Source organism: Zingiber officinale, chromosome 4A, assembly GCF_018446385.1.
Source record: "Zingiber officinale cultivar Zhangliang chromosome 4A, Zo_v1.1, whole genome shotgun sequence".
Taxonomy (NCBI): domain Eukaryota; kingdom Viridiplantae; phylum Streptophyta; class Magnoliopsida; order Zingiberales; family Zingiberaceae; genus Zingiber; species Zingiber officinale.
The window spans coordinates 126,167,314-126,296,747 of NC_055992.1; the positions used below are offsets into that span (position 1 = coordinate 126,167,314).

At 39.3% G+C, this 129,434-nt stretch overlaps 7 protein-coding genes and 1 long non-coding RNA gene across 13 annotated transcripts; 5 read left to right on the forward strand and 3 right to left on the reverse strand.

The window, feature by feature from the left end:
* The first annotated feature begins 39,516 nt into the window (after positions 1-39,516).
* LOC121971020 (probable trehalose-phosphate phosphatase F) lies at positions 39,517-45,302 on the forward strand. Of its 3 annotated transcripts, none has more exons than XM_042522087.1 (13): positions 39,517-39,819; positions 41,462-41,559; positions 42,692-42,823; positions 42,914-43,170; positions 43,274-43,414; positions 43,534-43,605; positions 43,723-43,851; positions 44,073-44,129; positions 44,205-44,306; positions 44,372-44,449; positions 44,515-44,655; positions 44,737-44,832; positions 44,913-45,302. In XM_042522087.1, the coding sequence occupies exons 4-13, from the start codon at positions 42,958-42,960 to the stop codon at positions 44,994-44,996; spliced, it is 1,113 nt and encodes a 370-aa protein (XP_042378021.1). In that variant the 5' UTR covers positions 39,517-39,819; positions 41,462-41,559; positions 42,692-42,823; positions 42,914-42,957; the 3' UTR covers positions 44,997-45,302. The 3 variants fall into 3 exon arrangements, with proteins under 3 accessions (XP_042378021.1, XP_042378020.1, XP_042378019.1); XM_042522086.1 differs by having other exon boundaries at positions 39,517-39,752; XM_042522085.1 differs by lacking the exons at positions 39,517-39,819; positions 41,462-41,559; positions 42,692-42,823 and having other exon boundaries at positions 42,846-43,170.
* Positions 45,303-46,192: 890 nt separating this feature from the next.
* On the forward strand, positions 46,193-47,155 carry LOC121971021 (ethylene-responsive transcription factor ERF039-like). Its single transcript, XM_042522088.1, has one exon. It carries the CDS (start codon positions 46,322-46,324, stop codon positions 46,886-46,888), a length of 567 nt encoding a protein of 188 aa, XP_042378022.1. The 5' UTR covers positions 46,193-46,321; the 3' UTR covers positions 46,889-47,155.
* Positions 47,156-48,815: 1,660 nt separating this feature from the next.
* Positions 48,816-62,961, reverse strand: LOC121971022 (E3 ubiquitin-protein ligase BRE1-like 1). The gene is made up of 18 exons (XM_042522089.1): positions 62,446-62,961; positions 59,162-59,323; positions 58,986-59,070; positions 57,514-57,738; positions 57,238-57,405; positions 56,826-57,019; positions 56,657-56,740; positions 56,425-56,544; positions 56,147-56,333; positions 55,916-56,076; positions 55,757-55,828; positions 54,317-54,393; positions 53,473-53,667; positions 50,833-50,905; positions 50,670-50,756; positions 49,584-49,924; positions 49,357-49,519; positions 48,816-49,260 (listed from the first exon to the last, which is right to left on the reverse strand). The coding sequence occupies exons 1-18, from the start codon at positions 62,557-62,559 to the stop codon at positions 49,129-49,131; spliced, it is 2,640 nt and encodes an 879-aa protein (XP_042378023.1). The 5' UTR covers positions 62,560-62,961; the 3' UTR covers positions 48,816-49,128.
* Positions 62,962-63,396: 435 nt separating this feature from the next.
* LOC121972766 (DNA-directed RNA polymerases II, IV and V subunit 9A-like) lies at positions 63,397-65,810 on the forward strand. The gene is made up of 4 exons (XM_042524401.1): positions 63,397-63,425; positions 63,520-63,595; positions 64,513-64,671; positions 65,727-65,810. The coding sequence occupies exons 1-4, from the start codon at positions 63,397-63,399 to the stop codon at positions 65,808-65,810; spliced, it is 348 nt and encodes a 115-aa protein (XP_042380335.1).
* A 15,314-nt stretch (positions 65,811-81,124) lies between these two features.
* Positions 81,125-82,751, forward strand: LOC121973639. Its single transcript, XR_006109690.1, has 3 exons — positions 81,125-81,331; positions 81,417-81,592; positions 81,959-82,751. It is a non-coding gene; the product is annotated as an uncharacterized LOC121973639 (long non-coding RNA).
* A 4,284-nt stretch (positions 82,752-87,035) lies between these two features.
* Positions 87,036-88,575, forward strand: LOC121973640 (GATA transcription factor 2-like). Its single transcript, XM_042525026.1, has 2 exons — positions 87,036-87,495; positions 87,575-88,575. Exons 1-2 carry the CDS (start codon positions 87,238-87,240, stop codon positions 88,256-88,258), a joined length of 942 nt encoding a protein of 313 aa, XP_042380960.1. The 5' UTR covers positions 87,036-87,237; the 3' UTR covers positions 88,259-88,575.
* A 3,835-nt stretch (positions 88,576-92,410) lies between these two features.
* On the reverse strand, positions 92,411-94,057 carry LOC121973641 (protein FAR-RED ELONGATED HYPOCOTYL 3-like). 4 transcript variants are annotated; one of them, XM_042525030.1, is made up of 5 exons: positions 93,292-94,057; positions 93,143-93,202; positions 92,965-93,060; positions 92,733-92,803; positions 92,415-92,657 (listed from the first exon to the last, which is right to left on the reverse strand). In XM_042525030.1, exons 1-4 carry the CDS (start codon positions 94,018-94,020, stop codon positions 92,747-92,749), a joined length of 942 nt encoding a protein of 313 aa, XP_042380964.1. In that variant the 5' UTR covers positions 94,021-94,057; the 3' UTR covers positions 92,415-92,657; positions 92,733-92,746. The 4 variants fall into 4 exon arrangements, 3 of the variants coding, with proteins under 3 accessions (XP_042380964.1, XP_042380961.1, XP_042380963.1); XM_042525029.1 differs by having other exon boundaries at positions 92,417-92,603; XR_006109692.1 differs by having other exon boundaries at positions 92,411-92,803; positions 93,139-93,202.
* Positions 94,058-126,417: 32,360 nt separating this feature from the next.
* On the reverse strand, positions 126,418-128,723 carry LOC121973642 (beta-glucosidase 20-like). The gene is made up of 5 exons (XM_042525031.1): positions 128,718-128,723; positions 127,644-127,690; positions 126,896-126,954; positions 126,607-126,682; positions 126,418-126,516 (listed from the first exon to the last, which is right to left on the reverse strand). Exons 2-5 carry the CDS (start codon positions 127,684-127,686, stop codon positions 126,440-126,442), a joined length of 255 nt encoding a protein of 84 aa, XP_042380965.1. The 5' UTR covers positions 127,687-127,690; positions 128,718-128,723; the 3' UTR covers positions 126,418-126,439.
* Positions 128,724-129,434: the final 711 nt, after the last annotated feature.

Sequence of the window (129,434 nt, forward strand, 5' to 3'; positions counted from 1 at the left end):
TATTGATAAAATTAAGTTGTGTGTTCGGGGCGAACACGGGATGCTTAATTTTATCGGGAGACCAAAACCAATTCCTCCTCTCGGTCCCTATCGTAGCCTCTTAATTATAGAGTACTATACCCACCTATACCCACCTTCTTACCTATCCTATAGGGGCCGGCCAAGCTAGCTTGGAGACCAAGCTAGGGTCGACCATGGGTATGTTCATGGGTGAATTCATGTAGCCGACCCTATTAAATAAAAAGGAATTTTAAATTTTAAAATTTTCTTATGTGGATAATATAATTTAAAAGAGAGTTTAAAAATTTAAATCCTTCCTTTTATAAGATTCTACAAAAGATTAAGAAAATAGTTAAAATCTCTTTCCTTATTTGTAGATTAAAAGGTTGATTTTAATTTTGGTAAAAACTTTCCTTTTAATTATATTCATGATTTAAAAGAAAGTTTAAAAATTAAAAATTCTCTTTTATTAGTTTCTACAAAAGATTAAGAAAAGATTTAATATCTTTCCTTATTTGTAGATTAAAAGGAGATTTTAATTTTTAGAGATAACTTTTCTTTTTGAAAATTATCCACATGTTTAAAAGAAAGATTTTAATTTATAAAATTTCTTTTTATTAACCAATCATGAAGGGATTAAAATTATTGGAGAAATTTTTATAAATTTCTAGAAACAAATTAGGAAGTTTTAATTTTTGTTTTAATTAAAACTCTCCTTGTTTTGGGGAGAAGAGTGGCCGACCATTATAATTTGAAAATAGAAAATTATTTTAATTAAATAAATTTTCCTTTTCAATGGCAAAAGAATTAAGGAAGTTTTTATTAAATTTTCCTTATTTGCCAAGACCAAGGATTATAAAAGAGGGGGTAGAGGAGGCTTCAAGGTGAACGACTCTATTCTATTTTTTCTCTCTTTTCTCCTTGGGTGTGCCCTTTCTTTCCTCTCCTCTCCTTTGTGTGGCCGAAACCTTCTCATGGTGGAGATAGCTTTGGTGGCGGATCTAAGAAGGAGAAGAAGGAGAAGCCTCTTTTCTAGCATCCCTTGGAGCATGGTGGTGGTGGCCGAACCTCTTCATCCTAGGAGAAGTTTTGATGGCCGAAACTTGTAAGGAAGAAGAAGGTGCTTGGTGGTTCTCATCTCGGAAGATCGTTGCCCACACAACGTCCGAGGTTAGAAGAGGAATACGGTAGAAGATCAAGAGGTCTTTCTAAAAGGTATAACTAGTAATTTTTGTTTCCGCATCATACTAGTTATTTTTGGAAATAATACTAAATACAATAGGCATACGATTCTAGTGTTTCGAATTTATTTTCGATATAGTGTTTCTTTGTTTTTTCCTTGTGATTTGATTGTTCTTTTCGGTTGACCTAAAGTTATTTTAGGAAATTAAATATTAGCTTTCTATAAAAGGTTTTGTCTAGTCGGTGGTGGTTGCTCCCATATCCAAGAAGGCCGTGTGCCTCGCCACGCGTCAGTCTTGGGAACCAATTATGGAAATTAATATTTAATGGAATTAATAACTAAGGTGATTTGGGTCGAGCGTGTTAAGTTCCAGGAGACCCAAGTCAAAACCTAAAAGAACAAATAGATAAGTTTTGGATCAAGCGTGTTAAGTTCCATGGCGATCAAAATTTAATTTAAAAGAACACATGGTAGCTAGGAAAGGTTCGACACTTGTACAAAATTTTGTACAGTGGAACCTCTAGGTTTCAGAGTAGCAACCAACAATTGGTATCAGAGCTAGGGTTTTGCCTCTGTGTATTTGGTATTAGTTTAATTATGCACATATCATACATAATTTAGGCAGGATAATAGTAGGATGTGCTAACTTTGTGGATGCAGGATCCAACTATTATGGCTTTTAGTTATTATGTGTGTGATTGGACCCTTGGACATGTCAATGGCATTTATATGTGTGTGCATGATTGTATTATAAAATACAGCAGGAGCTGTATTTAGTTTTATTAGGATTTTATTTTTGATCTAGATACATGTACATTCCTTTTATGGAATATATGATCAAAAATGTAAAATTCTATTTATGTCGCGGATCGAATCTTGCAAAGTGTGGAACCTTCTAAGGACCAGAGGCGCAACGGAACTAGGAGCAAGATGGATGCGACAGCTAGACCCGGTAGCGGTGGCCAAATATGGCAGCAGCTTGGGATGACAACACACGGAGGACAACTAGAGATAAAAGTCATAATAGTTGAAAATTAGATTTTCTATTTATTGCTTTTATATTGTGCTGTGTGTGCATGTTGGTTTACATATTTAGTAGGATAGCATAGTTAAAATTCCTCATTTATAAATAACTAAGTGGGAGAGGGATTTTTAAGTAAATCCCATGGTCTCCATTACTGGTTTGTAAGTGATGCAAACAAGCTTGCGCGTTGGCTCTGAGTGCCTTCCTTGTGGATGAGCTTGTTTGTGGATCACTAGAGCAGACTTCCATTTTGGATGACTATAGGAAGTTAATTAAGAGCGTGTGATCTTCCCCAACGGAAGGGGCATAATCTTATTAATGGACTTAGTGTCAAGTAATGGTATACACTTAGACACATTTAATAGTATCCTCCCCAACGGAGTCACTACTATCACTTGTGTGACCAAAGGGAAACCAACTATTGATTTGTCATAAAACTAGATTGGCAATATAATAAAATTAATAAACCCCCTCTTACAAATGTTTGAATTTGTATACGTCCACACTAACGTGGCATACAAGATTCATGGTGTTTTGAGGTAATTTTATTTGTCAAAAAGTTATATTGACAAGATAGTCAATGGGTAAAACCCTCATCTTACAAATGATGAATTTGTATACGTCCACACTAACGTGGCATGCAAAATTCACGGTGTTTGAGGTGTTGGTGAATTTAAATAATATTGTTTGAGGAATCAATGTTATTTTAAATTCAAAGAGTTTTGACCAAATATTTGATCAAAGACAGATCAACTATTAATTTTATTCATCATAAAGTAAAGTTGATGAGATAATAAAATTAATGAATAAAATCTCCTCTTCGATTTTGTATACGTCCACACTAACGTGGCATACAAAATTCATGGGGATTTTTAAGGAGTTGATCTTGACCAAGTATTTTTGTGATTTTTAGGATTTAAAATGTTTGTCAATCCCCTAGTAGTCATACTATAAGAAAGACTTAGTAATCCCAATTGTAATGATTGGAAATAGGACTTGGACATTAAGGTAGACTGTCTTCTTAGAACTAAGAACAATATAGGTGTATTTAATTCATTAGTTGAAACATGTTTAGTGGTGTTATCTATCAGAACCTGGAGTATAGATACAGATGCCATTAATCATGTCCGCAATTTATTGCAAGGTTCCAGGAAACCCGGCAACTAAATGAAAATTAAAACACCGTCTACATGGGCACTATTGTAAAAATGGTAGTTGTTGCAGTGGGAGATGTTTATCTTTTGAAAAGAATAAAACATGGATTTTTGAGTAATTGTCTTTACGCACCAAGTTTAGAAAGAACTAGTTTTCAGTTTCTAAACTATTCAAAGAACTTGATATTCTGCCTCTTTTAAATAACAAAGTTGTTATTAAGAAAAAGAGGGAAGTTATCTGTTCTGGTACGTTGGTTGACAATTTATAAATCCAATAACTCTCACGATGCAACAAATGGAAATTAGTAAGACATCTTCTAACTTTAAGAGAAAGTAACCTTCGGAAATGAACCAATTATATCTTTGGCATCTAAGGCTATGTTATATTAACTTGAGTAGAATTCATTGGTAGCTGATGAACTTTTGGGTTCATTAGTAGTGGAAATCTTTCTAACCTATGAGTCTTACTTGGAAGGAAAATAACCAAGAAGCTTTTAAGTCTAAGGGGTATGAAGTCAAAGATATATTGGAATTGGTTCATTCTGATTTGTGTGATCCTATGAGCATCCAGGCAAGAGGTTGTTTCAAATATTTCATCTATTTTATAGACAACTATTTGAGATACGGATATATTTACTTAATGTGCCGCAAGTCTAAGTGCTTTGATTAGTTCAAAAAGTACGAGGCTGATGTGGAGAAACGACAAAGTAAAAGTATCAAGACACTACGGTAAGATCGTAGTGGCAAGTACCTCTTGGGAGAATTTAGGAGTCATTTATCAGAAGTAGGGATTCAATCCCAACTAACTGCACCTGGTACACCCCAAACAGAATGGTGTAGGAAAAGGAAGGTATAGGACTCTTATGGAAATAAGTAGATTGATGAGTTATTAAGAATGTTATCAAAATCATTTTAAGGATATACTCTGGAAACGGGAGTGAATATAGTACCTTTCAAAGTCAGAACTCTCTATAGAATTGCTGAATAGGTGTAAGCCTATTTTGAAGCATATTCGGATTCGGGTAGTCCAGCACATATGCTGAAGAGAGACAATGATAAGTTGGACAGGAATTCACTTGTTTGTGGGTTATCCTAGAGAAATGAAAGTAGGTTTATAGTCTTAAAAATCAGAAGGTCATTGTTAGCATCAATGACCGATTTTTAGAAAAGGACTATGTAATAAACCATGTGCCCATAAGAAAATTTGTTCTTAAGGAAATAATAAAAGACATGTCTAATCTAGTACCAATTGTACAAGATGAGATACCACAAGGAAACTGCAACACGTATCACAAATGATACATAATTGCAGAAAGTGCCTTGTCGTAGTGGGAGGGTTGTTAAGCAACCTAAAAATTCATGTTTTGGGAGAGTTTTGGACTCGATCCCTGGAGGACATGAACCTGATCTCCGACATATGACGAAGCACTCCAAGATAAAGATGCAATATCTTGGCAAGTAATGAATAATGAATTAGAATATATGTATTCTAATAAAATATGGAAGCTTGTAGAACCACCAAATGGTGTAAAAGCCTTTGGGTATAAAAGGTCTATAATAGGAAAGAGGGATAGGCAGGAAGGTAGAAACTTTCAAAGCAAGGCTAGATGAAAAGGAAACTTTTCATTGGTAGCCATGCTTAAGTCTATCCGATTCTTTTATCTATTTGGTAAGTGGATGTCAAGACGGCATTCCTTAATGGAAGTCTTGAAGAAAACATCCATATAAAGCAATCGAAGGGTTCATTGCAAAGGGCTAAGAGCATCTTGTGTAAGCTCAATCGATCTATGGACTGATACAAAGCTTCAAGTCTTGGAACATCCAGTTTATCAAAGTAATCCGGACCTTTGGATTTTTATGACTGGATAAGTCTTGTGTATACAAAAGTGTGATGGAAGCGTGGTGGTATTTCTTGTACTATCGTGAGATAACATTTTGGTAGTTGGAAACAATATCAAAATGTTGTCGAAGTAAGGGTATGGTTGTCAAACAATTCGATATAAAGGACTTAGAAGAATGTATATATTCTTGAGATCAAAGTAATAAGGGATCGAAAAGAATATTTTACTTATTCCAAGCTTCATACATCGGAAAAATCCTTGCTCGTTTTAAGCATGCAAAACTCCAAGAAAGGTTTCTTACTTTTTAGGATGGAGTAACTTTATCTAAAGATATGTCTATGTCAAAGGAGATAGAGGAAATAAAAGCAGTTCTTTATGCTTACATAAGCCTAATGTATGCTATGCACGAGATCAAATCTGTTTTACCAAGGGCATATTTATATATCAAAGTAACCCTAGACAAGGACATTGGATTGCGATGAAGCATATATTAAAGTACCTTAGGGGAGAGATTATATGCTAGCTTACAAGGCAGTTAATTTGGTCCCTGTGGGTTGCACGGATTTTGACTTCCAATCTGATAGGGACAATATTAAGTCAACCTCGGGGTTTTGTGTTTACTTTAGGAGGTAAAGTCATAACTATGGAAGAGTGATAAACATAAGTGTTTTTATGGACTCCACCATAGAAGCTGTATATGGCAAGCCTCTGAGGTAGCCATAAAAGCTGAATGACTCAATAACCTCAAGATAGACTTAGATATGATTTCTGGTTTGTCCAAAGATTATTACAATTTATTGTAATAATAATGGTGCAGTAACAAACTCGAAGAAACCATGAGTCTATAAGGCAAGAAAACACAATAGAGCGCAAGTACTACCCAATACAAGAAATTGTATAACGAGGAGAAGTTGTTGCCGCCTAGATTGCATCAGATGATAACCTAAGGTCCTTAAGGCAAGAGCTTTTTGAAAGGCTTGGGAATCAGATGTATGGCAGCAGATATGGCAGCTTAGTCTTTTAGTATAAGTGGGAGATTGTTAGAGTGTATACTAAAAGCCTAGCTTTTGGTATGAACATTTATCTAGAAATAAGAATCACATTGGTCAAATGTCTACATTTATGATAAATGTAGTTGCTCAATTAATTTATATTGTAGATAACATGGTGTGTGGTGTCACACACAGAAGATCATGTTATCGGTTCCTTATAAATTATAAACAGTGGCTCACGACCATGATGGAAAGGAACAAACCATTGGAAGGTCGTAGTGTAATTAGGTGTTAGTTTATCTTAACTATATAATTACACTAGTACACTTAGAGTGTATTGAGTAGGACCATTTGAGGTCGTTTCTTTTATACTGACTTTATAAAGAAACAAAGACCTCGGTTATTATGGAAGTGTGTGCTCTTAATCCTAATATAATAACAAGCACATATATTTGATATTTATTTCTTTAATTTATCAATGGGTGAGATTTAGTTCGATGAATCAATAAGCTCGATAAGTTGGGAAATGATATCACTTATAGTGTGTGTTGTTGATTATAGAAGGAAACTATGTCCTAGTAATCTAGGTTGAGAATGCCCCCAAGAGGAGCTCATAAGGATTGTCATGTTAAACCCTGCAGGTGGACTTAGTCCGACATGACGATGAAGTTGAGTGGTACTACTCTTGGAGCTAGATATTAATTAAGTGAGTTGTCAGTAACTTACTTAATTAGTGGACATTTGTTATCTTAAATACAGGGAGACTAACACACTCATAATAAGAAGGAGCCCAAAATGTAATTTGGGATTGGTGCGGTAGTTCAATAATAGTTCTCTAGTGGAATGAATTATTATTGATAAAATTAAGTTGTGTGTTCGGGGCGAACACGGGATGCTTAATTTTATCGGGAGACCAAAACCAATTCCTCCTCTCGGTCCCTATCGTAGCCTCTTAATTATAGAGTACTATACCCACCTATACCCACCTTCTTACCCATCCTATAGGGGCCGGCCAAGCTAGCTTGGAGACCAAGCTAGGGCCGACCATGGGTATGTTCATGGGTGAATTCATGTGGCCTCCCTATTAAATAAAAAGGAATTTTAAATTTTAAAATTTTTCTTATGTGGATAATATAATTTAAAAGAGAGTTTAAAATTTAAATCCTTCCTTTTATAAGATTCTACAAAGATTAAGAGAAGAGTTAAAATCTCTTTCCTTATTTGTAGATTAAAAGGTTGATTTTAATTTTGGTAAAAACTTTCCTTTTAATTATATTCATGATTTAAAGAAAGTTTAAAATGAAAAATTCTCTTTTATTAGTTTCTACAAAAGATTAAGAAAAGATTTAATATCTTTCCTTATTTGTAGATTGAAAGGAGATTTTAATTTTTAGAGATAACTTTTCTTTTTGGAAATTATCCACATGTTTAAAAGAAAGATTTTAATTTATAAAATTTCTTTTTATTAACCAATCATGAAGGGATTAAAATTATTGGAGAAATTTTTATAAATTTCTAGAAACAAATTAGGAAGTTTTAATTTTTGTTTTAATTAAAACTCTCCTTGTTTTGGGGAGAAGAGTGGCCGGCCATTATAATTTGAAAAGAGAAAATTATTTTAATTAAATAAATTTTCCTTTTCAATGGCAAAAGAATTAAGGAAGTTTTTATTAAATTTTCCTTATTTGCCAAGACCAAGGATTATAAAAGAGGGTAGAGGAGGCTTCAAGGTGAGAACTCTATTCTATTTTTCCTCTCTTTTCTCCTTGGGTGTGGCCAGCCCTTTCTTTCCTCTCCTCTCCTTTGTGTGGCCGAAACCTTCTCATGGTGGAGATAGCTTTGGTGGCCGGATCTAAGAAGGAGAAGAAGGAGAGAAAAGAAGCCTCTTTTCTAGCATCCCTTGGAGCATGGTGGTGGTGGCCGAACCTCTTCATCCTAGGAGAAGTTTTGATGGCCGAAACTTGTAAGGAAGAAGAAGGTGCTTGGTGGTTTCTCATCTCGGAAGATCGCCCACACAACGTCCGAGGTTAGAAGAGGAATACGGTAGAAGATCAAGAGGTCTTTCTAAAAGGTATAACTAGTAATTTTTCTTTCCGCATCATACTAGTTATTTTTGGAAATAATACTAAATACAAGAGGCATACGATTCTAGTGTTTCGAATTTTTTTTCGATATAGTGTTTCTTTGTTTTTTTCCTTGTGATTTGATTGTTCTTTTCGGTTGACCTAAAGTTATTTTAGGAAATTAAATATTAGCTTTCTATAAAAGGTTTTGTCTAGTCGGTGGTGGTTGCTCCCATATCCAAGAAGGCCGTGTGCCTCGCCACGTCAGTACTGGGAACCAATTATGGAAATTAATATTTAATGGAATTAATAACTTAAGGTGATTTGGGTCGAACGTGTTAAGTTCCGCAGGAGACCCAAGTCAAAACCTAAAAGAACAAATAGATTAAGTTTTGGATCAAACGTGTTAAGTTCCGCAGGCGATCCAAAATTTAATTTAAAAGAACACATGGTAGCTAGGAAAAGGTTCAGACCTTTGTACAAAATTTTTGTACAGTGGAACCTCTAGGTTTTCCGAGTAGCAACCAACACGCGCAATGTGGTACAATGCCGGACCCAAGCAAGTTTATTATTATTTTCACTAGCTATGTAATATAAAGTTTTTAAACTTCGTTATTTGTCTTAGTGGAAGTTTTCCTAAGGTTGAGAACCTGAGTTATAAAGTGCAGCATTGATGAACTTTATAATATGCCAAGATTTATATTTTCATTACATTACTAGCATGCCTTTAAGTTGATGTTTTGCATGATAAACCTGTTTAAAAATACATGTCATGCACATATTTCTGAATTATGCGTTTTAGCATGAATTACTGTCAGATGCATGTCTGTGTTTTCCCCAAGCAGTTTGAAAAGAATGTTTCCACTGTTTATGTTTTCCCCAAATAGTTTTGAAAAAGTATGTTTCCCTTTTAATGCTTGTTTTGTGAGTAGATGGTACTTACTAAGCATTCGCTTATAGATTTACATTTCCTTATACTGCGGATAAAGGAAAAGGAAAGCTTGAGTAGAAGGAGGCGGCAGGAGCAGTGTTTTGTGTGTGTGTGTGTGTGTGTGTGTGTGTGACGGAACAGTAGAAGGAGATCGAGAACTTGTTATTTTATGAAACATGTCGGAATTTGGTGTTTAAGTAATTTCTTTATTTCGCTCTACATGAAATACTATCACTAATTTCCTAGGATGAAGTTGTTAGTTTGACAGTATAAGAGTGGCGAAGAGGGGAGCTCTAGGGTCTCCCCAAAGGGGAGAACAAACCCTTTTGTAGAGTAAAGTGTGACCTCCATACGACCCGTGTCACGACCGTGTGGATTCACACGCCCCCCTACTTCCTGCTCTCGGCCAAGATGATGTAGGTGCAGCGGAGGCCGGCAAGAGGGGGGTGAATTGCTGAAATAAAAAATAAACTATACCCTCCTCGGATTTCAACTCAGAAAAGCAATAGAAAAATTAATAACAAATAAAAGAAATAGAAATTAAGCAGGAAATAGGAATTTAACCTGGTTACAACTAAGAGGATTGTTAATCCAGGGCAGTGATAAAAGCGCAGTAGAAGATCTTCTTTTGCTGAAGGCGGAGAAACCTTTTACACTTTGAAACTTAGAACTATTGCTAGGAAAGACTATACAATTGATTGCTTGAGTTGTATTGAATTCCTAGCTTCAGGGGCCTTTAAATAGTCTCTGGAAATCTGATCTCGAGAGTCCATGGCGCCTCCAATGGATGAGCAGATAAAACTTTATAAGCAGCGCAAACGGTTAGTTTTGACCTGTTGAAGGCGCCTTCAACAAGGCTGAAGGTGCCTTCAAGCTGGAGGCGCTTCCAATCCTGATGGAGGCGCCTCCAAGCTGGCAGCTTGAATTCCAACTTACTTCTTTGCTTCGCTTTGACTTCCGACGCTCCGATCTTTTGGGTGATTGCGGCCAACCGGAATAGGGCTCACCCGAACCCAATTCCCGGCCTTCTCCTCGAGCAGCCTTCCTCCCCGGCTTAACGTCCCTCGAACACCACGCACGTTCTTCTCGCCCACCGGTGTACTCTTCCACAGCTCTCTCGTCCTTCGGACGCATCGAGCCCATCGGCTCTCTTCCCGTGCCGTCCTTCTCGCTAGCTGCGTCTTCCGCTCGACTTCCTGCGCTCCTAAGTTCCTGCACACTTAGACACAGGGATCAAACAAAGCAGGACCTAACCAACTTAGTTGAGTACATCAAAACACCCACGGGGACCAACAATCTCCCCCTTTTTGATGTGCATCAACCCAAGTTCAAGTTAGGGTAAAAATAGACAGAAAAGTAATTTTAAAAGAAAATTACTAAACTCACATATTAAGCATTAGTTTCCAATAAATAAATTGCAACTACAAAAAGAATATTTTTAATTAAAAAAAAATTCTCCCCCTAAATATGTACTTCTCTAAGCTTGTACCTTTCTCTCCTCCTTTGATCACAGCAAAATGGGTAATAGAAAAAAACTTTAGCATAGAAAAATTCTTAGATATTTCTAATTTAAGATGAAATTTGAAAAATAGAAATTTCAAAGATATTTCTAAGTAAAAATAAAGTTTTTTGGAAAAAAAATTCTAAGTAAAAAAAATCTAACCACAATAATTTGTTTGGATTTTTCAAAATAATTTCTAAGTAATAAAATTGATTTTTAGAAAAGAAATTCTAAGCAAAGCTTTCAAGAGATATTTTTCTAAAAAAATGAATTTCTTAGGAAATGTTTAAAAACTTTTCAAAGCATTATTTAATTCCAATTTTAATGCTTTTATCATAAAGTTAATTAAACATTTTCATTTCAATATTTTGGCTTCCAGGTCGTGGCGAGGCACTAGGCCTTCTTGGTTATTAGAGCAACAACCACTTCCTTAGACAAAGCTTCCATAAAGAAATTCAAAGTTTAATTTTCTTACTGCAAGCTTTAAATGAATTAATTTAGCACAGATTTCGGAACCCAATAGAGGTTCCTTCTTACAGGGTTATTCAAAAATTTCAGGGGTACATAGTCCTTGGGTACTCTTTTAAGTTGACCCTGATGATTTCTAATGTACCAATTCAATTTTCCATAAATTTTTAATTTTGAGTTTGGAAATTTATTTGTATTTAAACATGCATCAGATTTCAATTTTTCAATTTCTAATTTTAATTTATCATTTTCTGATTTTATGTTATCGTACATCTCAAGTGGACATGCTTTTGCTAATTTCATTTTTCAACTCTTTATTTTCTTTTTCTAATTCAAATAAGTCTTTAGAAAGAGATTTAATAAAGCGAAAAGACTGAGTCGGGGTCAGATTTCGTACCTGACTTACCTGACTCGGTGAGGCTCCCCCTTCACTGCAGTTTTCCTCTTCTGATGTTCCTCCCCCTTCATCGATACTCATCTCTGAGCTTGACTCTTCTTCCAACTGATGGTTAGCTATTAGAGCTATCCCCGAGAATTCTTCGACGTCTGATTCGGAGGATAAGTCTGACCAAGTGGCCTTTAGGTTCTTGTGTTTGGAGGAATCTGGTTTCTTGTATTTGGTCTTTGCCTTCTCCTTTTGCTTGCTCTTCAATTTCAGACAGTCATCTTTGATGTGCCCTTCTTCGTTGCAGTTGTAGCAACGAGTCATTCTTCTTTTTCTCTCATGCCTCTGTGATCTAAATTTGTTAGATTTAAAAAATTTATTGAAGCGTCTTACCAGTAGTACCGCTTCTGATTCATCAACCGAGGCTTTGGAGTCAGAACTATTCATTTTTGCCTTTAAGGCAATGTTCTGACTGGTCTTCTCTACTCCATTGGGCTCTGAAACTCGAGATTCGTGAAGTTCAAAAGTGAAAAACAGTTGTTCTAGAGTACTTACCTCGAAGTCCTTAGAGATGTAATACGCATCTACTAAGGAGGCCTACTCTGGAATTCTGGGGAAGGCGTTGAGCACGTATCGGATCGAGTCCTGGTTCGGTTCGTTACTTCTTCTCCAAGATTGGTTAGTTGCATGATTAGCTCTTTGATCCTTGCTTGGAGTTGCGCTACCTTCTTGCCTTAGTTCATCCGGAGGTTCGTCAACTGGGTCCGGAGGATGTCGCGCCTGGCTAGCTTCGCTTCGGAGGTACCTTCGTGAAGCTCCAGGAATTTCTCCCAGAGATCTTTCGCGGAGTCGTAGCTTCCGATCCGATTTATCTCCTGAGGTGGCAGTACACTGAGTAGATGGAACTCAGCCTTTCCGTTGACGACGAAATCGTCTTGCTCCTTCTTGCTCCTTGTGTTTTCTTCTTTATCTTTCGGCGCTGCAAAATCATATTTCATTGTAATAAGAATATCAAAATCTGTTTTAAAAAATACCTCCATTTTTCACTTCCATGTGACAAAATTTCCGTCGAACTTTGGAGGATGAATATTTGCTTCGGCCATCGTCTTGATCGTTATGCTTCAGTCGGCGGTTAGTCCTTCTGAGGCGGTCTGGCTCTGATACCAATTGTAGGTGCAGCGGAGGCCGACAAGAGGGGGGTGAATTGCTTGAAATCAAAAATAAACTATACTCTCCTCGGATTTCAACTCAGAAAAGCAATAGAAAAATTAATAACAAATAAAGAAATATAAATTAAGCAGAAGACAGGAATTTAACCTGGTTACAACCAAGAGGGTTGTTAATCCAGGGCAGTGACAAAAGCGCAATAGAAGATCTCCTTTTGCTGAAGGCGGAGAAGCCTTTTACACTTTGAAACTTAGAACTATTGCTAGGAAAGACTATACAATTGATTGCTTGAGTTGTATTGAATTCCTAGCTCCAGAGGCCTTTAAATAGCCTCTGGAAATTTGATCTCGAGGGTCCAAGGTGCCTCCAATGGGTGAGCGGATAAAACTTTATCTGCAGCGCAAATGGTCAATTTTGACCTGTTGAAGGCGCCTTCAACAAGGCTGAAGGCGCCTTCAAGTTGGAGGCGCCTCTAATCCTAATGGAGGCGCCTCCAAGCTGACAGCTTGAATTCCAGCTTGCTTCTTTGCTTCGCTTTGACTTCCGACGCTCTGATCTTTTGGGTGATTACGGCCAACCAGAACAGGGCTCACCCGAACCCAATTCCCGGCCTTCTTCTCGAGCAGCCTTCCTCCCCGGCTTAACATTCCTCGAACGCCGTGCACGTTCTTCTCGAGCCCGTCGACTCCCTTCCCGTGCCGTCCTTCTCGCTAGCTGCGTCTTCCGCTCGACTTCCTGCGCTCCTAAGTTCCTGCACACTTAGACACAGGGATCAAACAAAGCAGGACCTAACCAACTTGGTTGAGCACATCAAAACACCCATGGGGACCAACAGATGACACGGTCGTGCACCTCTTCCTCTCGGTCAAGGGAACACGACCGTGTGGATTCACACAGTCGTGCACATATTCTTCTCGGCCAAGGGGACACGACCGTGTGGATTCACACGGTCGTGCACCTCTTCCTCTCGTCCAAGGGGGCACGGCCGTGTGAATTCACACGGTCGTGCAACTCTGCTTGACTCCAGGTCATGTTCTATCAGTTGAAACAAGTTAGAGTAGATCTATGGATTGAGCAGTACATAATGTGTAAGAATGCCAAAATTTAGATATGGAAAGGGTAGTCTGTCGTGATAGGTAAAGGTGTGAAGGGCGGGCGTTACAGAGGTGGTGAGTTTCAATGGTGGTTGAGCATTGACGTTGAGAACCACAAGGGAGGAAGGTAAATCCGGAATATTTGTGAAAGATAGCCGACGAGTGATGTCGTCGGCAACAACCATTATAGAAGACGGCTGGTGGATATTATGGAGAAAAGAAAAAAAATTATTGTTAAGTTTAACACTCTGATATCATATTGACGATAGAATTCATATACTTTATTAATGATAGTATATGATATATAAATATCATTACAAAATAAAAAATAAGAAAACCTAGAAAATATATAAAATACTATAAAATAAATAAATATTTTCTAATAATAATTATTCTTTATTAATTAAAAAATAAATAAAATATTTTTAATAATAATTTCTTTAATAATTAATAAATAAATAAATATTTACTAATAATAATTATTTTCTAATAATATCTTTAAATTATTTAAAATGTTAGAGAAAATAATATTGCCACTTTAACGGTCTCTCGAGGACAATTTCGCAGTCGAATAAATCACAGAGGATATTAGCTTAGCGAGGAGGTCAAACCATTTAAAGCATTGTCGACTCGACTTGCATAATGATTTTAATTGTCGAACATTTACGCCAATTTTAATATTTTAATTAGTTTATTTTGTAAAAATGACGTCGACTCGTGCACGAGCATTAATGCTTTTTTGTCCTTTTTTGGGAGCATTTTCCTCACTTCTTAATTTCGAAACTTATTTACGGTCGAAGTCAAAATTAAATTCATTTTTATATCTATTTTTTAAAAAACAATGTCATCGAGTCGTTTTTGTGACGCACATGTGCCGTATTTATAAATCAGCTAAATAATTTAATTTTGATTAATTCACTCAATGGATAAAAGTAGTATTTTATAATTTAAAGCTTACCGGGGCCAAAACCATTAAGTAAATTAACAGCGGCATGAATTGTTGGATATTGGAGTCTTTAATGGACCAAAAACGATTTTAAGAAAGGAAATCATCAATTGTTGAAAGTCGTAATTGACTTCAAAATTGAAATCTACGATTCGCGTAGATAGATTTAGACTATTAATTTACTCAAAACCGATTAAGGGTAAATGAGAAATTAATATTTAAAGTCGGCCCAAAATAACATTTATATTCATTAATAAAGTGCATGGGAGAATAGTCCTCGATGCGTGTTTTCTACTTATTAATGAAGATGTGTTAATGGGTTAACACAAATAAAAGGACAGATCTCCCTTGGCGGCGGCGGTGCTTGCACTTGTGAGCCGCCACTCCTGGCCTTGATGGGCGCTGTAGGCGCACTTGCGATGAGGAGCTTAAATTTATGCTCGGTGACATCGGTGTCTACGTGGCACTCGGGTGACGTGTCAGGCTCGTACCTGACGGCAGTGCCTATGCGGCATCCTCGTGGGTAAAGGAAGATGACCGGACGGTTGACTTAGGGAATGGATGGCTACCGTTGATCAACGTTGATCAAATAGGTATGATGGATCACTTGTGATGCGATCTAGAGCGTTGGATCGCAAATACGATCGATGGCTTGGGATGAGACTTGATCCGAAGCGAATCAATGGATCCAGATCCGATGGCCGATGACAATAGGCGGGATCCGAGGGTCACAACTCCTCGGATCCGATGGATGAGATTGAAGTGGGCTTGGTGAAGGGTTACTGACCTTGAAGGGGTGATCTAGATCGATCCGGCCCAAGGAACACATCCACTTACCAAAGGATACTCAACCTCTTCTTCGGTATAAATAGAACCCTCCGGATGATGGAATATTGACTCGATCCTCTCTTCTCTTCCTCAGTTCATCGTCTTGTTTCAAGAGTCAAGAAGTCTAGAGGTTCAGTTGGTCTCGGAAGTGATCTTCGATTAGGGCGTCGTCGTCGTTGTATCTTGGGAGCGAATTGCAACAATCCGTTAAGCAGTAGCGGAGCAATATCATTTACGGAGATAGTGTCGAACACTAGCCTCGACGATCGGTTTGCATACTCCGAGGCTGCAGGAATAACAATCGTAAGCGATATTGCGTCTGTTGATATGGCTACCAGCGACATTGACGGTAGTTCCGATGTCGTTCGACCGCCATTCCAATGACCATTCCGCGCGGAAAAAGCGAGAAATTCAGGACGACTTGATGGCGTGAAGATCTTTGTTTTTGTTGGAGTGTATCTTTGAAAGCCTAAGCTTTTGTAAACATTTGTCTTGAATAAAGAATCACATTTGGTAAATTATCTACATTTGTTTGTAGTTGTTCAATTAATTTATATAAATAATATAACACATGCGGAAGATAATGTTATCGATACCTTATAAATTATAAGCAGTATCTCACCCAAAATGGAAAGGAACAAACCATTAAGGTCGTAGTATAATTAGGTATCAGTTTATCTTGACTATATAATTACTAGTACACTTGTGTATTGAGTAGGACCGTTTGAGGTCGTTTCTTTTATCTTGATTTTATAAAGAAAGACTCCGGTTATTATGGAGTGTGTCTTAATCCTAATATAATAACAAGCACATATATTTGATATTTATTTCTTTAATTTATCAATGTGTGAGATTTGATGAATCAATAAGCCCGATAAGTTGGAAATGATATCACTTATAGTGTGTTGATTATAGAAGAAGCTGTGTCCTAGAGATACTAGGTTGATAATGTCCCCGAGAGGAGCTCATAAGGATTATGTAAAACCTGCAGTGGACTTAGTCCGATATGGCGATAAGGTTGAGTGGTACTACTCTTGGACTAAGATATTAATTAAATGAGTTGTCGATAACTCACTTAATTAGTGGACATTCGATATCTTAAACACGGGAGACTAACACACTTATAAGAAGGAGCCAAAATGTAATTTGGGATTGGTGCGGTAGTCGATGATAGTTCTCTAGTGGAATAAATTATTATTGATAAAATTAAGTTGTGTGTTCGGGCGAACACGGGATGCTATCGGGAGACCAAAACCAATTCCTCCTCTCGGTCCTATCAGCCTCTTATTTATAGGTTCTATATGCCCTACCCTTATACCCACAGTAGGTGACAAGCTAGCTTGGGAACAAGCTAGGGCCGGCCTGGGTATAAGATTGGGTGGCGGCCCAAGCATGAAGAGAAGCGTGACACAAAATTAAAAAGAAATTTAATTTTAATTTTTATTATCTGGAAGATATAATTTATTAAAAGAATTAAAATTAAAATATCTCTCTTGTAAAAGATCTGAAAGATTAAAAAGAGATTAGATCTCTTTCCTTATTTGTAGATTGGTGAGATATTTTATTTTCTCTTTAAAATTATTCACATGTTAATAAGATTAAAATTATAGAAATTTCCTTTTATCAACCATGAAGAGATTTAAAGAGAAATTTTATTTTTAAAATTTCCGGAAATAAATTAGGAAGTTTTAATTGTTGATTGAAACTTGTCCAATTTGTTTTTTTTGATATGGCCGGCCACTTGATTTTAATTGGAAATTTTATTTTATTTTTCTCAATTAAATCATGTCAAGGAAATTAAGGAAATTTTATTGTAATTAAATTTCCTAATTTGCCTAGGCGAGAATATAAAAGAAGGGTGAGAGTGCCTTGAGACAACATCTATTATTTCTCTCCTCTTTGTTCCTTGGTGTGGGCCATCCTCTCCCTCTTCCTCTTGTGGTGGCCGAACCTCTCTCTTGGAGCTCTTGTGGTGGCGGATACTACTTGGAGAAGAAGAAGAAGAAGAGAAAGCTAGCATCTCTTGGAGCTTGGTTAGTATTTTGGTTTTCTCCTTGGTGAAGTTTTTCCTTTGTGGCCGAACCTTGCTTGGAGAAGAAGGTGGTTGGTGGTTTCTCATCTTGGTAGATCGTTGCCCACAACGTCCGAGGTTAGAAGAGAATACGGTAGAAGATCAAGAGGTTTTTCTACAAGGTATAACTATTAATTTTTATTTCCGCGTCATGCTAGTTATTTATGGAAATAATACCAAATACAAGAGGCTTACGTTCTAGAATTTCGAATATGTTTTTCGATCTTGTGTTCTTTTGTTTTTTCTTTTCCTTGTGATTTGATTGTTCTCTTTGGTTAACCTAAAGTTATTTTAGAAATTAAATATTAGCTTTCTATAAAGGTTTTGTCTAGTCGGTGGTGGTTGCTCCCATATCCAAGAAGGCCATGTGCCTGCGTTAGTACTGGGAACCAATTAGAAATTAATATTTAATGGAATTAATAACAAGGAGACTTGGGTCGAGCGTGTAAAGTTCAGGGAGAGAAGCAAAAACCTAAAAGAACAAATAGATTAAGTTTTGGATCAAACGTGTTAAGTTCAGGCGATCCAAAATTTAATTTAAAAGAACACATGGTAGCTAGGAAAGGTTCAGACCTTTATACAAAATTTTATACGGTGGAACCTATAGGTTTTCCGAGTAACAAGCAGTTTTATCTAACAACGCTAAACCTTATACGGTTTTACGAAGACACGTCGGCATTCTGGAGGTAGTAAAGTTTGCTAGCGATCTTGGTCTCACGGAGATTTTATTACGCAATTATATACTTGGATAACACGTTATATAATGTATATTGTTCTCTGCAGACGGCGAAATCTTTGTGGGAATCCTTGAGAAGAAATACAAGACCATGTTGGATTGAAGAAATTCATCGTCGGTCGGTTCTGGATTTCAAGATGGTGGACTCAGCGTCTCATCTCAAGTCCAAGATATGCAATTAATACTGCATGATCGGACGCCGAAGGCATGAAGTGAACGAGACATTCGCAGTTGCTGCGGTAATTGAGAAGCTCCTTCGTCATGGAAGGATTTCAAGAATTACCTAAAGCACAAGCAAAGGAGATGGGCTGCAAAACCGATCCCGAGGCTACGAATAGAGGAGGATAATCGAAAGTTATCCGACTCCGAGAGACCAGCGGACTATAGGCGAAATGTCCAACACAGTGGTCGAGCAGCTAAAAAGCCAAGCGATTCAAAGAAGGCTCAAGCAAAGTTGAGGCTCACACTTCTGCTGTGGAAAGGCGGGACACTGTCCAAGGGTATGGGCGCCAAAGAAGCCAGCAAGGGCGAAGGATGCTGCGAATCATGTCGCAACCTCTCTTGAGGACTTGGATCTCACTGCGGTTGTATTTGAAGCCAACTTGGTGGATACCAACCCGAAGCGATGGTTCATTGATATTGGAGCAACTCGTCATATCTGTTCCGATAAGGCGATGTTCTCAGTATACTCCGATAAATGGCGGGAAGCTCTATATGGGTAATTCCACGACGTCGCCAATTGTTGGACTCGGAAAGGTTGTTACGAAGATGACGTCCGGAAAGGAGCTAACACTCATTGATGTACTCCATGTTCCCGACATCAGTAAGAACCTAGTTTCTGGAGCGGCATTGGTCAAGGCCGGATTTAGGCTAGTGTTCCAGTCAGACAACTTTGTACTTACGAAGAATGGTGTCTTCGTAGGAAAGGGGTACCTAGAAAAGGGTCTATTCAAAATGGTTGTAATGCCTGTACTCCGAAATTTTGATGGTAATAAAATAAATGCTTCCAGCTATGTTGTTGAGTGTTTTAATTTATGGCATGATCGACTCGGACATGTGCATAATAATACTCTCAAACGTCTCGTCAAATTAAATTTATTACCAAACGTCAATGTTGACGGAACACACAAATGTGAAGTGTGCGTGGAAGCGAAAATAACGAAGCTACATTTTCATTCGGTGGAAAGGACAACAACTTCTCTAGAGTTGATACATAGTGATCTATGTGACTTGAAATTTGTGCAAACTAGAGGAGGTAAAAAATATTTTATAACTTTTAATGATTTCTGACCTTCTTATGTCTTTCTTTTAAGTAAAGACAGAGAAACCTAGAGGCGTTGAACCTATAAGCAGTTGAAAACCAACAAGACGAATTAAAATAATTAAAGCGATGAGGTGGAGAATATGGTGCACCGTTTGATGAATTTTGTGCGAATCGGCATTATCCATCAAACAGCGACTCACCTCAATCAAACGATGTTGCCGAACGTAAAATCGGACACTAAAGAAATGATGAATGCCTTGTTGATAAATTCGGGCTTACCTCAAAACTTGTGGGGGAAGCAATATATCACATTCTCAACAAATCCCTCATAAGAAAATGATAAAATCATAACTACCATAAATACTAGTTATAACATAGATGCTATAATATTATACTTTACTTTTTAACTATTATAATATATAGCAGTTGTAAAGTAACTACTATAATATTATACTTTACTTTAATGTATTGTAATAGCTATAATATGTAACAATTACAAAATAACTAATATTGTTATAGTGGATACCAATGGCACGCGTAGCCAGGATTTTCAAATGTCTTGCACTGTTGTTATTCAGAGACTATATTTTCTGTGATCTTCTACTCATCAATATATCTAACGACAAATAAAAAAAAATCTTTTTAAATTTGAGTTCAATATATAAGTCTAAAAATTATTTGACTATTGGATTTTGACTCAATAATAAGCCTAAAAAATAATGATATGCTGGATTTAAACTTAATATATAAATTTAAAAATTATTGACTTTAGGACTGCATTATGTTGAAAGCCTAAAAGTATTGGACTATTGGATTTGAACTCAATATATAAGTTTAATAATTGCTGGGCAACTGCGCCAACTGGGCTAGAGCCCAGTGACCATGTCCTTGGTGGATACGATTAATTGTTATAATATGTAATAGTATGTAATTACTATAAACATGTAACAACCATTATAATATTATGGTAGTATTGTGCAACAGTTAATTAAATTTTGAAAGTGATTTTGATGAACTTTATATATTTTTAATGAGTTCAAAGTTTTAATATTTAAGGTTCAGTTAAAACCAACTATCTAAGTTATTACAATTATTTTAAAATAATTTTAATTAATTTATTTATTTTTGATAAAATTTAAGTGTTTCTATTAAATTGATAAAGAATATTTTAATATAATAGTATTTTGTATATAATAATTTATTAAAATAAAATACTTAATTTTTTCATAACAGCAAACTATATACTCATAGTTGAAAAAAAAATATTGCGCGATCTTTTAATTTTTGCCTATTAAAGTTTATATAAATTAATAAATAAATTAGTTGTGAATTATTTATAAATATTAACTAATTAAATTTATTAATGTTTAACTTTATTTATTTTTATAAATTTTTATTATTATTCTACCATCCACAGCTTGCCTTCAGGAATCGGCCATCAAATAAATTCGGGAAGTACACCTGGCAATGAGAGATATCCCAGTTTTAGTTCGAATTCTACGGGCATGAATCTATGTTACTGAACTTGCTAGAACAAAAAGTTTAGTAGATACAGGAATATGTCATTTTGATTAACAATGCTAATGTTTAAGTAGATTCATACTGTTGATTAGTGATACTACTTGACGGTTCTAGTTTGTTCATCTGATGATCTTGTCTCTCTGATGCCACTTAATTTGTTGGTGACATATCCTTGGTAAAAGTTAATGAGGATTTAGTCATCATTTTATAAACTAATCAACCCTATATTTTGGAACATCTTTCGAGTTATCTTAAAGAAGAGTCGAATGTATCAATTGGTTCATCAGTTAATTTGTTCAATGCTTCCGCTTTCTGTTCCAAATGTTTTGTGCTATTGAAAGATTAGCAAATGCCAAATAGTTACACGAAATGAACAATTTGAAAAATATGCTTACGCTATCATGAAAATGTCAGCAAAAGGAAAATATTATAGTCAAGCGATCGAAGTTGGATAGTGCGTGAAGATACGAGACAGGAAAGAAAAATTTGATATGAATTGAAGGATCCTCATTCACTAGTGGCCAACCTTTATGGATAATATCAATCGAAAAGGAAGAAAAACAAATGGATTATTCTTGCACGTAGCCCATTTTTTAATTGTGGTTTATAGGTCAAGTATATGTTCCTTGAACTGTGGTTTATAGGTCAAGTAAGGTTTACATAATGGTTCCTAGCATCAGATCTTGAATGAATATTAGTAGAATATTGGTGCGATATAAATTGGATATTGAGAGGTATGACCAGAGCCGTATCTACTTTCGACGGGGCCTGAAACGTATATACAAAATAACACATATACTAAATATATAAATAAACTAAAAATAAATATATTACATTAATAAGAAGTTAATAAATATTTAAAATAATTATATAAACACTACTCGTCGAACTCTTTCTTTCTCAATCGATAATATTGATACTCCATTTAGTATATCCTGTAACATTGATCACACAAGTAAAGGTCAACCGTCAGCCTACGTTGAGTGAGATAGCCATTGTGAGAATCGACGCAATTAGGTCACACAAACGATCCTTGTTGCATGATTAAGTTACAATTAGTGTCACGTGTTGCAAGACGAAAAAGATGGTTGAAGAAGAAGATTATGATTACCTCTTGTTCCTTTGATCCATGTCTTGATAAAAAGAACGCCGAAGAAAGGCGATTACCTCTCTGATCATATGGAAGTTACGGTTCTGGTTATGACCTGCCCTTGATATGTAGGTAGATATTTGTTGATTTGTACAGTTAAATGTTTTTTGCAAGCATCATGGAACTAATGGTGAAATCTTGTGTATATAGGATTTGTTTTTTTTATAGTAATAAATAACAATAATCAAAATACCTTGTTTTTATGACTTTTGTGGATAACAACAGTTGTTGAGATCTTGATTCTCCTCCAGTTTGATAAAATTCAAGTGGTTTATGGAACACCTTCACCATGCATGGCCTCGGCACTTTTGCTTCCCTTCTAATTTGTTTTGATATTTCAGTGTAACTAATTAGCTTTGCTGAGGTGCATTTTATTTTTCAATAACTTATCAAAAAATTTCTCATTAAACAAGTTGAAGCAATTACAGTTGAAAATAGGGATGGATCCGGGGGGGGGGGGGGCGGCATCGGTGGTCGCCCCCCTTATCGACGATGGAACCCTTAGTATTATGAGATTTCATTGATGGAGATAGAAGATATCGTCTCTTGTTTCGTGTAAAAATCATCCTCAATTTTTAAATTCTTGGATTCACCACTAACTGAAAATGTGCAAGGTAGAGGAAGAGCAAAGAGAAAAGAAAAACTCTATTTAACAAACTAAAAGTGACCTAAAAGATCTAGATATTAACAAGTCATATAGGCTTACATGGCTGTTAAATGAAAGAATAAGATCCATGCAACTGACACAAAGTAGTTGAGTCTAAGAGGTTGTTGTTTTTGTCTAATAATTGATAGTTACTTTGTTAATTTGACACTTACTGACACAAAGAGACAAGTGCCATTGAAGGACTACCGCAACAATAGTATCATGGCTCACATATATAGATGCTGGAACTACCACAACAGAGCAGATTCTCTACTACACAAGTGAGGAATTACAAGATTGGTTAGATGTATGAATGCACAGCAACAATGGATTGGACGGAGCAGGAACAGGAGAGGTGAATGAATCACGTACTATAACCGCAGCGGCAACCACCACATTTTGGAACAATCGCAGGATCAATATTATAGATACTCCTGGCCATGTGGATTTCACACTTAAAGTTGAGATAGCACTTAGGATATGTTTGGTTCAAGTTATCATATATAATCTTAGTTATGTGATTACCTGATAATTTGATGACGTGTAGGAATTGAGAAAAACTTTGGAATCCAAAAAAATCTTGAATCAAACACGGTTATCATGGATAATTGTACACGGATAACCAAGGTTATCCATGATAACCCTGAACCAAACACGCCCTTAGGGTACTAGATGGCGCTATATGTCTGTTTGACAATGTCGCTGGTGTGGAACCACAATCTGAGACTGTTTGGAGACCAACAGATAAATGTAGTTGATCTTGTCTGAAAACGACAGAGATGACATATTGGGCACGATGGATCAATTGTTGATTAAAAAAAGACTTTTCACTCTATGGAAAGACTTCTTCTCGATCTTGCACATATGGAGACGAACCAATAAAATGTCAGTACCTAAAAATCAAGAGGGAATCCCTGGCGAATATCCTCCGACACTCAAACCAGTATAGATCCGGACAGGTGGATGAAAAATAGTAAAGTACATACGTGCGAGAATATGCTTCGGATGTTTAGAGAGCGTATCCTGTCAACGAAGATAACCTCCCTTTATATATTGATACGGTGGTAATGAAGGGTCCTACCCCGCTGCCACGGTGGAGGTCAAAGTCAAAACAGTCAACTAGCGGAAGGCATCTGTCGGGCGGGCAAATCATGCTCCGATCGGGGACAAGGCCCCGACCTGTCATCGACTTCGACACAGGGAGCATTTAAACAACTGACGCTAAAAGGAGAACGACGCGCAGAAGCCGAACCGAGCGATCACCCTGCTCGTCCAGCTAGCGAGGCCTGGCATCGGCAGAGTTCAACTTCGGTCGAGTGGCTACCCCGCTCGGCCCGACAACAGACAGCACGTGGGTAGTGGAATTCCGGCCGAGCGGCTATTCTACTTAGCCAAGCAGTAGACACATCATGTTATTTTTCGACATCCTTTTGGGAGCTAGTGTCGCTGACAAGCGACATGGTCCGACAGAAGATCGTATGGCGGAAGCTTCCACTATCACTTCAGAGATATGCTCGGCCCGTTAAGGTACTGTGTCAGGGATACTTTACTGACAAGTCTTTTTAGAGAAAGTTTCGAGATGCATGCTCGCCTGGGGAAGCGTACACATTCGCTACCGAAACTCTATATAAAGGGGAGTCCAAGCTTCAGCGGAGGTATGCGATATTTTACTATTGCGCTACAGTCTTCTAGTTGCTCCGCTTACTGCTTCTTCTTCTTCGTCGGAGATTGACTTGAACGTCGGAGGGCCATCGTCGGGGACCCCTTCCTTGGCTCGACACTGACGTCAGTTGTGTTACAAGCCGGAGCGAAGTCCACAGGAGGTCAGTGAGAGCGCCACATCCCCAGCATCCATCTCATCGACTTTCAGACAAGATCATATTTGGCGCTGTCTGTGGGAATGCCACCTGAATCCGAGCTGAGAAGATGGAGAACGCTTGATGAATCACCACCGTGATGCTCACTCAAGAGGCGTTGGAGATGCTCGTTCAAGCCCGAGCAACAAAAATGGTCGAGCAACAACAACAACAACAAGCGTTAGCTGATCGGCTAGTGCCGCAACTTGCAACCTCGGCAGCCGATAAGCGAGCGGGACAAGAAGACCGAGCAGAGCAACTCTCCGTATGTGGACAGAATTGAAGGTTGACTGACACATAGGGGGAAGCACCGCCCGTGCTGATCCCTTTCCATCGAGCTTTGTTCTAGACTCCCTCGGAGATAGCCCAAGCGCATCAGGAGCGAGGGTCATCTTCAGATGATGCTCCCATTCGGGACGCATGGAAAGGCAAGGCACCCCGAAGCAATGCGTCTCCCGAACAGATAAACTAGCAGTTCTCAGAGGAGATCTTACAAGACCCTTTGCCCTGACACTACACCCCGCTGGTGAACGGGACGTACAACGGGTCGACCGACCCAGATGACCATCTAGATCGGTTCGATAACAAAGCCACGCTGCACCAATATACGGACGGAGTGAAGTGTCGTGTCTTCCTCACGACTCTCTCCGGATCGGCACAGCGTTGGTTTAGAAGACATCACTTCGCCAGACCTCTTTACTTCGCCAGGCCCCAAGGAAGTGCTTCGAGGTCTAGCGAAGTGATGTCTTCCTCACGACTCTCTTCGTGTCTTCCTCAACCTCTTTACTTTGAAGCAAGGCCCCAAGGAAGTGCTTCGAGCGTACATTCATCACTTCAATCAAGTGGCCATGGGTATCCCCTCGGTCTCGTCCGAGACGATGATGAACGCCTTCACTTAGGGGCACGTCGAGGGAGATTTTTTCCGATCACTCATCAGGAAGCCGCCCAGGGACTTCGACCACATGCTCAAGAAGGCCAACGAGTATATCAATGTGGAAGAAGTCCAAGCGACCAGAAGAAAGGAGGCGCCGACCGAGCATTCGGCGCTGATCGAACATCGACCGTCAAGCAGCCATCAGCATGTTGGATGCTACTCAGAATTCCGTTCTGCTTCCCTTGTACAAAAATTTGTACAAGCACAGAACTTTCCTAATAACATATGTGTTCCTCATGAGTTAAACTTGAATTGGAAACGAAACTTAACATTTTTACTTCAAGTTCAACTCATGTGTTCTTCAGTAGTTAAAACTTGGATTGTAAATGATACTTAACATTATTAATCCAAGTTCATCCCATATTACAAAAGTTGATTAAATATTTATTTCAAGGATTGACTTCCAGGTTAAACATGGCGAGGCACTCGCCTTTCTTGGGTATGAGATCATCCACCACTTTCTAGATAAAACCTTTCAAAAAAATTGGATATTTAAACTTCTTACAGTAACCCTAGATTTAACTACAAAGATCTCCATAGAAGCACAAGATCTAAACACTAAATCGAAACACAAAAAACGAAACACGAAATCGCTAGCCTCTTGTGTTGGTATTTCAGGATCCATACAAAGGAAAACTAGTTTCGCTGCATAATTAAGAACTAGTTATACCTTTCTTTGTAAACAAAGACCTCTTGATCTTCTGCTGTATTCCTCTCCTCCTCTTGGACGTTGTGTGAGCGACGATCTACCAAGATGGAATCCACCCAAACAACTTCTTCTCCTCCAAGAAATTTGATCACCAAGGGAAATCAAAATAGGAAACTTCCTTCTCTTCTTCTTCCTCTCCAAGCAACCGGTCACAAGAAAATGCCACTTGATGTGCCGCCGGCCCTAAGGAAGAAAACAAGGTGAAAAGGCATCCTTCTTCTTCTTCTCCACCAAACAACCGGCCACCAAGGATGAAGAGAGGTGACGCCGGCCTCAAGGGAGAAAGGGAGAAAAAAGGGTCGGCCACCAAGGAATAGAAGAGGAGACTTAGGTTGTGTGTTACCCCATAAGGAACCATCTACCTCTCTTTTATAATCCTTGGTCATGGCAAAAAAGAAAATTTTAAGAATAATTAAAATCTTTCTTTTAAATTTCCTATTGTCATGGTTACAAAAGGAAAGTTTTAAAAATTAATCTCTCTCTTTTAAACATTGTAGATGACTACAAAAAAAGAAAGATTAAAATTAAAATTTTTCTTTTAAATCATGGTTACAAAAGAAAAAGAAAGTTTTATCAAAATTAAAATCTCTCTTTTTAAACACTACAAATAAGGAAAGATTTTAACAAAATTAAAATCTCTCTTTTAAATCATAGCTATAAAAGGAAAGATTTTAGAATTTAAAACTCTCTTTTAAAACCATATGGATGACTATAAAAGAAAAGATTTTAATAAAAATAAAATCTCCTTTTAATCCTAGTGGTAGGCCCCTACCTTGGGCACCAACACCAAGTCATGCTTTGGCCTTCCACTTCTTGGGCTCCAAGCTAATGCTTGGCGGGCCCCCTTGCACAAAGCAAAGATGTGTCCGGCCCATTACTTAGGTAAGAAGTAGACTTGGTGGATATAATGCTTTATAGAGGTTACAACAGGGACCAAGAGGAGAAATTAGTTTTGGCCTCCCGATGAGCTTGAGCTTCTTGCGTTCGACCCGAACACCCAACTCAAGTTCATCAATAATAACTCATATCACTAAAGAGTTATTATTGAACTACCGCACCAATCTCATATTACATTATGAGCTCCTTCTTATTATGAGTGCATTAGTCTTCCTGTGTTTAAGATATCGAATGTCCATTAATTAAATGAGTTACTGGAAACTCACTTAATTAATTTCTAGCTCCAAGAGTAGTACCACTCAACTTCATTATCATGTCGGAACTAAGTCCACTTGCAGGGTTTACATGACAATCCTTATGAGCTCCTCAAGGGGACATCATCAACCTAGATAACTAGGACACAGTTTCATTCTATAATCAACAACACACCATATAAATAATATTATTTTCCAACTTATCGGGTCTATTGATTTAACGAATAAATCTCACTCATTGATAAATTAAAGAAATAAATACTAAGTATATGTGCTTGTTATTATATTAGGATTAAGAGTACACACATCCATAATAACAGAGGTTATGTTCTTTTATGCAGTCAGTATAAAAGGAACAACTTTAAATGGTCCTACTCAATACATACATAGTGTACTAGTGTAATGTTATAGTCAAGATAAACTAATATCAAATTACACTACAACCATTCCAATAGTTTGCCCCAATCCATATTGGTTGTGAGCTACTATTTATAATTTATAAGGAACTGATAACATGATCTTCTGTGTGACACCACACACCATGTTATCTACACTATAAATAAAATGAGCAACTACATTTAACATAAATGTAGACATTTGACCAATGTGATTCTTGTTACAGAATAAATGTTCATTTAGTAAATGTTCATACAAAAAGCTAGGCTTTTAGTATACATCTTAACACAGCCACTCAAGGGGACGAGAGATGAAGGAGCACGGCCGCACCAGGCGACTAGGGCACATGCCGTAAATCATGTGGCGTCCAGTTGGCCTAAGGCGTCGAAGGACAAGGTATGGATGTCTATGTTTTGTTCATTCCACCAGTCGACGACTCACAACACGTGGGACTGCCGAGGACTGACACCGATCGTCAGCTAACCGGCCTCAAGAGCATACTGCCACCGATCGACGATAAAGACATCGATCAACCGGGCAGCGAGAGGAAGAAAGAAGAGAGCCCGAGTGCCATCACCAACATCAGCGAATAAGGGAGGACACCGATCCCTCCCAAGTCCTAGCCGAGCGAAACAGGCCATCTACTCGAGAAGAAGAAAATAGGAATAACGCCGCTCGAGGAGAAATAGGGATGATCGTCGGTGGGCCGATCGACGGTGATTCCAACAGAGCAAGAAATTCAAATGCTCAACGGCTTGAGATCCATGCTGTTGGGTGCAGCAGGGAAAGGGTCGAGGGACCGGAGATCAGCTTCGACCCTAGAGACTTGGAGGGAGTAGAGATCCCTCATGATGATGTTCTGTTCATCTGAGCGGTGATCGCCAACTACACCATTCATCGGATTTTCATCGACACAGGGAGTTCGGTGAACATCATCTTCAAGAAGGCGTTTGATCAGCTGTAGATTAATTGAAGCGAGTTGTTGCCCATGATGACCCCGCTTTACGAATTCACAGGCAACAAAGTTTTGTCGATCGGCCAAGCAAGGTTGGTCATCTCGTTGGGTGAAGAGCCATTGAGGAGGACCCAAACCACCAACTTCATAGTGGTGGACGCACCATCGGCCTACAATGTCATCTTGGGCCGACCGACCCCCAACGACTTCCAGGCAGTGGTGTCAACTTATTGCCAGAAGATAATGTTTCCAGTGGACAATCAGGTGGGTGATGTCAAATGCGACCAACTGGCCGCTCGACGCTGTTATGTGGAGATGATCAAGACCGAGGCAAAAGCCGCTCGGAAGGCTCCACGACTGGTGGTAAACGCGATCGTTGAAAAACTCCCTACCTTGGTATACGAAGAAAGGGAGGAGGTCCAGATCCACCCCAGCCGAGCGGAGACAACAACCTTTATCGCCACCTTCATCGCCACCGACTTGGAGGGGGAGAAGAAGGTAAAGCTAGTAACCTGCCTTAAACAAAATCACAATGTATTCGCCTTGTCGACCCATAAGCTTCCCCGCATCTCCCCGACCATAGCTCAGCATAAGCTTAATGTCCGACCGGACGTTCAGCCGGTGAAGCAAAGGAAAAGATATTTTAGCGCGGGGCAGAACGTGATCATCCAAGCGGAAATAGAGAAGCTACTAGAGGTCAGCCATATCAAGGAAGTCCAATTCTCAAGCTGGCTAGCCAATATTGTGCTAGTCTCCAAGCCGGACAACAAATGATGGGTCTGCATCGACTTCCGTGACCTAAACAAGGCGTGCCCGAAGGACTCATATCCGCTACCTAGGATTGATCAAATGGTGGACTCGACGGTGGGCTGCGAGCTGATCTGCATGCTTGACGCCTATCAAGGGTACCACCAAGTAAAGGTCAGCTTCATTACAACTGACATAACATACTGCTACAACGTCATGTCATTCGATCTGAAGAATGTCGGAGCCACCTACTAGAGGCTGATGAACAAAGTGTTCTGATGACAGATCGGTCATAATATGGAGGTATACGTAGACGACATACTGATTAAACCCCTCTGAGCTGCTAACCTATGCGCGGATATAAATGAGACTTGCCAGACGCTGAGGACATATGGAATAAAGCTGAACCCGAGCAAGTGTCTATTTGGCGCGAAGAGTGGTCACTTCCTGGGCTACATAGTCACCGAATGGGGCATCGAAGTCAATCCGAGCAACGTCCAAGCTTTGCAAGACATGCCTCCACCTCGGAATTTGAAGGAAGCTCAGAGGTTGACCGGTCGGATCACGGCGCTATCCAAGTTCATATCCAAGTCGTTCGATCAGAGCCTGCCGTTCTTCAAGGTGCTTTGCCAGGCCATAAAATTCCAATGGAACGTCGAGTGTGACCGGGCATTGGAGGAGCTAAAAGAGTATCTGAACTCATTGTCTGTATTAGCCAAGTCAGTTGTGGGTGAGCCACTGTGGATTTATTTGTCATCCAACGAACGTGTCGTTAGATCGGCTTTGGTTAGGCAGAACGACCAAGATCAGCAATCTGTATTGTTCCTGTCGGGAAGCTGAGAAGACGAACCTGCCGGTGTGACGTGTCTGGAATGTTGACCGCATCTCCATGACCCGGATGGTGAGCTGTCTTCTGTGTTGACCGAGTCGCCAGAAGTCCTTCGGTCAACAATACCTGCAGCCAACGACCAAGTCACCTCGGTCTCTAGTACCCCGATGCTCGAGGTGGGTCCCATGAATATATGAGCATTCGTATAATAGTGAAGAAATGAAATGCACAAATACTGAGTACGAGAACGTACCCTGGCCTCGGGGGGTCGCCCTCAGATGGATCTGTGAGCTGGTCGTGATGCGGATCGAGTCGTCACGACCCTGGAGGGTAGATAGATGTCCACCAAATGAGTAGCTGGATCCTGTGGCTCGAAGCCGAACGCGATATGGATCCGTAGAATGACGCTCAGTTTAGCTACAACATCGGCTCGCAGGCCAGATTAGGGGCACGAAGGCTGGAATACAATAATGGCCCGCAGACCAGCCACTCTATCGGCTCGCAGGCCGCATCAAATAAATAGTACGAAACATAAACATCCGAGCGACGACTGCCTGGAGGGTGATGACGGCATGTGGCGACTACCGCTTGAAGCGACAAAGTTGGCAGCTAGAGGTGACGACAGCGATGACCGCCAAATGCGTTGAGGCGGAGGCCGCCGAAGGTCGCTGTAGTGATCGTTGGAGACGGCTGTGGCGATGGCCGCCGGAGGCGGCTACAATGGTGGTCGCCGGAGACAGCAACGACAACTGTTGGAGGTGACGACGCTGCTCCTAAGTGGCGTCAGCCCCGGAGGGGGGAAGGAGACGAGGAAGAGGAGAAGAGTGGCCGGAGGTTTCTGCCGGCGAGTAGGGAGGGATAGAGGAGCAATGGCCGGTTTGTCCGGTGATCCGGCGACGACGCCGCAAGGAGGAGAAGGAGAGGAGAGGTAGTCGTCGCCGGCATTGCGAGGAGGAGGGGGAGAAGAGAGGTGGCGGCGGCCGGCGAAGGGCGTCAAGGGAGGAGGAAAATCTTCTCTACGGGGGCCAAAAGCATGAATCAGATTCTCTTTTCCTCGTGAACAGTGTCATCCTTTAAAACAAAACCCTACCCCAGTTAAATGACCAAAACGCGCCTCTCTTTTCTTCTATTTCCTATTAAGTCATATCCGTATCATGTATATTTTCTTAGTCATATATTGAAGGATGTCAAATCTCACTACACCGGTCTCGAAAAACTAGCGTACGCTTTGATTCTAGATGCTCGGAGACTTCGCCCGTACTTCTTTACACACTCAATAATTGTGATGACTAACAGCGCGCAGAGGATCGGTAGGATCGGAACAGGATCGGTAGGATCGTAACAGGATCGGAGTAGAATCGGAGCAGGATCGGTGGAAGCTTTGAGAGGTCATAACTTTTGACTCGGATTGAACCACGGGGCCTATAATATATCAAATCAAAGCTCGTTCAGAGATCTTTAATAAATTTCAAAGTTTATCCTTAACCACCCTATTTCAAACCCAAAAAATATTATTTAAATCATTTTCGGATGCCTAGAAGATTTTATTTTTTATTATTATATTTTTTCATCTTGTTAGGGTTTTAAATTATTTCCCCCCCAAAATGATGAATTTTTTGATGTCTATTGTCTAGTATTGTGTGACATCAACCAATCTTTAGAAGATTATTTTCGACGTTCATATTTAAATCAAAGGATCCAATAACTTTTGTTATGTACGTTAGGTGCTTTATTGGCCTTTAAATTAGATCATCTTATAAACCAAGGAAATATTTTTGACGTTGAATGTGTTATTTTATGATATGAAAATATAAATATTATTACTACGTGAGAATAGTAGTTAAATTACTAGTTAATTTAAATTTGTACATGTAGTAATGTAATCTAAGGTGTTGAGTGTAAATGATTGCATATATATGCAAAATTAGTTATCTATTTATATGTAAATGAGTTTTAAGTATTTCGCCCGTACTTCTTTACACACTCAATAATTGTGATGACTAACAGCGCTTTGGAAAGAGTTCTCCTCAATCTAGAGGCGTCCAGACGGCTGATTAAGTGGATGACAGAACTTAGTGGATTCGACATTCAATATCAACCCTGAGCGGCGATCAAGGCTCAAGCCTTGGTAGATTTCGTCATAGAAGTCCAGAGTGACAAGCCGGCGGCAACATGGAAGATATATGTGGACGGCTCGTCCATCCGGCAGGGCATCGGAATTGACATATTGCTTATCTCACCATGGGAGGACCGGATGCAGCTATCCGTTCGGCTGGACTACCGAGCCACTAATAACGAAGTAGAGTATGAGGCGTAGATAGCCGGCCTACAGGTGGCTCGACATGTGGGAGCAGTTAAAGTCTTCATCCACTCGGACTCCCAGCTTGCCGCCCAGCAGCTATCCAGGACATTCGAGATAAGCAACGTATGACTAAGACTCTATGCAGAGGCTTTCGAGAAGTTGAAGGCCAACTTCCAAGAGGTCCTTATACGAAAGGCCTCCCGATCGGAGAACCAGGCGGCAGATGAGTTAGCGAAACTAGCCAATTCGTTGACGTCGATCGTCATAGGTCAGTCGATCAAACAAGTCTCGCTCGAAGGCCGGAACCACATCGGCTCACAAGCCGAACACCATCTCGACTCGAAGGTCGGAGCAGACAAATAGTACGAAGCCTAAGCACGAAGGTGGCGGCAGCCCGAAGGGTGACGACAGCCGCTGGGGGCGACAGTGGTGACGATTGCTGGAGGAGGCGACGCCCGCAAGAGGCGGCGACATCCAATCCAGCCCCTTTTTTTCTCCTCACTCTCTGATGCATAGTGCCCCCTTTAATACGAAAACTCTTAAAATGAGAAATGACCAAAATGCCCCTCTTTTCTCCTAATTCCTTCTGAGCCCAAAGTTATATCAGCATCAGACACTTATTACATCTCTAAGGACTTGAAGGTAAGTACCTTAGAAGAACTTTTTTCAATTGCATGAATCCAAATGTGCAGGGACAAGTAAAGAGTCAAGTTAGAACTTGGCACTAAGAGCCATCAAGAAGGACGATCCGAGTCAGAGTCAGATATTGATGTAGACCAAGAAACTTAAATGGTAAGAAAATTTAAAAAGTTATTTAAATCTAACAAATTTAAAGAAATCCAGACAAAAAAAATCCAAGAAATAAGAGAAAGGTTCGATGCTACCATTGCCAAAAAGAAAAACATATAAAGGAAGACTGTCCAGATCTCAAGGAGAAAGAACAAGGGCCAAAGTAAAACAAGCACAAAAATCTTAAAGCCACTTGGGATGAAAGTTCATCATCCGAGTCCGAAATAGACACATATGCTGAATTAGCACTGATGGCTAGTCACGAAAAACAAAAGCAACTCAGAAGCTAGCATCGATGAAGGGAGAGCGACATCAAATGAATGCAATGATGCAGGGTGAGAATCTAGCTTTATATCCGATATGGTAAGTGAGGTATGCCTTTTATCTCCTGATCAATTATATTTTTGTATAAAATCCATGTCTAAGTCAATGTGTAAATTAAAAACCAAAAATAAAAAAAAAATTTGAAAAAGTAGAATTTATAAATAAAAAAATATATTGGGAAAATCATGTTTAATAGGGGATTTTGAAATTTAAAAATAAAAATAAAAAAAAATACTAATTTGAAAGAATAAATAGAAAATTTTTAAAATTCTGCATGTTCAAATTTTACTACTTCAAATTTTAAAAATTATCAAGAACTAAATTGTTATTATAGATTTTACAGGGGTCAAATTAGAAAAGAACAAAAATGTATATTCCTAGAAAGTACTTGATTAATCCAATAAAAAGGAACTTATATTGATTTTCAAAATCATACTTAGATTAAATTCTTTATGCATGTTTCTGATTTTAATTCACTTTAATATTTTTTTTTGTATGTCTGAATTTGTCAAAATTTTCAAATAAATTATTTTGTATGTTCTGTTTGAAATTAATTCTTAATTTGTTTCTGTGGAAAAGGTTGTTATTATCTATTGTAAGAAATTTTTTGACTGATATATTTTTTTATAAATTTTTATACAAAATTCATATCTTTAAATTTAAAATTATTTCTCGGAGTCATTTTTGGAAAAAAAAAAAATATTTTTCTGTGATAAGACATGCCAAAGGAAATTTTGTGAAAAATTTTTGACCGTTATTTATTTGATTTTCTATAAATTATTTATCAAAATACTAATTTTTTTACCTTCTCATAATTTTTTCAAGATTGTTTGGGCTATTTTTTACAAATACACCTTTTTTTTATAGAATAATTAATTGCTACTTTAATTATTGTTGTTTTTAGCACTATTTTGGATAAGTATATTTAATTGTTACAAAAATGTTTAGAATTTTTCAACAATTAAAATTAATTTTAAAATTATTTCCTTTAAAATCTAATTTCTAAATCATAAAAATTCAATTTTCAAAAAATACTTTCTATTTTTTTAAAAAAATGTTAGTCACTAATTGTATAACCCTTAGTATTTTTAAACCCTTATTTTTAATGTGATCAAAGGAGAGAATTATAGATTAAGTATAGGGGGAGATATATTTTAATTTGCATATTTAATGCCTTAATTTGCATATTTATTTACTTTAATATTTTGTTTTACCTTAACTTAATCTGGGTTAATCCACATTAAAAAGTGGGAAATTGTAAGTATCTGGTGGTGATTTTGATGTAATCAACCAAGTAAAGTTAGGTCATGCATATGTTTGATGTCTTGTGTGTAAGTGTGTAGGAACTGTTGGAGCAATCTGGGTACCATCGGTTTTAATATTTGGGCAAAGGTTTAAGTTAGGTTTATTGTTGTATTTGATATACATTGTGAGTGTGTAGGATATAGGTATAACAAGGAAAGTCTAAGAGTGATCTTGGCAAAGGAGGAAAGTCCAAGGATGAGTCTTGGCAGTGTAAGTCCAAGCATGTAATCTTGGCAACGTAAGTCCAAGTGTGACTTGGTAATGGATGAAGTCCCGGAGGCGCGACCTCTTGACAAAGGAAGACCCGACAACAATGACAAGGCTGATAGAAGCTTCAGAAGGCAAGACGTGAAGGATGAGGAGGCATCTGAGGGACGCAAGGCTGATGGAGGAGTCTAAAAGGCTAGGTCTAGGTTGGTCGGGTGAGGATGAGTACTGAGTGAATGTACTCGGGGGTTAAATCATAGGATTAGGGCTTTACTGTAACGGTACTGTAACAGCACTGTAGCGTCACTGTAACAATACTGTAGCGTCACTGTAACAGTACTGTAGCAGTCGACTAGTGCGGTCGACCGGGCAGTTGACTGGGAGTGAACAGAATGCTTCTGTTCGTTCGGTTAGTGTGGAGCAGTCGACTGATGGAAGTATCAGTCGACCGATATCGAGTCGTTGGGTTGTAACGGTCGAATCTCCACATAGGGTAGTCGACTGATGGTTTTGTCAATCGACTGGTAGGCGGAGTTTTCCAACTCGTGGTCTATATAACCAAGCATTGGAAGCTTGGTTAAAGTTGACGAAAATAGAGGTGGTTAACTCCTATTAGAGTCTCCAAGGTCTTCTTGAGTGATCAAGAGCTTGTGCGAGTTTGTGACGAGATTTCTCCGTCCACAAGGAGCTACTCGAGCTAGCCGGAGGTTTTCCGGGAAGTCATCCACCGACGGATCGGGATCACCCACCTTACGGACAGCCGTGAAGTAGGAGTAAGTGACCTCCGAACCACATTACATAAACGTGTTAGAGGTTTGATTGTCTTGGTTATTATCTCTAGGTTTAACTTTTTATTTGTTAGATTTGTTTTGTATTTCAGTCGTGAAGTAGGAGTAAGTGACATCCGAACCACATTACATAAACGTGTTAGAGGTTTGATTGTCTTGGTTATTACCTCTAGGTTTAGCTTTTTATTTGTTAGATTTGTTTTGTATTTCCGCTGTGCACTAATAAGCGTAGGAAGCGACGATTCGGGTGAGACGTTATTCATCCCCTCTAGCAGACGTCAAGGTCCCAACAGGAACTTAGGAGCATAGGAAGTCGAGCGAAAGACACAGTTAGAGAGAAGGACAACACGGGAGAGAGTCGACGGACTCGATGCGTCTGAAGGATGAGGTACTGTAGTACGCTGGCGGACGAGAATGAAGCACACGACGTTTCTGAGGGACGAGAAGCCGGAGCAGAAGCTTGCTCGTGTAGGACGGGAAATGTGTTCCAGTGAATCCTATTCTGGATGATCGAAATCACCCAGGGAAATTGAGCCGGAATGGAGGAGAATCCAGACAATCAACCAACTGTTGACTGTCTGGGCGCTTGGACCAAGTCCAGAGGCCTGAACAGTTTGGGCGCCCAGACCCCCTAGGGTAGCCTAGGGGCGCCTCCTCGGTATGCAATTGTTCGAAGCCGCGTCAGCATGGTTTGGGCACCGGGAGAGGTCTGGGCGCCGAGAGAGGTCCAGGCGCTTGGACCAAATAAGGTTTATCCTTTGCGTATCGTTGCCAACCGTTGCGATGTGGATAAAGTTTTATCTACGCTTAGATGCCCAAAGCCATTTTAGGGGCTCGGAGCTGCCACATCAGCAAACGGGTAGATTCGACCAGCAGGCTATAAATCGAGCCCTGGTGTCAGTAGTTAAGAACAACATTTATAAACGAATTCTGTACTTCAACTTCTAGTTCTGTTCTTTACCTTCCTGAGCTTTCAACATTATAAGAGGCCACTCTGTCTTTGGGAGAAGGAGATTTTAGTGAGCTACATTTACTTTGAATTAGCAATCTTCTGATTGCAAACTAAGCAATTCACCCCTCTCTCGTAGGGACCTATAAAAAATTGGTTTTGAACAATAAGGGTGTGAGTGAGAAATTAAAGTCCATTACTTAATATGTGACATGACTTAATCTGGATCGTTGGAATGAGAGAGCATAAGTGTCTCTTTGGACGACTCAATCTCAACCATTGAATTTAAAATGGAAGACATCCAAATGAAGAGACATTAAGTTCATTGGAAAGGGACGTTGTGTTTCTCGGGAAGGGATGTGATCTAGATTATCTAATTCAAATTGGATGAATGAGATCTGATTGAACCAAGAAATCATTCTACCCATTCACAAAGTATAAATAAGATCACTCATAGTCTCATTTCATTCATTCCAATTCTAAGTAAAGCAAGCATCACATTTCATTCTTATATTTAGAGAGTTCGAGAAGCTTCTTTGGTTGGAGGTTTTGTAATTTGTAGTACTGTTATTACAAAATAAAATCATTATATATTGAGAGATGATTATCGTGTTCTGTGAGCACCATATGTAGAACAAATACGTCTTAAAGAGATAGAGTCCAACTCTAATATCGACTTCACCTAAGTAGTGTTATACCATCATTGTACTCGTGCTTAAATTGCACCACCATCACCATCGGATTAAACAGAAGTTAACAAAATTGACGAAATTGGAGAGTTGTTCATACCGATATCATCATCAAGATGGGATGAGTAAAAATTTAATAAAATCTGAATTAAACGAACCAATTGAATTTATAAATTCGGTTCGGTTAATTCATTTTTTTAAAAATTTAATTCGGTTTTAGTTTTAAAATTCATAATTTAGTTAAATATATTAATTTAATTATTTTTTATTTTAAAAAATAATTAATTAAATAAAATCTAAATTTAATTAATTTTGTTTTAAACTTTTAATTAATTCAGTTTAATCAATTTGTTCAGTTTTTATAGGAAAATTTGATAGATTCAATTTTTTTTAATTTTTAATTTATTTGACTCGATCGACTCGATTAATTCAATTTTAATTGAAGGCTCAGTAAGCAAAAACCTGAAAGAGGTTACGTAGAATCTGTTTTAATACGATTAATATATATGTTTTTATTCACTTAAAAGTTCTATTCACTAATTCACCAAAGTAATTGAGCTCAAACAGGATGTCACTGTCTGAACTCCGCATGCGACTCCGCCGATGAGCGGCGTCACCGCCGCGTCGCCAGCCGTCGCGCAGCGCCGCCGGCAACGTCACGAGCTGGGCCCCGTGGCCCCGCCCTGTCGTTGTCGACTGTCGTGACGCCAGAGCCGTCTACGTGGGTCTGAGGCGGATCCACTGCGAAGTCCCGTCGTCGTTGGCTGCCGTATAAAGTAAGATTTCTGACAGTAATTTGACGGTACGTAAATGATAATTAGAACCTCCAATAACATTAAATATTTATTTTAAATATTAATAATTACTTACTTCTCAATTAAACATCTTTAAAATAAATCTTAATGGTACCGATTAATATTTCACTTTTAAATATTTTAAATTCTATCATTAAATATATATTTTTTATTTTTTTATAAAAAATAAAAAAAAATCATCGGACATAATATCTCCGATAATTTTAAATCTCTTCTATAATATTTTTTTCCAATTAAAAATATTTAAGATCGGAAATATTTAGAAACATATCTTCTGTAAAAATTCTCTGCCGTGGATGTCCGTATAATCTTAACTTTCTATCTCAGGTTAATTATTAATTATTAATTTTATTTTAAACATTTTTATTGTTGCCTTCATGCTTTCAGATTGACCGGATTCTCAATATTAATTTAAGCCGCCAATCAGCTGTTCCCAGCTGGCGTCCACGCAGCCACGTAGTGTCAGCGAGCGCGCGGACGGGGGCGACTGTTACGGCCAACGGAAGTACAGCTACCCAACTAGGCAGGTCCACCTACGCGACCGGCTATCGCACCCTCGCCCCAGGACCATGCATTCCAGCTCCTGGATCGGTTGGCCCCCACCACTAAACGATGACGAATGGTCTAATACGGTGGTTGCTGCTTCGCGGCGACAGCGAGTCTCTTAGCTCGCTACGGACGGTCAAAGCGGGGTGCGGCGGCGGGTTTCTTTCTCCGGGACGCGTAACTGGAGGAGCGGAATTAAGTTGCCTTGTGGTGTACGACTCTTTTTCGGTGGACCGTTGGACTATATAGAGCGCTCTTCCACTGTCGTTGAAGCTCTCTCTGTTTTTCTTTCGGTTCGAATTGTATTGGTTAGGGTAGACGTAGAATTAAAGCGAGGGACTATTGATTAATTTAATTCGTCGCAATCGCCGTCAATTCTGTCGGTTATTTGCGATCGATCGATCCCCTTCGGGTGGCTATTAGGGTTGCAGTTGCGTTTTTGCCGGTGAGATCTCCTCTGCCCGGGGCCCCGGTGGTCTTTGCTAGCACGTTAGAGGTAAGTTCAACGATCTTCGCTTTTCCCGCTTGTGCCTCAATTGGATCTTCTCTTCCTTCAATCCAGTGTAAGTTGTTTTTCTTTTTTCTTTTTTCTTTTTCGTTTCTTCTTTGTTGATAGAAGGATTTTGCCAACTCTGTTCACTTTACGCTGTACACGATTAGATCCTGAAGTTGTTGGTTTTCTCTAATCTATGATGGGTTGTAGGTTATTTTGTTTTTTTGTCGGCATTTCTGTATGCGGAGGATTGAAAATTGATGAAAAATTGCTTTTTCGTCTAGCTATCCTTCTGAAAAGGACGATTATTTGTGGGATATTCGTTTCTTCTTCTCCTTGTGTTCCGGCGTTTTTTTTTCTTACCTCGGTGTTCTTAGATTTGTTTTTTTGGAAGCTTTTTTAATGAACAATAGTTACCTGATGAGTATGGGCATTCTCTGTGACCCATCATTTAGGTTGATGGCGTGGCTTCTGTCGTTTTATGCCAGAATGATATCTCGGTTAATGAATGAAAGGGCGCTGCGGATGGAGATGGCGTTCTCGATGTAACCATCAGTTTAGGTTGATGGCGTGCCTTTCTGTCGTTTTCCTCCGACTTTGTTTGTGTGTCTACCCGCTGTTTCTGAGTTTGTCCTTTTGTAGAAAAGGGGGACCCCATTTGCTTTTGGCCGTGATGCTTCCTCATCGTAAAAGTGATTAGTAAATCCAAAAACTGCTTTTTACAAGCATTCTGCCACTGCCTTTTAGACCATCAAACTTCTTCGAAAGCCCGGGACCAGTTCTGGTTGTAGGTTCCAAATTCCCAATGCAAACGCTTTCTTACGGTTCTGCTGGTCAAACTTAGCGCCAGTTTTCCAAGACTCTGAATCTGACATCCTACAGGAGACAGCAAGAATGCATCTTTTCTTAATATTATATGATAATGAACAGATATATTTGTTGTCTGGCCAGTAGTAATTCTTTAAAAGTATGCCCAAAATCCTCCAAACTTTTAGCTATCAGCTGTACGCTGATGAAGCGCTGTACATATTCATGAAGATTTATCTAAGTATATGCAACTGAAAACGGACAAGAAATTCCTGGCTTTGTATACGAGCGAGTACAGCTTAGAATGAAAGAAATTTATTTGTTTACTTTCTGATCCGGACGGTAAAGTGATGCATTTTGCACTCTTAGGCAGGGGCGTAGCCAGGATTTTCGATTAGAAGGGTCAATTTTCAAAAATTCATGAAACGAGAAAGGAATAACTTACAACTCTTGGAAGATCATTGATCAGCTGTACGCTGATGAAGCGCTGTACATATTCATGAAGATTTATCTAAGTATATGCAACTGAAAACGGACAAGAAATTCCTGGCTTTGTATACGAGCTCTCGCGAGTACAGCTTAGAATGAAAGAAATTTATTTGTTTACTTTCTGATCCGCACGGTAAAGTGATGCATTTTGCACTCTTAGGTTTATCAGCAGTATCATTGTATCAAAGGCAGTGATCTGTTTCACCCTTCATAGATTCACTTCTCCAGTGGAATTTGTGTTTTTCTTAATTTTTAAAACCTTGTTTCCTTTGCATCATTGAGTTTTCATCATCAAGTCCATTCTTTGGTGTTTGAATTCTGTTTTGCTTTTCCACTCTGTCTCCATAACTGTGAACTTATTTTTGTTAATCTAACATTATTATAGTCATTGCTTAACCTCATTTCTACTTTTACAGTCACGTTCAGCTCATTGAAGTGATAAAGACTTGATTCTTCTAAGTTACGGACACGCTCAAATGATTGACTACCCAGTAGCTTATTATCTAATGAGAAGGTAGATGTAACATCTAAAGATTGTTTTGCAGCAAAATTCCTACATAGGGCATTAAAAGTTGGGAAATTGACCACTAGGGACATCTACTTTTGTAAATGGCCAATGGAGTACCTTTAAAAACTAAAAAACTAGAAATACTACCTTTAACTTCATTGATCATCTCAATACTTGTTAGGTACGGTCTAGTCGTCTGAATAAATCTATCAGCCAATCAAACCAAGTTAACACTGCTTTTTTATAATGTAAAATAATTATTTTCACTTAAATGGATCTACACAGGTTCAAATTTAGATATGAAAGCATAAATGACTCGGTTGAGAGTCAAAGGACCAGATTGTTGTTTTCACATTAGCATTTTGACCAATGGAGGTTCATCAAAATGAATTGATTATTTCATCATAATGGATCTATATTGCTTAAAATGAAAGTTCGAGGGTAAGAATGAATTCCTGGGATATTCAGGAGCACATTGGTGGTCTGACTCTTGCATTTTTGACATTTTGGATGTTCATTAAGGTAAAAGGGTTATTTCACCTTAATGGACTCACACTGCTCAAAATGCAAGTGTGAAAACATGCATGAGAGATTTTGGGGCCTCTATGAGACACTGGTGGTCTCACAATTACATTTTGATTTGTGAATGCCCATCAAGGTGAAATAGTCCATTAGGGTGATATGATCATTTCACCTTGATTGATCAGTATTACTTAAAGTGCAAATGTGAGACCAATGGTGTGCTTTGGAGGTCTGAGGAGCTTATACATGCCCTCCCATTTATATTTAGACCACTCTAAATTTATTAGGATAAAATGGTCACTTCACCTCGATAAACATACACATGTCAAAATGCAACTTCGACATCACTATTATGCTCCCGAGTCCCCCAAGAACTCACCCATGCTCTTTCACTAGTGGATCTATTTTGTTGACTAGATTGTACTTAATTTGTGATGAGATGACTCGTGAAATGAGAGACAACATTTTGGGGTTTTTACTTTAGGGAAGTTAGATTGTTGGGCATTTATGTATCCATTTGGTCAATTCCAACTTTTGATTCGTAATTTGAGAATTTTGCATTGTTTTGTAGAATCTATGTTTTTCTCCTTCTAACTATTTGTATCTTACGTATCAGGTGACTTCTGCTTGATGGACTGCATGCACACTTCAACTGACAAAAAAACACTGAAGAAGTGGTTCTTCATTGATAAAATGGTTGGATAATATTCAAGGGAAAAAGAAGATTTGAGTCAAATTAAACTTTTTGGTTGGTTGTCAGATTTTGTACTACCGAGCGTATTTTTTGTCAGTATATCAATGGATTTGAAATCAAACCATAGTTCACCTGTTCTTACAGATTCTGCACCTTTGAGCAAGTTGAGATTGGGGTTGCCCTCTAACATGTCACCATATTCTCCGGCAGCATCACCATACTCATCTTCTGGTCTGTATCTAACAATTCCCAGAATAATAAATGGTAAACTTGAAGATGTCAGAGTTAACGGTTGGCTAGATGCCATGATAGCATCGTCACCTCCTCGAAAAAAGTTAAGCAAGGATATAATCTATGAGTCTCAAACAGATGACCATGATGCTGCTTATCAAACCTGGATGGTGTGTTTGTGTTACATGTGTTCATTAAAATAATTAAATACCTGAATTTAAATTATTTTTCTGGAAAATATTTTGTCTAACTTCTTTGTTTGAACTCTTTCAGATAAGTTATCCATCTGCTTTAAATTCCTTTCACCTAATCACAAGTTATGCTAAATGCAAGACAGTAGCTTTGTTTTTGGACTATGATGGAACTCTTTCACCAATTGTGGAAAATCCGGATCATGCATTTATGTCAAGTGCTGTAAGTTGGTTACCAGTTTGATGATTCTTTACAGTTTAGCATTAGTGTTGCAAAAATCATGAGTTCATCTTAGCTGTTTGGGAACCTTATTTTCTTTGTGGTTATTTGATTGATTTCAGATGCGTGCTGTTGTAAAAGAAGCTGCCATTTATTTCCCAACTGCAATTATTAGTGGAAGGTCTCGTGATAAGGTATAGCTTTATGTTAACTTACATTATCCTGAATGTTCAGGAATGATAATGGTACATGAATATCCTTGAATAACGTTATAGTGTTGATTGATGGAATGAAAAACATGTTGCCTTTAGGTGCACGAATTTGTCAGGATATCTGAGTTGTATTATGCTGGTAGTCATGGTATGGACATAATGGGCCCGGTCAGAGTATCCAACTCCATTGATGTTCATCCAGACTGCATCAAGACAATTGATAGTCAGGTACAAAAGAATATCCAGTCGTTAAAGATTTATTGTCACATTAATTTATCTCAAATATTGTTGGGGCTACATTGCTTGTTTTTTTTCTTTTTCTAAAGGTAAATTGAAATTCTAATTGTACTCTTAGTAACATTTATCCACAGCAAGGATAAGAGAAACAATCTTGTTCCAAATATTATGCTGTTGTTGCCTAAATGTTGCTAATACATCCTTGGTAACAGGGTAAAGAAGTACATCTTTTCCAACCTGCCAATGAGTTTCTACCAATGATCAATGAGGTAACATCCTCTATATGCCATCTTCAACTCTTCTGTCACTTTCATTCAATTGATTCTGAGTGTAAATAATGACAGGTTTATAAATCCCTCATTGAGGTCACTAGCGACATTATCGGTATCAAAGTTGAGAATAACAAGTTTTGTGTCTCTGTACATTACCGCAATGTTGATAATAAGGTAACAAGAATATAATTTTTCACATTTTCTAGTATATAACATTACTGAATCAACTTCTTTTTCAGATGTGGGATGAAGTTGGAGTTCGTGTATTTGGCCTGATAAATGGTTATTCACGTTTGCACGTCACTTACGGGCGGAAGGTAAATTCAAATGGTATAGATATATTTTTATGCTGATCGTCATTTATGTTCTTTTCACTTTCCAGGTTTTAGAGGTCCGTCCTGTGATTGACTGGAACAAAGGTAAAGCTGTTGAATTTCTGCTTGAATCACTAGGGCTTAGCCAACGCGATGATGTACTCCCCATATATGTTGGTGATGATCGGACTGATGAAGATGCATTCAAGGTATAACTCCAAATTTTTTTTTGATGAGAAAACTACTGAAGTTATGTTGCTATATCCAAGCCATAACTCGGAAACTTACAGATCTTGAGAGAGAGTAAGTGTGGATTTGGCATCTTAGTATCGAATGCTCCAAAAGAAACTACTAGTGCCTTTTACTCTCTGAGAGACCCATCCGAAGTGAGTTTCAAAATTATCAGCTTCAGTTGAGTTTTGAAGGTTGTATTGGACGCCGACATAACTTCTTTTTTCTCCTGCAGGTACAAGAATTTCTCAAATCCCTTGTGAGATGGAGGAAGTCAACAGCATTACAAACTGAAAATATTGCCTCTGAATATATTTGAGGGGCATATGTCAAGTCATAGATAAGTACCTGATAATAGTTTGCCCTATAAACTAGAAACAGGCCATATCCTTCGTTCTTGCATTTGTTAATTATTTTTAAATTCAAGAGCATGTTCCTTCATTTGTACTTTCTTTGTTACTCCATCTCCAGATGTTCTAGTTGTTCTAGTCATGCATTCTTCTCTATTACAAATCTCTAATTGCCCCTTGCATCATGCGATGAGTAAGACATTTGCTTAAACTGGACAGAAGAATCTGATGTGATGATCTTAATGTTTTATTTTACTATCATGAAGATGTTTGCTTCAATTTGCTGTAGTAGTGTTTATGTAGTGCTATAGGCACTGTAAACCTGACAATGTGAACTCAAGTCCATGATAAACCCTTTCAAATGGAAATGTTAGCCCGCTTGTTAACGATCATTCACACCGTCATTTAGCATGTGATTACTTGGACGAAAGATAAGGGAAAAGAAGAAACGACTAACAAAATTACATATCACTTTCCCTTCCCTCCTTGCTTTCTTCTCGAATTAGCACCCTTATATCTTTAGCTTCTTTTTCTTCCAGTAAAAAATCGATGGCTCCTTGCCAAAATCCTAGCTAACAACAGGCAAGCCTCGTTGAATCGAGATGGATGAGCTTGAGATATTGGAAAACACAGGTTCTAGGCAAATGAATCTGCACGAGGAACTTCACCAAATATGTGTGCTGCATTCTGATCACTCCTTATTCCTTCTCCAACTTGAAATTCAGATTGGTCAGTCATACTGTTTGAGACACTTCAGGACACTGGCAGATTGGCCTTTTGTGGCTACATATTTGACTGGAAATGACTAAAGGTTCTATAATTGAAAGAACTGCATGAACTTGACGATAACTGGGCAGCTAATCATAACTTGAGGAGTTTGAAAAATATACTTATTATAAAAACTAGCAATAACAACGAACATATCATATTTGTCTTCTTTGTGTTTTTTTGCCTCGACAAAGATGAATTATTTGTGTTCCTCGTGAAGCACGCATCACTTGCCAGTGTATTTTTGTAACCATATTAAAAATTTAAAATGTTTATTTGTTATTTTTCAGTTGTTATTATTATATTAGGGGGTATTATGTTTGCCAGTGTATTTTTGTAACCATATTACAAATTTAAAATGTTTATTTGTTATTTTTCAGTTATTATTATTATATTAGGGGGTATTATGTCAGTTTACACTCTTGGAGGAGCTAGCTACTATTTAAGCGGCCCACCGGTTTGCATCGTCTTCTCAAGAGACGACGCTTCTTTCCATCGTCCGTGAGAGCGACGCCTCCTCCTCCTCATGGCTGCCTCCTCCTGCTCCCCCGATGGCTCACCGCCGCCCTCCTTCAAGAAACGAGAGGCCGGCGGCGGCGGGGAAGCTGCGAGGCCGAGCAGGGACGGGAAGCACCCGACGTACCGCGGCGTGCGGATGCGGAACTGGGGCAAGTGGGTGTCGGAGATCCGGGAGCCGCGCAAGAAGTCGCGGATCTGGCTGGGGACGTTCCCCACCGCCGAGATGGCGGCGAGCGCGCACGACGTCGGGGCGATGGCCATCAAGGGCCGGGCGGCGGCCCACCTCAACTTCCCCGACCTCGCCGCCGCGCTCCCGCGCCCCGCCACCGCCGCCCCCAAGGACATCCAGGCCGCCGCCGCGCTCGCCGCCGCCACTACATTCGCGCGGCCCCCGTCCGATTCTCCGGCGACTCCCTCGGCCGCCCTGGACGCCGACGAGGAGGAGGCGGTGTTCGACCTGCCGGATCTACCCCTCGACGACCCAAGAGAAGGCTTCCTCCGCCGTTCATCCTCGATCGAAGCCGAGTTCCCGATCGAGGAGCCTTTCTTATGGGAGGACTACTACCACTACTAGACCCCACACCTCGCATTCGGAAAACCTCCGCATCAAATCAAAACAAACACCCAAATCCTTCACTTCACCTCCACCTCCACCTACGACAAACAACAAGCAACTGGTCTGGATACCCCGTTGCTCAGAGGAATTGGCTGGCAAATGCACTCGGACCAAAAAAAATCTCTCCTCCGCTGTAAATTGACTTCGTAATTTACCTCCCTTCTTCTCGCTTGGTATATTCGGAAACGGACCGTCAATACAACAAGCAACTGATTTCAATCGTTCTCGATGCCGTCTACCACCGCTACGATCTCCATTTCTTCTTTTAATTCGTTTATTTATTTATTCCTCGTACAAAAACTGAAATTCCTTTTGTTGCCTTTTGCACGACGACGACGCTGGCCACCAAATCAAGTTGACTCTGCTGGCCGGCTCTTTTATGGGCCGTTACAGCCCACTTGGTACGCCGCCATCCTTTTATCGAATAAATCAATTTTAAAACGTGCGGTTCAACGAATTTTTTTTTATTTTACCATATTAAACTATATATAACCATATTGAATTATTAAATTATATATGATCCCGGATGCGACACGAGAGAAAGATGTATTCTTTGCTCAAGTAATAGATCGTACGCGCCACGTGTTTTCCGTGGCCACCATGTCTGGACATAACCGCCATTATTGATGGACATGGTGACGAATTAATTCGGCCAACTGTCTAACTGTACACTGCGGGACGTCGTTCGTTGCTATTACTGGTGGCCAGATACGATGAGACAAAATCGAGGGTGCCGGACGTGGACCCCTTCAGGTACCCACTAATGAAGGCACTCCATGTGGTGTACCCCGCTCATCTGTGCAGGTAGGTTACGGTCGATGCCCCTTTGTCTACTAGATCGTGAGATATATTTGGTGCGTGAGAAAAGCTAAGATTGGATGACGAAATTAGTTAATATCTTATAATTAAGAGGAGTGAAACATAATATTTAGAAATCTCTATGATAAAAAAATAAAAATAAAATCTAAAAGGTAAGAGAGGAGTGAGTACGTATGGCATTTTAAAAATTTTAAAGGGTTGGTCAAAATTACTCAATTCATTGATTGAAAGGCTTACCTTGATATTTTTTTTAAGAAAAAAACAATCATGAGTGGTATGCGAAAATTAGATTAAATTGTTAATGTTTAATAAAGTATAGATGTCTAAAGTGACAATTTAAGATAAATATTGGTGGAGCCTGCATGATGTTGATGCAATAGGAAAGGTGACACGTTACATTCGAACGATAAAGACATTATTAATTTGGATTGTTATTCGTTTCAATTCCAATAATGAGCCAAATAGGATCCATCATGATTTGCCTCTTTCAATTATTTACTCATGTCTCATTGTGGTCGTCGACATAATAATCCAAGTGCAGATGAATATGGTGTAGGAGTTTTCAAATTACTAGGTGTATTATTTGAATGAGTTTTTCACGGATTGACAGGAAGAATGAATTACTTTTTTATCATAGATGGGTTTCACCTTTTAATATCACATCATAGACCTAGTCCCGGGCAATTATTATTTATATATGATCATGAATGTGAAGGAGAAAAGGACAAACTAATAATAAAATAAAAGGGATAAATAGAGAATTGTTGTTGGCCAACGTGAACATAACACCAACTATATTCTTTCCTTTATGTGGTTTGATTTCATTTCCATCTCTACTACTTATTTATTTTAAACTTAACAATAATTAAGTTTATTTATTTCAACTTATTTTTTTTTGTAAACCTTGTTAAGTTTAAGGTTAGCTTGAGCTAATAAAATGTAGTGACATAATTATTTTTATAATTTAGTTAAATCATTAATCTAGTATGCGTGCAACTATCTATACATACTAAAACCAGTATTGCTTAAAATAAAACCTGTACAAACATTGAAGAATCCATAAGTCTAATTATTAACTACTACAATTTTGACTTACAAAAGTAAACATTGTGCCTCATTTCATTGAATTATGAAACAATGGAATGGGATAGGTTGCGGAAGGAACTTTACAATGACTTAGTAAGAAAACCGTTCCTCGAAAAGGGGCACTCAGGTTCGATCGAGCTGTCTCAGGGCAGACAGCCTAAACTACACTGAAGTACATTACAAGAACTACACTTAAGATACAAAGTTTGATCATATCTACCACGAAGCATCTTGGCTTGGGAGTGCTTCGATTGGATTTGTTTCCCAGACACGAAACAAATGCGATGCCAGGATCAAATGTAGATTGGCTTGACATCGTTTGGGCTGAAACTCGCCCCGCAAGTTGGGCACTTGCGCTGACGGTTGCTAACTGTTCTTTGGACACACTGATGGCAGAATAAATGGTAGCATTTTGCAATCACAACCTGGGAGCATGACATGAAAAACATAATAATCAATCGTCCAGAAGCTCTAAACCCTCAAAGATAGATATATATATTTTGATTCTAAAATTGGTTTACCTCCTTTTGCCGATCAAGGCAGATACTGCATTTGAGGATTCCCCTATATTCTTTTACTTCTTGCCGAAGTTTCTCCAGGACAGAACCCTTAGTTTGTGCCCTGAGAGAGGCAGCTTTCCTCGTCATGACTTCTAAACTTTCCTCAGTTCTCTTCTTGTTGTACCTGAGCATTCAAGATTAAATAGGCTATGGACTGAATCTAAAGCTACATGTAGTTCATTCATTACCTCTCTTTCTCTATTTCTATCAGCAAATTTGCTACCTCTAGTCGGCTTCCCTCAACCTTGTCTTGAACACCGTCGAGTAATTGTCTCAATTTTTGAGCCTCCATCTGTGCATCCAATAGCCTTTTCTTGGTGTGCTCAAAAGTGGCTCCACCCTGTCGAGCATCCTCAGCAAGTTTCCCCACTTGCTCTGACCACATCTTCAGCTGTTCATCCATTTTCGAAGCCTTCAGGTCATATGAATCCATCAACAGTTTGGCTTGTTGTAGCTTTCTGTTCATAGTTTGTATTTCCAAACGAAGTGCTTCCTGCATTTGCTTCTCTTTCACGCCCTCCATCACAAGCTAGACAAAGATTGTAAAATGAAGTGAACCAAAGTGATGTTGAAGGCACAAATATTCAAATTCACGAAATCAGCATGAAACCCTATACGAAGACAAAAGATAGAATTGGGAACAGAATCTTAAGGAAGTAACACCAGCATACAACAAAAGAATAGTCAGCAGAATCCAGTTAGTAGTACTAAAATGGGAATGCTCAATGCTCATATATCATCAAACAAATTTTGTACATTGCAGATTGATGTCATTGTTGGCAGCAGACTTAAATGCCGTCTCCCTTTTTTTATCTTGAAGCCAATTTTATAAATGAGAATCAGAATGCACCAAGTTTCCAACTACACAGAAAAATCATGAAAAGGATACTATAATCTTATACTACATCACTCCTGACTCTCAAACCCATGATCTCCTCCCTACATTAACTACTAATCCACCTTGCATGGCTAAAATTTAGTCCAACTTCCACTAAAAACAGAGCTGCATGATTGCTTCTTGGATGGATCATCCTTTGATAATTACAAATGAAAATAAGAGTAACCGAAAGGCTACATATAAGGTATGGTATGCAATCAGGAAGTTCTCCAAAGCATATTTGGCTATTCATGCACTCTAATGAAGAAGACAATAATCAATCAACACAATTTCTAGCCATAACAGAAATGCACGTCCTATATTGCAAGTTAGAAGAATCAGCTTAAAAAATGTTACGAGGGTAGTGTAAAAAAAACACAAGATCAATGATAATTACTTTGATGTTGTAGTCGTCTCTCTCTATAATCTGGTGCAACAAGTGTTGGTTTTGAGTTTGCATATCTTCGTATGATTGTCCAATACACTGGTGAATAGGCCAAAATAAGTATGCATTTTCTCTCATTTAATTAGTGTTCAATCTTTAAAAAGGAAATAATAACCTCAATTTCGGATAAATATGTTCTTCCTTCCTCGTGTTTTGATTTCAGAATCTCAGACAACCTAGACATATCCCTGCATAAAAATACGCTGATCATTCATAAGAGAGAGCTTCAGGCATTAACAACTAGATAGCATGCATGTAAAGGAATGGTACCAAATCAGCCCACACTGAAAATTTAATTTTAATGGTTTAGCGGGTTAACTATGGTTTGAAAAGTAAAGAAGGATTTAAGATTCAATTTGGGACAATGACAAACTTGCTAAAAAAGGAACCAAAACAATGTATATACTTTTATATTTCTGTATATATGAAAATATGTACATAAATACATATATTTGAAAGTTGATAATATTTAATATATTTGATTAATTTCGGTATTAAGATTCTTCTAAATTTTTGTTCATTTTTTGAACCAAACCAACTAAAACAAAACCACTCAGTCCAGTTCAAGTTATAAGCTTATCAGTTTGGATTTGGAATTGTTCAAATATAATGGTTTAGTTGAGTTGCAAATTCTTTAGTAAACCAAAAAACCTTATGGCCCATAGCATACAGACACAAATATCTGTTGCAAACATGGTTGGCCAATTAGGCTGATCCTGGCATGGATGACTGATTTGGCAGCCAAGTCTTGGAGGATCATCCAAATTAGGAAAAAAAAAGAATAGGAATAGTTGAGATTTTCTAATAGATTGATAGAATTATATCAAAGTAGGAACGAATTGGCAGCTCTGTTCAAAAAATCAATCAATCAATTTCTCACCGACTCCAAAGATTCAACTCATGAATTTTGACTGCCAAAGAATGGATGAACTTTGATTTCGTGAGAACTGAACCCTGCTTCCACGGGTGAACAAATCAATTACGTGAGAAGATTCATTGCAATCCTGCAACCTGCAGAGGGAAGAATTCGGAGAAGCCAGACTACTAGAGCCTTCAAGAGCATCAAAGGTAGATTCAGGGAGAGGAAGAGAAGGCCAGAGGCTTTTTTGGATCAAAATATCATCCCATCTTGTGCCCCGTGCTCTTTGATTTCACAAGGAATCTCGGGATGGAAGAACTGTGTGAGCATGGCGAAGGAGAGTATAGCAAGAGTGTAAAACGACAAGTTAAGGGTTTAGGGTATTATTAGTGATTTCACAAGGAAGGAATCTCAGGATGGAAGAATTGCGTGAGCATGGCAAAGGAGAGTATAACAAGAGTGTAAAACGGCAAGGTAAGGCAATCAATATGGAATATATATTAACTTAATTTAGTTAATAGGTGATAAATCTTAATTAATTAAACTATAGTAACTAAGTAAAGTTGAGTGGAAAGTAATTTAACTATGGTAATATTAATTTTGCTTAAACTATTATATTGCGATTTAAATGATGTTCATCAAGTTCATATTTAATGATGTGATTTAAAAAATAATGGTATTATTAGTAAGGTTAAAGGTAATTGTTAATTTGTAACTATTTGCATATTATGTGATTAATGTAGTTATGTTATGCATGTTATTTCCATTAAATTAATGCCATAACAATAAAATAATAGATAATAATTTATGCTATCATTATTTATTATTTACCTATTATTAAAAATATTAGTAAAGTTGCTACACATGACCTTGAAGTGACGTGTTCGAGTTGCGGAAACAACCTCTTGCAAAATGTAAGGTAAGACATATAATAGATCCAATGTGGTTCGACCCTTCGTCAAGACCCGCATTGACGAGAGTTTCGTGTACCGAACTGCCCCTTTACTTATTATTAATAATATTAGGAATATTGATAGTAATAGTAATTAAGTTTTTCTTAATTATATTAAAAACTATAATTTCATCACATAACAATATTTTTAGTGACAGATTATTAGTAATATTGTAAAAATATATATATTTAAAATAATACAACAAATTAAATTATGCACATCGTAATATTAAAAACTCTAAAAGGTTGGAAATTGGTAAAATTATTTACTATCTGATTGCTCTTATTTATAATATTCTTTAGTTACTTATTTGTTATTTAACAACCATTAATATGATATACTTAATTAACAAGATAACAGATTATTTAAAATGTGATGTATATTAGATTATAAATCATCTGGAACCACTATATAAATCATCTTGAACTAATGTGTTGATAAATTTTGTAGTAACACGTACAATTTATCTTTTAAGTATTGATGTATCATGTTTTTAAATAACAGATGACTAATTCAAAAGGAAAGCATCATTCAAAAATAGAATGTATGGGGGAGTGTCATGTTTGAAGAAGGAATATTCAGTTAAAAAGGTAGATATGAAAGATAAGAATAACATTTAATTAGTGCAATAGTGTAATATACTAATATGAGTATCATAATTTTATGGAAAAATATAATGATCGCCTTTGGTACACTTCTTTCTTTCCTTCCACCCTGTATCAGATATCGCAAAGTTTGCATCCAGTAGATAACAACGAAGATACTATAATCAATTAGATATTACACATGTTTAAGCAAGTAAATAAGCTGCCACGAACATGCAAACTTAACTTAGTGCAACCATAATAAAATAGCAACCTGCTCCAACAAATTATAAAATGCCCACAAGTCTACAAATCTTAGGGCCTTGGGGGTATGGAAGCAAGTCAGGAGTATAAGGTACCTCTCACATGTTTCCAACATCTGCCTCAATTCATCAATCTCAGCTTCAGCAGAAGTTAGCATCTTTAGAGATGTTGCTTCAGCTTCAATGGCTGCCTTAACACGCAATTCCAAGTTGTGTTCATCAAGAGATGATTTGAGAGTATGGACATGAGCCCATGCTTCATATTCATTGTCTTTGGATACTATGAGATCCCTACATTAGGAAAGATGAAATGATTAAATACTGTTGTTACTTTGATAGAACTTAACGATGAGTGGAAAAAGACTTTTTTTCCATCTAATACAGTAATAACTGATATAGTATGAAGGTTTCATAAAATAAAGGGATATCTCATCTGACAAAAAGAATAAATTGGTACAACTCATTATCATCATGATTATCATGCTATTTGCAGTCAACTACATGCATCTTATTGATTGAGTTCCATGCAAGGTCATGACACTATTAATATTCTTATCAATTATATTATTTTTATTATATTAACTAATATTTTCTTTAATCATCCTCTATCCTTCCACCTTCCATTCTAAAGGATTCAACTCTGCCAACAATGAAATATTTCACTATAAACGTGCCCATGTCATTTTAAGTTATTTTCACTCATTTTTTTTCATCTATTGAATTCGAAGCCACTTCTAATGGAGTTACGTTAGCATATATTCTCACCAAAATATAATATTAAACCACATGTAAAAATAAGGAAATTAAGACAAGCAGACTAGAAAAAAATGTGAATTATATTTCCTTAATAAGTTTAAGACTATATATATGTATATATATTGTCTTAAACTTATACAGGAAATAGGGACAGCAGGATATTTCAAGTGTAAAGACAGATAACCTGGAATCAGTAGATTCACGTCTATACATCTCTAGGAATAGCTTCAATTCATAGTTAGTATCTCTCAAATCTTGGACCTGTATAGACATAAATAAGAAATACTTAGCTACGCAAATTTCACATGTAAATACAATTATAAAGAAAAGATTAAACCTCTAAATCCTTGCATATTTGATGGATCAGCAAGAATAATAAGAAAACATATTACAAAGAAAAAGGCTATTCATAAGCATCAGAACTAACTGTGAGATTACTTTTGAATGGGTGCGCACAAATTTTGAAATCTGGAGCTGAGCTGGGGTTATTGTCTCTGGCTCGCTTGAGATGCATGCCAAGTAGTGCTAGAGATATGCCAAAAACCAAAAAGAGGGGATAAGGGGAAAGGAGAGGAGGAAGAAGTTGCTTCATTTCAGGATGATGAGAAGGGAGAAAGAGGAAAGGGGAAGGAGAGGAAGCAGTGGAAGACTCATGGAAATTACAGTGAGGGTTTTGTCATCACGTCGCTTACTTTGTCTCAATGTCGTCCCGCATTGCTCAGGTTGCGTCGTTGTGTGGAAGAGTTGAAGGGTCCAAACTCCACTTCTTTTTGCTCATGGAAGACTAACGAAGCCAAAGCCAAAGGCTCCAAACTTTCCAACAAGGTTTGTCAAGGGCGCACAAAAGACTCATGATGTTAAGACACCAATTCCTTTTGCTAATGGAAGATTCAAGGAGTGGCGGCCTAAGGTTTTGGATGTTGTGGCGAGGATTACTGAGAATTTCGTGGTGTCAAGATGTTCCACATGGCTGATGTGGGGACAGAATGAAATGTTTCTCCAATGCCAACCGACATAAAATGAAATTTTAAGCATTGGATACACATATACATTCAAACAAGAAAAAAGAAACACACTTAGCATGCATAATTATCCAAGCACTTAAATTTAGTGTGCAACTTCTATTAGTCCTCCATTGATTCATTAACTTTCCATACAGAGTTTGCTTTAATTCAGTGTTCACTGTCACAATTTAGTAACAGCATCAAAGTTCTAGCTGGTGCAAAATCAAAAATGTGTTTGTTCTTTTTCTGTTTCAAGGAGATTTGATAAAATATTTACTTCGAGCGTATTTTCTATTAGAACCCTGGTATTCAAACTTATTTCACTGTTTTTTTATCCTGTGTCTTATGAGGGGAAAACACTGGTGTGTTAGCAACATAACAGTATTCAACTATTCATTTTTAACAAAACTGACTGCTAATTTCTTCTTTTTATCGGCATTCTCATTTTACGAATTACCTCAAACATCAAGTATAGATATCTCAACTTGAACCATGCCATCTCACATTTCCAGTTAATATCAAAGTCGAAAAGATCAGGCAGAGTTGCATATCCAGTCCATCAATTCTATCTAGAACCCATAGAAGTGACAAAAAGAGATTCAAGCCAACACTAATCTTACAGTTGTATGCAGCTGCTTTATTTCAGAAAGTTGTTGAGAAGAATTATTGAATAAAGTTTTAATCTCGTTCTCCTGCAATGATAACATATATCACTCAAGAAAGTTGGATGAATTCACTAAAAAAAGAGAGTTTTGATAATGGCATTGATAAGTTGTTACCTTCCTATGCAACATACTAGAAAGGCATTGCACTTCTGCTCTCAGAGAATGAAGGTTGATAGTAGCTTCCTTTTTTTGATCAATTTCATTTTGCACGATCTCCATGCTTTTAGGCAGTGATGCAACAAGTGCCTTGAATTCTTGAATTATCTCTTTCCTACCTGAGAATAACCAACCGCATAAGTACTGTCCCACCTAAATAAATTAAGACTGAGCAACTTGACAAAATACTTGATCCTCTTGTGGCTGCTTCAAGTTTGGACTCTAACATAACCCTTTCATCAGCCAATTTCCGCAGACTCTGCTCTAGTTCGGCAATTCTAGACTCGGAAAGAAAAGAGATTGTCCTACCAATATCAGCTATCTCATGTTTCCAATTCACCTCCTTTTCCCACCATATAAAGCTGTCTTTTTCAACCTGTAATAAATATGTTGCAACAAATCTCAACACAATAAAATGTGATATGAAATACCAGAACTAACCATACAAACTACCGACCAGTTACCACCTGCAATTTCTCAAGTGAAACCCGGCACTGATCCATTTCTTCCTTTGATGTCTTCAGGTGGTCACTCAGCAACACAAAAGTCTTGGATGACGATATCTTCTTGAAATCCATCAAAGCATTCTGAAATTTATTATTTTGGAAATGCATGATAGTGTTAAATTTACAACAAAACAAATAATCATTAGCGTGTTACTTGAACTTGACAATAAATTACAAAAGAAAAAGGACCAACCCGCATATCAGCTATTTTCCTTAGAATATCAATTCTTTCTTCATGCAATTTCTTTATGTCCTCCAACCGGCTTGAAACCAGAACCTGATAAGCAACTCCAGCACAAATGAATCAATCAAAAAGATTGTTCAGAGATTTACGCATTAGAAAAGTAAACACCAATATCTACCGTCAATTCTTTGAGGGAAGATTCCATATATTGCATATCCTTTTTTGCATCCTTCACCTTATCTCTAGCAACTTGTTTGTTTCCAAAATTAGGGAAAAGGAAATGTGAATTTTGTGTTGTGCCTTTATGCAACTTTAGCTTTGATATCCTACAATTGCTTTCTTCCAATTCAGCAACTGTACTGGCCAACTCCTCTTCAGAAAGGTTTCAAGAATGAACATGTCAACATTAAAGAAGTAGCGACACTAGGTTACAGATGCATACATTTGAGACATTCATCCAGAGAGACAGTGGAATGTTCGAAAGTTCATGAAGGTATCACAGACAAATTCAACATGAGAAATCCTTTTCCAAAGTTGAAATTCTAAGATCAAGACTTTGGAAGGAACTTCAATACTTTCTAAAAGGTTACCTGCTAGTCGTTTGCATTCAGCCTTATTTATCAAATCTACATCTTGATGGTTTAGGAGGTCATCTGCCACTGATCTATGTTTTAAATGAAGATCACCTACAGCCATGAGAAAGTTTCTAACCTCTACCTCAAGGTCTTGAATAATTTTCAGCAATTTTCTGCCAGGTTCTGTGATAAATAAAGAAAAGTTATTGAAAGAGAAAAACACCAACCACAGGTCTAAAGATTAATCGGAGCTACAAAATCACCAAAAGATTGAATAGTGGAGGCTGATACCATCTTCAGGTATAGTTGAAAGGCAAGCAGCAGAAAACACCTCATTTACATGCCATACACCATTGAGTAAACTTAAAAGATTCTTCAAGATGCTTTTTGTTGCCAAAGGTGTTGCTTGTACATCATCCTGGTTAGATGTAGGAGATGCATTCTCAGAACATTCAGTTGCACCTGTTTCCAAAAGTCTCCTCAAGAAATCTTCCTCTATGGAGAAGGATGCTCCATCTGAAAATAATATCATGAAAAACTTAAAAGAACCTCAAATTCACTAATAAATAGAAGCAAATGAGCCATTTGATAATTTTCCCACAGAAACCAAAAGGATATTTCTACCAGATTAGTAGTACAATCACAATTTTCCTTCCGATAACTGCCTAGATAGTCCATAAGAACTCCCAAATAAGACCACATCCCACTTTAACATATACTTCATATTTTAAACCTACATTTCACTAGAGTTTCTTTGAAGCAGATATCAGGCAACTAAACATAATACAAAAGATGTCCAAAAGACTTCTTGATGACAAAACCACACGAAAGAGAGAGATTTGCACAGCCAGACTACCACAGGACAGATGTCTTGTTGCCAACTGATACATGTAGCCAACCTCAGTTGGTACAAACGTGGCCTGATGATGATAATAATCCAGAAAAACACAAGATGACAGAATAACACAATGCTTTTCATTTTTTATGTCTACCCTTTCTCACTTGGCTATTTCTACTAAGCAACTGAGCCAATATTTTGCTCTGTATGTAACAAGTTTACAGAGATTATACCAGCAAACAAATTGTACAAATTCACATCATATTGCTGAATGATATAGGTATATCTGAGGTTCTCTTAGTTTGCCCATAGATGTTTGAAGAATTAAGCTAAGGTCTTATTCAATAGGAAAGAAATACCTTAACTAAGTGATGAACCTGTTAAGTGGGTACACATCCACCCAATCTTGACCCAACAACCCAAAGTTTTAACTCACTCAGACAATTCAATATGTGCATACTGTGTATGTTGTTGGCACAGAGAGCACAGGAAAAAAAAAATGTTATTTGTATTTCGTAACTTAGTGAAAGAATCAACATATACCCTTGGTGAAAGCAACAAATTACTCTTAACAACACACTATATACACCAATGGAAAAAAAAACAGTTAGTTGAGTGTTTAATTTGTTAGAAATTAAAAGTGCAAACAAGGGCAAGAAGACCAGAATACAGACAATGACTCCAGCTGACTCCTTTATTACTTGGACATCCAAATGAATGCATAAGATGAATTTGCCTATGCTAGAGATAACTTCCTATTCAATTATTTCTGTTGATTAACCAAGCATTAGTTCTTCTCTGAAATACTTCTAATCAGAATCAGGAAGATTAAAGCATAAGTAGCGAACAAAATTACCTAAACTTTCATCAAACTATACATTGCCTAAGCGAAATTAATGAGTATAGTATACATTCTACATCTCACCATTGGACAAATGAGAGTGTTTCAAGTGATAAGCACATGTAGATCCACTTGCTGAGGTAGAAAGTGAGTCCAGGTCACAGAGAAGCTGGTAAAAAATCAACTGAATTATTATTAAATGATTCAAACTAACATTGTTATTCTGAAACCTAGTAGCCAATCAAGTGAAGACTACTAACCCGCTCCCAGTTATTATTTACCAAAAGTAGCGTGTCCTCATGTGTCTTCTGTTTCTCTTTGAACTGATGAAATTTATTTCCAAGAGCAAGATACTCAAATTTCTGAGCTTCTAATTGTTCAGAAAGCTTCTGATTCTTGTATTTCAACACAGCAACATCAAGCTACAGAAAATAAATAATTGTGAATGTTTAAGAGACATATCAGGATGTCATGCAGTTGCTATCCCTGGCCTCACAGGAAAACAAAAATCTCACTTTATCTTTTAACATGAAATCCAAACAGAGATCAACAACAAACAACACATCAGTCTACTTCCTCCAATAAAAAGTAGAAAAAACCATTAGGTCAAATACTAATTTAATCAAGGTCATGTATTTGTGAAAGACTGCAAATCCCTAAGTGGGGGATGAAGTACAACAATCTTAGTAAATCAAGCCTACCAGATCTAGAATAAATCATGATTGTCGGTATCGGTATCCATATCAATATTGGACATTCAATAACATTAAGTATCAGCAGGCATCAGATCAATAGACTTGATAGAATCAGAATGGATAAGAAAAAAAAAACCAAACAAGAAAAAGATGAAATAGCAAAAAACATGGAATAAAATAAAATAAAGTTGCTTAATGTATGAGATAACAAAAGATGTTCAAAAACCTAAGAATGTATGAATGTACAATAAGTTATATCACCCACAAGATTTCAATTTCATTTGCAAGAAGGAAAACATTTAGTGATTTTTATTTTGAGCTTACCTCGGAAAATTAATAATAACAGTTACACATATGATCATCAATATCACAATTGTATTTAGTGGTGCAGCATAAAATTTTAAGGCGGGTATAAGATCAATAAAATTGGTAAAATTGAAATCAGTAAGAAAATATGCAAAAAAGAGGATAAAATAATAAACAATGGAATAAAATAAATTTTTTTTTTAACATATGAGATAGCAAAAAATGTTTAAAAAATCTAAGAATTTATGATATGTTGTCTCACCCACAACCTTTTCAATTTCATTTCAGACAAAGAAGGAAAATATTTAAAGATTTTATTTTAATTTTATCTCAGAAAATAAATAACAATATAGTCGTGTATTAGATCATTAATATCATGTGCTATTCTGTGATGAAGCATAAAATTTTTCCCATTGTCATCATGGTTATACCGAGAATAATGCTCAACATATGTATTCAGCTATTTTATTTAAGTTTATCTCATAAGATAAATAATAGGACAATATGATCAATATCATGTGTTACTTTATGGTTAAGCACAAAATTTTTCCCATTATCATCATTGCTATGTCAAGGATAATGCAAAAGATGCTGATATTAATTAGTGTTGTTATCATAAATATTCTAATATTAATGATGATATTATTATTCAGAATATTAATCATATATTTATAATAGAAATATTAATAATTTTACTATTACTAATCAAATCCTTATTACCTATTGCATACCAAATTTAAAAGCTAGCAGTAGTAATAATTGTAATGTGTTACTCGATGACTAATATGGTATCAGCTCCTTATTTACTATCAATTATACTTACAATTGATAAGCTGATAATGTATATTTATTTCCTTTCAAATCTACATTGCATTCTTATCAATCAATATAATGATGGCATTACTATTGCCAAATATATTAAAAGTACCATGAGAATTATTATTGGTTTACAATCTTATTGAAGCTTCACTTCTCACAAGTCAGGACTCATTAAGCTGGTCCCGTCATCGTTCCATATTAAATAATATTTAAATAATCATTAATTGCATACCATTTTTGAACCAATCTTTGTTTAATATGATTTATGTGTATGAAGATATTATTCCTTTAGACTTTTAATCAAATATTAAGAATATTGATATTATTAATTCATCAATTACCGTTGTTACCAATAATGATATGTATTGTCATGTTATTAGTCCTTGAATAGTTTTATTATATCGGCACCTAATATATCAGATAATTGACCTTAGATATCTAATAATTATTAATTTAACACCTCATGTCTTGAAGCTTCATCTTCCCGATTTCACTAAGGATTCCTCCTCACTAATCCTCACAGCTTCATAAAGTACTCGCTTTGATCCTGAAATTAGACTCTGGAGTTTAGATAGCTTCCTCATCGTTGCCCCCTCTTCCCATGAAGAAGATTTAATCCTCATCTCAGACACAAACAAAAGTCACCTGCAACTTCTCTCATGCAATCTAACAGCTTTGGCAATGAGTGCACACTACAGGATCTCCTTGCTGTGAATCTTCAAACTGTGATCGACAATAGAGCTTGTCTACTAAATTCTTCCACTCCTCAATTTTTGGTGATATCGATGAGAAATCAGATGAATTTGAAAAGATAAAAGTCGTTCAATTTTACATAAAACTTACAGATTTGCAGGTCACATCTTCAACTTTTCTACAATTTTCAGACATATGTCTGAAATATCAATCAGAATCAGATATATTGCTGATACCAAACCATCTTGGGCAACACGTGTTGGAATCACTGAATTTGGCAAGCATGGAAATGAATAGTAACTCACAGAACTATCATTCTCTTTTCAAAAATTCTCAGCTTGACCCTATGGATTTCTACTGAATCAATAATAAGTAGCAAAGATCCACAACTTCTTGAGAAGTCATTTTACTGAGAAATGAAAAGGTGATAAATGTCTGTAACTTACTAGTCTATCAAGCTCACACATATTTGATCCCTCTTCCTTTAGTTGTAATTGATACCACAGTAGATTGATTGACAACCATGGAAAAATGATTAGGAATTCATACGACCCTCTTTCTCCTCTCAAAAAATCTCATCTCGAACCTATGGATTTCCACTGAATCAATGATAAATAGCAAAGATCCGCAACCGCTAGAGAAAAGAATCATTTCACTTGAGAAATAAGAAAGGTTGAATGACTTCAAATCTTAGTCTTTTGTATTCACATATATTCGTTCACTCTTCCTTATAATTGTAACTGATATTTCCAAGTAGATTGAATTAGCTGTCAAATATGGCACAGAACCTGAACTAACAACAAAAAGTCAACATAATTGGATTACTGCAATCCACAATATGTTGAAAAAAAACATGCGAAATAACAATATGAATTAATCCATTCTTTCCCATTAAATCCTGCTACATATTCAACATAATGGCCTAATCTCAGTCTGAAATAAAAACAACAATAGATATTGACTCAAGAGATAATACTTATTTGAAAATTTTGTTTTTAAATAAAAAATGGAGAGAAAAAAAGTGATCGCACCTTCTTGTCATCAGAGCGAGGTGAAAAAGGCTGCTTCTTGGTGGCACCGGCGCTAGTGGGAGATATGGGCCCGAAATGCCGTCGCTTCCTCTCTGGCTCCCCGGTGCTTCCCATGACCCGAACACCTAGCAACAGGAAACCCTAGACCGCAGTTCCACACTCACACACATACACCGCTCCCTATCTCAATTTCCAGAAAAATCAAGCAAGCAACGGGAAACATAAGGTAGGAGAGGGCGTTCCTCGATCAAGACTAATCAATCGAACCCGAACTGACGGATCGCATAGCTATCAAACAAAAGGGGGGGAAACCGGCAGCGCAGCAAGCTAGTCACAGAAGAGAAGCCGGAGTACGGGTTTCTTCGGCAGCAAGACACGATCTTTGGATGCGGCTCGGGCGGCTGTCGGATCGAGGAGGTGGAGGACCCGGCGATCGGCGGAGGGTTTGGGGGCGATAGAGGAAGGGGAGGGAGGCGCACGGGAACAGCGAAGGGGAGACAGAAAAAAAAAACAATAATTAAAAATAAAAAATATTGTTATAGACTTCGACTTTGGATGATGACAGCCCCGGAAGAGGCAGGGGCATTTTTGCCGACGCGGGCGGACCCATGAATCATGATCAACATGTGCTGTCGTGTCACCGCCCGGTGAGCGGTACCTTTAGGGATGGCAAAAATGGGATATTAGAAAGTCACGCGTCAGGCACGTGAGATGATACACGTAATCGGCCCAAAATGTAGATGGGCCCACTAAGATTTTTTTCCTGCTCCCTCGGCGTTCTCGAATCACGTGCCCCCGGCTCCGCCTATATAAGACCCGGCCGACCTCTGAGTTCGGAAAGCCGGAAACCAAAAGTGATCTCGATAAGCGAGGCGAAACGAATCGAAGTCGAAGGTTTTTGGTGCCGATCGCGAGGCCTGCCGCCTTCCTCTCTCCCCCCAAGCGTCGACAATGAGTGCCATGAAGTTTTGCCGCGAGTGGTACGCGCGTTCTCCTGCTGTTCTTCCTCTGCTCTCTCGCTCAACGCTGAGCCGTTTCTCACTCTTCTTCCTTCGGCGCCTTCTGCGCTCGCAGCAACAACATCCTTTACCCGAGAGAAGACAGGGAGCGGAAGGTCCTCCTCTTTGCCTGCCGGAACTGCGACTACCAAGTGCGCCTCTATGCGTTTGTTCATCCTTTTTTTCGTGCTCTTTCTTCCTTTGCCCTACTTGCACACTAGGGTTCTGCTTTCGGGGCTGTAATTAACGGCATCCTAATTTCAAGTATCTGGTCGTCTCTTGCGATTGTGGCCAGTTTCGGTCTTTATTCTCCGAATGTATGTCGAGTTCGGGTCTTTTGCGTTTTGTGTCCGTGATTCCATGAGCATCGACGGACGATAAGGCATAGAGAGGTCGGACCTTGGACTGCGTGGAGTAGGAGTAATTCGTCATATTACCGATTTTGCTAGAATTAGGATTTGTAGTAATTTGAAACCAATTTGGCTATATAGAGTCGATGCAAATTTTTTCTTGGATTGGGTAGTAGATGCTCAGAAGCCAATGGAACATCAATGAACGACAACAATTTTTATCACCAAAGATCAATTGTTTCTATAACTTCTTCGATTAAAGGCACTAACATACCTCTAATACATGGATATTTGAAGATTGCCACAATCTTTTCTTTTTAATGAAGGCATTATATAACCTTCTAATTTAGATATTTTAAGGTATTGCAATTTCCTCAATCTGTGTAGAATCTAACTATTCGGGGTTAGGTACGTACATGGATTTTATACTCAAATGAACTTGTCTATGTGTTGCTAGTTACTTGTGTGTGCTAGAGATAAGTTGTCTATTTTATGCAATTGCTTATGCTTATATTGTTTAAATCTTGAAACTATATGATAACGCTTATAAACACATGTTAAATCTACTTATAGTTGTAAGATTTGCCGTCCAAGTTCTTCAAAACTGGAGAAAGTATGTTTCATATCAATTTATACCATTTCTTCAGTAGCATGTAGCTTTATGCAAGTTATACAAAATCTTCAATATGTTTAGCTTTTATTTGTTCTTCCAAATGCAGGAGGTAGCTGATTGTAACTGTGTCTATAGAAACGTGGTACATCATTCTGCAGGTGAACGCACTCAAATCTTACATGATGTAGCATCTGATCCAACTCTTCCTCGCACAAAGACAATGAAATGCATTCAGTGCAATCATCCTGAAGTTGTATTCTTCCAGGTGATAAAATGCACAAATTTTCTGTTCTTAGATTTTGTTTGCCTTAATATTGGATATCTTGGTGCATTTGTCTTCAAATGGAGCGAAACCTCAACCGTCCATATGCATAAATTGCTAAAATATTAATTCTTTTTTCATATATATGTTTTTATTTTCTATTTGATTCTAAATGGAAAATTGAGAAAAACATGCGTACCAATCAAACTATAAAAAGTCTACTCTTATGCTCAACTTAGAAAGTATCGAGTTATCAATTATGTTGTTAGAATGGATGCTGATGTGCCGTGGGAATGAATGATCGTGTCCCTATCATCCTGACACAACTGTGTATGTTCCCACACCACAAGTTATTGCTTCTATATATATATATATATATTAGAAATTTAATTCCAATTAGTTTTCTTTTGAATTAAAGTGTGAGGATAAGAACTGAGTTTATTTTTCATATTGGGAATCATATATCTCTGATATAACATGGCATGATTCACAATATATTTTCAAATAAAATTTAACTAATTTGATCAGGATTGGTAAATTGTTTATTGTTTTTAGTTTAAAAAGCCCTTTCGCCTCATTTAAACACTGCTTTGCTTAACACGTAGGAATTTCATGATTCCTTAGCCATCACAGTTCATTTTTGGCCATTACACCATGCATGATCTTTACCATTTCCTTTTTTCCTTTTTTTGTTGATACAAGTAATGACTTTCTCATTCGCATTTGCTAGTAAAAGATTCTGACCATTTGAATAATGTTTTGGTCTTGCGAACGATGTGTCCCTCCAACTCAATGAATGTGAGACTATTCGGAGTTCAAGGCAGGAACAACAATGTTAAATCTTTCTAATATACAGATTTGAATCCCTCTTGAGTCTGCTCATTTATTGGTTAGCCAAACAATTATGGGTATAAATTGGATTATTAGATATACTAAAGTTAGCTCATCTTCAAATATTTATGCTCTAGATTCAATTTTTTAAATCAGTTTTGTCGGTTAATAATTTATCGCATAGGTATTGGGTTTCAGTTTAAGGGTTCTTGTGGTGTAACTTGCAGGCTGCTGCTAGGGGAGAGGAAGGTATGACTTTGTTCTTCGTCTGCTGCAACGCTAATTGTGGTCACAGATGGAGAGAGAACTGAGACAATAGCCATTTCCAATGGCAGCGATGGTGATGATACCATTCATTTTGAAATCATCTTTTTATATCATCTGAAAAACAATACTGATTTACAGTGATAACTTATCGTTTTGCTTTCTAACACTTATTTCAGACTTGTTTACGATTAAAAATTGCATTCGGACATCTGGACCTGTGAGGGTCGACTATGAGTGTGTAGGATAAATGTTGCAGAGTATCATTTTTTTCTCTATATATATAAATGATACCTGCTCGATTGCTCGTAAGCGACGCATTGCCATCCTTATTTTTTTTAATTTCTCTCTTCACCTACCCTCCTCTCAAAACTAGGGTTGTAAACAAGTTGAGCTAAGTCAAATAGTAAGAAGCTCGAGCTCGGATTGTTATCCTTAAGCTCAAGCTCGGCTTGAGTTCTATTCGAGCTTTAGTTTTTAAGCTTGAGTTCGGCTCATAATAAAATTAAATAGGGCTCATAATAAAATTAAATAGCTCGAGTCCGGCTCAAGCTCGATTAAAAAAAAACTTATTTAAAAATTGAATGAGCTTAGCTCGTGCTCGTTTGAGCTCGTTTATGATAATTAACTATAATAATTAATAATATATTATTATTTATGTAATATTAAATTATATATATATGTGTGTGTGTTCGGAAGATTCTTAACAAACAGGTTCGCGAGCCTCTAAATGAACATGTTTATGAGCTCATGAACCAAATACTGTTAAGCTCGAGCTTGGCTCAATAATGTTTTCAAGCTTGAAATTTGGTTTGAGCCCTGCTTGTTAACTTAATCGAACGAATTTGAATGAATTTTTTTTCGAGCTGAGACCTGAATAGCTCGTGAGTGGCATGATTCGTTTACACCCCTACTTAAAACCTTCAAAATACTTTTCCAAATCTAATTTCCCTCACTAAGTCGCTCCCTCTCTCAGACGCTCTTGCTCCTTTCTTCACTGTTATTTTCCGTCGCTCTCATTCCTACCGGCTCTTGCCAGCAACACCCCTTCTTCTCGTGCGTCGCAAGATTCTTCTCGAACGGGTCGATTTGCTCCCCAAACCATCGTCATAAACAAAGTCGATGATGCCACTCCCATCTCTCCATTCTCGATCGTAAGCCTATCCTCCAATATCTGTTTTTTCTCTTTTTACAGTATTTAGTCGATTGATACCTTGATCATTCTACTTTGTGAATTAGTAATGAAGAATAGATATGATATTTAAAGTTGTAGTATTTATAGGTCTTTTGACTTAAACTCTTCCATGATGTATTAACTTTTAAATAAATTAGTAATGAAAAATAGACATTTAAATTTATCTTGTTTTCATTGTTTCTGCTAGTATTATAGTTTGCATATTTAATACATTTTAATGTATTATGATTCAAGTTCATGTTGTAGCAGTTATTCGATAGTAGCTATCACAATGTATAGCAACTACCTGATAGTAGATGATACATTGTAGCAGTTACCCGACAGTAATTGGTACAACATGAACTTGAATCATAATGCATTAAAATGTATGAAGCATGCGAACTTGGAAACTATAATACTAGATAGAAACAATGACAACAAGACAAATTTAACGTAAGGTCCAAGTTGTAGCAGCTACTGTCGGGTAGCTGCTACAACATGAAAGCGAAAATATATTGTGCAATTACCCTTCTACCCTCATGGTTCCCAATGTCATGGCAAGTGATAATCCCTAAATCGGGCAAGCAAACATTTCGAACCGTCCTCCTTTGAAGTAGCTCAGTGTTTGATGATGTCTTTATCTATCAATCTCACCGTGATGCCTAGTTTTCTCCCCCGAAGCTTCACCTCTATCGTAAGTATTTTATTAGGGTTTAGTGTTTTGATTCTTCTCCTCTTTGTTTAGGGTTTTGATTTTTCTCCAAGCTGTTATAATAGTTGCTACAATAGTGCTTTCTCCTAGTTGCTACAATGGTGTTGACTGATTATAGATATTCGTTTTGAGATTAAACTTTAAGGGAATAGGGTTTTAAAAAAAGTTGTAACATTGTAGTATATACTCGAGAGTAGCTACTACAATGTGATTAAACCCTACTAACTACTACTACGTGCTTAAAACATACTTATTGTCATGTTGTAGTAGCTACTTGATCGTAACTATTACAACATGATCAGTAGCCACATTATAGTAGCCACATTATAGTAGCTACTTGTCACATTGTAGCGACTACTAAATATTGTAATGTATCATATTATGGTTATCACTTGAATTGTAATGTATCAGAAAGATTATCACTAAGATTTGATGTATTTGTTTGACAGAATTAAATGGTGAGTTAGAGAACTTCTGCTTCCTGTGTATATCTTAAGAAATTGTAATGGAAAAGTAATTATTCTCAGTTCAAAGCTTTTATATCATCGGTAGAAATAAATGACTGGTGTATGAAATTGAAAAATCAGTAGAAATAAATGACCGGTGGATGAAATTGATAAATGGAAACTCATTTGTCCGAGCCTTAGTCGTGCCCGAAATTACAAATATCTAAAGTCTTAAACAAAATATATTTGACCATTGAAATATTGAAGGCAAATGTTATTTTTCATAATCGGGAGATTAGTTTCACAAAAAAAAATATTGCACTAATTCTAAGACTCGTAGACCAAGATGATGAAGTTAATTTGCAGCTGAATGCAACCTACACCCCACTCTTTCTTCAACACTTCAGTGGTGTGCAGTGTTCAATGAAGGAACTAGATAACAAAATTATCCAACAAACAACCATCATTTGCTAAATATGATACTCTATTTGCCAACTTTTAATATTGCATTTTTTGTTAGTTGTTAGTGTATTATTTACTACTACTAGCGATATATCCAAATTACCCATACAATCACTAATTGATTGTATATATGATTTTGAGAATTTAGGTAGATATAATTGGTGTAAGGTTATATGACTATATAAGCCCATAATTGGAAATTATTTGTCCCTTGGTCGCAGCTAGAGGGGGGTGAATAGCCCCGTACAATAAATTCAAACAAAAACCTTTCTCGAACTTTACAGCTTGATTAAAACAAACACTTGCATAAAAGAATGAGCAAACTAATTAAACAAGAGAAAGAGACACAGAAAGAGTTACTTGGTTTGCAATCAAGGGATTGTTAATCTAAGGCAAGTAAGCTCACTATCAAATCTTCTTTAGATGGAGAAGTCTTTTACAGTAGTTAAAACACTCGAATACAAGGCTAAACAAAAGGTAAAACATGTACAAGTGTTCTTCTCTATATTTTTCAGTGTTATTTAGCTTCTGGGATCATGGCCTAGAAGGGTTACAAGTGCCTGGACGTGGATAGAATTTTATCCACTTTGTAATAGATTGTGCCACGTCGCGTTTTGATAATATTTCTAGTCTGGGCGCCCGAACGGGTTCGATCTGGCCTCCACTAGGTGAGGCGCCTCGGGGGTGCTCGGACCACAAGTCAACCTCCTATTGACTTTTCGATCTGGGCTCTTGCTCCGGTTCTGTTCGCTTGAGTGATCTCAATCATCCGGAATATAGCTCACCTGAACCCATTTTTGGCATTCTTGAGCAATCTTCCTCTTCGGCTTCTCATCCCTTGGAAACGTCGCGTGCCTCCTTCTCGTCCGCTAGCGTACTCTTCCGCAGCACCTCGTCCTTCGGATGCATCGAGTCTGTCGACTATCTCCTGTGTTGCCCTTCTCGCTAGTTGCGTCTTTTGCTTGACTTTCCGTGCTCCTAAGTTCCTGCACACTTAGACACAGGACATCAAAACATAACAGGATCTAACTTTTGGTTGATCACATCAAAACTATCTTGGGGTACTAATAGAAGTCATTTGTGTTGTGCTTTCTTCAAAGGAAATCAAACTCACATGCTTAAAGGGTTTACACATCTCCTTGTAGCAACTTCTTATATTTTACAATAGGTTGATAGATGTCATGCATAAAAATTAAAATATAAATGTTTTCTTATTAATTATAAGTGTGGATGTATGAACATGTCAGAATAATTGATCCTCGCAAACACCATGACCTTCCAAGAATATGCAAATGGAAGTAGTCAGACTCCCGTGTGAAGATAATAAAGTCTAGGATTATAGAATTAGATGCAATGCAAATAATTATTAATTTAAGTCCATCGGATCTAGAGACATATCTGCTCTTAACTATTTCCCTAACAGATGTTGTACATCATATTGATCAACAAAATGCTGAGGCATTTCCTAACAAGTTTCCGAGCAATTTACTGAACAACAAGTGAAAGTTCAGGAATATGTTGCAAAAGGTATTCAAGAGAAAGAGTCTTGTACATTTTACCAAAGGAGTCTGAAAATGTTTATTTGAAGTCTCTGGTTAAGTCTAAGGTTCAGCTTATTGCTATGATGGAGACCAAAATTAGTGACCTAACTGATATGACAAAAAATAGAGGATAGGACAATTAAAGAAAATGATAAAATTTTATCTATAAAGATAAAATTTATAGCAGAACAAGAGAGAAAAATATGTAATCTTCAAATTGCTCGCCAAGGATAAAGAAGCAGTAGCTACTAATCCTAATCAACCAATAACAAGGGCTAAGAGAACTACTATAAAGAGAATCATACCTCCACCTGCTAAAGAAATTGAAAGAGTGCTCGTGCCCAAGAAAAATAAATAAAAATAAGTTTCCAATATGTGCATGAGACAAAGATAGTTAAGGCCAAAGGAGAGGAAATTAGTGAGCAGCCTGTTAAAGTTCAAGAAGATCATGTCCCATCTATGGAAGTAGCTACCATCTTCATCATCTAAACGATTTCATGCGTTTGTCAAATATAAATTCAAAATCATGAAGGTACAGTTTAAGTTGGTTAATTATTTTGCCTTTTATTCTTATATGATATTTAATTGCTTATAGAGAAAACCTTTATATATATTTATTAAGCAAGAGAAGTCATATTTTAAGGATAATAAAGATGATGTCGTAGCAAAGACATTATTGAAACTAAGTCGGCTAAAATGAGTCAAGTGGTACTTGAGTTACATACTTATTGTAATGCAAAGATATGATGAATAATTTTAATAATTGCATTGTGAGCACAAAGATAAATTACATTGGAATTAGATTTTTATTGTATTGTCAAACATACATTCATAATGTTGAATAAATTCAAACATGTATAATTAGAAATTATTATAACACATATAATTTCCTTACCTGCTACAATTGTAGCAGTTATAGCAATACATGCTAGTGTTGTAAAACATAATTTATGGACATGTTTTATTTTTTGTTTATGTAGGACTATGACAAAAGCAATATGATCCAACAGATCATTTACATTGAATATGCAATCTTTCATGATTGTTTTTTATTGGATCATACTCACAGATGACGATTACATAAATGCATATTTTACAATCATTACAGAGGAAGCCAAAACATCTGCATATCATATTGACTTTCTATATTTGTGTTACTGGTTTGTTGTAAGTATAACACTGGAGTGACTAGTAATTTTTTATTTTTATTTTTGCATAAATAATATTTTACAATGTTTGTCTCTTTACATAAGAGGAAGGATCCTCTGGTCCGCAAATTACGGATTAGGGGATGGTCCACTTTTTTAGACCGTTGATTTGGATGGACCCTACCTATTTAAAGATGGGATCCATCCAAATCAAGGGTCCTCATGTAGTGGACTATCCCCTGGTCCGTAATTTGCGGACCAGAGGATCCTTACTGCTTTACATAGAATATGTTTGGATTAATATAGTCTCATGCATTTGCTCTATCATAAAAAATTGACAATGACAAGCAATCAAATATATATTATGTCTATTAATTAACAAAGATGATTATTGGTATTTATTGATTATAAATCTCCAAGAAGCACAATATATTCATTATAACTCCCTTGGAGCCTCAGAACTATACACATCTAAGTTTCATAGTTCTGTAAGTTGTCAATGTTGAAGAATTCTATAAGTATTGGCTTTTGATGTGTATTTCTTACAAACTTCATTCATATACATGTGGACTTTTTTAAGAACATGTATGAATCTTACTATGATATGTGGTTTCCAAGACTACGATCATTAATGAATAAAGAGTTTAACGTATCTACAATCCCAGGTCTAACACATATAAAATCGTAAGTATATGATTTATGTTAAAAGATGTGTATATATATTCTTGTTTGCAATTTGATTATTAACAAGCCAAAAATACTTTATCTTTAGGTTAGATTGTGTATTTTTTATTATGCGGTACGCTGAGAGTTTAATGTGCCAAAAATCAACAGATTAACAAGGTAGGATGAGAGAGTTTGGCTTTTATGTTAGTTATAAAATTTTACAAACAAACACTGGTATGAGAATAATGATATTGTGTAATTTTTTGTTAAAGTCGATGTTTAATATATTTTGATAGTAGTTGATGTAAATGTATTGTTACACTTAAGGACTATGTAATATTGCTTGATTAATGTTGTAGTAGCTACTCGATAATAACTGCTACAACGTCAGTTTCATATTGTAGTAGCTAGTCGATAGTAGCTGCTATAATGTCAGTTTCATGTTGTAGCAACTATTATCTAGTATTTGTTATAACATGAAATCTATAGTAGCTAGAGTCATCGTGCCTTGATTGATTTTTGTAATCGACTGATGGATGATAGATTTGTCCTCTTAATTGGGTTTACGTTTGTAGTTGACTGATGGATGATAGATTTGTTCTCCTAATTGGATTTGGATTTGTAATCGACTGATGTAATCTTGCTATGTTTTTGGATTTGTAATAGTGATCCGGTTGATCAAGACAATTCTTACAAATAGAATGAGATGTTAATTCTAATGTTCCTATTTACTAGCATAGAATCCATAGGATAGAAGGGAAAAAAACACAAAATTATAAAGGAAGCTCCATCATCTCTTTATTAATATCTTTGTGAGCCTTACACTCTTTCCCCCTTATATATTTCATCAAAGTAATCAAATCCTAAAAGAAGTATTTAAAACCAAACAATAATAGTGCTAAAAAATGAAGTTAAAAAAACTAGAAAGCTCATAACCATGATAAATTCTAGAAATCCATAGAATAAATATTTCTATTATAGAAAAGAGAGTGTGCTAATTCAAGTGCTCTTATAATATACATCAAAAGATCCGAAAGATGAATTCTTTGGGTCTTGAAGACACATTAAGATTATGATCATTAGTAGACATATGAGAGAGAGACGTTGTAGTAACTACGGCCGACACAATAGCTGATATGATAACCTCACCATTCCATGATTTTTTATGAAACACGAAAACATCATTTCAAGAAAATCCTACAAATATCAACAACACAAAACCACAACATCACATATATTAGACTTACAATAATATTTTTGAACTCAACCAATACAACACACAACTGCAACAAGTACGTCAAATCTATCTGTAATAATCACTCGCCGAGAGTTTGATAAATCTAGCTTCATCACTCAAATGACATGTTGTTAGAATCTACAACAATAAAGACAAATATAAACAATGAAAATTTTCAATGAACCACTACATAAAATGAAATGAAACTTTGATAGTACTAACCATAGATGTTAAATTTTCTTTATATGTGTTATCGCCATTGTTATAATGATTATTTATAACAGTTGATCTGGAACTTTACATATCATTATATTTACTAGTATTTAATAAAAACCATTGATTTAGGAAAAAATTATAATACAAATGTAGAATTAATAGACACATACCCTTGTTGTAAAATTGGACAATTGCAATTATCATGTGAGATACCTCGATGACTGCATCCATGACATAACTTGGACTTTGAGGTTGACGTCTCCTTTGATGATTTTAATCTCACCCACATCCCTTTGTCCTTACTAAAAAATGATCAATAATACTGGGTCCATCCATGGGTTTCTTCTTTTGACTTTCATTGTCACATGTTTTACTAATATTCATCTCTTGAATTTACCTGTATATACAATTGAATTGTTCATCCAAGAAATTTATCCTCTCATCAGTCAAAAATGCATCATCAATTAATACTGTAGCTTGATAAGATAACCTCGAGTGCTTTGACATTAAAAGCCTTTCTAGATTAACGATGAAATTTTGCTCACCTAGAGAATATATTACTCCAACCTTTGCATTTCTAGTCCATCATTTGAGTATATACTTATCAGGCAATAGAAATATTTGGTTAATTCATAACATGATATATCATTATTTTAACACCTATAAATGTTTGTTGCACATACTAACTATGTCTCTTACTCATTTCACTTTGAAAATCCAACCATTTCTTTTTTGTATATAACCTAGCCATTTAGATTTCCATTGACCAGTTTCTCTTAATATTTGGATGCACATTTATATCTATATGGTCGACAACTAACTCATTATGTCTTTTGTGTCACAATACCCTATTGAAACATATGATAAAATCCATCAATGAGTTCTTACTTAAGACATACTTCTTGAAAAATAAATGTGAACTTTTAAATATCTGACTACTTGACATTCTAACACAAAATACATGGCTAAAATATAATAGATCCATCTTTTTCGTAATTCATACATCAATGACAACTAATCATTTTTTTTCTAAGTCAGAACACTTGATAACTTCTTCCCATGACTTCTCAAATTCATTAGGTATTAAGGAGTTCATAATGACATTCAAATGCTTTGATAGTAGTTGCGAAAAGACAAAGGGGATAATTTATCTAGGAATTTATTGAGTATGTGCTACAAACAATATCAATGTACTGTTTGAGAGAAAACTCGTCCAATGACTTTCGTCATAGCTGGATCTTGATTAGTGATGATCACGATTGGTGAACCTTTAGACATGACTTCAATGAATTTCTTAAGCAACTAAATAAAAGACTCAGTTTTCTCATCACTTGAATGTCATAACCAAACACAATGGTCCGGTGGTGATGATTAATTCCTATAAAGGATGTAAAAATCAACCTATATTTTTTTATATTATATTTCATACAAATACAATTACATCACTAAAGACACTATATACCCTCCTTGATACATGATCCGTCCAAAAATACTTAGTGAATATGTTAGTTGAATTAGTCTCATAGTCAAAGAAAAAGATTGAATTCTTCTTTTTCTCAGATGCAAATAATTTGATCAGTGTTTCAACTTTAATACTCTTTTGTTTATCCCTTATTTTTTTTTCAAAATTCTAATATCTCTTCATGTGAAACCTATAAGCTCATATCCTCCATAGTCTATCTCAAATAGTCAAATTTGTTGACTAGTTGACACATCAGTCTCTGAAAACTGCTGAGTTAATACTTTCTTGATTACAGAAACATTACGATGTGAGTGCAACAATGCACCTTTAAAGGGGTTAAGAGTAGATGATTATGACTTTCCATAAAGTTTGTGACAACCCAATTTGGCCTAGTCTATTCTTTGACAACTGAAATCTTTAACTTACATCCAGTTCTAGATTTGCCATGTGCTCTTTCCTTTTTACATTGATCACCTTATGGTTCTTTATTCTGTTTATAATCTTTATGTCATTCTTTAGAGCATACAAATTGTTTCCATCGAACTTCATTGATCCTTTTATTTTGCTTGTTATTATCTATTCTAGTACTAAATCCGGCTTCTCATGCATATTGGATATAGAACGACAATGTCTCCTCCATTGATGCAAATTTTATCCTAATTTTTTATTTTCAATCTTCAGCAACAACATATTTCTTCAATTGCTAGGGAATGACATATTCAAAGACACAAGATAAATAATTGGAGAAAATATAATATAGAGAAAAAAAAATTGTGATACACGCTATCCCATACAATAGCTGCTATATATTGTAGTAGCTATCCAATAGTAGTTGCTACAATGTGAACTTGAATCATAATACATTAAAATGTATCAAACATGTAAACTATAATACTGAATAGAAACAATGAAACAAGACAAATTTAAATATTTATTTTTCATCACTAATTTTTTCAAGAGTTAATACATCATGGAAGAGTTTAAGCTAGAAGACCTATAAACACTATAACTTCAAGTACCATATCTCTTTTTCATCACTAATTGACAAGGTAGAAGGATCAAGGTATCAATCGACTAAATATTGTATAGAGAAAAAACAGATACTGGAGGAAGGGCTTACGATCAAGGAGGGATAGGAGCGACAACATTGGCTTTGTTTGTGGCGGTAGTTTGGGGAGCAAATCATCCCGTTTGAGAAGAAGCTTGCGGTAGCTTTGCTTTGCTTGCAACGGACGAGAAGAAGGGGCGTTGCCGGCGGGAGTGAGAGCAACAGAAGGAGGCGGCGAAAGAGCGAGAGCGTTTGAGCGAGGGAGTGATCTAGAGAGAGGGAAATTAGATTTAGGAAAGTGTTTTGAATGTTTTGAGAAGAGGGCGGGTGGTGAGAGATTAAAAAAAATTCAGTTGGCGATGTCACATCAGCGCATCGCTCACGATCGCACATGAGCAATCGAGTAGGGTATCATTTCTCTCTCTATATATATATCGTAAAGTTATGCTGCAGACCAAAAGTGCGGATGTGCGTTGCGGACTGTTGTGGTCATTTTTTTTTAGCTTGCGGGTATGCGATTTTATCTTGGGTTATAATATTAAAAAAAAAAATTCAAACCAACTTTTTTTTAATGTGCTCATGAGGTGTGCGACATAAGACCCTTTGTCACGCCCTGGGGTATAGTTCTTGGTACCTCACTTGATGACAGTATAATATAGGAAACCCTAAGAACCATCTAAACAGAAATAATCAGGAAATTTATCAATTTTTATATATATCAGAGTTTTTGTAGGCCACAATACTATATAGATAAACGACATCTGAAATAAAATTATAAAATGTACATACAACGAAATAAAAGTAAAACAAATCAGAAAATCAGCACATCGAGATTTCAGAACAAATCTATGGAAGTCCAAAATTAACTACAATATCAAAAGGATCTCTATGTCTGCAAAATTGGAGGTCAAGGAATGTAGAAAGTTAACTAAATGACTAAGTGGGTAATTAGGAAAGATGTGCATGACTTTAATCTTGTTTAAGAAATCAAAGAGGTATCATTTATTATTTCAACTTTTATTTCTTCTTTGAGTTCTTAGATAATATACATAATTGTATATTTATGATCATCTAACATTTATTTGTTAGAATTAAAATTCATCTTCATATATCATTATCAATTAAGATCCATTCTCAAATCTTATTTATTTAATCAATAGTCACACATATCATCCATGGTATAATATCAACATGGGTAAATATGATAGAACAACTAAAAAGTGAATCACTGGAGTCAATATCATCAGAGTGAAATGTCATATGTATAGGCTAAAAGCTTCCTCAGAGTATAAAACTGTTGCATACGTCATCTGACGTACGGGCTATCAGCCCTCACCGGTGAAAGACATAATGAACATTGACCGATGACTACATCACGCTACCACACCTCGGGTGTACGGTCATGTACTCTGGACCGCGGTCGCCGTGCTACCACAATAACATGTGAACAATCCAATACTCCAGTATAAAACTCTGGTATAAAGCTAGACTCATGGTCTTCACTTTTTAATTCTTCATTTACCATCTTTATTATTTCACTTTAAGGATTTCATTTTCTCCATTTATCATAATTATTCTCTTTTCATATTAAATAGTCAATCAAGTTAACATCTTCATGTCAAGTCTGTTAATTTATCATCCTAGGATTCACAAATAAAAACTACAAGTATCAACAAGTAGAACATCAAAAGCATAGAGTATGAAAGGTCAAGTAAGTCAAAAAGATAAGTATCAACAGAAGGATAATTCAAAATATGTATTTAATATTTAAAACAACCCTTCCTGCATTAATCCCAGTATAAACCCACATATGTACAAGAAATAATATCAATTATTTACCCTCCATGATTTTATTATTTTAACCCATTTCGCTTTTAATTCCATTTTGAAAAAATATATATATATATATATATATATAATTTCATTATTTCTTTATTCATGCACAAGAATAAATATATGAGTCAAGAGAGATGTACCCACTTTATATACAACAAAATCTTCGAGTATCGGCAGGTTACCGTGCTCCACTCAAGCTCGTGTCTACAAACATAATACCAAACATAATTCAAATAATCAAAATACTATCTAATAAGAATCATGACATGAACATCTAAATTTCTATCTACAACTCGAAGTTGAAGGATCATTTTGATCTCGCTTCCTATTACCACTTCGCATGCCTAAATGAAACATCTGTTCTAATCTAGATAGCCCTCCTAACTAAACATTGATTAACATGAAACATAAAATATACCTTCTATGGTTGCTGTGGTTGCTGGAAAAAGAGGGCAACAACTAGGGATGTTTTCCCTTCGTCGTTGGCCGTCTCAGCTAGCTTCGGCGAGCTCCGATGAACTCCGACGGTGCTGCCAAGAAAAGGACAACAGCTAGGGCTGCTGTTGGAGAAACAAAAGGCAGCAAGATGCTACTGTTGGTGGGGAAAAAAGGAGAGAGCAACTAGGGTTGCTGCTCTTGGTTGTTGGAGGAGAAGAAAGGCAACAATGTTAGTTGGGGAAGCCTGAAAGCAGAGAGGATGGCCACTGAAATAGTAAGGGGAGAGGAAACCTTTTTCCTTTTCACCAGTTGTCTTTGTGAGCTTTGGCGAAGACCATAGCTAGCTTCGACGACTGTTATGCTTGGTTAGAAACAACTAGGGCTTCGCTTTTCCCCTCTTAGCTAGTGGTGTGGTGAGCTTCGACAACTCAAATGAGCTCCGACAACTCAAACGAGCTCCGATGGTGTCGTCGAGAAGCAGGACAGCAAGGAAGGGGAAGCTTGTTGCTCGTTGTCGTTGGAGAAGAGAAAAAGAAGAAGAAGAGAAGGGGGTTGCAAGCTTCGGTGGGGAAGCGAAGAAAAGAGGAAGAAAATGTGGTATGGGGGTGCATGTGTGTAGGTATGGATTGTATTTTTATTTTTATTTTATTTTATTTTTATACTTAACACCCTTAGAGTATCATTTCATATTGTCCCCTATGAACTTTGTTTTATTTATTTATTTATTTATTTTTAACTTGTTTATTTATTTATTTATTTTTTACTTGTAGTATGGTTTTGCATTTAAGGTTTAGAGATTTGGTTATAGTATTAAACATAAAAAATTAAATTAATTTTTTTTATATGTTCATGAGATGTGTGGCTTAAGGTTGTTAGGGTGTGTGTGTATATATATAATTAACATTATAATCATCAATATAGGTTAGGTCTGTCGGACTGATATACCCGTCAAATAAATTAAAAGAATTGAGTTGAATTTTGTCTCATTAAAGGTGAGCCTAAATGGGTAAGTTTGCATGGGTTGCAGGTCTGGGTGAGCTGATTCGTCGCAGGCTCAGGTTGCTATGCGGGTTGGGAAGAAAAATAAAATTTTCAAAAAATAGATTAGGGATTTAAATGGATTTTTGTGCCATTTTTTTAATATGCATGATCCTGTCCGCACACTGAGTGATGGAAACTGAGGACGTGGCGCTCTCTGCTGCTTCCCGGTGATCTCCGCAGCGACGTGGCCTTCGATGATCCTGCAACAAAGTGGGGCGGGGAAGGGGTTCCCGGCGACGACCCTCCGACGCTCAAGTCAGGCGATGGCAAGAAGAGATTGAGGCAGAATAAACACTGTGGCTACAGTAGACCAAGAGAAAAATCATACCTCCGTCGAAGTCCGGGGGTCTTTATATAGGACCCCGGAGAGGCGCGTGCACGCTTCCCAAGGCATTCACGTTCCTCAAAGCATACCTTGAATGACTGTGTCAGAAAAGCATGTCTGACGCCATACTGCAATTGTCCGAACATATCTCTGTCATGGCAGCGGAAACTTCCTCCGTACGATCCTTGGTACGGCCCGGCCGCCGACCATGCTGCTTGTTGACCGGGCGCCCGGGTATACACGTACCTCGAACCAGGCGAGACCGCCGCTCGGTCACATACTCGGATGGGGCATCGACTAGTTATTCTGCAGTTCGGCCGAGCAGCTTAGCTACTCAGCATAGCAGTTTCTCTATAAAGGAGCTGGTGAGCGTCGGAAGCTCAACCCGAGGTCGAGCTGTCTTCGTGCCGGCCCGGGGTCCACTCAGGCCGATCGGCCAGGAGACTCCCTCCCTGCTCGGCCAGACCTTTGACTCTCCCGTGTCATTGACCCTTACCCCCGGATCAATGTATAATTGTGAAATCAAGAATTATAAATTTTATTGAGTATTTTTCTAAAATGCTAATTTATGAAATAATTAAATTTAATGGATTATAGAGATTTTATATATGTATATGTTTTTGTGCTATTTTTTGTTATGTTGGCTGTGGATTTTTTTACATTCAATAAATTATAGCGATTTACATGCAATCCCTGTTGGTAAATACAATTTTGCATGTAGTTCCCATTAGAATTTTTTTTGTTCTATTCCCTAGTCAAATATATTTATCTAATTGCCCCTTATATTTCAAGTATAAAAAGTCTAAAAATGAGTATAATTTCTTTTAAATTTAGTACATTAAACTAGAATACAATATATTTTCTATCAAATTGAGCGTGATTCTTTTTTCACTTCAATTGGATGAAAAATATACTAGATTTTCTTTAAATGATACTGAATTTAGGAGAAATTATATTAAGATGGAAAAAAAGTCGTGCTCAATTTAATAGAAAATATACTCGATTCTAGTTTAAAGTGCTAAATTTAATAATAATTATACTCGTTTTTAGATTATTTATACTTAAAAAATATGAGGGGTAATTTTAATAGAAAATATACTCGATTGTAATATTAAGTGTCGACTTTAAAAGGAATTATACTCATTTTAGTATATTTTATATTTAAATAGTGTTTAATTTAAGAGAAATCATATTAAAATAGGAAAAAAATTCGTGCTTAATTTAATAGAAAATATACTCGATTCTAGTGTAAGACTTTAAGAGAAAATTATACTTATTTTTAGACATTTTGTATCTAAAAATCTGAGGAACAATATTTACATATTGGAGTTGAAGCAAATAAAATTTTACATATAGAGAATAAAAATAAAATTTTTTAAGATTGAGAATTATATACAAAATTAAAATTATCATTGAAAATTTTTCTCTACTTTATCCATTTTTGATCGGCCTGCATTAGGGATTTTCAGCCCGTCCTACTTCGCCATGACATTTTTAATTTACATTAGTTTTATTAATCTCCGGAATTGGTTTCATTTGATGGGCCAGGCCTTGACATGGCTTATGAAGAATGAGACGCAACCCACCTACCCCCTTCCCTCCTGCCGTAAACCTAACCAACTCCTCTCTCGGGCACGCGGGCGTTTCCTCTTCGAATGGCTTGTTCGAACTGTTTCACATCCTTGCGCTGCCGCATTCCTATCTCTTCTTCCCTTCAATCACTCGCTATCAGATCCAGATCCGCTGCGTCATCTGCTTACTTCGCCGTCGGCGCACCGGCGCCCTGCCCGATCCCCCGCGTTTCATTGCTCTCTGCGTCAGTTCTCTCCGGTTGCTCCATCATTAACATTTCTGTCGGTGTATTAATTGAAGTTTTTTTTTGGGGGTGATATATGATGAAGACTTCCAGTGGAATTGAGGAGCTGCGGCGGGTCTCTGTTCCCGTTACACAGCGCGGTGGCGGTAGAGAGGCTGACAACGCGTGTGAGGACGACGTACTGCAGCGACCGATCTCTCGCACAGGGTATCCTCTGCCGCACCTCACCTGGACCTTAGTGTTGTTCTCTCACTTTCGCCTGTAAGTAGCTTTGCTTCGTTTGTCTACTTACTCTCCATCCTTTCGATTTTGGGATGCTAGTTTAACTGAAACTTTTGGATTGGCTATGTTTTGACGTGAAACTTTTGTATCCATCCGTTCTTTTCAACGTTTTGAGCGAATAGATTATGTGGCAGCTCGACTTGGATTAGCCTTTATCATTCACAGTTATAATAATGAATCGAATCATACAATAAAAATTAGGCTCATCAAGTTGTAATGTTGTCTGTGTAAAAATTCTTCATTTTTTCTTTCCGTGAGATATCGTAGAATAGTCTCTTTGAGATTTTTAGCTTGGATAACAATATTAGGTTTCTGGATAATGAATACCTATCTCTGTTTGATCAGAAACGTGGTGATCGCTGCTCTTTGCTTTCTTAAATGATGAAAAACGTTCACCTCGCTTGGGATTCATCTTGGCAACTCGCATTGGAGTTCATCTTGGCAGCCTAAATTGGAGTTTACGTCAACAACCCACCTTGGTGTTCACCTCGACAACTGACCCTGGAGTTCACCTCGACAACTGACTTTGGAGTTCACCTTTGCAACCCACCTTGGAATTCGCCTTTGCACCCACCCTGGAGGTCACCTCAAAAACCCACTTCGGAGTTCACCTTGGCAACCCACTGTGACTGACTAACTCATCTGGTTTTCATTTCAGCCTGGCTTCACTTGCCAATCAACCATCTCTACCTTGGCCCATCTTTTCATTGATATTCCTCCAGTTCAACCCTACAATAAGTCATCTCTAACGATGAGGTCAGAAGACTCACATCAACTGATAAGTTAGACCATTTTAGAATTCATTTCCATGTGAAATTAAAACCAACTTCTGTGATGAAATGACATCTAGGATGGTTGAAAGAAAAATGGGAACAGAAGGATTTCCAAGACTCACATCATCTGCATTTTGTATATGCATTCTGAGCATTTGATAAAAAAATGCTTATATGCATGGTCATTGTTATCATCTTAAATGAAATCCAATTTCATCTGCTATGTCAGTCTATAGTTGTATACCATGTTTATTTTGTAAATTGCGTCGTCTTTTGATTTTGATATCTAAATTGACATGAATTTACATTATTCATAATGCTAAAGCTTCACTTAAACATGTGCCAAATTAGGTTTGAAGCACTACCGAATGAATAGTTGGAAGAAATTCTATTGTAATGTTACTTGTATGTGTGAATCTAATCTGATCTAAAAAAACAACACGATCCTTTTCCCAGTAACATTAATTCGTTTTCAGAAAAAAATATAAAAAGATACTAGAATAGTTTTGACCTTGTAGACGTTCTTGTCTGAGTTTTCACCCTTATCATATACAAAGGAACTATGAAGTAAATGAAACTGAAGTTATCCTCCATGTAGTTTATTCTGATCAGTAAATTGGATATCTTGTTGAAGGTGGTCTTTTGTGCTTTATGTTAGGCTTCTTGGTTTTGCCTGCAGACAGTTTTCTGTAGAAATTAGTATGTGAATGTTGAATCTTGTTGTTGAAGGTGGGTTTTTGTGCTTTATGTTAGGCTTCTTGGTTTTGCCTGCAGACAGCTTTATGTAGAAATCAGGGGTGGCTAGGGTGTGACCGGCCCCTCTCACATTTTGTTAAAATATTAATATTATATATTTGAAATTCTTCATCATCACTTTGATGGGCTGATTCATCACCGTTCATTTTCAGAAATTGAAACTGATCACATATTTGAAAAGACCACGACCTAAGTTATCCATCGGTACCACTTTTATTAGGAAATATCACAACTTGAAATATTAAGTATTGAATTTTAAAAATGAAATATATAATAATAAATGGATGAACTAAATTGTATGACACGAGCGCTAAATTAAAATTGAATAAGGTTTGAACTAACTCTAATCGGTAGGTGCAAGATAAGGATTACGTTAGTTCAAAAAAGAATTGATTTGGAGTTGATTTGGTTAAGTTATAACTGAACCAAGTTTAAGATTTAAACGAGTTTGATCGATTTAAAACAAATTATGATATTTTTTGAGTAAACTTTTTATTTCATTTTTTTCTCATCCTTTTCTCTGTAAGCATATTGCAACCCCGACCCATTGTACCTTATGTCACCCTTTCGTCCATCTCTCTCTTTTATTTTTCTCTTCATCTGCTTCCTCATTTGCTCCTTCTCCAATAGAAGTAAACTTACCACTTTTTCCTCTCCTCTTCTCGAGCACACGAGTTCTCTTTTCTTCTCCTTTCTCTTCTCCGATAAGCAAGAAATGTAGCATCAGTTGCTACCCTCTTTCAGCAACAAGAGCAGCCCTCGCATCTTCTTCCTCTTCTCGTGTTTTTTAGGATTTTATTGGCACCGCAAGAATAGTCATATTTTGTCTTGCCTTGCTCTCTTTCTGTCATTGCCAAACTCACCAAACTCACCGAAACTACTCAGGGTTGTTAATAAAGAAGGTATAGTTCTCCTCTTTTGCTTATTCCTCCCTATTTTCTCTTTTCTATTTTTTTTTCAAAAACAATGATATTCCAAGAGGAGTAAATTATTTCGTTCTTCTTTTAATATTTCATTAATTGAAGGAAAGCGGTAAAATATAAATTTTATTTTATTATGTTGTTAATTAGGATGGTTAGTTAGATCGCAATGAAAACCTCATATGTAGGAATGCTAAATATTATAAGAAAGTGAGATTACAAGTGATTTTTCAACTTTGAATCATAAATAAGTTTTGGAGATCGACAGATCATTATTTCAACTAGAACCAAGGGCTATGGTCGAAATTTTCGAATTTAAGTTCATTTCATCTCCTTAAATTTGAAATTTAGACTGTTAGATGGTGAAAATCGCCCCTGATTGAAAATTCTGGCTACACCACTGGTAGAAATTAGTATGTGAATGTTGAATCTTGTTATGATGGTGGTAGTTTTTTTACTTGCTATTCTGTTTAGACTGAGGATGATTTCTGATTATTGAAACATAACGTCTTTCTTGTTCTTTATCGTTCTTGGTCATTTCTCAGTAATCTTGCCTATGAATTTGGCATGCTAATCATACCTATCATATTTTTGAAAGATTAAATCTTAGCTATAGGATATCCAGGATAATCTCTGGCTGCCAATGAAAAGTTCCTTGGAACTAACTCATTTTGCACGAACTAGATATTAAATAAAGACACCCGTATCTTTTTTCCAATACTAATTGGCTGACGCTAAACCTTGAACTTTCAGGACTTTTAAGTAGAATTCCTCAAGTATATATCCACCAGACACCAAACAAATATTAGAATACTTTGGGCATTTTATAATCCTATGGAATCTGCACTTGATTTTGCGGATAGTTTATGGTTGGTTTATGGGAAATTTATTATCTATGTTTTATAAGCTAGTATAGCTTAGATTTAAGCCAAACTGTCATTTTTAGATCAGATAGGCTGTACTTGATATAATGCGCTTCATCCTTTTGTTTGTTTTTCAGGGGTTTGTAACAAACATGGCTTGCCATTCTTTTTCTTCAAAATTTAGCTGAATGAACACTTCCCCCCTTCAATAAAATTAGACTGAAAATCGAATGAAAAAATTATGTATCCTATTTCAAATGGTTAGATAAACATGATTTATGATGATGCACTATCATTTAATTATCACCTTTTTAGTCCAAAAATTAGTTTTTTTTTTGGATAATTTGACTATTTAAATGATACAGCCAGAGATGGGTCTTCCAGTTAGACAGTTGAGACCTGATCAATGAAGTCCATCTGACCTGCTCAACTACGGCGGATGAACTGTTAGAATTCTTTTCACTTCTGTGGAATCATTTTGGTGAAGGTGGATTACACAATAAGGATATCGTCAACAATTTCAAGGTCTCGATGAACTTCTTTAACTTCATTGTCATTTGCCCAATTTTTTGGGATATATTTCTCCATATCCAGAAAGAAATTGTCGACAATGGCTGAATGAGCGGTTCTCTTGTTGCTGAAGAAGCATTGCTCTTTCCTCAGTTGGCTTCCTGCGTTGCATCCATTGTTCTCCAGTATGCTTCTAATTGTCGAAATATGCTTGAGCTTTTAAAATATTTGGTGCAAAACTTCATGCGACATCAGAAGCATACAACACTCAAAATTGGTTGATCGCTGTACACACGATAAGGTACTGACAATAAAACTACATGCTTAGAGATGTATCAAGCCCGCTCTTTACGTTACTCCTTAACTGTTTAAAGTCGTTTGACTTCTTGAAAATCAGGGAACCAAAGCTGCTGATGCCTGTGGGGTACAGTGACGGTCAACGCCTTGATGAATGTCGACGTCTCATGCATCGTAATTTCTTCATGAAACCGAATCAAGGGCTAGTTAGACTTTTTAACTCAAGGTGAGATCACCACTCCTCGATTTCATCCCTCCTTTCCTTGTTTCTGAAGTCAAGCTTTGCAAATTTAGTCGAATACTTTTAACTTTTTCACACACAATTCCACGGGCACCGCCCATGGACAATTAATTCTTCTTCACTGAAATCAAGTAGCTTTCTTTGATTAATAAACTAACATCACAAATGAACTCGTTTTGTTAAAAGGCAGGCCATCTGACGGTGACCACGTGCCGGTGGACCCGGCGCGCGGCGAACGAGCGCTTTCCCTGCTCCTGTCGGCATCCCCACCGACACGTGGCGAAAGCGCGAAAGCAACTGCCACGTGCTCCACTTTTAACTTCTTAGGGTTCACCAGTTCGCTAACGCCGACACCGACTCCTGTAACAGGTAATTTCAACCCACCTCCCCCATTAAGGACTCACTGCCTCCCAATGCTATTCACTAATCAGTTCGCGACGACGACAGTTAGCGAAAAGGACATCACGTGTAGGCGATTATGGAGGAGGGGCGCACGAGCCGGCACGTGAGGCGCAGTGGGTGTGATGAATGGATTCGCCCTTCCCCACCTCGGGATCCGCCATCCCATTCACGTGATTCGATGCTCCCCTCTTTCCTTTTCTTTTGCCCTTCCTTTTGTCTTCTTCCACGCCTCATCCGACGGCCGGGCTCCGGTCGAGCCGGCGAGAACCCGACCGAACCATCAATTACGTTAGCTGTATCCAGTCCTGCATTTGCCACACGGTTTATAATGCACCTTTTTTTTTAACAGTTAAAGTCGAAGGTGCTTCGGTGGTCCCTACGTCGTCCGACACCACACATGCGTGTCTAACTGTTCACAGGCCTTTGCCCACTACGACACCATGCTTCTAATCATCTGACACACGAGAACAGCAAATCCAATCGGCGGCGGTAACTGCCCCGAAATAACGTAACAGTGAAGAAACGATTTTTACTGCATGCATGCAACGTACGCCGCGTGTCGAGAGGAGATGTACGTACGTACGCCTCCCTCAGTGGGCATGAGATTGAGTACTTTGGAGAGAGGAAGAAGGTGGAGGGATCGAGTGCAACGGCCTCTCATTAGTCATGTCTGGCTGCCACTTTATCGGCCCCTCGGCCTCTTGCATGCCCACTATTATTAATATTAGGATAGTCGTGGCCGCACCCATCGTGTCTCCCTCTTCATTATTTGTAGCAGAGTTGCCGCTTAGTGAGTACCGTCTCTCTCTCTCTCTCTCTCCCCCCGCGTCAGAGTACAGCTCTCTGCTTCGTTTGTCTCCCCATGGCTAAGGAATGGGAGATGATGAATTTTACAGTGGGGATGGGAATGGCGTCCAGTCCGGCTGCTGCTGCGCCAGTGACGACGTGCCTCTACGGCACCATTCCTCCCGTCGTGGACGAACTCCTCGACTTGTCGTCGTCGCAGCATGACGACTGCTTTCCCTCTGCGGAGGGGGCTGCGCCGCCCGCAGGACCGGCGTGGTTCTCCGAGTTCAAACCTCTTCAGGCTCCCAACTCCTCCTTCGATCTTTACATTCCGGTGAGTGATCGTCGTAAACCAGTGCAACTTCGGGTGCAATTTCGGCATATGCTGAAGAGATTTGGTGCTAATTATGCAGCACTGCGAGGACGCGGCGGAGCTGGAATGGCTGTCGAAGTTCGTGGACGACTCTTTCTCCGACGTGCCTTACTATAATTCCGGCCTGGGGGCAGTAACAGCCGCTGTGGCTGCGGCTTCAGTTAAGCGGGACCCGCCGCCGCAGAGTAGGGCGGAGCAGTCGTCCACTGTTTCGGCCGCGTGGTCGTCGTTGGTGGCCGGGATAGTGCAGAACGCGTCGCCGTCTTCCCCGTCGTCCTCGTCGTCTTCTGAGTTTCCGGAAAAGGCCGGAAGCACTGGGAACGCCGGGAAGGGAGGAGGGAAGGGGAAGAAGGGCGGCGGCGGCGAAGGAAGCGCAGGGGGCGTACGGCGCTGCTCGCACTGCGCGTCGGAGAAGACGCCGCAGTGGCGGACGGGGCCGCTTGGACCCAAGACGCTGTGCAACGCCTGCGGCGTGCGGTACAAGTCAGGGCGGCTCGTGCAGGAGTACCGACCGGCGGCTAGCCCTACCTTCGTGCTCTCCCAGCACTCCAACTCCCACCGCAAGGTCATGGAACTTCGCCGCCAGAAGGAGATGCTCCTCGTCGGCCATGGCACCCAGCAGGAAGGCGATGCCTCCTCATCCTCCGCCATCTCGGAGCTCATCCATGGCGACTATGCGATCAGCTCAGCGCCGTCTCCTCTCACCGGCGGCGGCCGTCAGTAGCGACTTCCACCTCTCCTCTGCATTAATTAGTTAATTAATTAATCAAACTAAAAAAGAAATTCTATCTTGTTTCTTAATTAATTATGCTCCGCTAATTAGCTCTTATTGGATCGGATTCTCCGTGATGGAGATTCGCAGGAGATCAGTCGGTCAAGATCTTATTAATTAATCTCTCTCTATTTTATTTTTTTGCAAAAAAAGTAATATGTAAAAAAATTTTAAAAAGGTAAACGAAATATTAATTAATGGAGGGATGAGAAAGGCACGTGATGTGCCTGCTACCCGACAAGAAAGCTTTGATATAATTCAAATCTAAATTTCTTTCGCTCTCATACCTTCCTTTATGCAGTTCGGATCCTCTGGACCAGGGAACCCTGGACCACCCCTGGATCACAAACTCCGGTTAAAAAGCTATCACGTGCAATGCGCGTGCACGTGGAAACAACACTCCCGCAGAAACGCGCCCATTTGCTTGCAGCCCTAACTTCTCGCGATTCTTCCACCTCCGCGCTCCGCCGGCGACCAGATCCGTCGCAGACCCTGGCCCCTCCCCGACGCCCACCTCCAGCGTCTCTGCAAGGCACGTGCAAGCAAATGGGCGCTCAACTCACACGAAACGCAAGCATCGGCAGTGTTTCTCGCGAGCCCTAGCATCCCTCCTCCCCAAGTCCGCCGAGACGAAACGTGTAGCTGCAAAACAGGTGGAGCCCTAACCTCACGCCCAAACGACGAGAGGCAGCGAGCTCTAGCCTCAAGTCGCCATCTTCCACTCTTCCACGCGAAACACAAGCTCTGCCCTAGCCGCAAGTCATCGTCCCCGCATCTGCCATCCGTCGGCGCCATCTTCCACTTCTTCCTTTCGTCTCGCCATCATCCGCCGGGATCTGGTATCATTGTCAGTCTTCTTGCTCTTTAGCTTCTGACGGATGCTCTCCATTAAAACACGAGAAACATCGTTATGTCCTTGATTATAAGACTGTGGTTTTGCTTTGAGGGCCAGCAAACAATTCTTACAATAGAGGCCTTTTTACAGAATAAAATCCATCTGGAACTTTTTGCAAGTAACCACAGTCTTATAACTATGGATTTTACAACGTTCTGACAGTTTGTGCCAACGAAAGCTTGTTTTCTATTTTATTGTCTTTGCTTGAATTCCTAACTATTTAATTGTTTGAGTTCTGCATATGCCAATTTTAGTTGAATGTTGTTGATTAATTCCCTACATGATACAGCACATGTACAAATTACTCTTTACAAAAACAAAATATAACTGACATTGTTTGAAACATTTTACATCTTTATATTGTGCTATTATATATTATGGATTGTCATATGATATTGGAATGTGGTTGTAACAGTGATTAGCCTGATATATATGTATCTGTGTATATTCTGTGTTTGTGTGTTTGTTGCATGCACATGAAAGTAGGATTGAATGCTACGCAAGAGTAACTGTTTAACTGTTTGTTGTAACATATTCTAATACTTTGAAGTTATACTGTTGATTTGAGTTTAACTGTTAATTGCTTATGCATAATATAGGTTTCACCTTTAATGTTGATATTGAAGTTATAAGAACATCAACATCAAGTAACTCTGATGATTGGAAATAATTTGTATTCAGATTGCAGCACTGAATTCAAATTCAACATCAAGTTCCAATTTGTACTCAACATCAAGTAACTCATTGTTTACAACTTTGAATTATAACTTTGAGCTTATTTATTTTTTAAAATTTATTTAGCATACAATCTATGAACATTAAAAAATATTTGAACTTAAGTAATTCTTGTTTGCTTAATAGGTTGGTATTTCATGGCATCATCAAGTTACAACTCCATCGACAATACAAAATTTGAATATGTACCATGCAGGGATTGCGGACAAAGAACAGTGGTTTGTGTTTCTAGATCGAGCAAAAATCCCGGAAGAAGGTATTATCGATGTGGGCAGCATGGCTGGCAAAAGTGGGTGGTAACCGATACTTTTTCTGATGAAGACAACAGTGAAATATGCCGTGGAAGGTTAGGAAAAATTGAGTCAAGGTTAGGTAGTGAACCCATTGCTTCTCGTGAGCATAATCTAGGAAATTCAAATGTACCATCAGTGGTTTGGATATTAATTATAGTGAATCTGACTCTTTTGGCCGTTTACCTTATTACTTTGTTGGTTCGGTCTTGTTAATTAGTGTTGAGTAATGTTGTTATTGTAATATGACAGATTAACTGTTTGTAAGAACCAGCTGAAGGCTAATTGGTTTATTAGTTCAGGTGGTTAATTAGTGTTGACTAATGTTGGTATTGTAATGTCATAGGATAATTAGTTCTTTTGTTAAGATGGATGTTGTGGAACTTGTTATATAATGGTTTGAAAATTTTATAATGATTTATTCTGTATTGTTGTTCTTTCGGTATTTTATTCTCATCTCTGTAATGTTCATCAAGGGTTGATTGGTTCGCTTGTGTTGCAATGGTTGTTTGCTCAATCACAGCTCAAGGGTCAACAGACTTGGAAGCATCAAGTTGAACAAACTCTCTTACAGAATCAAAACTGTCGTACGGCAAGCTCTTCACCTCACCAAGTGCAACATTCAACTGACCGATAGCATTTGAGATCAACTGATGCTGCTTGCTTCATCATTGTGGCATAGTTTTTGTCATTTTGAGTTCCCTTGCCATTACAAGGACCTTCATTCGAAGTAATAACACTTTCTCTCATCTAGCACATAGAACTAAAAGTTGTGTTCAATGGGAATGATTTATCAATTTGTAGTTCACCAGAATAGTGACCAGGTACAGCTGTAACTTTCCCAGTCGAATGAAGGTTGTTCTTTGGTTTCGTTATCGGATCTAGTAGCCTCCTCAAGGGCTATCGGATCTAGTAATAACACTTTCTTTGGTTTCGTCACCAGAAAAGAGATCAACTCGAATAGTTCTTCCGATGAGCCAGCCTTCAAACTAGAACTCCTGCTCATCTTATTTGCTCCAGTGCTATTTGCTCAGTGCTAGATGGATAAACTGTCGACTTCTTCCCTGCTGAAGCAATTGCTTTGGCTTCAAATTTTCTTGGTTTCTGGGTGGTACAGGACTCAAGTTTCTCACAAGAACTCATGAGAAAATAACCCTCATGTTATTCAATTTGCTGTAACTTCTAACCAAAAAAATTCTGAAGTTGATAGTAGAAAACATAAAACACAGACTTAGCTGATCGGAGAGGGCCGTTGGTATTGGATCGGTCTGCAGACCGATCCAGTGATACTGTGGGTATTGGATCGGTCTGCAGACCGATCCAGTAATACTGTGGTTAGCTGATCGGTCTAGTGACCGATCAGTAACCAAACAGTAGTGTTCTGTGAGTTATCTGATCGGTCTGTAGACCGATCAGATGGGATTCAGATAACAATAGGGGATCGGTCTGTGGACCGATCCCTGATCGATCCACAGACCGATCAGAAGTCTCCCAGACCGATCAGGACATATCCTGATCGGTCCAGAGGGCTATGGATCGGTCTGCTGACCGATCCACAACATGATCAAAGGTCCTCAGGAGACTTTAAGGAAGGGAAGATAAGAAAGGTTACGAAAACTCAATTGACGTCCTCAAAAATACTATCAAAAGAAGACAAATGAATACTCCATTCTTCTCTTCTTCTAAAAAACATGATCAGTAGCTTAACCATGCAAAAAGAAAATTAAGAGAGGAGGAAGTAGCTTAATCTGAAGACAAGACAATAGGGGCAAAAACATGCTGCATCAAGAAGTCCATTAGTTCTGCGATGGTCCAAATTATATAACATAACATAGAATCAATAATGTGCATCTTTAACATCTTTAACATCAGCTGGGTTGAACTTCAGGCCAAGCTAATATAACATCTTTAACATCATGTAACATTGACCTTGTGTTCAAACAAATAATAAAAACATCTCCATTGTCGATAAGAGGACAAATACTAAAAACATTGACCAGAATTTTTCAAGCAAGATGTCTGGAAGACCAGTGAAGATGCTGATAGCTCAAGAGATGTCAACAGACATAAAGTCTAAGAAGAAACCACTCAGTGTTGTTGCTCGATTGATGGGTCTTGATGATGAACTAAAACCTCAGCCATGCCCAGAAGATAGCCAAAATAAGTCCCAATAAGTTGTTCCTTCTCAGTCTCATCAAGCTGATCATCGAAAAGAACAAGATGGTGCAAATGAAGTTTGGCATAAATCAACTCAAAAGAGGGGAAGCTGTGAAGGTAATCAGAACGAGATAAAAATAGTACTTGCCTGTTCACAAAGCTGGATGTTCTCAGTTCAAACAGAGATTTATTTCTAAAATTTCTTAATGAACCAAACTCCCTGTTCACAAAGCAACTAAACAATAGATTAGTTGGAACCTAAAGTATTTGGAACCTGTCAAGAAAGGAAATCATATCAATAAATTAACTAGTATTTCAGGTGCACATATAAATAGACATAGGCACATACGAGATCGTTACTGTCTAAGGAGAGGAATCCGCACGAGGTGGTCTAGCAAATTGCACAAATGGGGATTGCACCTATAACAGTAAACAACTGTAAACTATTAGGAAGCCGAAACAACAATGTAGGTCAAATTTGCTCAGAAAGTTCATACAGATTGAAACAACAAGATTTAGACAGATATTATACATTTCATTCAGACTTAAAGAAACTTGTGATAACTAAGATGTATATATACCTGAGAAAGTTGTGATGCCAATAATGGTGGAAATTGAGTCTCAGTCATATTGAAACTACCAACAGAGCTACCAATTGTTGGCACATAATTTATAGGCTAAAACAAAAAAATAAAATACATTCTTAGATAGTTATAACATAAACTATCTTAGATTAACATAAGTAAAACAAATACCAACTTGGTGAATGATCCGGTCACATTGTACGCTGCCCACGGTGGAAATACTTTGATCTACACCCTGTGTTATAAAAAAATAGAATGATTTTAGTTACAACAAATAATACCAAATAAACAAAATTTGCGAAGTTAAAGAATAGAAACTATTACAATTGTTGAAGCTTGGTTTGTTTTCCTCGTTGCTTTTCTTTTCCTTGAAAGCTTCTCTAACCCACCTTTCAACCTCTTACCTGACACCGTTTTTTTCTTCATTTTAATCCCTTTTACTCCAGTAGAGTTCCCTTCACCATAATCAAATTCCCTGGATGCTTGGCTCACATTTAATTGTTGGACATTTGATTCATTAACTTGTAATTTATCATCCACTATCTTACACAAGCTCAACATAGCATCTTTAACAAACATGTAGGTATCATCCCTTTCTGCTGCCTTGGTAACCAATTGAACATTCAACCCACACAACTCTTTGTAACGCATGTTTTGAAGTACTTTTGGATCCAAACTAGCATTGTTGGCCATTGAATCATTTACTCCAAAATATCCAATTTTTGCTTTTCTTGTCCACCTTTTCAATACATAATCACTTGGGATCTTCATGATATTATTCCACGTAAATATTTTCAGAATATGAGAACACAAAATCCCAGCAAATTCAAATTTTCTACAGCTACACTCAATCTTTTCACACTTCTTATCAAGTGTAACTATATGATGGTTTTTCTTTTTGTGAGGAGTAACTTTATATTTTGCAAATGTATCAACATCCTCACAAATTTCAAGATTAGAATCATGAGATAAGCACCACTCCTGTTGAAAACACTTGTATACCTCAGGAGTATAAATTTCACTAGCATGCTTTAAAATCTCAATTGGAAACATTAAATAGGGAACAGTTGTATTTGATTTGAAATCAGCTTTTAATTCCTCGTATCGACGATCATCAAGGAGTCTTTGGAAGTGACTGAAGAAGTCTAAAAACTTGTGTTTATAAGTGACATACTTTTTCACAATACTATTCATGCTCTCACTTCTTTGGGTTGTAGTCATATCAGCACAAAACATTTTTCGTCCATATACTAAAGCCCATTTTTCCTTGATGTTGTACATGCGCCTCAACCAATTATTGTCTTCAAGTGCATACTTGGCTAACATCATGTTCCATGCTGAAATAAAATCTTCCTCTTCATCAAAATCATATATACATGAGGCAAAATCTTTAGCAAAGTCTCTAAACATAGAAAAAAACTCCATTCAAATGTATGGCAGCATTTTGATAAATATGTCAAATGCACAAACGATGATGTGTTTCAGGCCATCTGGAAGCTAACGCCTTTGTCATTGCTGCATCTTGATCTGTAAGAATAGTAGTTGGCTTTTTCTCACCCATAGCTCTAGTAAATGTATCAAATAGCCACTCAAAAGTCAAACTGGTTTCATCATATAATAAAGCGGCACCAAAAAGTATGGATTGTTTATAATGATTAACACCTACAAACAATGCAATTGGTCGACCTTCATTGTTCTTTCTGTAGTTTGTGTCAAAGCAAACAACATCTCCAAAATTAGCATAATCAGCTCTCATCTTAGCATCAAACCAAAAAATATTAGTAATCAAATCATCTTCATCAACTTGGATAGCATAAAAAAAAATTAGGATCATCGAACTGCATTTTCTGCAGATATTCCAATACACCTCCTGTATCCCCAACTCTCATATTTATTGTTCTTTTGGATTGCAAGTAGTTTTTATAATCCTCAGGAATAAATCCTAAATTCTCCCTCCCACCTACTTGCCTCACCATAAGATCATGAGATGCTTTTGGGGGGATTCCCACATCACTTGCCATCTCAATTTGTATCGCTATAGAAGAAGATATATTCCTATGACTTCTATAGAGGTGCGTTTTGTTTGGACTTGAGAGATAATGATTATGCTCTTTAACAAACTGTACCACAGTAAACTTGCTTTTTTTCCGATTACAAATCTTCATTTTAGCCTCACAACCAAACCTTGTTTCATCACGACTTGCTTTGACATAAAGATCTCGTTTGTCTTTTCCTCTTTTACCTTGGGCACAACAATAAAAGACCCTATCAAGTAATTTACCCGATTCATCCTTGTGGATTCTACCTCTCCTTACACCAAATCCAACCTTTTTAGCATATGCCAAATAAAATTGATATGCATCTTCTTCTGTTTCAAATTCCAATCCTAGTTGTGGTATATCCAAATCGGTTTCAATGTTCAAGCCTATACAAGCAAACAAACAAAGCAAGATGGGTAAAAGGAAAATTTGATATACTGAAGCTCAATACATTCTCAATATGATTTCTATTACCTTCATTAATATCATCAAAGTCAACTTCACACATATCCTCGTTTGAAACAAAATTCAAACGACGACAACTTGTAGATTCACCCTCCATGATAATTTCTTTGATCCTGTTAATAAATTCCAATCCTTAATTTGCTACTGATCATTCACATAACCAAGATCAGAATTTCAAATCTGTTCTTATAACTTCAACATGAACATTAAAGAAATAAGCTTATTTATAACTTCAAAGTTCCAACAAAATTTAATGGTTTCTATTCCATTACTTTTGCAAAATAAGGGATTGGTCAAGGCTAATTATAAGAATTGGTGATACTGCTAATTTACTTGCACGCCATTTATCATTCCTGAATTTGAAAAAGGAGATGAAACTACTTGTTACTATGACCTTGCAGCAACCAAAGTACAAAACTGATAGAGACAAAAACAGAAGAGCATCAAACGAATGGAACTAACCTCAAGATTACATGGAAAGGTGAAGATAATAGAGAGTATAAGTAAATCAGAAATAAAACATTCAAACGAATGTTACATAAGAACTAACCTCAAGATTACATGGAAAGGTGAAGATAATAATAGAAGAGCATCAATTTTCTGTAACATAAGATGGCATTGAAGGTCTTACATTTGATTGGAACTAATTCCAATGAATCCTATGAACCAATAGACTAGTTGGTCTCTTTAAAGTCAACTTTCAGAGATCAGAATTACTCACGTTTGTTGGAGGCCGAACTTGTTCACACCAGCAAATGGGAAATCAGCCCTAACGGCGGAAGAGCTTGGGGCGTCGCCGGTCGCGGGCAGGGTTGTGCCTCGGAAGAGCTTGTGTCGTCGCCGCCGGAGGATCCCGGTTGGTTTCTGCGTGAGTCGCGGAACCAAAAGGCCGCAGGGGGCTGTCACTTCGTCGCCGACGCTAGAGGTGGGCGTCGGGGAGGGGCCAGGGTCTGCGACGGATCTGGTCGCCGGCGGAGCGCGGAGGTGGAAGAATCGCGAGAAGTTAGGGCTGCAAGCAAATGGGCGCGTTTCTGCGGGAGTGTTGTTTCCACGTGCACGCGCATTGCACGTGATAGCTTTTTAACCGGAGTTTGTGGTCCAGGGGTGGTCCAGGGTTCCCTGGTCCAGAGGATCCGAACTGTCCTTTATGACCGTCTTCCATCGCAACGTGCTTCTATCGATGAAAAAAAAATAAGGACACTAAAAATTAAGCACAACTTATAGATACATGTTTATTTTTGTACTGCCGGTCTGTCCCATACTAACTCGGATGCTGTGATTTATCTCTCTCATGATGATCGTGGGTCCGATCGATGGGGGCCCTGGGGGCGAGGGCTTCGCCTTTTGCTGCAATGTTTATTTTTGTACTGACTGGAAGCTCCCCAACTGCCACCAATAATATAGCCGACGTCATTTTGATTAGCACCCCTTTTCAATCTCGATCACAAGTCTTTTCATTTCATTGTCTATTTTCGATTTTATATAATATTTTTTTAACTTTGATATATCCTACAACGTACAAATTCTAACGGCTCTTTTATCAATTTTTACTTATATAATTTACAAGAAAATTGTCGAGCACTGATTTTCATATTTCATAACCAATGGTAAGTCGTTTTATTTGAAATTGTAATTTTCTTTAATCATAATATATATTAGAAGGATTTATATTACAACTAATAAGATCGACACCTGCTATAACACCTACTATAGCGTGTAGCAGCCACTTGGATATTTAGTTGCTATAGAAATGATGCAACTACTTGGACACTTAGTTACTACATGTTGTAGTAGCTACTTAGACCATTAGCTGCTACAACATATAACAACTATGTAATACCTCGGTTCTGAGATTCTGGTTAACTATGACTTAAAAGGTTAGATGGTACTATCCATATCACCAAAGTACACCTTCTTTTTCGGAAGCCCAAACTTAAGAACTCCAAAGTTAAGCGTGCTTGGCTTGGAGAAATCTGAGGATGTGTGACCTCTTGGAAAGTTTTCCAGGGTGCATGCAAGTGAGGACAAAGCGCGTTGAAAGGACCTCCGGTGGTCTGTGGAGCTAGATATCAACCCGATGGGCAATTCAGGCAGCGTGCCCGGTTCGGTCCGGGTGGGGCCCGCCTGAGCCGGGGCGTTACAGATGGTATCAGAGCGACCTTGCGACCGTGAGTGCGCCTGTGACAGGAGCACCCAGGGCATCACCTAGCAAGGGAGATTCTGGGATTTGTCTGTGGTGTGATTCGTGGTTACATAACGAGGATGTTGTGTCTTTAAGTGGGGGTGATTGTAATATCCTGGTTTTGAGATTCTGATTATGGCTTAAAAGGTTAGATGATACTATCCATATCACCAAGGTGCACTTTCCTATTGGTGTAGCGGGGCCGACAAGAGGGGGGTGAATTGCATGCAAAAATAAGATTATACCCTCCTCAAGGCTTTCAACTCAAAGGTGCAACACTATAAAAACTAAATAACAGAAAAAGAAGAGGAGACAATGATTTAACTTGGTTACAACCAAGACGGTTGTTAATCTAAGGCGGTTGAACAACTCCACTAGAGTATCTCCTTCACTGTAGGCGGAGAAGTCTTTTTACACACTTAGAATGCTAAGAGGTTGCTAGGAATGAACACAGAGTTGAATGCTTGAATGAATGTTTATTTCCTATCTCCAGGGGCCTTTATATAGCTTCTGGAAAATCTATCTCGAGGGTCCAAGGCGCCTCCAACAAAGTTCAAGGCGTCTCCAACAAAGTTCAAGGCGTCTCCAACCAACTTAAGCGGATAAAATTCTATCCGCGCACAAACGGTCGAGTTGACCCGGGCTGAGGCGCCTCAAACAAGCTTGAAGGCGCCTCAAAGGTTTGAGGCGCCTCCAATGCTTGATTGAGGCGCCTCAAAGGTGGAGGCGCCTCCAATCTTGATGAAGGCGCCTTGAGCTGCATTTCCAGCTTGCTTTCTCCTTTGCTTTGACTTCAGAAACTCTATTTTCTTAGGTGATTTCGGCCAACCGAAATAGAGTTCACCCAAATCCAATTTCCGGCCTTCTTCTCGAGCAGTCTTCCGTCCCAGCTTTACGTCTCTCGAACGTCACATACGTTCTTCTCGCCCACCGGTGTACTTTTCCGTAGCTCTCTCGTCCTCGGACGCACCGAGCCCGTCGGCTCCCTCCCGTGCCGTCCTTCTCGCTAGCTGCGCCTTCCGCTCGACTTCCTGCGCTCCTAAGCTCCTGCACACTTTGACACAGGGATCAACAACAAACAGGACCTAACTAACTTGGTTGATTACATCAAAATAACCACGGGGTTCAACACTTCCTTTTCGGAAGTCCAAACTTAAGAACTCCAAAGTTAAGCGTGTTTGGCTTGGAGAAATCTGAGGATGGGTGACCTCCTGGGAAGTTTTCCAAGGTGTGTGCGAGTGAGGACAAAGCACGCCGAATGGACTTCCGGTGGTCTGTGGAGCTAGTCGTCAACCCGATGGGCAATTCTGGTGGCGTTCCCGGTTCGGTTCGGGTGGGGTCCTCCCGAGCCGAGGCGTTACAAACTAAATATCCAAGTAGCTACTACAATATGTAGCAACTACTTAGTAAGTCGTTTCATTTTAAATTGTAATTCTTTCTATTCCTAATATATTGTTTATACGTGATTCTAATTGATCTATTTAATTAATATATAGGAAAACATATATTATCTTTATTGGATGTCGGCCAGATGTTTATGACACCTGAATAGAAGTATTTATACAAGTTAATCGTTTTAAGGGCGTTATATATTAATCCTTCAAGAGTAAACAAGATGCAATAAGAGCTTTTGAAGTCTATAAGGTGTTGGCGTTGCAAGGTTGCAAACATAGTCCCATATTGAAAATACATGGGAAAGATCATGGGTTTTTAAGGGAAAAGATATCTCCATTGGCATGGGGCCTTTTGGGGAGAGCCCAAGAGCAAAATCATGAGGGTTTAGGCCCAAAGTGGAAAATATCATGCTATTGTGAAGATCTAAATTCTTTTCGATCCTACAATTGATATTAGAGCCCGGACTGCCAAAAGGTTTAACCACCAACTGTACACAATAGTTATGGTCTGATTGAGCCATGTAGGTACAATATTGACCTCGAACAAAGAAAGTGGGGGCTCCTATGTTCGAATCAAGAGGACTAGACACCAGGCAGGAAAGTCCTAGTTGCGACTAGACAATGAAGTCCTAGTAGGTCGGGTGGACCGAGGGGTAGGAAGACCTGGTGGGTTGAGGATCAGACGTGGGAAGCCTATGGTCCTTTGTTTAAGGGGGGATTGTTGGGGTTGCAAGGTTGCAAATATAGTCCCATATTGAAAACACATGGGAAAGATCATGGGTTTATAAGAGAAAAGATATCTCCATTGACATGAGGCCTTTTGGGGAGAGCCCAAGAGCAAAGCCATGAAGGTTTAGACCCAAAGTGGATAATATCATGCTGTTGTGGAGATATCTAAATTCTTTTCAATCCTACACAAGGTACTATCTTACAATGTTAATAATATTTTTTTTTATAAAATTTATTTATTTTTTGTTATATAATTTGTAGCAAACTTGCTAATTTGGGGAGCTTCAATTTTTCATATTTCATTCGATAGTAAGTCGTTACAATTTAAGTTATAATTCCCTCTAATCCTAATATATTATTAGGATTTATTCTACAACATAAAATCCCGTCCTCTTAGCCGGTCAGACGAGTTCAGTCTCCTCACTTTTGGAAACCATCCCAGGCTTACTCCCGGCTGTTCTCATAGTCGGTCGGACCCCTAAGGCTTAGTCCCCTCACTTCTCTTGAGCATCAGCCTAGGCTTACTCCCAACCGTCCTCTTAGCCGGTTGAACCTTCAAGGTTCAGTTCCCTCACTTTTGGAAACCACCCAATCTTACTCCCGACTATTCTCTTAGCTAGTCAGACTCCCAAGACTCAGTCCTCTCACTTCTAGGAACCATCCTAGGCTTACTTCCAGCCGTCCTCTTAGCCGGTTGGACCCTCAGGCCCCAGTTGTTGGTGCAAGTTACATTAATAATAAAGTTTTAATGTATAATAAATAGATTAAAGTTAGATGTGTTATTATCTAATCTCTTTACAGAGTGTGTAGGAATTGATGAGTCTAGAGGATCTGATATCAGACTACAGTCCAGATATGTAATTCTGGCAGAAAATCTAGCTGGGTTTGCGAGACCTAATAATTAGCTGAAGTCCAATCAAGATTTTCGATTCCAAATGGTTGGCTGAAGTCCATATGTGCAATTCCGGTAGGAAGACCTGATGAGTCAAGCGACAAGTTAAGAGATTGCAAATGGTAAGTGAGGTAAGTCACTGGAGGAGAGAGATCCAGTGAGGATGAAATCCAGTTGGGTCTGTGAGACCTGACAGTTGGCTAAAGTCCAATCGGGATTTTCGATTCCAAATGATTGGCTGAAGTTCAAATGTGCAATTTCGGTAGGAAGACCTGATGGGTCAAGATGCAAGTCAAGAGATTGCAAATGGTAAGTAAGATAAGTCACTGGAGGAGAGAGATCCAGTGAGGATGAGTCCCGGTGGGACTATGGCGTGATCCATCTTATAGCCATTTGGGAAGTCTAAGCTGAGACCATGACTAGATCCTAGTCTTGGAAAGACAGGATCTAAGTCATAAATTTATCATATTTTTAATGTGTTAACTCTATTTTGTATGGTAATTTTATGGTCAAGTAGTTGCTACAATAATGAGAAGCCAGTAGAGACTGTAGGGTTTAACCATGTTGTAGCAGTTATTAGGATTTAACTACGTTGTAACACCTACTGTCGAGTAGCTACTATAACATTACAATTTTTTTTAAAAACCTCTATTCTCTAAAAATAAATTTTCAATCCAAAGACCTATAATCACTTAACGCCATTGTAGTAGCCAGGAGAAGAATCAAAACCCTAAAAAATCAAACCCCTAAACAAGAGAAGAAGAATCAAAACACTAAAGCTTAACAAAATACTTACGATGGAGTGAAGCTTCGGAGGAGAAACGAGTCATCGCGGTGAGGTTGATTGACGAAGACATCGTGGACCACCGATCTACTTTTAATGACAATCTTTTGAAATATTTGTCGCATGCCCGGTTTAGGGGTTAAAACTTTAGCCAGAACTATGAGAGCAAAATGGTAATTGCACAATATAATTTTGCTTTCACGCCGTGCATGATAATATATGATCCTGTCCAAGCGTTGAGTCGACGGACGCTGGGGACGTGGCACTCTCCACTGCAGATCCGACTGGTGGCGTAGATCTCCGGCGAACCTGCAAAGAAGTCGAGCCGCGAGGGGTTTCCCGGCGACGGCCCTCCGACGCTCAAGTCAGGCAACGAGAAATGAGAGAGGTAGCGTAACTGTGGCTACAGTGAGGATTGCGCATACCTTCATCGATGTCTGGGGGTCCTTATATAGGACCCCGGGGAGGCGCGGGCACGTTTCTTGATGTGTGCACGCTTTCCCAAACATACCTTAACGAGCCCATGTCAGAAAAGTACCCTTGACGTCATTCCGCAATCGTCCGAGCATATCCCGGATGTGACGGTGGAAGCTTCCACCGTATGATCCTGTGTACGGCTCGACCACCACCCCTGCTGCCTGTCAGCGGCAGACGTCTCGAGGATGATGTTATCCCCTGTCTCCTTTGTCCTCTTGCTCCTCCTGTCTGTTCCAGGGCCGAGCGGTTCGGCCGCTCGGCAGGCATATCATTTCTGCCCCGGTTGTAGGTATCGGTCCGACTGGGAGGACTCCCGGTTGTATGCTCGGATGAGATTGCTCATGCCTGTCTTTGTTGCCTTGTACCTCGGCCGAACGGGCAGCCCGCTCGGCCATGAAACCTTTTTACCTTGAGCATCGGAAATCCGACCCCTATTCGGGTTGTCTTTCATTCGGCTCGGGGGATTCCCGGCCGATTGGCCTTCTAAGTCCGGTCGGTCGGGTGGCCTGTCGACCCTCTCAGTCCGGTCGGTTGGGTCTCAGGGTTGAATCTCTTGACCTTTGACCTCCACGTGTCGTTGACCTTCCACCAACGAGGGTCCCCCGTCCTTACCACCGGATCATATGTCTCCCCCTCAAGTCTAGTCGAAGGAGGCGATAAGTCCGACTGACTGGACTACCGGTCGGCCGGAGTGACACCGCTCTACCACTTTCTGGAATGTTCCTCCTCATGGCCGCTCGGACTCTTACTGCCGCTGGCTTTGCTACCGTGTTGACGGTCAACGCTGACGCCCTTCGGATCTCCTCGGAATTCGTGCAAATCCTCTCCATTAAGACCGGGCACGCGCGCTGCGCGCCGTAATGGCGCTCAGTAAATGTGCCCCTATGGCATGGCGCCACGTGGCGCCTCCGCTGGCGTTATCGTACGGCTCGGCGATGTGTCCGATGGGACATCGGCGGTTTGAAATGAACGACCCGATGTGGGCCTCGGTTCCTGTGACTTGCATCCGACGGTTGAGGCTAATCGGGCCCGACCTTATAAAGCCTTCACCTTCTTCCTCCGCCGCACCTTTGCCTTCGCGTGTCCCGTAGCCTTCTTCGGTGCTTCAACGTTCCGGCGACTCTGATTTTCCATTTTCCGACAATTCCCTGCCTCCTTCCTTCGATCCCCAGCTTCTTTGTAAGGTTCCTCCGCCTTTCTTCTCTGTTTCCCTTGTGTTTTTTGTTAAGTTCTTGTCTTCTGGTCGCTGTCCCCTTCATCATCTTCTTCCTTCTGCCGTGTGTCTTTTTCTTGCCTTTTGCTTTCTTGCCCGGTCGGACAATGGCCAGTTCTTCCCGACCCGCAGACCTCACTTTAGGCCCCTGGTATACTACCATGGAGTCTCGCTTCGATCGGCGCGACGTCGAGGCCTTACTTGATGGTTATGATATTCCGTCCGACTTTGAACTCGTTCTACCCTCACCCTCCTCTCGGCCTTACAAACCTCCGAGCGGAGCTATCTGTTTTTTCCGCGACCAATTCACAGCCGGTCTGCGGTTTCCTCTCTACCCCTTGCTCGTCGACGTTTGCAATTTCTTTGGTCTTCCGCTCGCCCAATTAGTTCCCAACACTTTTCGCCTTTTGTGTGGAGTGGTGGTATTGTTCAAGATACACCGCATTCCTCTCCGCCCGGAAATTTTTTATTATTTTTATTATCCCAAGCAGTCCGAGCTGGGTACCTATATATTCCAGGCTCGACCTGGCCTAGTCTTCTTTGATAAACTTCTCTCCTCCAATAAACACTGGAAGGAGTATTACTTTTATCTTCGTTTCCACGAGCGGGCTCCCTTCCAAACCAAATGGCATGTTGGACCGCCTACTTCTCCCGAGCTAAAAAGATTTAAGACCCGGCCAGACTATCTTCAGGGCGCGAACATGCTTGCCGGTCTGAAGCTCGACATCAACAAGCTTCTGCCCGAAGGCGTGCTGTATATATTCGGCCTGACTTCGAGCCGAACTCCACTCCCGAGCAGCTTCGGTAAGAATTCCACTTGTGTATGTACTTTGAGTGCTAACTGATTTTCTTCTTTTTTTCTTGGCAGCGAATATCGTCATGGAGTCCGTGATGCTCGGGATTTTGAAGAGAAAAGCAGAGGCGCTGGAGGCGGCAGCCGCCAAGGAGATGGAGCAACTGGGCATCACCCCGGTCGGCTCTCACGAGGGTGAGACCGGGACAAACACGGAGGAGTCGGCCGCTCAAGCCTCCCCCGTGGAGGTGACGGGAGGCGCCACGTCAAACAGGGAACCGACCGCCCAGGAGGAAGGCTCCGATCGGGAAGGCGAGCGCCCGCTCAGACGAAAAAGGCGCCAGACAGAGACGCCGCTGCGCTCGGCTACTTCCGCTGTTCATGTGTCCGAGCGGACAAGATCCGATTCCCATGGGAAAACCCCAATGGTGGAGGCATTATCCTCCGATCGAACTCTATCTCAACTGAACCCGCCTGCCAACCCTATCGAGGCTGCGCCGGTCAGCACTCTTCCACCTGCCTCCCGCCGGGTCCAGCGCTCGGCCATTTTGTCCAAGTTCTCCGCCCCGACCTCTGATCCCTCTGTGTCTGCTCACACGACTCCCGGTCGAAGCCGCACCATCAGGGCCACCCTGCACCTTCCCACCGAGGAGCTTTTGGCCGAGTCTGATCGGCCGACAGCGCCCGAGCATAAGATCACCATGAAGGGGCCCCTCGCCGAGATGTGGGCCGACGCTCGGGCCCGTGTTGCGATGATTCTGTTCGGCAACCTAACCAACAGCCAAATGCAGCAGGCCACTGGGGTGAGTGTGTTTTCTTCCGAAGTCCTTTACGCCGTCTTTCCGATCGGCTATTAATACTCCTATATATGCCAGAGATGGGTGGAGGTGATCGATGTCGCCAACCGACTGGCCATTGCGGATGAAGAGCTGAAGAGGCTAAAGAGTTCGGGCGGCCCGTTCCTCCCAAGGCCCCTCATATGCTGAGCTGTAGAAAGAGCTCAAGAGGACCAAAGATTTGTTGGAGGCCGAGCGAAAGAAAACAGTCGACCAGGCATATACGCTGGCCGAACTCGAAAAACATGTCAAAACTCTTGACCGGAAAATTATCCTGGCCACCGATCGGAAGAAGCAGGCTATCGCCAATCTGGATAAGAAAAACGTCGAGGCGCGGGCCCTGGAGCAACGAGTTAAGGAGTTGAAGGAGCACCTGGACGGCGAGAAGGCGGGCCGCTCGGGGGAGGCGACCAAACACAAGGACGAACTGAAGACCCTGCAGGAGGCTCTTGAAGCTTCCTGAGCTGCCTTCAAAGAGTATCAAGAGGCCGAGCCAGGCTGGGTCGCAGCCCTGAAACTGCAGCACACCCGCTCAAACGAATTTTCTGAGAAAGTCTGTGAGCGGATGTATACTGCCTTTGAGTTGGCCATTGCCGCCACGACGGACTATCTGAAGTCCAAGGGTCAGCTTCCTGACTCCGTTGCCATCCCGGCCGAAGACTACGCGGCGCTCCTTTCTTCCATCCCGAAGCACGTTTATAATTTCCTTGAATGAAGTGTTTTTTGTAATCACTCCGACCGGCTCTAATGGCCTGAATTTTAATGAAGATATGCTATCCTTTTGTTAGCTTACTCTTTTTTCGTCAATACCTGTGTCTTCCGATCGGAGCGCGAACTACTGTCGTTCGCGTCCCCCACCTTTCCACCTCGTTAATCGTCTCTCGTCTTGCCTTCCTTGCTTTCAAAAGGAATTTTTCACGAAGTATTGTCTGTAACTGGGCCGCTTGTCTGAACACATCCATCTCTTTAAATGGAATTCCTGTTGGATGTTCGCGAAGTACCTTTTGTAACTAGGCCAATCGGCCGCTCGACTCACAGGTCTAGGGCTGAAAAAAAATATCGAAATACCGAAATACCGAAAAATCATACCGAAAAAATATCGTATATACCGAAATTTTCGGTAACGGTAACGGTAACGGTAACGATTTAAAATATTTCGGTATACCGAAATACCGAGTAATTATAGATTAAATGATTAATTTAGATTCCCCTAAAGCCTAAACCAAACCCTAAACGGCCCCAAACCATGTTCTCTCCTTGCGTCGTCGGTGCACATGTCGCGACTCGCGATTCTTTCCTTCCACAGTCGACCACCGCACGTAGTCGCTGGAGAAGATGCACAACAACTTAGAAACTTCTTCTCCATCCCTAATATTTTTTTCCCTTCATTGAATCTGAAGAAATCTAATCACCGAGCTTTGTTCTGAGAGTTATGCTTGCGCAAGTTCTTGTCCGATTTTCCGGTGAGTTTTAGCTTTTGTTTCTTTGGTGGATTTATGGTATTTTTAGTAGGGATTGAAGCCTATATGCTTCCCCTATTTTTCCAGCTAGCATTTAGTTATTTCTGGCAAGATTTCGACAAATCTCCAGCGAGCCACCACCCTGGGACCACTAGCTTCTGGTTTAATCTTCAATCTTGCATATTTGGGTCCGAAATCCCAACTCTTGTTCTTATATGATCACTGCCTTCATTACAAGAGAATTATTTTTTATATATTATATGTAATATATATATAACTTCGGCATGACGGTATTTTACCGATACCGTACTGACATTTCGGTATACCGAAATGTCGGTACGGTATCGGTATCATTTCTTAGAATACCGATTTTTTCGGTACGGTATACGGTATTCGACTTTGGGTACGGTATACCGTACCGATCCAAGCTTACACAGGTCGACCTTGTTATTATCTTCTTCCGGCCGGAGGGTTTATAGTCGCCGGTTCGACTCTAAGATTTAACGTCGCTGCTCGACGATCTTCTGGCAGGGGGGTTTATAGTTGCCGGTTTGACTCTAAGATTTAACGTCGCTGCTCGACGGTCTTCAGACAGGAAGGTTTATAGTCGCCGGTTCGACTCTAAGATTTAACGTCGCTGCTCGACGGTCTTTAGGCCGGAGGGTTTATAGTCGTCGCTGCTCGACGGTCTTCCAGTCGGAGGGTTTATAGTCGTCGGTTCGACTCTAAGATTTAATGTCGCTGCTCGACGGTCTTCAGGCCGGAGGGTTTATAGTCGTCGGTTCGACTCTAAGATTTAACGTCGCTGCTCGACGGTATTCAGGCTGGAGGGTTTATAGTCGCCGGTTCGACTCTAAGATTTAACGTCGCTGCTCGACGATCTTCAGGCCGGAGGGTATATAGTCGCCGGTTCGATTATAAGATTTAACGTCGCTGCTCGACGGTCTTCAGGCCGGAGGGGTTATAGTCACCGGTTCGACTCTAAGATTTAACGTCGCTGCTCGACGGTCTTCCAGCCGGAGGGTTTATAGTCACCGGTTCGACTCTAAGATTTAACGTCGCTGCTCGACGGTCTTCAATAATGAGCTTACATCTCAGATAATATACGCCCGGCCGAACGACACGGGGTCTTCTTCATCGAGCCTGTGGCTCGGATAATATACGCCCGGTCGAACGGCACGGGGTCTTCGCCATCGAGCCTGTGGCTCGGATAATATACGCCCGGCCGAACGGTACGAGGTCTTCACCATCGAGCCTATGACTCGGATAATATACGCCCGGTCGAACGGCACGGGGTCTTCACCATGCCTTCATACAGCTACCCGCTGGGCGCACAATGCTCATGTCTTTGCTTTGTTCTTATAACTTTCATTCCTGTAGCCAAAGAATACAACCGAACGGAATATTCATGAAATATATTACATCGGCGTACCTTTCATCCGGCCCGATAGGGTTGGAGGTGGTTTGCACTCCATGGCCTATCCAGCCGCCGCCCATCCTCATCCTCCAAGTAGTAGGCTCTCGATCGGAGCTTCTCGACGACTTTGAAGGGTCCTGCCCAAGGAGCCTCCAGCTTGCCTACGTCCCCGACCGGCTTCACTTTCTTCCATACCAAGTCACCCACCTAGAATGCTCAGGGAATCACGTGGCGGTTGTAGTTCTGCTTCATTCTCTGCCTGTAGGCCATCGACCGGAAGGACGCTTTGGCTCGCTCCTCGTCGATCAAGTCCAATTCTAGCTGCCTCCGCTCGGAATTATCCTCGTCATAGTTTTGGATCCGGACGGACTCTACGCCGACTTCGACTGGGACGACCGCCTCGCCTCCATACACCAGGTGGAACGGTGTTACTCCCGTTCCCTCCTTAGGGGTCGTGCGGATGGCCCATAGGACTCCCGGTAGCTCGTCCACCCAGCTTCCTCCCATGGGGTCAAGTCGAGCCTGAAGACTTCGGAGGATCTCCCGGTTGGCTACTTCGGCTTGACCATTACTTTGGGGATACGCCACAGACGTGAAGTGCTGCTCAATGCCATATCCCTTGCACCATTTCTCGAGCTGTTTTCCGACGAACTGTCGCCCGTTGTCCGACACGAGTCGACGCGGAATGCCGAACCAACAGATGATGTGTTGCCAGATGAATTTCTTGACCATCTGCTCGGTTATCTTGGCCAATGGCTCAGCCTCCACCCACTTGGAGAATTAATCGACTACCACCAATAGGAACCTCCGTTGTTCGGTCGTCATAGGGAAAGGTCCTACGATGTCCATGCCCCACTGGTCGAACGGGCAGGACACTGTGGACGCTTTCATTTCCTCCGTCGGCTTATGAGAGAAACTGTGGTACTTCTGACAAGAAAGACATGTTGCGACGGTCCGAGCGGCGTCATCGTGTAGAGTTGGCCAGAAGTATCCGGCCAGCAGGATCTTCCTAGCCAAAGACCGGCCGCCCCGGATGACCTCCGCAAGATCCTTGGTGTACCTCTTGGAGAATGTACTCGGCGTCTTCTGAACTGACACACTTCAGCAGAGGTCGAGAGAACGCCTTTTTGTAAAGTTGATCTCCGATGAGCGTGAACCGGCCGGCTCTCCTCCTCAGTAGCTGGGCCTCCTCCCGATCAGACGGCGTGGCCCCTGAGCGTAGAAACTCCATGATGGCTGTTCTCCAATCGCTCGGGAATGTGAGGCCTTCCATCCGATCCACGTGCGCTACCAAGGATACTTGCTCGATTGGTTGTTGGATGACGACCGACGATATCGAACTTGCGAGCTTGGCTAATTCATCTGCCGCCTGGTTCTCCGTTCAGGGTATCTTCTGGACCACCACCTCGATGAAGCTGGTCTTGAGTTTTTCGAAGGCCTCCGCGTACAACCTGAGTCTTGCATTGTTTATCTCAAAGGCGCCAATGAGTTGTTGAGCGGCTAGCTGGGAATCCGAGTGGATCACCACCCGGCTGGCTCCAACATGTCGTACGGCTTGCAGTCCAACTATGAGGGCTTCGTACTCTGTCTCATTATTTGTTGTCCGATAGTCCAGCCGGACGGACAAATGCATCCGCTCTCCCTGAGGCGAAAGTAGCAGGATCCCAATTCCGCTTCCGAGCCGAGTGGATGATCCGTCCACATATACTTTCCATGTAGCTTCGGGCTCGGGCTTTTGTACCTCAGTCATGAAATCTACCAAGGACTGTGCCTTGATCGCCGAGCGGGGTTGGTATTGGATGTCGAATTCGCTTAGCTCCGTCGTCCACTTGATGAGTCGTCCGGATGCTTCAGGATTCAAGAGTACCCTTCCCAGCGGGCTATTCGTCATCACAATAATGGTGTGCGCCAAAAAGTAAGGGCACAACCTCCGAGTGGCAAGGACCAAGGCGAAGGCCAACTTCTCGAGACCGGTGTAGCGAGACTCAGCATCCTTTAAGATATGGATTAAAAAGTGCACAGACTGTTCTTCGCCGCTCGGCCTTACTAATGCTGAGCCCACAGCATGCTCAGTTGAAGATAAATAAATGCGGAGTGGCTCACCTAGGGCCGGTTTTGCCAACACGGGTAAGGAATTCAGGTAAGTCTTCAGTTCCTCGAATGCCCGATCACACTCCTCGTCCCATTGAAACTTGGTAGCTTTACGCAGAATCTTGAAGAACGGCAGGCTCCGGTCGGCGGTCTTAGAGATAAACCTTGACAGCGCTGTTATCTGACCGGTGAGACGCTGTACCTCTCAAAGATTTCTGGGAGGCGGCATGTCTTGCAATGCCTTTATCTTGCTGGGGTTCGCCTCTATGCCCCGCTCGGTCACAATATAACCCAGGAAGCGCCCACCTTTTGCTCCGAACAGGCACGTCTGAGGGTTAAGCTTGACTCCATATCTTCTTAATGTTTGGAAAGTCTCCTCCATATCCACATAGAGATCTGCCGCCCGGAAGGACTTGATAAGTATGTCATCTACGTACACTTCCAAGTTGCGTCCGATCTGTCCCTGAATACCTTGTTCATCAGACGCTGGTAAGTAGCTCCTGTATTCTTCAGCCCGAACGACATTACATTGTAGCAGTAGGTGTCGTCCGCCGTGACGAAGCTGACCTTTTCCTGGTCTTCTCGGGCGAACGACACTTGATGGTAGCCTTGGTATGCATCCAGCATGCATATCAGCTCGCACCCGGCCGTGGAGTCTATCAGTTGATCGATCCGGGGAAGGGGGTAGAAGTCTTTCGGGCATGCCTTGTTCAGGTCCCGGAAATCGATGCAGACTCTCCACTTGTTGCCCGGCTTGGAGACCAGTACCACGTTTGCGAGCCAACTCGGGAATTGTACTTCCCTTATGTGGCCGGCCTCCAGAAGCTTCTCTAACTCCGCCCGGATAATTACATTCTGCTATGCGCTAAAGTCCCTCTTCCTTTGCTTCACCGGCCGAGCGTCTGGTCGGACGTGAAGCTCGTGCTGCGCTACGCTTGGCGAGACCCCTGGCAGCTCCTGGGTCGACCAAGCGAAGACGTCGCGGTTTCGCTGGAGGCATTTGATCAGCTTTTCCTTCTGGTTCTCCTCCAGGTCGGATGCTATGAAGGTGGTGGCCTCCGGTTGGGAAGAGTCAATCTGCACCTCTTCCTTTTCTTCATAAACCAAAGAAGGTGGTTTTTCGGTCTTAGCATTTACCTCGACTCGCGGCACTTTCCGAGCGGACTTGGCTTCGGCTCGTACCATCTCCACATAGCATCTTCGAGCTGCCAGCTATTCTCCCCGCACCTCCCCTACTTGATCTTCCACCGGGAACTTGATCTTCTGGCAGAAGGTAGAGACGACCGCCCGGAACTCGTTAAGAGCCGGTCGCCCCAAGATAACATTGTACACAGAAGGAGCATCAACCACGATGAAGCTGGTGGTCCTTGTCCTTCTAAGCGGCTCCTCTCCCAACGAAATAGCCAGCCGGACCTGATCGACCGGCAAGACTTCGTTCCCAGTGAACCTGTAGAGGGGGTTGTCATTGGCAGTAGTTTAGCTCAATCGATTTGCAGTTGGTCGAATGCCTTCTTGAATATTATGTTGACCGAGCTGCCTGTGTCAATAAAAATACGGTGAATAGTGTAGTTGGCTATTACCGTTCGAATGATCAGGGCATCATCGTGCGGGACTTCGACTCCCTCGAGGTCCCTAGGCCCGAAGCTGATCTCAGGTCCGCTCGCCCTCTCCTGGCTGCAGCCGACCGCGTGTATCCTCAGCTGCCTTGCGTGTGCCTTTCTGGCTCTATTGGAGTCTCCTCCGGTCGGGCCTCCGGCGATGATGTTGATCTCGCCTCGAGACGCGTTGCCCCTATTCTCCTCCTCTCGAGCGGATGGTCGAGGTCGTTCATGCGACGCCCGATGGTGGGCTCCGGGCTGCTGACGATGCTGCCGCTCGGGGGATCTCCTTTCTATTCTTTGAATGGGGCTCCATTGTCGATGTCGCCGGTCTGGTGAAGGTGATCGGCGTCGGTAGCTCCTTGGCGCAGGATGAGTGATGGGGGGAGGCTCCGACAATCGCGGGTGTTGTGAGTAGTTGACTGATGGAGTGAACAAAACATCGGGGTCCATACCTTCCCCTTGGGCTTGGGCCGATCAGCCGTGACTTGCTGGACGGCGTGCGGCCGAGTGTGCTGATGAGGACGGGCTGCCTCGGCTCGCGGTCCTCTGGGGGGCTGGTGACTGACGAGCTGCTTCCGCTCGGCGAAGGCTAGTTGGTCCGTCAGGGCTTCCTTTCTTCTCGCCGCCTGGGCTTCCTCCACATTGATGTACTCATTAGCCTTATGCAACATATGGTCGTAGTCCCGGGGCGGCTTCCGGATGAGCGAGCGGAAGAAGTCACCGTCCACGAGCCCTTGCGTGCACGCGTTCATCATTGTTTCCGAGGTGACCGTTGGAATGTCCATGGCCACCTGGTTGAAGCGTTGGATGTAAGCTCGGAGTGACTCCCTCGAGCCTTGCTTGATGGCGAACAGATTGACGCTAGTCTTCTGGTGGCGCCTGCTGCTCGTAAAATGATGGAGGAACGCCGTTCGGAATTCCTTGAAACTCGTGATAGATCCGTCTGGCAGCCTCTGGAACCACCGATGCGCCGATTCCGAAAGGGTGGTGAGGAACACTCGGCACTTCACACCATCTGTGTATTGATGCAGAGTGGCAGTGCTGTCGAACTTACCCAGATAGTCGTCTGGGTCGGTTGTCCCGTTGTATTCCTCGATCGCAGGGGGCACATAATTCTTCGGTAGTGGATCACGCAAGATGGCATCTGAAAACTGCCGATTGATCCGCTCGGGTGACGCATCCGTTCGGGGCGCTTTTCCTTTTCTGACGTCCCGAACAGGTGGTTCGTCTGACGAAGATCCTTTGTCCTGATTAGCTTGCGCGACCTCCGAGGGCGTCTGGAATAGAGCCCGATGAAAAGATATCGGGGCGGGCGACGCCCCCATCTGGGTGACGGTCGGTCCCTTATTTTGCCCCCATATTGAGATCTGCTCCGGCCGCTCTTCGGGTGCCGCTCGACCCCCCGATGCTGATGTCGCCTGCTGCGCTGCCCGCTTAACCTGAGCTTTCTGCTGCTCCACGATTTTTGCTGCTCGCGCTTGGACGAGTGCGTCGAGTTCTTCTGGGGAGAGCGTCACCATGAGTTGGCGCCCAGCTTCTTCCATCGTCTCCACTCGGATTCAGGTGTGTTCCTACAGACGGCGCCAATTTGATCCTGTCCGAGCGCAGAGTCGACGGACGCTGGGGACGTGGTAATCTCCTCTGCTGATCCAACTGGTGGCGTAGATCTCCGGCGAACCTGCAAAGAAGCCGAGCCGGGAGGGGTTTCCTGGCGACGGCCCTTCGACGCTCAAGTCAAGCAACGAGAAATAAGAGAGGCAGCGTAACTGTGGCTACAGTGAGGATTGCGCATACCTTCGTCAATGTCTGGGGGTCCTTATATAGGACCCCGGGGAGGCGTGGGCACGCTTCTCGATGCGTGCATGCTTCCCCAAACATACCTTAACGAGCCCATGTCAGAAAAGTACCCCTGACGCCATTTCGCAATCGTCCGAGCATATCCCGAATGTGACGGTGGAAGGTTCCACCGTATGATCCTGTGTACGGCTCGGCCGCCACCCCTGCTGCCTGTCGGCGGAAGACGTCTCGAGGATGATGTTATCCCCTATCTCCTTTGTCCTCTTGCGCCTCCTATCTGTTCCAGGGCCGAGCGGTTCGGCCGCTCGGCAGACATATCACTTCTGCCCCGGTTGTAGGTATCGGTCCGACTGGGAGGACTCCCGGTTGTATGCTCGGATGATATTGCTCCTGCCTGTCTTTGTTGCCTTGTGCCCCGGCCGAACGGACAGTCCGCTCGGCCATGAAACCTTTTTACCTTGAGCATCGAAAATCTGACCCCTATTTGGGTTGTCTTTCATTCGGCTCGGGGGATTCCCGGCCAGTCGGCCTTCTCAGTCCGGTTGATCGGGTGGCCAGTCGACCCTCTCAGTCCGGTCGATCGGGTCTCAAGGTTGAATCTCTTGACCTTTGACCTCCACATGTCATTGACCTTCCGCCAACGAGGTCCCCAGTCCTTACCACCGGATCAATATATATTATGATTAGAGGGAATTACGACTTAAATTGAAAAGACTTACCATCGAATGGTTTGTGGGAAATGATTTTGGCAAGTTTCTTGCAAATTATATAACAAAAAAATGGTAAGAAAAGGCTATTTGGAGTGTCTAACTAGTGGTTACAACGTGTAGCAGCTAGCTATCAAAGTAGCTACTATAACATGTAGCAGCTAACTGTCCAAGTAGCTACTATAATGTTGTAGCAACTAATTGTCGAAATTGCAACTTCAATACATGTTATTCTTCTAGCTTTTACACTGCTTTTCCACTGCACCTGAATTGCAACATTGTTTATCCTCCCATAGAGCATTTCTTTAAATTGACTCCTTTTCTTCTCTTGCTCATTTCACTCCAACAGTATAAAAATCAGAATTGAAACAGAATTGAAATCGATTCTGAATTCTGGTTCCCTTGCACCATGTTTCAATCCAGATAGAGTTTCTGAATTCTTATTTTCTTCACATTATAGATGACATGAAAGGTAAGCATACCATTCGTGTTTAACAAATTCTTAAAGTTAAATGAAGCTTCCCTCATTGGGCATTGCATTCTGAATTCTGATACAATTCTGATACAGAATTTCAGCTTCAACTTCAATTCCTGCAAATTTCCAAAGCTCTCCACAAGCTGACATAACACCAATTCCAGATTTCTAAAGTTGTTCACAATACTGCTTCTCAAAGTTCTGTGGATTTAGAAACTTGAATTCTGAATTTTAAATTTCTGATCTCAGTAGCAGATTTCAAAGATCAACTTCTCTAATTCTGCACTTTTTCAGATTTCTTGATACACTATCAATAGGACACCAAATACCAAATTGATACATCAATTTCGGAAATAATATTTTCTGTAAATGAGTTATCATTCCGCATAAAAACTCCAGAACTGAAAAACTCAGAACTAGAATTTACAGAATTCTGTAATCTGCTAAAATCCAAGAATCTGAATTCTGAAAATTAATCTATAGGAGCTTATCTATGAAATCTACATGGATCTTGCAAGCAATTTAAAGTTGATTCCAACTCAGTAAAAACTAGCTCTGCAATAGTGAACCTGCAAGCAATTTGATACTCCAAAGTTCCTTTAAGTTGTTTATTTTTAATGCAGTCTCCAGCATTTCAGTTTCAAATATGAATGATTCTAAGTTCTATCAAGTATGCTTCATTTGAAAAGAGATTATGATCCCTTCACAGATTTTAGACTCCCATAGAATATCAACATAGCTCTTTTATTAGCAACAAGAATAAGGAACTACTTCTAGCTTACAAGTTCAGCAATAGAATTCAATAGCTTCCATACAATTAAAGTACTTGATCATAATTCAATCAGAACTCTAATCCAAACCAATCAAATTGTGCCTCTCAACTGAATTGTTAGTTTTCCAATTCTGCATTGTACTTGCACATTCAAACCATTATGCCAATCTCAAAACTCCTAATCTCCATGAACTTCAAGTATATTCAATTCTCCCCCACATTTAAAATTTAATCCATCTCGGTAATCTTACTCATCAAGGATTCAACCAAAACTCTTAATAAAATGAAGTCAAAGCAAGGTGATTAAGAATTAGAATGCTTGATGAAAATATTTTAAGAAAATTGTGGGAAAGAAATGAGAAATTAGAATGGCACAAGAATGATTCAATCTTTCATTTCTATGCATACATATGCTATTGTGACTTTGAAAAGAAGCAAAACAAGTTCTAGAGTTTAATTTGCTATGAGTGCATGCCACACAAAGACTAAATGATGTTTAGGTTTAAAAGTGGTCCTCTCTAGGTAATTTCATATGCAATCAAGCTCAACTAATCAAATTGAAATCCACCACCAAATTAACCAATTTCATGTAAGTAAAGCATCCAATCATGTCATATGACCTAAAATTGATGATCAAATTTAAGAAACTTTTACCATCTTAAAAATATTACTAGAAAAATTCATGGAGAATTTTATTCACATGAAATGCTATATACTAAACAAAATGCAAAGTATGAAAGCAAAGTGTGGAAATAAAATGCAAAATGCAAAGTATGAAACCAAAGAAACGTATAACGAATTTATTAACAAAGCATAAATTAAAATGCAAAAGAAAACGAAATTGGAACCAACTCCCCTTTAATTCCGATGGTCGAAGAAGATTTAGCAACAAAATCCATACCGGTAGAGGTGTAATTGTGGTTCCACTAAAATTCTTTTTATTCTTCATTTTTCCTTTCAAAGCTTTTTCTGGAGGGCGGAGGCGGTTCAGTTCAAGCATCCACTCCGGGAGCTTGTATTCTCCTACAACATCGTTAAAAGACAATACCTCCCATACACATGTGGGATAAGAAGAAAATAGGAGAATATTAGTGTGAGTAGAAATTGTATCAAAGAATGAATCACATCTAATAAATTCAACAATTGGTACCTCTATTAAATTTTCTGATGAATCACAAATAATATTCACCTTTTCATCTTGAAAGGTACCTGGAGTGGTGATTGTTACCTCCTCTTCATCAAATGAATGCTCAAGCTCTGGTTCAAGTGATGGTTCAGGTGGCTGAACAACTTCATGCAGCGATTCTTGGGTGCTTGGCTTCATAGCACAAGTCCCTACACTTTCATCCTCTATTCTTGGTGATCCTTGAGGTAATGCTTCCAGTAAGCATTCTCCTACACTTAAATCATCTTCGAAAACATGTTCAGAACTTGAATCACTATCAACATCTTCAACAACAAAATCATTAGGATCAGAAATTTGTATAATTACATCATTATCACAAAAAATACTAGAAAAATCATGTGAAGTGATAGGAGTAGGGTCAGGCCTGACAGAATCACTACTTTCCATCTCTCCACTGGAATTCCATGCTTGCAACTGATTGATGGATGATGCAATTTCATCTAACTGAATCTATATGTTCTGTATCCTTGAAAATTATTGCTCTTGATGTTCACTCATTTGTTGCGTAATCTCTCTGAGTTTCCATGTTGACTCATCCATCTGAGGATCGTTTTGTTGAAAAGGTTGGGACATGGAAAATGTTGAAACTTTTTGAAACTCATATGAACTCTGATAGAATGGATATGACTCAATAAATGGTCCTTGTGCATTTTCATACCTGAAACATGAATTATCCACCCAATTAGCATTAAAACCATTTGAAAATGATTCATACATGTTTTGTTGATCCATATTCGGGTAAAACTAATACTCAGGCTGAAAATATTGATTTTCCATTTCTCCTCCAAAATTCTAAAAATATGGATCCATGCTAAAGAAATCTCCTGTTCTTCACTACAACACTAAAACTCAAGATTAGAAGACTCAAGAGCATAAAGTTTCATACACATGAAAACATGAAGAGTAAAAGCACTTACAAATTCAAGAACAAACCAACATGAAAATACAAAAAGAAATAAGCAATCAAATCAATCAACATGCTAACAAATAAAATCAATCAATGCACAATCCAAAATTAAACACACACTACTAGTTAGTTGCTCCCCGACAACGACGCCAAAATTTGGTGTTGGCCATATTACATGTCATGTGGCACCCCAAATTGATTAAAATTGAAACTCATAAAATAAAAACAAATGTTATAGTAACGAGTCCCAAGTTGTATTTTTCCAAGGGCAACTAGTAAGTAAATGTGTGTTGATTCTAGAATTCGATTCAAATTATGCTCTTACATCATCAAGGAGAATTCAATATCAATTTAACTGCAACTAAATTCAAATTCAATGCATCAGTGAAGCAAGGTAAACAATCAACAGAATCTTCAATGAACAACTAGAATCCAAGTTGATAATTAAACTCAAACAAAACAAGCATTCAACATTCAATCACTTGGTTCCTCTACTAAATACTATTTTTCATGAACAGATATAGCAATCAAATAAACTCAATTAAGCATTCAACCTTCAAGCACGATCTCAACCACAACTCATCCAATGACTAGATCAAAGGTTTACTAATTTCTTGAATTGAAACTAATACTAACTTACATGAACCGAAATAAAGATTTCAAAACAAACACTAGATTGCAAACTAATTAGTTAGCTACAATTAGTTAGTTACATAAGATTCATATTACAAACTAAGTTAGTAGCTTAGTGTGGTTGATATTGCAGAAATCTAAAGAAAATCAGAATTGCAAGTCAGAAATCAGATCTGGGTTTTGCAGCAAAGGAATTCATAGAAGGAACTACAGTAAACTAAAACAAGAAGAAATGATAAAGGAAATTAATCAAATCTGATGATCTGAGCTAGTTTGAGCACAATTCAGAGACAAAAATAAGAAAACTAAAACCCTAGCATTTTACAATCCCAAACCGAGCTCCAACTCCTCCTCTCTGCCGAAATACAGATCTGCCTCAAGGAATGCCCTTGTGGCAATCACCAACAACCCACTAAATCCCCAGCACATTCAGGAGAATTCGAAAGCCATAGAGAACACCCTAGTTAGCTCGGATTTACCTGAAATCACCAGCCGCCGAAGAAACAGAGCACATCTTGCTGAATTCGGAGACGCGAGGTGAAAATGAAGATGGATCACCCTCTGAAGAACCAGGGAACGCCCTCAAATCCTCCAGTGAGTATGACAGCAGCTCAGATCGGGGAACACCCACAAATCCTAGCCGAAATGAAGCTCGCAGACAACAAAACTACGATCGGGGAACACCCACTGCATCGCGCTCTGCACCTAGAATTGCAAGTGGCCAGATCGTAGATAGCTCGCCGGCGACGAAGGAGATTGAATCTTGGATCTGGAAGTCTGGAATGGGAGGCTGCGGCGTCATGGAGAAGAAGGATGACCAGTGCACAGAATCGCGAGATCGCCGAGCTCATTGCACTGTAGCTTCTCTCGAAGCTTTTAAATTCTCCTCAGATTAAATCGGACGGTCCAAATTAACTCAGGCTTGATCAACGGCTGTGATGTCTTTAAATCTCGATCAAAAGTTTCGGATCTTCATAAATGGCTCAGATCTGCTCCTCATTAGATCGGATGGACTAGATGCTTGACGGATGACTCAGATCTCTCCAATCTTCAATGGATGGCCCAAATCGTTCCAAAGCTTGATCGCCCCATTTAGCCGTAGAATTGAGCCCAAATGTGGTCTGATTTGATCGGGTCCATGACTCTTTTGATGCCTATAAAATAATAATCGAATATTAGCATCAAATACCATGATATTTTACTAATTTACAATTAAGTCCAAAATCAAATGCAATTTGTAAAATGTAGAGTAATCATGAATTTAAGCTATGAATAGACCAATAAAAATATGTATTATGATTCAAAATAATATAACAAAATCATGATTATCACTTGACCATCATCTCCATCCTAGAAGTTGGGTCCTCCACTATTTCTCGTATCAATATACATAAAAGGAATAATATTAATATTATAAACAAACATAATAACAAGTCTTCTTAAGCCAACAAGTTAAAACAAAGACTAATGTTATAATCATTTGATTTATAATATTATTTAATGCTACATTAACTTGAAACAATTATTGTCGCACTTGCACAAGTTTAGTTTGATTCTTTTTCTCTTGTAGAAGGGCAGCATTAATAGGGAGATGTTAAGCTGAACTTCACAAAGAAAGATGTTTCACTCAGTCATTTGATTTATAGCATCCTCTAATGCTATATTAACTTGGGATAGTTGTCGTCGCAGTTGCACAAATTCAGTTTAATTATTTTTCTCTCGTAAAAGGGTAACATCCAACTCCTTCCTCGCTTGGTTCCGTTGTTCTGTGAGAATATTAATATAGCCATAAACAATATGATGATCCATGGCTTCACTGAGATGCCTGTTTGGATTAATTTATAAAATTCATAAAATTAAGGAAAGAAAGGTATAATCGAAGAATGATGGATAACACACATTGAGAAGAAAACGAGCTTATTGGTAGAGATGGTCTTTCAAAAGCATAAGACATTGAGCTTGAATCCTCATCGATAGGAGGTTCTTTAAGACCACTTTCAGTGGGTTTCGTCTTTCTGCTAAATCAAGACATGATCCTTGAAGAGTTATACTAAATCACTGTATAACAAGAAGAAAGGTTAGGTAGCGTGAACGAGTGAATTAGGTTGATAAATGATTTATAGGAAAAATAGTTCAACAACATTCACTCTTAATAAAGACAACTCAAACTGAAGCGTCTTTTCGAAACTATCAAATGGTCATCAAAAGACTCGCTAGGTTATGTTCAAACAACTTCTCAAAACCTATAAAAAGATATGACAAAGAGTAAAGATAAGGATAACCAACATGTTAGGACCTTGACATCCACTATAGGGGGATGAATAGCGTCTCACCCAAATCATCGCTTCCTACGCTTGTTAGTGCACAACGAAAATACAAAACAAATCTAACAAATAGAAAGCTAAACCTAGAGGCAATAACCAAGATAATCAAACCTCTAATACGTTTATGTAACGTGGTATGGAGATCACTTACTCCTACTCCACGGTTGTCCGTAAGGTGGAGGATCTCGATTCATCGGTGGATGACTCCCCGGAAAACCTCCGGCTAGCTCGAGTAGCTCCTTGTGGGTGGAGAAACCTCGCCACAAACTCACACAAACTCTTGATCACTCAAGAAGACCTTGGAGACTCTAATAGGGGTTAACTACCTCTATTTTCGTCAACCTTAACCAAGCTTCCAATGCTTGGTTATATAGGCCACGAGTTAGAAAACTCCGCCTACCAGTCGACTGCCAAAATCATCAGTGACTGCCCTCTGTGGAGATTCGACCGTTGCAACCCAACGGCTCAATACCAGTTGATTGATACTTCCATCAGTCAACTGCTCCACACTAACAGAACGAACAGAAGCATTCTGTTCGCTCCCAGTCGACTGCCCGGTCGACCGCACTAGTCGACTGATGAAAACATCAGTCGACTGCTACAGTGCTGCTACAACACTATTACAGTAACGCTACAGTACTGTTGCAGTAAAACCCTAATCCTAGGATTTAACCCCCCGAGTACATTCACTCAGCACTCGTCCTCGCTTGACCAACCTAGACCTAGTCTTCTAGCCTCCTCCATCAGCCTTACGTCCCTCGGATGCCTCCCCATCCTTCACGTCTTGCCTTCTGGAGCTTCCATCGACCTTGTCATTGTTGTCGGGCCTTCCTTTGCCAAGAGGTTGCGCCTCCGGGACTTCATCCATTGCCAAGTCACACTTGGACTTACGTTGCTAAGACTGCATACTTGGACTTACACCGCCATACTCATCCTTGGACTTTCCTCCTTTGTCAAGATCACACTTGGACTTTCCTTATTGTACATGTATCCTGCACACTCACAATGCATATCAAATACAACAATAAATCTAACTTAAACCTTTGCCCAAAAATCAAAACCTAAGGTACCCAGATTACTCCAACAATCTCTCCCTTTTTGATGTTTAACAACTCATTTAAGTTAGGGAAACAATATAGCAATAATAATGCAAATAAACATGCAATCTACACATGCATAAATCATGAAACCTAATCCTAGACTCCTCGTTCACCTAAACTCCCCCTTGAGCTAGGATTTCTTGCAAAGGTAAACTTCTCCCCCTTTGCTAATAAATGAGCAATCACTCCCCCTTCATCTAAGCTCCGCCTTAAGCTAGGATTTCTTGCAATGGTGTGTAGGTTTCCCACTTAAACCTAAATTTCTCTCCCTTTGGCATACATCAAAAAGAGCTCCAACAATATCCCAATTATTGGACTCTTTGACCTCTAATAACCATAAATATCATATATTAATCCCCATAAGATTACATACATGTTCACTACTCTTTTGATCATTTTCTAATGCTTAAAAATATTTTCAGGCTGTATCAGTCGACTGTTATAAGTCTCAGTCGACTGTCATTGTCAAAATGAGCTTACAGAGACAATCTATGCTCATGAACAGTGTTACCAGTCGACTGGTATAAACCCTAGTCGACCGCCCTCGTCAAAATGAGCTCACAGAGATATTCTATGCTAAAAAATACTATTACCAGTTGACTTGTAACTGTACCAGTCGACTGGTACACTATTGTAGCAAAAATCAACTTTTCTGACCCAACTTCAGGAATACGCTAAAAATTTCACAAACCTTTAAAAAATTCCAAATTTTGTGAAAAGGTCTATTTTATCCATGTCTATTTGGAAAATATATATATATAAATATATTTATCACAAATCCCAAGAATGATACAAAATTAAAACTATCTAAATAGTTTAATTGAACCTTGACCTAAAGTCCTAGTTTTGGCTTCTTCTTGATGTATTTGTATATACTAAACCATAATGCATCTCTTGCATTAGTTTATATTACATATATACATCAAAAACCAATTTCCATGCAATATGAACTCAATTCACATTTTCATGCATGATACCATCCTAATTGTGTCAACCCACTAGGTTAGAAACTTAAGTCCATCTCCTAATCACTTAGCATATTTGATAATCCATCTACCATGGGTCCCAAAGGCTCTTCCTAACTTTAGGACTCTTAGCCTTAATCACCTCCTTAGGTGACTCATCTACCATGGCTATGGCCATATGGTGTACCTTAGTAAACTTTCTCTTCTTAACCTTGGGCACCTCATCCTTTCCATAATCATATGCAACCCTTGCATATTTCTTATCACGGACCTTGGATGATTTTCCCTTGCCCATTGTCACTCCTCCCTTGCCATTTTCATGTTTCACCCTAGCACTTGACCTCCTCTTGGCATGAGAGGGATCTAATTTGACATTTTTGAGGTTTTGACCACCCAAACACATGTCAAGTCCTCTAGGTCCAATAATGAACATATATAGGACTTTCTCCATTTCTTCAAGTCTTACCTTCAAGACTTGATTTTCTAATTCTAAGGTTCTAACCCTAGAGTCAACATGTCCACCTTGGACATCCGTAGACCTACCCACCTTCCTAGGCATATGTCTCCCTTTCTTGGGATTAATGCTTAGGTTTTCACCCACTTTCCTTCCCTTAGGTAAAGTGGTTTGGGTCTTATTAGGTCTACCCTTAATATATGATTTCTTAAGGTTATCTATAGTGTTAACCCTATTCCTATCATTATACCTAAATCCATAATTATGCATGGGTACATAATTTTCAGTATTCCTAACAAGCATAAAGGAATTTGAACTTGGATTAAACTTCAAAATAAGGATTACCTCCCCTTTTACCTTTGAAGCTCCTACTTGACTTCAGCTCCTCTTCTTTTCCCATTTCTTCAAGTGTGCCAATTTCTTGAGCTCTCCTCTCCTTGGGCACTTTGTGTGGTAGTGCCCCCACTCACCACATGTAAAGCATCTAATGTGCTTCTTCTTCTTCTTCTTCCTACAACTCACATTAGTTTCTAAATTAACTTTAGTGAGTTTAGAGTTTACCTCCTTTACCTTCTTGAGCGAAGGACACCCACTCTTGTAGTGCCCCATCTTACCACACTCAAAGCATTTGATGTGATCATTTGTGCTCTTCTTGGTAGTTGAGGTGGAGGGTTGAGCTTCAAAGATCTCCTCTTCTTTGGATTGCTCTTCTTCCTCTTCACTTGAATATGTTGATGATTCCACTTCTTCCTCCCTTGAAGATGTGGATGATACCTCCTCATCTTCCTTCTCCTCCTCGGATGTTGAACACGTGTCAACATCCGATTGGTCCTTCTCCTTTTGGACCAATGAGTCATTCTTCTTAGGCTCCTCCACTACTTGGAGTTTTGTAGGATCTTCATGGAATGCAATGATCTTTTTCCAAAGATCACTTGCATTCTCGTAATTGCCTACACTCAACAAAATGTTAGGAGGTAATAAATTCAATAGAATTTTTGTTACCTCCTTATCCGCCTCCAATTGTTCCCTTTGCCCTTTGGTTCAATACCGAGGTCGGAGGCGTTTCCCTTTCTTGTTCGTCGGAGCTTCGAAAGGATCTTCCAATGTGATCCAATGGTTCCAATCCATTTAGAACCAAGCCTCCAAGCATGACCTCTAATACATGAAGTCTTCTCGGTTATATGGAGGTGGGATCCGGATATCCCATCCAAGCGAACCTTCGAACTCCATCTTCCTCTAGCGCTTTGTCCCTCGGCGATTAGTCCGTAGAAGAGTGACCCACTCTAATACCACTTGTTAGGACCTTGACGTTCGCTAGAGGGGGCGAATAGCATCTCACCCAAATCGTCGCTTCCTACGGTTGTTGGTGCATAGCGGAAATACAAAACAAATCTAACAAAAAGAAAGCTAAACCTAGAGGCAATAACCAAGACAATCAAACCTCTAATACGTTTATGTAACATGGTTCGGAGATCACGTACTCTTACTCCACGGTTGTCCGTAAGGTGGACGATCCCAATTCGTTGGTGGATGACTCCCCGGAAAACCTCCGACTAGCTCGAGTAGCTCCTTGTGGATGGAGAAACCTCACCACGAACTCGCACAATCTCTTGATCACTCAAGAAGACCTTGGAGACTCTAATAGGGGTTAACCACCTCTATTTTCGTCAACTTTAACCAAGCTTCCAATGCTTGGTTATATAGGCCACGAGTTGAAAAACCCCGCCTACCAATCGATTGCCAAAACCATCAGTCGACTGCCCTCTATAGAGATTCGACCGTTGCAACCCAACGGCTCGATACCAGTCGACTGATACTTCCATCAGTCGACTGCTCCACACTAAACGAACAAACAGAAGCATTCTGTTCGCTCCCAGTCGACTGTCCGATCGATCTCACTAGTCGACTGATGAAAACATCAGTCGACTGTTACAGTACTGCTACAGTAATGTTACAGTACTGCTATAGTAATGTTACAGTAGAATCCTAATCCTAGGATTTAACCCCCCCCCCCCCCCCCCCCCGAGTATATTCACTCAGCACTCGTCCTCGTTCGACCAACCTAGACCTAGCCTTCTAGCCTCCTCCATCAGTCTTGTGTCCCTCGGATGCCTCCCCATCCTTCACGTCTTACCTTTTGGAGCTTCCATCGGCCTTGTCATTGTTGTCGGGTCTTCCTTTGCCAAGAAGTTACGCCTCCGGGACTTCATCCATTGCTAAGTCATACTTGGACTTTCGTTGCCAAGACTGCATGCTTGGACTTACACCGCCAAGACTCATCCTTGGACTTTCCTCCTTTACCAAGATCACACTTGGACTTTCCTTGTTGTACCTAGATCCTGCACACTCACAATGCATATCAAATACAACAATAAACATATCTTAAACTTTTGCCCAAACATTAAAACCTAAGGTACTCAGATTGCTCCAACACAACCGTTGGGCCTTAAATCATACTGTCACTACAACAAAAACCCTCATAGACATCGGTTTTCCACCAATGTCTATTACATTTTCGACCGATGTCTATGAAGGTGATGTAAAAGGTCTGCCATTTTAGACATCGGGTTAAAACCGGTGTAGTATCACTTAACGGCATCGGGTGTAAAACCGATGTAATATTATATGTTAATAACACCAATTTTGGCAGCGGTATACGACCGATGTAATATTAGTTAATGACACCGATTTTGCAGCGGTGGAAAACCGATGTAATATCAGTATTGTTTAACGACACAAATTCGATTTCTGAAATGGTAAAAAACCAATATTATCACCAAGAAAATCATAAAATTAAGTTAATATTATTAATTCACTAACAAAATCACAAATAAAAATGCACCGATGTATCTACACACACCAAGTCAATATCCATATAACCAACACATAAATATTCTTCTTACAACATAAAAAGATAATAGATATTGTGCACATCAAGTCAGTATCCACAAATTACACATAACTATTCTTCTTACAACATCAAAAGGTAATAGATAGTACACAAATATTCTTCTTACTGGTGTCAACGTTATCCTTCTTGCTCTGTGCAGAGATTTAACTAAATCTTCCCCAGTAGTTTTATTTGTTAATAGACAATTCTCTTTATCTATTACTGGATGGGCACCTTTGCTTGTTTGATGTCCTGAGGGTGACAACTGATTGGTGATTCTTTGTAAAGGAGGCCTCCATCTTAAAGGAGCCATTGGAGGCTTTGGGAACTTTGCAACATCCTTCTTGGTTGTCCTCTCACTATTTAATTGATTCTCCAATTCTCTTACCTGAATAGAATAAAATAGTTAATATGGATATAAAGCAGTTTGTTGCTTACATAAGGAAAATTAAAGATGCTGTAAATTCTACTCAAATAGAAATTGAAAATGAGGTAAGTAACCTTTTGCTGGTAATTTTTACTTGTTTGCTCAGCTTCTTTGATCTGCACATTTGAAATAATCTGTTAAAGTGCAGAAAGCAAGGTCAATGACAAATCTCTTATGGATGCACCTAAAATGGCAAGTACTGAAGTCCCCTCCATTAGCACAAGTGTGAATAGCAATGTTCAGAGCATCAACAACTCATTGATTCATGAGAGTTCTTGCATCCAATAAGATCCAGGAGTTCACATGATCTTCTCTACTAAACCAGCTAAATTTGCAAATTCAAATGATGAAGCTAAGTAAGACCAATCCAGTCCCTGCAGAGTGCATTTCAAACGAATCCTGCTCAATCTCTTACCAAAAGTTGAATTAGAAAACAAGTTTGATGTATATTTAAAGGGAAGACTAACCATATTTCACTAGCTCATCGATGAAGTTGTTGTAGAACTGCAGACCTTTAGGATTCACAAATCCTCTTCCATCTACAAAGAAAGTAGCATTCATATAAAATAACAGAATTAGTGTTTTTTTAATAACATTCTAACCGATCTAAAAGTTTCAGGGAGTCATACTCGGAAGAAGTCTTGACCAAGAGATGGAGAATCTGTAGGAGTCCAATCCCAATTCAGCCATCAGCTTGACATATTCCTAATAAATCATCTCATCTTACTGAAAGTTACTTGTATGATTCTTCTATAGTCAAACTAACTCTTTAATTGTGCGATTGCTTAGGAAGTAGCTTTAATAGTCATCAATGGGTAATAATTAAGTTAAGATTCAAACCCAAAATGAAACAGATAGAAGAAGCTTTTATATATTTTTACATTAAAAAAGGTGAACCTAAAAAGTGTGTAGTTATACCTTATATTTGTGATACCCATCTGAAGCTACATCTGCTGTACTTTTGTCCATCATTCGTCCTAAAATATTCATCATAAAAAAAGATCAATAATTCTCAGAAAGTTAAACAGTGGTTAGAGTAATTAAACACAGGATTATAATATCAGTGACTGAAATTCCATTACTCAAATGCATTCAAATGTGAAGTGTTGAGCTACTCATTCTTCCGGAGTCTACTCATCTCCTCTTACGAAATTATCAGAGGCGTTACAGATGTGAAGACATACCAATTAACAAGCTCATTGTGAGGCTCATATACTCGAAGAAGTACACCAGAAAATCCACCTTTTGGATGATAGATCGATCAAGAGGATATCTAACTGGAGGAAGAAACTAGGCAATTGTTTTGAAGCTTACCTTGATCCCCTTGCTTTACTTCCAGCTCATTTAATTGGTTCTGATAGATATGTTTCAGCAAGGGAAGCAATTCAGATATCAAGCTATATGTGTGCTCCTTATTATTAAACTTGTTTTTACCATTTGCCAGTTCCTGAAGATGATACAAATTGAATATGCACATCAAATTGTCATAACCCCAGTCTAACACCAAATTGGGTTTATGACAATTTTGATAAGTACTATGATTTGGTCACTCCTGATACTAGTCTTGTTAGTCCTGAGACTGATGCAAATCCTAAGACTAAAGAAATTGCAAAAAAAATGATGATAGTGGGTTTATGGTGCATACAAATAAAGCCAGAAAATAGACCTTCAATTAGCATGGTTATCAACATGTTGGAAGGAAGCATCATGGACCTGCAAATGCCACCAAAACTAAAATTCAGTTAGAGTGCCATTTGAAGATTATTAAATGATGCAATATTGTTTTTGTTTCCACAGTATTTTGAACAATAAAACAAAATCAAGCCTGTATAACATTTGGCTTGAATGTAATCTGTGATCAAAGTAATTTCTTAATTCTGTTTTTTGTGGTGAGATTATATTGGAAAACAAATATTGTTTAAATGCTTGTTGACCTCATAATGTTGTAAAAGAGTCGCACAAATAATTGTTTATCATATGCCAAGCTAGTAATAGGGAGATATATATTCCCTTTAGCACCCATAACAGTCAACAGGATAAGATAGTCCATTCAGATTAGAGAATTATATGGGAAAGATAGTTGTTGTTCTTTCCAATTTCCATCATTTTGATTGCAGAGGTGAAGAGTTTTTGTCTACCTCTAATTTTGTTTGTACATAATAACAACAAAGAGAAATTCTTGTCAAATAGTTTAGCAACAACTGGAATGTAGGAACAATTTCAAACTGTGATTGAATTAAGCCAATGAATTTTTACAGGATCTGCAAACTTTTCAGGGGTAGAAATATGCATCTAAATCTTTATGGGAGTCAAGTGAGACTAAACTTATTTCTAGTTAAAATTCTTCCCTGGACCAAGAATGTTTAGGATCTACTGAAACAGGAATGAAGAGGTCCAGCTAATGGATTCCAAAAATCAGAGAAAGTAACGACATTGTAAAGCTCGTAATCGGGCACACAAGCTTGAACCCCAAAAGATTTTTTTTTTTCTTCATATGCTAGAAACTTCATTCAAATCTCTTGCTGGAAAGATCAAAACAACTGACTAATTAATTATTAGAATTACTATATCACCCTAGTAATAGCTCCAATAATCAACGAGCTTGTCACTCAATTGGCACAGTCTTTCCGGATCCGGTCTATCCTAAACCCTAAACCGTATTAGGAACTATTCAGATGGATTCAGATAATTAACTTGGTCATGAATCGATTTAACAAGAAGGTCAAAATAAAATACTCACTTAATGATCAAAACCTTAAAGTTGTATATGTAGCGCATCTAAGAAGCCCAACACACAAATCCTGTAGAAACAACAACAACAAAAAGAGGTAAATTTATAAGCCAGAAAACATGGCATATTAGTGAAATAACAACAAGAAATAAAACCAACTTAGCAACAAGAAATAACAACTCCTCAATCTAGCAAACAAAAATGATAAAATCAACTCAGGAGAGTGTTTGAGGAAATTCATCAAACACATTGCATACATCAATCAATTAATACTTGCAATCAAGAGATCAAGAAGATGAAACTCTAATATTTTTTAGTTTCCACTATACTTGAGTTTCTAGGTTACACATGCAAGAACATGGCCTTGACAAGCAAAGTTTCAAGCTTATTTGAGTTTCAAGAAATTTAACTGACGAAGAAGAAATCACTTGCCAATCTCAATTGCATAGTCTGACCACCACATTCTTTCACGTCCATACCATCGCTACCACCGGACCAGAGATGATGTACTCCACAAGGGAACCAAAGAAGGGCTTCGCGGAGAGGTCGACGTAGTGTTTCTCCGCAAAGGAGCGTTCCACGCCGACCAACTTCAACCCTGATCGACGCACAAAAATAACCAAGAAAATTTCTCGTTTCTTCTCTAAAGTAGACGGGGAAAACAAAAAAGGATTGTAGTTGGTAAAATCTTCACCTTTCAAGTAGAAACCTTTTTTCTCAAACCTA

Coding starts and splice junctions, on each gene's coding strand:
- LOC121971021 (XM_042522088.1), top strand. CDS start 46,322: ATGGCTGCCTCCTCCTGCTCCCCCGATGGCTCACCGCCGCCCTCCTTC.
- LOC121971022 (XM_042522089.1), bottom strand. CDS start 62,559: ATGGGAAGCACCGGGGAGCCAGAGAGGAAGCGACGGCATTTCGGGCCC. Junction 59,324..62,445: donor CTCGCTCTGATGACAAGAAG/GTGCGATCACTT, acceptor TATTTTCTGTAG/CTTGATGTTGCTGTGTTGAA. Junction 50,757..50,832: donor CATATTTATCCGAAATTGAG/GTTATTATTTCC, acceptor CCTATTCACCAG/TGTATTGGACAATCATACGA.
- LOC121973640 (XM_042525026.1), top strand. CDS start 87,238: ATGGCTAAGGAATGGGAGATGATGAATTTTACAGTGGGGATGGGAATG. Junction 87,496..87,574: donor CCTTCGATCTTTACATTCCG/GTGAGTGATCGT, acceptor CTAATTATGCAG/CACTGCGAGGACGCGGCGGA.
- LOC121973641 (XM_042525030.1), bottom strand. CDS start 94,020: ATGTTTCCAATTGAGATTTTAAAGCATGCTAGTGAAATTTATACTCCT. Junction 93,203..93,291: donor CAAACCAAGCTTCAACAATT/GTAATAGTTTCT, acceptor TTTATAACACAG/GGTGTAGATCAAAGTATTTC. Junction 92,804..92,964: donor TGGCATCACAACTTTCTCAG/GTATATATACAT, acceptor TTACTGTTATAG/GTGCAATCCCCATTTGTGCA.
- LOC121973642 (XM_042525031.1), bottom strand. CDS start 127,686: ATGATGCTTCCTTCCAACATGTTGATAACCATGCTAATTGAAG. Junction 126,955..127,643: donor GATAACCATGCTAATTGAAG/GTCTATTTTCTG, acceptor TGAATATTTTAG/GACGAATGATGGACAAAAGT. Junction 126,517..126,606: donor TTGGTCAAGACTTCTTCCGA/GTATGACTCCCT, acceptor CTTTCTTTGTAG/ATGGAAGAGGATTTGTGAAT.
- LOC121972766 (XM_042524401.1), top strand. CDS start 63,397: ATGAGTGCCATGAAGTTTTGCCGCGAGTG. Junction 63,426..63,519: donor ATGAAGTTTTGCCGCGAGTG/GTACGCGCGTTC, acceptor CTGCGCTCGCAG/CAACAACATCCTTTACCCGA. Junction 64,672..65,726: donor CTGAAGTTGTATTCTTCCAG/GTGATAAAATGC, acceptor TGTAACTTGCAG/GCTGCTGCTAGGGGAGAGGA.
- LOC121971020 (XM_042522085.1), top strand. CDS start 42,874: ATGGATTTGAAATCAAACCATAGTTCACCTGTTCTTACAGATTCTGCA. Junction 44,130..44,204: donor TTCTACCAATGATCAATGAG/GTAACATCCTCT, acceptor AAATAATGACAG/GTTTATAAATCCCTCATTGA. Junction 44,307..44,371: donor ACCGCAATGTTGATAATAAG/GTAACAAGAATA, acceptor CTTCTTTTTCAG/ATGTGGGATGAAGTTGGAGT.